General features: G+C 43.1%; 2 protein-coding genes across 2 annotated transcripts; one reads left to right on the forward strand and one right to left on the reverse strand.

Annotated features, from left to right (window-relative positions):
• Nucleotides 1–17,863: 17,863 nt before the first annotated feature.
• TMEM243 (transmembrane protein 243) lies at nt 17,864–40,454 on the forward strand. The gene is made up of 5 exons (XM_024212913.2): nt 17,864–17,918; nt 18,974–19,292; nt 37,097–37,147; nt 38,544–38,648; nt 40,313–40,454. The coding sequence occupies exons 2-5, from the start codon at nt 19,215–19,217 to the stop codon at nt 40,433–40,435; spliced, it is 357 nt and encodes a 118-aa protein (XP_024068681.1). The 5' UTR covers nt 17,864–17,918; nt 18,974–19,214; the 3' UTR covers nt 40,436–40,454.
• Nucleotides 40,455–42,050: 1,596 nt separating this feature from the next.
• On the reverse strand, nt 42,051–102,866 carry DMTF1 (cyclin D binding myb like transcription factor 1). Its single transcript, XM_024212912.2, has 17 exons — nt 102,759–102,866; nt 85,470–85,586; nt 84,335–84,457; nt 82,921–83,015; nt 80,704–80,818; nt 76,870–76,946; nt 75,151–75,308; nt 73,035–73,067; nt 71,703–71,812; nt 68,097–68,325; nt 66,383–66,534; nt 59,184–59,399; nt 50,805–50,890; nt 49,530–49,688; nt 47,997–48,380; nt 43,062–43,209; nt 42,051–42,185 (listed from the first exon to the last, which is right to left on the reverse strand). Exons 2-17 carry the CDS (start codon nt 85,576–85,578, stop codon nt 42,076–42,078), a joined length of 2,304 nt encoding a protein of 767 aa, XP_024068680.1. The 5' UTR covers nt 85,579–85,586; nt 102,759–102,866; the 3' UTR covers nt 42,051–42,075.
• Between the last annotated feature and the right edge of the window lie 2,023 nt (nt 102,867–104,889).

Here is a 104,889-nt window from a genome sequence, read left to right on the forward strand (position 1 = left end):
ACAATGGTACAGGATAACTAAAAACAATTTCATTCATGAGTCCTACACTGCTGAGCTATGCTTTAAGCCAGTGGTTCTCAACCTATTTATCATTGTGGGCCACAGGTTGAGAACCACAGCGTGCCCCCCCAAAACTCCCCACAGTCCCCTCTGCCCAGCGGCCCCTGCCCAGAGACCCCTCCACAGAGTCATGGGGCCAGGAGTGGAGCCCTGGGTATGGGGCCAGACACCGGACCCCGCTGCATGGGGCCATGCAGGGCTGGGCAGCCTAAAACCTGGGATGTGCTGCAGCACCCCCACAAACCCCTAGTTCCCAGCGCCCCCCACCGCCTCACTGCTCAGAGTACCCCTCTCCCCCACAAACCTGCCCAGAGACCCATTCTACTGCACCCTGCTGGCAAGGGCACTCCAGCAGGCTGCCAGACACTGTCTCCCGTTTCAGACCAGAGCAGCACATTTTGAATTTTTTTTAAGCACAGCCGGGCCACAGCTGTGTGCTAATTGGGCCGCATGCGGCCTGCGGACCCCGGGTTGAGAACTGCTGCTTTAAGCAGTTGAATGAGACCGTGACATTAGAGGGAAATAATTCAAGCTGGGAGAGAGAAGTAAATTATGCCATTGACCATTTCTGATTACAATTAATGCTGCAGTTAAGAATACTAAAATGGTCATACTGAGTCAGACCAATGATCCATCTAGCCCAGTATGCTGTCTTCTGACAGTGGCTGGTGCCAGATGCTTCAGAATGAGTGAACAAACAGAACAGGACAATTGGTCACATGATCCATCCCCTTCATCCAGTACCAGGTGATTAGGGACACACAGAGCATGAGGTTGCATCCCTGATTATCTTGGCTAATAGCCACTGATGGACCTATCCTCCATGAACTTACCTAGTTCTTTTGTGAACCATTTATACTTTTGGCCTTTACAGCATCCTCTGACAGCAAGTTCTACAGGTTGACTGTGCATTGTGTGAAGAAGTATTTCCTTATGTTAGTTTTAAAACAGCTGCCTATTAATTTCATTGTGTGACCCCTGGTTCATCTGCTTTGTCAAGGGGTAAATAACGCTTCTCAATTCACTTTCTCCACGCCATTCATGATTTTATAGACCTCGGTCATATCCTCCCTAGTTGTCTCTTTTCCCAGCTGAACAGGCCCATTCTTTTCAATCTCTCTTCATGGAGGTTGTTCTATACCCCTAATCATTTTTGTTGCCCTTCTCTGTACTTTTTCCAGTTTTAATATCTCTCTTTTGAGATGGAGTGACCAGAACTGCACACGCTATTCAAGGTGTGAGCGTACCATAGATTTATATAGTGACATGATATTTTCTGTTTTATCATCTATCCCTTTCTTAATGGTTCCTAACATTCTGTTAGCTTTTTTGACTGGCACTGCACATTGAGCAAATGTTTTCAGAGAACGACCCACAGTGACTCCAAGATCTTTCTTGAGTGATGACAGCTAACTTAGACCCCATCATTTTGTATGGATAGTGGGATTATATTTTTTCAATGTGCATTACATTGCATTTATCAGCATTGAATTTCATCTGCCATTTTGTTGCCCAGTCACACAGTTTTGTGAGATGCCTTTGTAACTCTTCACAGTCAGCTTTGGACTTAACTACCCTGAGTCATTTTGCAAGCTTTGCCACCTCACTGTTTACCCCTTTTTCTAGTTCATTTATGAATATGTTGAACAGAACTAGTCCCAGTACAGATCCTTGAGGGGGCTGCTATTTACCTCTCTTCACTGTGAAAACTGTTTATTGCTACCCTTTGTTTCCTAAATTTTAACCAATTATTGATCCATGAGAGGACCTTTTGTCTCATCCTGTGGCTCCTTACTTTGCTTAAGAGCCTTTGGTCAGGAACCTTGTCAAAGGCTTTCTGAAAGTCCAAGTACACTATATCTACTGGATCACACTTGTCCACATGTTTCTTGACTCCCTCAAAGAATTCAAATAGATTGGTGAGGCATGATTTCCCAAAGCCATGTTAACTCTTCCTCAACACGTGCTCATCGATGTGTCTGGTAATTCTGTTTACTATAGTTTCAACCAATTTGCCTGGTATTGAAGTTAGGTTCACCAGCCTATAATTGCCAAGATTGCCTCTGGAGCCTTTTTAAGAAATCAGCCAGCTATCCCCCAGTCATTTGGTACAGAGGCTGTTTTAAGCGATAGGTTACACACCACAGTTAGTAGTTCTGCAATTTCATATTTGAGTTCCTTCAGAACTCTTGGGTGAATCCCATCTGATACTGGTGACTTATTACTGTTAAATTTATCAATTTGTTCTAAAACCTCCTCTACTGACAACTCAATCTGGGACAGTTCCTCAGATTTGTCATCTAAAAGAATGACTCAGGTGTTGGAATCTGCCTCACTTCTGCAGTGAAGATTGGTGCAAAGAATTCTCTGCAACAGCCTTGTCTTCCTTGAGTGCTCCTTTGGCACCTCGATCATCCAGTGGCCCCAGTGGTTGTTTGGCATGCTCCCTGCTTCTGATGGACTTACAAAAATTCATAGAATCATAGAATATCAGGGTTGGAAGGGACCTCAGGAGGTCATCTAGTCCAACCGCCTGCTCAAAGCAGGACCAATCCCCAACTAAATCATCCCAGCCACGGCTTTGTCAAGCCTGACCTTAAAAACCTCTAAGGAAGGAGATTCCACCACCTCCCTAGGTAACCCATTCCAGTGCTTCACCACCCTCCTAGTGAAAAAGTGTTTCCTAATATCTAACCTAAACCTCCCCCACTGCAACTTGAGACCATTACTCCTTGTTCTGTCATCTGCTACCACTGAGAACAGTCTAGATCCATCCTCTTTGGAACCCGCTTTCAGGTAGTTGAAAGCAGCTATCAAATCCCCCCTCATTCTTCTCTTCTGCAGACTAAACAATCCCAGTTCCCTCAGCCTCTCCACATAAGTCATGTGCTCCAGCCCCCTAATCATTGTTGTTGCCCTCCGCTGGACTCTTTCCAATTTTTCCACATCCTTCTTGTAGTGTGGGGCCCAAAACTGGACACAGTACTCCAGATGAGGCCTCACCAATGTCGAATAGAGGGGAATGATCATGTCCCTCGATCTGCTGGCAATGCCCCTACTTATACAGCCCAAAATGCCGTTAGCCTTCTTGGCAACAAGGGCACACTGTTGACTCATATCCAGCTTCTCGTCCACTGTAACCCCTAGGTCCTTTTCTGCAGAAATTAAATTAAATTAAATTAACAGCACATTTTTCTGTGTTTTGGCAGTTGCTTTTTTAATTCTTTTTTGGCCTGCCTAATTATACTTTTACACTTGACTTGCCAGAGTTTATGCTCCTTTCAATTTTCCTCTGTAGGATTTAACTCCCAATTTTTAAAGGATAACTTTTTGTCTCTAGCCACCTCTTTTACTCTGTTGTTTAGCCCCGGTGGAATTTTTTCTGGTCCTCTTACTCTTTTTTATTTTTTTTTAATTTGGGGTATTCATATAGTTTGTGCCTCTGTTGTGGTGTTTTTAATAAAGCTTCAATGCGCCTTGCAGGCATTTCACTCTTCTGACTGTTCCTTTTAATTTCCATTTAACTAGCTTCATCATTTTTGGGTAGTTCCCCTTTTTGCAGTTAAATGCTACTGTGGTGGGTTTCTTTGGTATTTTCCCCCTTACAATCATGTTAAATTTAATTACACCATAGTTGCTATTACTAGTTTAGGACTTAATCAGACTGTTTATTATTATCATTATTATTTAGCATTTATAATACAGTAGCGCTCAAAAGACCTCAGTCAGGAATGGGGCTCTGTTCTTAGTTTTTGTACAAACACCTATAAAAACACAGTTCCTGCTCTGAGGAGTTTACAATCCAGCTCTGCTGCCTGTCCACCCCCCCAGGACATGGACCTATTTCTCTAATATATGACTGCGTACCCAGCAGTTCCCATTGAAATCAGCACTTCTGAAAACCAGGTCACTTATTTAGGTGCCTAAATATAGATTATGGGGCCTACCTTTAGACGACCATTTTTGAAAAGCTTGGCTTTCGTGTTATCCTCTGTCTGATACTGTAGTGGAAACAAGGAGAGAAGCAATTTTTCACGTGGTAAATTTGTATGTAATCCCTACAGGGTAATAGCTTTCCCAGTGTAAATAAGATTTTAATGACCAGAGAAAACCTGCTTTTCACTTACTGATATTTGTCATAACAGCAATATATTTGAAACTTAGTGCATAATAGCATCTAACCAGCAGAGGAAAGGGTGAGTGCTTGTAGGCTGTCTGAGCCAGGGAAGGGGAAGAGACAGAAGCGAGGAATCCAGATTTCAGGCACTTAAGAGCCATTAACTTTCAATGAGAGGTAGGTGCCTAAGGATGGGATTCCCAAAGGTATTTAGGCTCCTAACTTCCATTGAAGCCATTAGGCTCCTAAGTCACTGAGGTGCTTTTGAAATATTTACCCTTTTTTCCTCAATGTGTGCATATTATTGGGGCCAGACAGATCTTAAGTGAGTGATCCTCTCACCAAACTAGGGAACAATTGCTGGGGCAACATGGGCCTGAAGAGCCGTAATCCAAGAAACTTCAGTTCTGCCAGCCAATTGACACGCACATTAGTGCCAATAAGGGACAAATAAGTTTTCATGGTTCACTTTTGGTTGTTGTCTAGGGCATAATTGGTGAAATAGCTTTTTCTGATATGGAAAGATCATGCTTCATAATTGGGGGTTTAACCTTGCAGCTGACCTCCTGGGAAACCCCTTGTTAAAAGTTTTCCTCCAAAATGAAGGAGCAGGTTGAGGTGATTTCTCTGCTTCTGATGGAGTTCAACTCCTCTCTGGATTCTGCTAAATTAACCTCAAATTAAGGCTAAGGAGGGAAAATTTCCTGAGAGCCTGTAAAAAGATTGACAACCCTTTATGAAGATATATTATACTGAAAACAAAAATGCAATTTGCTTAGACCTTTTCACATCAATGCCTATAGCTTTTCCAAATAAGGTTTCTGTGGGATGAAGAGGGAGAAGGAGGAAGATTTCTGAAATACAGTGAAAAAGCTCATATAAAATTGAGAGATTCTATCAGAAAGACAGTCCCCACCAAACCCATGCTATCTGAAAACCTGAAAGAGAGACACAATTATACAAACAAAATTGTCCACTGTTCTGAACACTTCACCTTTTTTAATTTAACTCTTCCAGTTGATCTCAGTACATTCAGAAACATGCAAGTTGGGAAAAATAAAAGAAGTGATAGGAAGTTGCTTATTTAAACACCACTACAAAACAGTCTACGTGATCAAAACCACCAGAAGGAAAAAGTAGGTTAATATACTGTAATACCTTAACTTAGTACAGTGTTTCTCAAACTGGGGTCGCCGCTTGTGTAGGGTAAGCCCCTGGCGGGCCGGGCGGTTCGTTTACCTGCCCTGTCCGCAGGTCCGGCCGATCGCGGCTCCCACTGGCCGCGGTTCGCTACTGCAGGCCAATGGGAGCTGCTGGAAGCGGCAGCCAGCATGTCCCTCGGCCCACGCCGCTTCCAGCAGCTCCCATTGGTCCGGAGCAGCAGACTGCGGCCAGGGGAGCCGTGATTGGCCGGACCTGTGGACGGGGCAGGTAAACAAACCGGCCCGGCCCACCAGGGGCTTTCCCTACACAAGCAGCGACCTCAGTTTGAGAAACATTGACTTAGTAGGTATGCTCTTGTCTCCCTCTTGTGGCTGGCTCTAGCAACTATAACAACTAAAGGAATTTTCCTTTAGTTCCGATGATGAAAGGTTGGGACTTTTGTGCTGAAGTTCTCAGGTTAAATCCCCACTGATGGCCTTGGGGCCTATATGTAGGAGGCCGCTATCTGTTACAGTATCATCATAAAGACAATTAAAGATTACAGGTCAGGATATCAGCTGGTGTATGTTGGCTGAGTGATGCCAGTTTCCACCATGTGATGATCTAGTCCTATACGTTTGCTCTCTAGTTGGTGTTATCAACTATTGACAGCAAAATGTTTAAAAGAAGCATTCCTATTTCGTGAACTTATTGACGTGAAAAGTGAATGTCCTGGAGCTGTAGGCCATTCTGTGCCTATTTTAACATTTAAGTCCATTTAACTCAAAGTTTTGTGTGCAAATTCTTTATATTTTTCAAACATTTTTTAACACGTAGAAGGCACTCATGGTAAGTTACAGGGGATAAGAGAAGTGAGAGAAGGGGCCTTTCATTAGATTAGAAAGGGGGTTAAAATAGAATCTGTTTGAAATATTTTTGCTGCTTTTCCTTTCAATTTCACTTCATTTTCACTCTGACAATATCAGTGGCTCCCTCGGGTGGCAATTCAAGCCACTTTTAGTTCCTAAAAGAACGAGGAGTATTTGTGGCACCTTAGAGACTAACAAATTTATTTGAGCATAAGCTTTCGTGGGCTACATTTGTTAATCTCTAAGGTGCCACAAGTACTCCTCATTCTTTTTGCTGATACAGACTAACACGGCTATCGCTCTGAAACCTGTCATCTTAGTTCCTAATTGCAGACACTGACAAGGATTGAGCTGTGAATTTCAAAAGATAATACTATTGCGGAGATATAGGAAGAAGGGGACACACATCAGGGTCCAAATGGGACTCTGGGTGATCACTACTTCCCACCACCCAACACAGATGTAATGAGGTTAAGTGGTGTCCGTATAAAGAAATTAAAACTACTGATTATTCCTCAAGACAGGCTTTTAATGACTTACGGCTATAAATGCAACACAGACAGAATAGGAAAAGGAAAATTAAAGACCAGCATCGAATAAGGATTAATATAAATGACAAATTATATTGCAAACAAGCACAAGTACAGGTAATGTTATGCATTATCTACTTATTACTATAAAAGCATGTCCTTAACATTGGCAGTTTTTACTGATGACAGGCACGAGTACATGCAAAGCTATTATTACTCATTAACTATTAATTTTACAAGTTCTATTCCTGCCCTTAATAACCACAAGTACAAACAAAGATACTATGAATTGATTAACAACTTTCTACTATTTCTAAACAACTTAACACTAATATTAAACTTTTACTACTATTTTAATACTGCAGCATTATTATAATCTGAGATCAAATTATCCCGACACTACCATTTTTAATACTATAGTGTCAGTACAACTTGAGATCAAATCAGCTCGAGCAATCCAGACTTCTTTACTCCGTTACCTTATTCTGCATGCAACCAGACTATTTTACTTTAAAACCTTACCCTACCGAGAATACGTTATCTTTTAGTCGACCGTTCTTTACACTGGCCAGGTACAGATATCGGTGTGATTCAGGTTTCCTTGGTTCAGGGGGTGGGGGTCAGACCGATCAAAGAGAATAACCTCTTAGACCAAGACACACACACACGCCCACCTGAGGCGCTACACATTTAATCTCATCTTTCCCCCGTGTTTTGAAGCAGGTCAACCAATCAGGTTAGGCCAAATCTGTAATGTGGTTAGCGTTGTCGCTTTGGGTGTATAATTTATGCTTACTTATTTTCTTGTAGCCAATTGTTGTTTTAGTTTTATAAGTTATGCACAAGGAGATAACTTATTTCCATATAGCCCATTGTCTCAACTGTGGTTTTTCTAATAGCCAATTGGTGCTTTAGTTTTTTAGGTTACAAGGACATAACTTACCTCTAAATGGGCTATTATCTTGATTGTGGGTAAGGTTATTTTGATAACCTATGCCTGAAGGCCTAGCCCATCAAAAACCACATAGGAATCAGTTCTTTGGCTGCAGCGTCTCTTAACCACAAGTTTCAAAGGTGGCCTTAATAAGCCGTACCCGTGGGCATGACCTATTTTACCATATAGGAGTCAGCATAAAACGTTGTCTGGTTGCAGGTGTCTTTTGACCACAAGTTGCAGCTTAATTTTGCAAAGCTTGCTCTATAAAGCTTCCGGAAGTTTTAGGCCTAACACTGGCAATATTGTTGTTCATTTTAAGCTTGACAACACTCTTGTTCAAATTAATCACAACTATTTTTTTCAATAACATTTAGAAACACCCCACTGTTCCCCCTGAATCCACACAGGGAAGTGCACATGGATCATCCCCATTCTGCATGGAAAGGGGGCTTACCTATCTTTGCAACACTGCCCCTACAGTGCACCATAATCCCTGCAGAGGCCCCTCTACTCAGCCTCCATGCTGATGGAGGGGGTGAAGACTGGATTGGCCAGGGAAAGAGTGGTCATGACTGGAGCAGGTATTAGGAGAAATGCACAATGTCCTACTTCCAGTCCTACATGGTTTATTCAGAAGATAATACAGCTTGCCCTCACAGGATCCCAGGGGCAGCTGCAGCCTGGAGAGTCCTTGAGCAATGCTGCAGGAGCCGGGGAGGGCCAGTCTAGAATCTCTGGGATTCTGCCAGGTTTGGAGACCAGCTCAGTGGCCTTTTCCACAGGGAGAGGCAAACCTTGCCCCTTTTGGGGACAACAGAGTCAGATCTTAGTGAGGAGACCCTTGTGTAGATTTCCTCCTCCAGAGCATTTCCTCAAGAGAGGGATGATCTGGACCTTTGTTACGAAAAGTTAATATTCGGAGTCATTGTAACCATATTCTCCTTGGACTCAAAAGTGCAGGAGAAAATAGCTCCTGTATCCTCCAGGAATTTGTACCCCCTGTTCTTTTGTTAGAAAGATCCAGTGAAAGCTTCATGTTATTAAAAAGAATCATGCCAAACAGAATAGCGGAAGGGCCATAAAAGCTGTGGACGGGAGGCAGAATTAATGTTGCAAAACTGATTTCTCAATTCTCATCACTCAAGCCTGTGTCACAAAGGTGAACATGCTTTGGAAGGGGGCAATGAAAGAGTGGTGGTTGCTTTATCAGAGCTGAAAACATGAGAGAAATTGCCGCAGGAAAACAATATTAATGGTGTGCCTTAATTCAAGGGACTTTTGGAGTAGGAGAGAGCGATGTTGGAGAGCATAAATAAAGATGAGATTGGCTAAACTGACCTCCACCTCTCTGGAATCTGACAATTAGTTTTACTATCCAGGCAGCTGCATCAGTGACAGTGATACATAATTAACCCTGGTATAGCCCTGTCCTTCCAAAACACTAATATACAAGATGAATTAAATCTTTAGGCAAATGAAACACCATGGACTGAGTACAGAAGAAACCATACAGATGGCCTTCAGAATAAATAAAATAGAGGCAGGACAAGCTAAGTATTGTCTTAGATGCATATAGTGCTGTTCATCTGGGGATACTAAAGCTCTAAACAACCTATGGGCCCAAGCCTCTTTTGGAAACAATGCCAAAGCTCCTTTTGATTTCAGTGGCCAATGGATCACGCTCAGCATACAAAACAAGGAGGCCCTTCAGCACTGAAATGTGGCCACTTCTGGGGTGGAGGGTAGCAGCTAGTTAGACAATCAGGGCAGAGATGTGCTAAATAATAGTGGAGTAGGGGATTTTTTGAGTAAGGACACCAGAGCAAACTTTAGGAAAGTCAAGCACTATGAGATTTTTTTGTCTGTGAAAAGTAGACAGAACTTTAGTTTTGACCAAACAATCCTACCCAGCTCTCAAAGGAGATCAGTTTTTTTTTGTCCCAGAAAAACAAAGAGCTGAGTCAACATTATGGAGAGTTATATGTATGGATCCAGTGAACACAAACATGAAACTTGGGCCACCACGCCATCCCCTCTGATATACATGTAACATGGCTTGACCCACATTTCAGAGGAAAAGGCTGAACCAGACAGAACAGATTTCTAAATGAGGAGGAAAATATTTTCATTATTTTTATTTATTAAATTCTTGTACTTATGAAGTACATCAGTGTTACCCAAAATATGGGGTGCCACCTCCTGGTGGAGCATGAAGGAAGCCAATGTAGGGGCATGGAATGGACAGAGGTATAAGTTATTCTCTAGTCTGAGGTTTTTGTTTTTTAAGTAAACCTCTAAGCTATTATAGTTGCAAATAAAACCCATTGAAACTGCAGCTGGCATTGAGATGGCTGCCTGAGTTAGCAGAGAGCCTGAAACAACAGATGTATGGTATGAACTGCCATCAGTGTTAACTCAGAAGCCAGTGATGGCTCTTTAACTGTCAGCGTCCATATTGTTAAATATTTCACTCCTCATCTAAGCAAGTAAGAAAATAAAAATAGATTATGAAGATCATTATCGGTGATTCCTGGTTTGGGGAAGCAGGAAATGTATCTATTGAGATGGGTAACACTTTAACAACACAAGGCAAGGCTGCAGGGGATTCCAAATTGGTTTCACTTTCCTGAAGAGGGAGGCGTATATTTCAGAAGTCTGGGAAACACAGAAGTACATACTGGTTGGACTGGGCAAAAATTAAGGCAATTAAACAGAGCGGTCCTGAGTCTGTATTCAGATCCATGGGGTGGACTCTTGTGCCAGCATTGAGCCTTTCTGATGTCAATTGGAACTGCTCATACAGATCTGATTGCAGGATTGGGTCTGAGACTCTGTGTGTGTGTGTGTGTGTGTGTGTGTGTGTGTATAAAAACTTTAGAACTCTTTTTTCCCCCCTTAAAACTCTTTTCTTTCCTTCCCTAGGGAATGCTACTACAAAGAACCATTCATTTCAAAATTCTAAAGGAATGTGGCTGCATTGCACTGAAACAAATACAATACCAATAGCTAGTGAAATAGAACCCTGGCATATGCACACAACTCTCACTTACGTAGTGAGGTGACATTGATGCAGTATAATCACTCAGCAGAAGAGATCATTTAGAGAAGCAGATGTCTCACCTAATGATCCAAATATTGAGAAAGAGGGATCAGCTACTGAATCAGTTACATCATTCACCGACCAAGAGATGTCACCTGTTGAAGCTGACACATAATTTGTTAAGCCAGATATATTATTAAATCAGGCACATCACTTACTGAGTCAACTGTTATCTACTGAGTCCAATATAATACCTGTTCAAAAGATGCATCAGGCATCAGCTGCTACCTACAAACTATATGTGTCACCTGCTAAAACATTCTGGTATACAATCAAGTGGTCCAGGAGTGAAATGCAAGACCTTAAAGTGGAGAGAGGGTATGTTGTTTAAGAACTAACATATTGGATGGAACATTAAACCATGAAATTGACATACACTTCTCACCTCCTTCTCAAGTGTCTGTCTGGCTTCCAGTCTCCTTCTTTATCACATTCAGATTCCCCCCATTCAAAGCCCTGCATGGTTCCATCCTAGCCTACATCTCATCTCTAACATTTTGCAGCTGCCTTGCTCAAGCCCTGACACACTTCAGCTCCCTCTGATACGCCCTTTGTCTCCTACTCCCACAAATGATTCCAGGCCTTTTACACCATGTAGAAAAAGTCAGAGAAGTGTAAAGAGGCTCTAAAAACCCTATACGCAGCCCAGGGATTGCCCCTGTGCAGGAACTGAGGCAGACAGCCATCCAGCTCCTCCCAAGCTAGGAGTGGGAAGGGTGGATCTGCAGCATGCAGAGCTGCAGTGAGTGATTCTGGCAGCCAAAAGAGCAGACCAGGGAAATTGTTGTAATGTAGACAGGCCCCCAGGGAGGTCTAAATTATGCTAGGGGTGACAGAGCACCCCACGATAAGCCACCTCCAGAGCCTATCGCTCTGCCTAGACTGTGAGGGCCATGCTGCACTTTTAATCAGTCCAGAACAGCCTCTCGCCTCACGCGCTAAATGCTTGATTTTGCTTGCGGTCAGTAAAGTAAAATCCATTGCACAACTCCGATTGACTTCAAGGAGTGTCCCGCTTCCTAAACATTCACATGCCTTGAGGAGTGAAGGAAATTGCTTAATTTTCATACCAACCATGTGAAACCCAACAGCTTCAGAACCCTTCTCATTTGTTTCCCTCCAGGATCCTAAAGTTTCACATTGAAAGGGCTCCAGAGACCCTGCTTTCTTTTAAAGTGGCAACTGCTAAGTCACTTTCTCAGAGAACCTTATCTGATATCTGGGTCCTATGGTAGTTAGAGCTCGCCGAATACCTGAGATTAGATAGAATACTGATCAACAGGGATGTTCTAAGAGTACTGTAGCATCTTGTAAATTCTAATCAGCCTGAAGCGGGCTAACATAGTTCTTTTTATTTAAATACTTTCAGTACAAAGCCGAAGCCCTGAAATAAGATTAGGAGTGGGTGGCACAGAAAGAGCTTTTGTCAGTTTATGTTACAGATAAATAGACATGGGCACAAAATCACATCTGTCGAAGCTGATGTAAAGAGCTGCACAAAGGAAGCCATTTGCAATACCCATGGTAACAAGTTGTATTGGTCCAACAAAACCAAAGAGCTATGCTATATATTCTTGAGCACCATCTATGGCACTTCATCTGTTAGCTAGTTACATATCTCCACAGTCTTATAATATCACTCTTCCCATAACGGAAACTGAGTGATTTCAATGAACTATACAAGCTCTGAAATGACTAGACAGCTTTACAGTTCTTCCACTTTGTGTGGTTTTATCAAGAGTTTCTTCCTTCTCATGCCATTTACCACCAGGAGGAGATCTCTGTGCCAATACATTTTCTGGCATCACCTTTGCCAATTCCCAAGCTGTAAAATGAGTTTGGATCTGGGCCTGCTTCTGAACTATGCTGCTGAGGTCTAACTGTATAATAGACCAAGTAAAACCTGGGATCTGGCCAACGTCATGGAAGTACAGAAGCTGCATCTATGCATGGATCCAGACTTTAGAGTTTGGACCCCTCTCTAGAAATAAAGCACAAATATTAATAAGGAGCTCTACTACCCAAAGGGTTCCAACACCTAACAGTCTACTTGTACAGTTGCTCCATGTACACAACTCTCATTGACTTCAGTGGGCATTTTATACATAGGGCAGCTACCGGGTCAGACTCTAAAGAAGGGGACACCTGAAGTCAAGAATTTTGTTCATCGATAAACATGTGTAAGGTACTTGGCGATACTCAGTGAATGGCCCGATAGAAGGGCAAAGTATCATAATTATTTCATGTCCTGGCTTTTAAACACTTAATCCCCAACTATAAAATTGCAGTATATTTTGTTCTGTAGGAGGAGGGAGAGATACATCACTTGTTGTTGGTCTGTTAGATGATGTCACAGTGACCACTCTTGGCCAGGTTCTTTGGTGCATGAGTGGGATTGCATGGGGGCAAGGTGGCTTTGATCCTCTTTTTTTTAATTTTTTTTTTTTTTTTTTTAATAGTGGAGATATACCTATCTCCTAGAACTGGAAGGGACCTCGAAAGGTCATTGAGTCCAGCCCCCTGCCTTCACGAGCAGGACCAAGTACTGATTTGCCCAGATCCCTAAGTGACCCCCTCAAGGATTGAACTCCCAACCCTAAGTTTAGCAGGCCAATGCTCAAACCACTGAGCTATCCCTCCCCTCTCCTCTTGTATGCCCCCTCTTCCTGATCCAGGGGACCAAGGGGCTCTGCAGCATAATTTAGTGCAGTTTCAGGGCTGCTCTAATATATGCCTGGCTGCCCACAGTATCACAGGGCCACTCCAGCAGCTAGAGATTGCTGGGGCATAAGAACAACAAAAAAATCTTTTGGGAACACTCAAGAGTGGTGGATTCCTTGTGCTGCAGGAGAGGCACAAAACAGCTGTAGAGCAAGGCCAAGAATCTGCCCCTGTGTCTCCTTAATCAAATGAAATACTTACATGTTATGTTTAATTTAAACTAGACAGTGCAAAAGACCCCACCAGAGATGTTATCCAGGGCTGAATAACCATAAAAAAGCTAACAGTGCACTGTCTGTGCAACTTATTTAATGAGAGCCCCACAGAGCCCTTCTTTGTGGTGTATTGAAAACTCGGTTAAAATTGTGATCTATAACTTTAAATTCTCAGAGGTCTTCCCAATCCTGCTTGCAGCAGATGGCTCTGTAGGGAAGCATGTAATCAGAGGCAGTCTGAGCCAGCAAACTTTGAGTAAGGTGGAGTGAATTGTACATCTCTGCCTTTGGGAGCAGCCTGTTTTGTCTCTCTCTGTTTTGGGTCCTTGTGTGCCAAGGTTCTGAAGTCTAAGAAATAAAGTAGTGTTACATTGCAATCTTCAAGCAAGAGTATTTTAGGTTTTTATCTAACTTCTCTGTGTGTATGCTGTGAAACCTAACACTCTCTACTTTTCATTTTTCATCTGTCAGCCAGGGCCCCCCTTTCTTTGGCCAGCAATTTTACAAATGAATCAAAATGGCATGTTTCCATCTGGCCTCAGAAATCCATTTTACTGGGTAACAGTGTGTGAGTGCTAAAGAGGTTAAGGAAGAGAATACCAGATTAATGACTTTTCTCACTTGGATCAGAACAAAGGCAGGGTGAAAGATAGTTTGATTTTTTCTTTATAGCATCACTAGAATTTAATCCCAACTTTATCTGTCTTTCAAATTACAGTGCTTTGATGTTCTACCACAACGACTATAAGTGGCTAATACAAGATACTGATCAAATATACTACAGGGCTGGGTGGCTCCTGTGTACAGGACACTTGTACTGAGTCAAAGAAGCTTATTAGGAACAATGAACTGAATTGTACCTGCTCGATGGCCTTCCCCTTACAAAACTGCAAGGGCGGAAATATCATGCAAAAAAAGTGACTTGCTTCACCACGAGAGAGGAACCTACATAGATGGGCTGTCCAAGAACTTGTTAAATGAATAAATTATTTGATGCAGGGACAGGGGTGAACTAAGGAAGGGTCGTTGGGCTCTGGAGTCCACAGTGAGAGGGGACCTGAATAGAGCACATGGACAGGCAGTGATACATAACAGCTGATTGCTACTCGTGGCCTTTTTCTGGCCTGGCTCATCTACAGTCCTGGCTCTTTAAATTTCCTTCTTCTCCTGCAAGAATGAAGTATCTTTTTTATTTTTACAGTGGTGTTCAGTGGAATTCACCTAACGGGCAAGAAATCCCCTGATGTCTTTTAAAGGGCCAGGACTGGACAGGAAGAGCAATGATTTGGGAGTGGGTCATAAACAGGTAGGGTGACCAGATGTCCCGATTTTATAGGGACAGTCCCGATTTTGGGGTCTTTTTCTTATATAGGCTTCTATTACCCCCCACCCCCTGTCCCGATTTTTCACATTTGCTGTCTGGTCACCCTATAACAGGAGTCTATTAGGATGAAGAAGAAAATTCTGTCAAGGGAACATCTGAGCACCAAACTTAATATGTCACTAATCTCAGCCCCGGCAATATTCGCTCCCTCTCTCAACCAAGTTTATTAAAGTAAAACAAGTTACCCTTGCCAATGACCATGTTATACCCACACTGGTAACATTTCACTCACTATTCACTTTGGCACAGGCCCCTCCCTGTGATGTTGCACTCTATACGATTTTATGAAAATATGCTAATGTAACTGGAATATGCTTCATGCAAAAGGTCTCTTGTAAGGTATCATTACAAAGCTTATAATCTACTGAGTGTGGTCATCCTATTTGTATAAATGTATCACGCTTGTATCTGAAACTAGAAATATGAAATATAACTCTGAGGGCCTATTGTAATTATGCAAAATGTGGGCCGTTAATGGTGGTTTGAAATCTTGATGACTCCCATTAACCAGGACAATTGACTGCAGATGGCTCTGTTTTACCTGTAAGTCTTCCTGTATACGTGTGTGCTGGAAAGTGGGTAATGAAGGCTTACAGTGACATGTGATCATGTCACCTGAACTGGAATCCATCTTTAACCTGGTGCTTTTCCATTGAGAAGGTGGGGGGGGGGCGTGGAAACCCAGAGGGACAAAGGATTCCCACCTTATGCAAAAGATATATAAGTGGGTGGAAGAGAGAAAAGAAGGAGCCATCATGAGAAATCTCCTGGCTACCGCCTGAACTGGAACAAGGGCTGTACCAGGGGAAAGGATTGTGCCCAGACTAGGAAGGCGTCCAGTCTGTGAAAGAAACGTATTGAAACATCTCTGAGGGTAAGATCTTATCTCTATTCAGTTTCTTACTCTATTAGACATAGACTTGCGTGTTTTATTTTATTTTGCTTGGTAATTCACTTTGTTCTGGCTGTTACTACTTGAAACCACTTAAATCCTACTTTCTGTATTTAATAAAATCACTTTTTACTTATTAATTAACTCAGAGTATGTGTTAATACATGGGGGTGGGGAGGGAACAAACAGCTGTGCATATCTCTCTATCAATGTTATAGAGGGTGAACAATTTATAAGCTTTATACTGGGTAAAACGGATTTATTTGGGATTAGACCCCATCGGGAGTTGGGCATCTGAGTGTTCAAGACAAGAACACTTCTATAAGCTGCTTTCAGTTAAGTCTGCAGCTTTGGGGCAAGTAATTCAGACCCTGGGTTTGTGTTGGAGCAGACTGGCGTGTCTGGCTCAACAAGACAGGGTGCTGGAGTCCCGAGCTGCCAGGGTAGGAAAGCAGGGGCAAAAGTAGTCTTGGCACATCAGTTGGCAGTTCCCAAGGAGTTTTCCTTGATTCAACCTTCACCCACCCAAAATCATGAGATTGGCTTAAAAGCATATTTAAAAAATAATAAATCTGGGGTTCTTTCATTTGCCTTCTGGTGTTGAGTCTGTTTCACGTTTTCAAGTTTTTCTTCACAACCATGATGGAAAAAAAAACCAATTAAAAACAAAAAATAAAACTGTACAATGAGAGTCTCAGATAATCACATGACTCCAAGAGCTGAGGCTTTAACAGCAACACCAAATACTGCAAGACTCTTGATAAAACCACAATGGTTGGCAACACTACATTTTGCCCAGAGGGAGGACTACACAAGTTTCAGGGCAGTGGAGAATCAGGCCCTAAAGCCCAGATTATGAAAGGTATTTAGGCACCCAGGGCCGGCTCCAGCTTTTTTGCTGCCTCAAGCGGCGAAGAAAAAAAAGAAAAGATAAAGCCGCGATTGGCGGCAGGTCTACCGCACCACTTCATTCTTCGGCGGCAATTCGGCCGCTGGTCTTTCCCTCCGAGAGGGATGGAAGGACCCGCCGCCGAATTGCCTCTGAAGACCCAGACGTGCTGCCCCTTTCCATTGGCCGCCCCAGGCACCTGCTTCCTGCGCTGGTGCCTGGAGCTGGCCCTGTAGGCACCTAACTCCCATAGACTTTAACAGGAGACAGGCACCAAAATACCTTTGAGGATCTGGACCTAAGTGACTTCCTGAGTGCTCCAGAGGGACAGTCAGGATCAAAGAAGCCAAGATTAGACCTTAGAATTATTTTATCATCTTTCTCTTTTAATTGCCAGGCACCACAGTATCAAGGGTCAAAGTTCTTGGCTCCCAGATGTGTGCTCAGACTACTACATCTCTCTCCAATAAATAATATAACAACAATAACAATGGAGAGAGACCACGGACCAGGTTCTCTGGAGTGACAGTGGCATAAACTTTAATGTAACCCAGTGGAGAACCCCCAGGCACCCTTGGTCAAATTCACCCTGCAGTCAGAGGGGTCATCCCATTGTAACAGATAGACTGAATACGGTCCTCATCTCTGCATGTATTTTGAAAAGCCCAATGCTCTATCAAAAGAAAGTCAGTGTATTGTTACTATTAGCAATGATCAATTTAATTATTAATAATTAAAGCTGCACTTAAGGGTAGAATTTTTTTAAAAAATAATGTGACTCTCACGTTGCCCGGTTACTGATTAGCCACTCACGTACCAATGCCCCGAACAGTTATTTCCCTTTCAAAATAAACAAATCTGCAAGCTCGGGAAATAAAGAATTGCAGCAAGTGCAGGTCCTCTCCTGCCTGTGATTGGATCGGGCTGGCGGTGAGATCACGGGGGAGGCTGGACTGTAGGTAGGGGAGGGCTGGTTTGCGACAGCGCCTGGAAGGATATTAACCAGTGAAGGGACAGGGGTGGTTGTATCTGTTGTAGCTTCCCTGAGGTACACTACGGGGGTAAGTAGCACCGATGGAATCTTAACAACGCCAACGTTCTGTTTCCGAACGTTTGCTACTGTGGCCTCTTGGGCACATGTTCCCCAGAGGGGTGTGTGTAGAAGAGGGTGGGCTTCACGCTTGGGGTATGTACAGGGGTGGGGGTGCACTGTTGGGGCAGGAGGAGGAGGGAAGGGGAAAGTGATCAGGTCTGGCATTTCAGTTTCTCTAATCGGGATTGCTTTGTTTTTGGTCTTCAGCGTTTGTGTGTTTTCCCTTAAGAGACGAATCAATCTTTCAAGGGGATGGATGAATGGGGTGGGGAAAGGGGTTGGTGCCTGGTTCTTTCCCCTCCCCCTTTGCTCAGGCCGCTGCAGATCTCCGGGACAAGAAGGGTTATTCTTGGGGGAGGGGGAGCAGCTGACTATACACTAGAGAAGCAAGTGGGACACGAATCGAAGTTTATTGCGGGCTGCGGCGGCTTGATTTAAAATTGAAGGGGAACAGAGAGCGTGGATCAACCACTTAATTTCCTCTTACTATAAAATTCTGTTGGCTTTTTTTGTTTTTTGTTTTTTTTTAAATAATCACTCCTTCCCCCCTCTCCCTCCCCAGCAAACAAGTTCTAGCAGAAGGGAAGGAAAGCGCTATTTTCTGTTGTGACCTTTGGCATATGCTCGGCACCCCCTTCCCTGATAAATACCCTGCCCCGAGTCTAATCTGATTGCTTGGGTGAGCACCAGCAGCGAATCCGGTGGGAGGGGAAAGAAGCTGGGGCAAGAGTTCCTTTCCCACGAGACTCACCCCTCTGCCCACCCCCAGCTCGTGAGCTTTGAACTAGGAGCCGTGATGCTGGGGTAGGGGCAGCAGCTGCAGAAAGGCAGCTTTGTTTAATTGATCTCCAAAAGAATCGAGCTTTTGTTGGGGGTGGGGGAGAAAAGGACTCCTGGCATGGGCTCCCTATTAACAGCCTTGATTAGTTCCATTAGGGGAAATAAACGATAATAAATCAACCACGCTGCCCTAGAGCTAACAAAAAAGGTCCAATATTTCTCGTTTGTGTTTGTCTCTGGCAGGCAGCAGCTTCTGATCATGAAGAAGAAAGCGAAGGCTTGGAGGGGAGGCTTGGATCCTTGGCTCTGAGCCACGTGTTGTGTGAAGCACCCAAAGCCAGGAGAGATGTATTTTCCATAAATAACTCTTGCTCACACATACTGTGCCATGGGCTTAAGGCCTCTTGAGACAGGGATGGTTTTGTTTTGAGATAATCTCTCTCTGTGTGTGAGTGACACGGCCGATTTCTTTTGGGGAGGGGAAATGGAAGACTATACAACTAGAACCTATGGCACGGGTGGACTGGACAACAGACCTCTCTTTGGAGAAACTTCAGCAAGGGTAAGACCTGATTGTGCTTTGGAGAGATCCCCTCCAAGAGCTGGCTACTGAAGGGCTCCTTTCTGAAGTTGAGAGAGCTACTCAGTTTGTTGGAAAGCAGTATTGGCAGGGCTGGTTCCAGGCACCAGCATTCCAAGCAGGTGCTTGGGGCGGCAATCTGCAAGGGGCGGCAGTCTGTGTTTTTGCCGCTCCAAGCAGCGCGCCGAACTGCCGCCACGGACGGCGGGGGCAGTCTGTGCCCAGTTAGGGCGGCACGCGCGTTTCCATGGCGGTGGCAATTCGGCGGCAGCTTCCATGTTCAGCTACCCGCGGGGGCGATTCGGCGGCTTCTGTTTTCCGGCTGAAGACAGAAGCTGCCGTCAAATTGCCGCCGCCGTGGAAACGCGTGTGCCGCCGTAACGGCACATAGTCTGCCCCTGCCATCTGCGGTGGCAATTCGGTGCGCTGCTTGGGGCGGCAAAAACAGTAGAGTTGGCCCTGAGTATTGGGTATTTTCATGTGCAATAAGTAGCTTACTCAGTCTCTTAGTAGTAATTATTACATCATTCCCCCCCCCCCTTTTTTAAATAAAATAAAAATTGAACTGCTCTAGCAAGAAGTACCTCCACACCCACAGTGGCACTTCACAGCTGTACTAGGGCCTCTGGAAGGCAGGGGGCTGAATAGAGATTTTGTTGTTTGATCTAAAGGCACAGAGCCACAGGGATTATTTGCAGAGTTTGAAGGGTACTTCAGAGCCTCTGTAGGGTCCCATGTCAGCAGTTGCGATAGGGTGCCTTGCACAGGGCCGTCTTGAAAACGAATGCTGCGATTGTGCAATGGTGGTGTTGTGTAATGTGGATGTGACTTGCCCAATTGCAAGGTTGACCAGATAGCAAGGGTGAAAAATCAGGACCCTGCGTTTTTTGCGGGGGAAGAATTGGGGGATATAGTTGCGTAAATAAGACAAAGCTCCTAATATCAGGAGATCTGGTCACCCTACCAACTATATATGCCGAGCACATGGTGTGTGTTGCTCAGTTTTGTGGGATCTTCTAATAATAGGGTCTTTGTGCAACTTGGCAAAATACTTCGCCATGGCAAACTTACTTTACAATTTTCTGGTTTTGTGGGATTATTTCAAAAGGTCGGAGGCGTGGGGGGAATTTGTCCCCTGACTCTTCTTAATTAGAGAATGTCACATGTTTTGAACATGACCCATGGGGGGCGGGGGGTGCTAGGTGGCGGGAACTACTTCTTGCAACGCTATTTATATTGCTAGTAACTAAGGCCCAGATCAGCAAAGATACTTAGGTGCCTAAATCCCAGTTTGGGTTCCCCTGTAATCCATAATTCTCCCTGAACCCTGTAGGTGGCTACATTTAGTGCCTAAGTTTTCAGGGTAAAAGTTTCCTCTGTGTCTAAGTTTTTTGCCTCTGGGCTTGCACACTGCTGCCTTGCTATTGGTGTCCAGAGCCGCAGAGTGATTCATGCACTGGGGGAGGATAAGTGTTTAGTCACCTAAATTGCTTGTCGGGCCCAATCTGGTAGATGGGCTTAGAGGCTGCCTACAGGATTGGGTCCCCTTCAAAAGGTGGGGTGCGAGGTGCCCATTTCATAACTTCTAGCCCAGTGAGTAGAGCATTATCCTGGGCCTCCCACATCCCAAGTGCAATTCTCTCTTTCTGCTGGAGGCGGGGAAAGGTGGGAGACTACAGTTAAAATCCTCTGAGGAGAGTTCTCTAACCACTGGGCTTTGGGCTATTCTGATATGGGGCTCCCTCAGTCCCCCCTGTTGAAGTTGTTCCACTCTGGATTAAAAATATGAAAGTAAATGGAGTAGGGGGACTGGATGCCAGGTCTCCCTCTCCCTGGTGGGTGTCCTAACCACTGGACTACAGAGTCATTCTCTCTTTGGCCCAATGACTGTTCCACGGGGGATAAATACTTACCCAGTCATAGAGCCACAGAGAGCGCGTGAGAATGACTCTATAGTACAGTGACTTGGCTGAATTCCTAGTCTTTCATGATTTATCCTTGTAGTTTAAATGGTAGGGCCTGGCCTTCTGGAGTAGGAGGATGTGAGTTTGATCCCTGTTGATGCCATGAAGTTCTGAGTGGGCATGACATGCAGCTGAGTGACAGCTGAGAACGCCTAGATAGCTGTGGATTCATTACCGTGCACCTTCAAAATTATACACAGCTCCTGGCTTTGTGAGAGCCCTGGAAAAACAACCCTTTGGGCTCTTGAACTTAGCTCCAGAAAGAGCATTAGTTGTGTTCTGCCATGATCGTTGCCTGGAGAAACCAAAAAGTGCCAGTCAAGCTAACTTCAGAGGTGCCCAAACTATAAGGGATAAATATGCAGTGAATATCTAAAAGGCGATATCTGTCCCTTTCAGCTCTTTTTCCTCATCTAGGAGGGTAATAGACAACGGAAGGGTTTTTATTACAATTTTCTGTTTAACGGCTCCCCAGCTTTGGCCATGATCCTGCAGGCCACAGCCATGTACCCCTGTGCGGAGCCCTATTGACCGTGGAAGAGCTCAACATGAGTGCAGGGCTCTGCTCACATGGAGCTGATTGCAGGATCGGGGCCTCCATTTTTTTTTTAAACTCTTCACACCACATTAACTTCCTACCCCTTTGTTGAAGTGTGTGTGAGAGAATATAGCACCCAAGCACTTTTTTTATTAGCACTGAAGTCCACCACTTACCCTTAGGATGGATATAGCATGGACAGCAAATGGTAAAATTCCAGTATGACTCAAATCTGATCTGGAGGGACCATGTCTAGACTTGAATACCTCAGGGCACTGGCTCTGCCTTACTCTTTACATGATACTAAGATTATAAGGGAACCACAGGGACACAGTCATATTCCAAACAACTGTGTTTACTAACTGTACCCAAACTTACAAACCTAGCTACATTCATACACTGCTGCTTTATAAAGCGTGCTGGTGGCATCTGCAGGAGAAACCTGGGAGGCCCACTAGCGGGCTTCCAGACTACTGACCGGGATACTCCTCAATTCCTGTACACTGCAGCCTCTCTCAAGTCTGACAGCGATGTGGGTGATGTATTGTGAAATTAATAAAACAGACACCCTTTCACCAGGATCTGCTCAGGGGCCACTAAGCAGACATCAGGTAGACCGGGTTTAGCTACCACTCTAAACTGAAAAGACTTGCCATATATCAATTAGGGTGCTGCTTTTCTTCCACTTCCCATTCCCTTGCTTCCCACCCCCAACAGCTGTGTTGTGATGGGTTGTGTGATAACTGTGGGATCTGCCTACATGATCCCTGCACTGCTGGTACCAAAGTCCTTATTAAAATGCTGTGGGATCCTCGAGGCATGACAGATGTCTCTTTAAAACCTTGACATTTGCTGGAACACAGTTTGGTAGGACTTGACCATTGTTCAGGACAAAATGGCTAAGCTTGAATTATGGCACCATAACTTCAGACTTGTTATTGAAAGTACAGCATCTGGCACTCTTGGGTGAAAGCCTGTAGTTAGCAGCCTTTTCTTTAGTTGGCGGAGAATGCTAAAACCATGACCCTTTCCAATCCCTCTCCTTCTGGCATGGATTCATCCTGACCTGGATTTCTGGATCTCTCTTGCTCTGATTTATTTTGCTCCTCTGGCACTGAATCATAGGAAGATTGTGCTGAGCTGAAATGAACCATATAAATAAAAAGAAAACAAGGAAAGAAGAAGTGGGACCACTAAGCATGCGGTGGAGATTAAAGATAATCTTGGTATGGCTCAACACCTACACAAATACTCTGCCTCAGTTTTTCATAAGGTTAATGAAGAACTTAAGGGCAGTGACAGGGTGGCTAATGGGAATGAGGATATGGAAGCAGAAATTACCATATCCGAGGTGGAAGTCAAACTCAAACAGCTTAATGGGACTAAATCGGGGGCCCCAGATAATCTCCATTCAAGAATATTAAAGGAACTGGCACATGTAATTGCAAGCCCAATAGCAAGGATTTTTAATGAATCTGTAAACTCGGGGGTTGTACCCTATGACTGGAGAATTGCTAATGTAGTTCCTATTTTTAAGAAACGGGAAAAAAGCGATTCGGGAAACTACAGGCCTGTAAGTTTGACCTCAAGAGTGTGTAAGGCCTTGGAACAGACTTTGAAAGAGAAAGTAGTTAAGGACATAGAGATGAACAGTAATTGGGATAAAATGCAACATGGTTTTACAAAAGATAGATTGTGCCAGACCACCCTGATCTCCTCCTTTGAGAAGATAACTTATAGTTTTAGAGAAAGGAAATATGCAGTAGATTTAATCTACGTGGAGTTCAGTAAGGCATTTGAGACAGTTCCACATGGGAAATTATTAGTTAAATTGGAGAAGATGGGGATTAATATGAGAATTGAAAGATGGATAAGGAACTGCTTAGAGGGGAGACTGCAACGGGTCATACTGAAAGGTGAACTGTCGGGCTGGAGGGAGGTTATTAGTGGAGTTCTTCAGGGATGATTTTGGGACCAATCTTATTTACCTTTTTTTTTTTTTTTTTTTAAATGACGGCACAAGAAGGGGAAGTGTGTGAATAAAATGTGTGGATGACACAATGTTGGGAGGTATTGCCAATACAGAGGAGGACCAAAATATCATAAAAGAAGATCTGGAGGATTTTATGATAAAACTGGAGTAATAAAAATGGGATGAAATTTAATAGTGTGAATTAAATAGTGCACTTAAGAACTAACAAAGAATTCTTGCTATAAGCTGGGAACATATCAGCTGGAAGTGACAGAGGAGGAGAAAGACCTGGGCATATTGGTTGATCACAGGATGACTATGAGCTGACAATAGGATGTGGCTGTAAAAAAAAAAAAAAAAAAAAAAAAAAGGGCTAATGCAGACCTAGTATGCATCAGGCAAGGTATTTCCAGTAGAGACAGGGAAGTGTTAGTGCCATTATACAAGGCACTGGTGAGACCTCATCTGGGAAATACTATGTGCAATTCTGATCTCCCATGTTTGAGAGAGGAATTCAAATTGGAATAGGTGCAGAGAAGGGCTACTAGGATGATCCAAGGAATGGAAAACCCACCTTATGAGAGGAGACTCAGAGCTTGGCTTGTTTAGCTTAACCAAAAGAAGTCTGAGGGGAGAGATGATTGCTCTCTATAAATTCATCAGAAGGATAAATACCAGGGAGGGTGAGGAATTATTTAAGTTAAGCACCAATGTGGACACAAGAACAAATGGATATAAACTGGCCATCAACAAGCTTAGGCTTGAAATTAGATGAAAGTTTCTAACCATCAGAGGAGTGAAGTTCTGGAACAGCCTTCCAAGGGGAGTAGTGGGTGCAAAAAACCTAACTGGCTTCAAGACTGAGTTTGATAAGTTTATGGAAAGGATGAGGCTGCCTACAATAGCATATAGCCGATCTGTGACTGCTAGCAGCAAATATCTCCAACGGTCGGTGATGAGACACTAGATGGGGAGGACTCTGAGTTACTACAGAGAATTCTTTCCCAGGCATTTGCCTGGTGGGTCTTGCCCACATGCTCAGGGTCTAACTGATCACCATAGTTGAGCTTGGGAAGCAATTTCCCCCCAGGTCAGATTGGCAGAGACCCTGGGTTTTTTTTGCCTTCCTCTGCAGCACCGGGTACAGGTCACTTGCAGGTTTAAACTAGTGTAAATGGTGGATTTGCTGTGACTTGAAGTCTTTAAATCATGATTGTAGGACTTCAGTAACTCAGCCAGAGGCTAGGGGTCTATTACAGGAGTGGGTGGGTGAGGTTCTGTGGCCTGCAATGTGCAGGAGGTCAGATTAGATGATCACAATGGTCCCTTCTGGCCTTAAAGTCCGAGTCTATGCAATATGGGGAGGCTTCTCTTTGGGAGCCGTTCTAGTTGCAATGGCAACTGTACTTGGAAGGCTACTAGTTCACAGAGGTGGGGTGATAACTGAATGTGGCATGGTGGTAGAAATCTCTTGACTCCACAGATGCCCTGAGCTCTGCAGTGTGCTTGGAGGGGTGGGATTCCTGGACTGAGTAAAGAGAATCTTGCTTAAGAGGCATCTAGTGCTTAGCACAGTGGGGGCGTGGTCCATGACTGGGGCTTCTGGGCACTATGATGATATAACAAAGTTGTGTAGTGCTCCACAATGGCTGAGCTCCCTTCCCTTCACCCAAAGCCCCACCCTCACTCCACCTCTTCCTGCCCCCGCTCCGCCCCTCCCCCGAGCACGCCCCATCTCTTCCTGCCCCTGTTCCGCCCCTTCTCCCCGACCACCTCCTGCCCACCACCAAACAGCTGACCAGTGGGGCCTGCTGAGTGGCGGGTGGCTGGTGGGTGCTGAGCACCCACTATTTTTTTTTTTTTTTCCATGAGTGCTCCAGCCCCAGAGCCCCCACGGAGTCAGTGCCTATGAGGGCAACAGTTGAGTACAAGAGTGAAGCTTGTGCAGTACGAGCCTGGCTAATGGAAGCCGAGTTCTATCTCCCAGGAACGTTCTGTGCTGGCGTTCAAACTTCACAGTGCTCCAGGTCCCCTGAGGCTGCCGCCTCCAGAACATAACTGCCTTGGGATGAGGGAGCTAGAATGCAGACTTCAAAGCCAGCTCAGCCAGCTCCTGGGAGGAAAGGAAGAGGGGGAAGGACAAAAAAGTCTTGCGTGGTGGTCCCTGGAATCTGCTGATAACTGGGATTATAGCTTGTGTGTGTCTGTTATAGGTGGAGCAGTGTGGGTTGATTTTTTTTTTTTTTTTTAAATAAGACGATTTATATCCTGATTTACATCACCACTTGAAAAGCCTTGATTTAAATCATCAATTTTAATCAACTTTTCCATTTGTACTTCAATCATTTTCTTAAAAAGGGTGCGTTCTCCTTGGTTGATACAGCCATTAAAACATGTCAGTTGACAACTAAATAGAGGCTTTACACTAGATTTGGTACATCTTTTTGCTACCTAGGAGGTATGCTATGACTCAGTAAGCAGTTATATAACTTAATAGTTTCAGATTCTTATTGTACATTTTAATGTTAGAAAATGGTGAATGATATATTGCGTATTTACGAGAGAATTTGTTTTGCTCATGATTTGTCAGGATGATAACTGGAATTTAATTAAACACACAAGAGCACATTAATTTTTTTATTTAAATGTTCTAAGAGCTCATATTAAGTTTAGGCCTTAACATATTATATTAAATTTGGATTTATTTTTTAAAAAAGAGAAAATTTACTATTTAATTAAAATAAAAAAACAGGTTTTTTTGTTTTGTTGGGTTTTTTAATTTAATCACCCCCTCCACTCCACCCCCCTGGATGGATCAGATTGCACTGCCTAGAATTAAGGTTGCCTGATACTTCCCTTTATGAGACCCTGTTTTCAGTTGCTTAGTTATCAAACTTCAACCATTTGGGCTGAAATGTTCCAGGCTGGGTGTCTACCTCAAGCTGCACTTCTGTGTGTGAATATGTCTGTTCGCTTTTTTAAAAATTACACACGGCGAACTACATTAAAGGAACATGAAGATTGCAAACTCAAGCACTCCAAGGTTGAGTAATGTCTGGGCTATCTTAATTTGGCCCTCTTGTGCATATGCATTATGATACATGATCACATACTACTTTTTTACATAGGACCCCTGCTTCATTCAGTGCATAGGATGGGCATTGGCTGTTGTCTGTAGGATCCCTGCCTCATTTTTTGCAGAAGTTAGAAGGTGTGTGAGGTATGACTCGGGATTCAAGAAGAGAAAGGATGGCTTTCACAGTGAAGGCAGCTGAATGCTGCGCTTGAGAACTGGATTCTGTCCCTGCATCTGCCACAGAGTTTCTGTGCAATGGTGGGCAAGTTACTTAAACTAAACTTTTCACTAGTCGTGTTCATTTTCTGCGTGCCTGACTTAAGGCACCTGGGGCCGGACCTGCAGCAGTGTAGAGTACTCACAACTGCAATTTAAGGGCTTGTCTACACAGTGTGTTAGTCCGCTCTAGTGGGGTGTACATTTTAGTCCTCACCAGCGTGTCCCACACTACCTGACCCATGCGGACCCTGCTAGCATGCATTAAGAAGTTCCCTACTGCATGTTGATGTAATATTGTTTGAAACAACAGGACAACATTCATGTGCACTAGGGAACTTTTTAGTGCACGCCAGCACGGGCCAGATAGTGTGTGACATGCTGGTGCGGACTAATGGACTGTGTAGACGAGCCCCAACAAAGCTTTGTTTTGAACATACAAAGTACTATAAAATGCTAAGTGCTCTAAAAATCAGGCTCTGGATATCTCAAGTTGGGCACCCAAAACTAGTGGACAGTTGATGGTAATTTTGGCCTTAATCTCTCTCTGCCGCCATTCCTTATTTGTAAAATGGGGTTACTAATGCCCCTGATCTCCGAGTGGTGGGGTGAAGATAAATTGTGCTGGTTGGGAACCAGAATATCCAATCTGCAGGAAATTCCAACATTTCTAATTTTTTTTTTCATCCTGAATTGGAAGAAGCCAAAATTTCCTGCAAATGAAAATAAAAAAACAAAAAAAACCCAATTTGGGATCATCAAAATGTTCCCTTAAAGTAATTTCATTTCAACTTCTATATTACATTTAATATATATACACACATACCTTTTTTCCTATCTAATTTGTCAAACTTGACACATTCCTACAAAATATTTTGATAAAATTGCATGTTTTGATGTAAAACTGTTCAGTCAAAAATAATTAGAGGTGGCCTCAAAAAAAAAAAAAAAAAAAAAAAGTTTGAGACACTTGGCTACAATGGTGAATGCAACACAGAAAAGCCAATGAGAAAACTAATAATTCTGTATTCAGTGCATGGGTTGAATTGTGTGAGTTAAAGAAGGCCGTTCGTTGAACGATGAGGATAAAATGCAATACTGAATAGCTACCCACTCAGTGACCACTGTCCATCCTGTGCACTGAATGAGGCAGGGGTCCCCTGTGGAAAATAGTATGTGATCATGTAATTAAATCCTGCATCACAATGCACAAGGGGGTGGAATCAAAGTTGCCCGGGCAATCCTTAATCCCAGCAGTTGCTACTTTTCAGTGCTCGACTTTGCAGATGTAGTGTTCTGAACATTTTTGTATGCAATGCAGTATGTTAGTAACTATGATTTCTTGCATGATAACTCTGGAAAGTGAAGCCCTTTCTGCAGGCAGAAATCAGGAAGTAGCAGCAGCAGGTGTATGGATCTCGCTACATTTCCTTGCCTACATGCCTCTCTCCTGATGGGGTGGGGAGAGGGGGAATTGCCTCTAGAGGTGAGACGTAGTTCTGATCATCTAGTTTTCTCCATCCTTGGGCTCTTTGCCAATGAGGATGACAGCTGTAGTGTGTGTGTTGTAGATGCCTGCTTGCTAGCAACTCTGCTAACCTCATGCTCTCTTTGGGTATTGGTCCCGAACAGACATCTGTTTCAGCTTCTGGTCACTGCTGACCTTTGTTGGTAGTCGGAGGGACCAGATGTCGTGGAAGGCTCCATCCCGTTAACAATCCCCGTAGCCATCTTTGTTTCCTGCTTATATATGTGTAACCTTTTTGCTGTGCTAAGCTGCCAGGAGCTGAAGTGCCACTGGGTGCTGGGAAATACAATCTCAGATCACTTCTGCAATCCTGGGATTTCAGGATCAGTTACTCTAATCCCAGTATCCTGAAATACCTTGTTCTGCTGATGGTATATTTGGAACTTTTTAGCCACTCTTTGTGGGTTTAACCTCGAGTCCCTGAAAGGTGGTTTCATTGCAACCGTCCCTGAAATGGGGAGCTAGACCTTGAAATGGAATTGGTTAATCAGCTAGATTTAGTTGTTAAACCGGCCACAAGCTAGAGAACTGTTCCCAGCAGACTGTGTTTGTTGCTTTGTTGCTGCTTTAACTTTCACTCTGACTTCATGTTTACTATAGTTACTGACGTGGGATTGGAGTCTTCGATCAGCTGTCTCATGGGTGCCTGAGTCTGATGGATCTCTCTCACTCACTCACTCCTACAATTTCATCATTTTAGGATTGAATAGAACTTAATACACAAACAGAAGGAAAAGCCTTGTCTGACTCCATGGCTGTAGGCAGAATGAGCCAGTTTTTATTTTTTGGGTGCCTAACCTGAGATCTTTTAAAGGGGCCTGACTTTCAGAAAATGGTGAGTACGATCAGGCCCCTTAAAGCCTTCAGTTAGGCACCTAAAATTACTAGCTGCTGTTGAAAAATCTTGGCCAATGACCATTCTTTCATCCCAGCCCATGCGAAAGGACCATGACGTGATTTTGCATTTTAATATTGTGGTGTATTTAAAATGGTGTTAAAATTGTAGTCTTGCACTTTAGATTTCAGGGTTTATTCCTAATCCTGCTTGCACACTAGGGAGCTCTGTGTGGAAGTGTGGGATCTCTGGACCTAGCAGGAGTCAGTTGTGCAGACAGCCTAGAGCAGGGGTTGGCAACCTTCAGCACGTGGCCCATCAGGGTAATCCGCTGGGGGGCCGCGAGACATTTTGCTGACTTTGTCCTTCCTCAGGCACCCCTACCCCCTACAGTTCCTAGTGGCCGCGGTTTGCCGTTCCCGGCCAATGGGAGCTGGGGGGGGGAGCTGCGGGAAGCCGCGGTCTGCCCCTGCTTCCTGCAGCTCTCATTGGCCGGGAACAGCGAACTGCGGCCCCTGGGAGCTGCAGGGGGCGGTGCCTGCGGACAGTCAACATCAGCAAAATGTCTCTTGGCGCGCCAGCGGATTACCCTGATGGGCCACGTGCTGAAGGTTGCCGACCTCTGGCCTAGATCGGTGGTTCTCAACCTATTTATCATTGTGGGCTGCGTATGTGGCCCACAATGTGTTACGTGGGCCACAGGTTGAGAACCACAGTGCCCCCTCAAAAACCTCCCACAGTCCCCTATGCCCAGTGCCCCCCGCCCAGAGACCCCTCCACAGAGCAGGGCCACGAGTGGAGCCCTGGGTGCAGGGCCTGGCAGCTGGACATTGCGGCGTGGGGCTGGCAGCTGGGACCCGGACCTGGACCCCGCCGCCTGGGGCCGGGCAGTTGGGACCCTGGGACCTGCTGCCTGGGTAGCTGGGACCTGAACCCCAAGGCTGGGTAGCTGGGACCCCCCAGTGCTGGACCAGGAATGGAGTGCCTGGCACGGGGCCAGGAGTGGAGCCCCACCTAAAACCTGGAGGTGCAGTAGCATCCCAGGAAACCCCTAGTTCCCAGAGCCTCACCCTGCCCAAACTTGCCCAGATATCGACTCTCCTGCATCCTGCCCCCCTGTGGCACTCACCCAGCCCCTTGCTAGCAGGAGTGCTCCAGCAGGCTGCCAGATGCTGTCTCCCCCTGAGCCAGCCCCTCCCCCTGCCAGACAAGAGCAGCAAATTTTCAATTTTTTTTAGCCTACAACTGTGTGCTAATTGGGCCGTGGGTTGAGAACTGCTGGCCTACAGGCAGGTTGAGTTGTGCCTTTCTATTTTAGTGAGCAGCCTGCTTTCTCTCTGTTCTCTCATTCTGAATCCTAAGGAATACAGTTGGGTTGCATTGCAACTTTTCTGCAAGACTGTTAGAGAGAAACAAACTTCTCGGGTGTACGCCATGAACAGAACACATGGGTTCTGTTTTCTTTTTTTAAAGCTTCATAGCCGTTCCCACTGTGTGAATCTGAGATGCTTGACATTGCTCTTTTACTGGTGTTGAGAGAGGCTTTCCCTCTTCATGCTTTAAACAGTACCCTCAGCGTGGCTCAAAAGAAGAGACGTGAAATAGTTTCTGTCCGTTTGTGGCGCCCAGTGATCCCTTGGCATGCTCCTGCAAGAGTGCGGGGAGCCAGGTTCAAATTTGGGGCACTCCTCTATTCTACCTATTGAAAATCTCCCTGTAGCTTCAATTGGTTCGGGTATCTTTCTACAGGCCTGTGCACTGTTGGAACAGAGCAGCTGTTTTACCTTAGAGGTGGCTGCACATTTAGCCCTGAGCTCCGTAGGTGTGCATAGCACTGTACGTACTGAGTGAAAGACTCTCTCTGCCCTGCACAGCTTACAGTGCAGGCAGATCTCTAAGTACTATAGATGTGGACACTATGGCACAGAGGTTAAGTGACCTGTCCAGGGTCATACTGCATGTCTGTGGTAGAGACAGGATTAGAACCTAGATCTTCATCACCCAGTTCTGTACGTTAACCGCTGGAATACCTCCCTTCCCATTTGCAATCACAGAACTTCCCCGTGGCAACTTCAGTAACTACTTACGTGTGGAAAGTAAAGTTGAGTGTCTCTAAATATAGCAGCTGGAGACAAGGAGACTCGTCGTCATGTCAGCCAGCAAGCTCTCTGCCGATCAGCAAGTGCCCCAAGGACCTCTACAGGCCCATAGACCATGGTCTGACAACTGTTGCATTAGGCTGGGGATTCTTAGCTGGGAGGTTGCATGCAAGCGTCAGCGGGTCACAGTCACTCTCACCTTGCTGAAGGGGAGGAATTGTGTCCCAATATGGGGAGGATGGAGGACCCCTGCACTAGACCAGCGGTTCTCAACCGGGAGCCCCTGGGGGTCTTGAGCAGGTTTTGGGGGAAAGAGGGGGTCAGCCAAAATAAATCCGAGAACAGGGCTGGCATTAGACTCACTGGGCTCCAGGGCAGAAAGCTGAAGCCGAAGCTCGAGCAACGTAACTTTGCGGGGCCCCCTGTGCAAGCGGATGAGCACCAGTGATGATCGGAGCAGCAAAGCTGACACTGAAGAGCTGGCAGGCATGCACATAGGAGAGGGGAGGACTGATGGCATTTTCTAAAGACCCTTGCACGTCAGCATGGAGGGGGAATGTAAAATTTAAAAAAGGAAAAACCTACAAAAACATCCTGTTCATACTATTTAAAGGGGGCTGTATCAGAAACTTGAGTTTTAGATTAGCCTGTTTATTTAAAAAACAACAACAAATCCCCTAAACTTGACAGTGTCCCTATTAAAGCATTTCTGGATTCAGCTGGATGAAAGGGGCAAGATTTGAGTCTTTATTTCCAGGAAAGGACATTAGTGACGTGTATCCCAACACCCCCCCCCCCCCCCGCCCCAGCTTTGTGCCCTTTGTTCTTTTGCCAAGTCACACTTGCTTTTTAATGAATGTAGGTTTGAGAAAAGTTCAACCTTGTTACGAAATGCTGCTGCTTTACTATAGAATAGCAACTGAATGCGTCTTACCTGGCTTAATATAAATTGGCACTGCTGGTCTAATGGGCTTCAATGTGTCCTCCAAACCATCAACTGCTGCAGGATTTGAGTCCATTTATAAACAAAAACCCCATCCCAATGTGCCTGGAGTGTAAAGTAATGCAGCATTGCCTTAGTGTCTGCAGACTGCTCCATTCTCATTGCTTCTGTTCCTGGCTTTGCACAGCAGTAGCAGAATGAAACTAACAAGATTGGTCAGTTTCACCACTGCTGTTCCCTTGTCTGTGGGCAACAGTGATCCCTTCTGGAGGAAGGGAGGGGAGATGACAGAAAGCTCCTTCTCCCTTTCAGCAGCTAGCAGGAGAGGGAGATGGACACTTCAGACTTCTGCTAGCCAAAGGCCTATATGAAAGTTAGTGCAAATCCCACTGCTCTGCGCTTTGGGACAGCCAGAGTGATGTGCCCAACTGTGGGTGATAGATAGTGGAGCTAGCCTTCTCACGTGGGCACTTGCCTCTGGACCTCGCTTGACTTTCAAATCAGTCTCTGGTGAGCAGGTAGATGTCTGCCAAATTTTTGAAGTCTTGATCTCTCTCGTGCACTATTCAACCTGAAAATTAAGGTTCTGCCTGCTGTCATAAGAGGGAAGTTGCAGTGGCTTAGGGCTTCCATTGTCATCTAGGTTCAAATTCAGCGATGGTCCCTGAAATTAAACTGAATTCTGCCTCAGATCAGAAACGCTTGTTAGTGGGAAAATTGCCATTTTTCTTGTTTCTTTTCTCTAGTCCCCAACTTTCCATTTTGAAGTGTTATTCTAATCTGATGTGTCTCTCATAGAATCATAGGACTGGAAGGGACCTCAAGAGGACATCAAAAGTCCCCTGCACACCTGGCAGGACTAAGTATTATCTAGACCATCCCTGACGGGTGTTTGTCTAACCTGCTCTTAAACATCTCCAATGATGGAGATTCCACAATCTCCCTAGGCAATTTATTCCAGCGCTTAACCACCCTGACAGGAAGTTTTTTGTAACGTCCAACCTAAACCTCCCTTGCTGCAATTTAAGCCCATTGCTTCTTGTCCTATCCTCAGAGTTAAGAAGAACAATTCTTCTGCCTCAACCTTTTATGTACTTGAAAATTGTTATCATGTCCCCTCTGTCTTCTCTTTTTCAGACTAAACAAACCCAATTTTTTTTCAATCTTCCCTCATAGGGAATGTTTTCTAGACCTTTAATCATTTTTGTTGCTCTTCTCTGGACTTTCTCCAATTTGTCCACATCTTTCCTGAAATGTGGCTTGCAGAACTGGACACAATACACCAGTTGAGGCCTAATTAGAGCGGAAGAATTACTTCTCGTGTCTTGCTTACAACACTCCTACAAATACATCCCAGAATGATGTTCACTTTTTTTGTAACAGTGTTACACTGTTGACTCACATTTAGCTTGTGGTCCACTATGACCCCCAGATCCCTTTCCGCAGTACTCCTTCCTAGGCACTCATTTCCCATTTTGTATGTGTACAACTGATTGTTCCTTCCTACTTTGCATTTGTCCTTATTGAATTTCATCCTATTTACTTCAGACCATTTCTCCAGTTTGTCCAGATCATTTTGAATTTTAATCCTATCCTCCAAAGCACTTGAAACCCCTCCCAGCTTGGTATCGTCCACAAACTTTATAAGTGTACTCTGTATACCATTATCTAAACCATTGATGAAGATATTGAACAGAACCGGACCCAGAACTGATCCCTGCGGGACCCCACTCATTATGCCCTTCCAGCATGACTGTGAACCACTGATAACTTCTCTCTGGGAATGGTTTTCCAACCAGTTTTGCACCCATCTTATAGTAGCTCCATCCAGGCTGCATTTCCCTAGTTTGTTTATGAGCCAGTCATGCGAGACAGTATCAAAAGCTTTACTAAAGTCAAGATGTACCACGTCTACCACTTCCTCCCTATCCACAAGGCTTGTTACCCTGTCAAAGAAAGCTATTGGCTTGGTTTGACATAATTTGTTCTTTACAAATCCATGCTGACTGTTACTTATCACCTTATTATCTTCTAGATGTTTTCAAATTGATTGCCTAATTATTTTCTCCATTATCTTTCCAGGTACTGAAGTTAAGATGACTGGTCTGTAATTTCCCCAGTTGTCCTTATTTCCCTTTTTATAGATTGGCACGATATTTGCCCTTTCCCAGTCTTCTGGAATCTCTCCTGTCTTCCATGACTTTTCAAATGGCTAATGGCTCAGATATCTCCTCAGTCAGCTCCTTGAGTATTCTAGGATGCATTTCATCAGGCCCTGGTGACTTGAAGACATCTAACTTGTCTAAGTAATTTTTAACTTGTTCTTTCCCTATTTTAGCCTCTGACCCTACCTCATTTTCACTGGCATTCACTATGTTAGGCATCCAATCACCATCAATCTTCTTGGTAAAAACTGAAACAAAGAAGTCATTAAGCACCTTTGCCATTTCCACATTTTCTGTTATTGTTTTCCCCACCCCCCACTGAGGCCTACCCTGTCCTTGGTTTTCCTCTTGCTTCTAATGTTTTTGTAGAATGTTTTCTTGTTACCCTTTGTCTTTAGCTAGTTTGATCTCTTTTGGTGCCTTGGCCTTTCTAATTTTGTCCCTACATACTTGTGTTATTTGTTTGTATTCATCCTTTGTAATTTGACCTAGTTTCCACTCTTTGTAGGACTCTTTTTGATTTTTAGATCATTGAAGATCTCCTTGTTAAGCCAGGGTGGTCTCTTGCCAGACTTCCTCTCTTTCCTACGCAGTGGGATAGTTTGCTCTTGTGCCCTTAATAATGTCTCTCTGAAAAACTGCCAACTGTTTTCAATTGTTTTTCCCTTTAGACTCGCTTCCCATGGATCTTACCTACCAAATCCCTGAGTTTGCTAAAGTCTGCCTTCTTGAAATCCACTGTCTTTCTTTTGCTGTTCTCCCTCCTACCAGTCCTTAGAACAGTGGTTCTCAAACTTTTTTTTTTTTTTTTTTTTTACCTTTTTTAATTTTTTTTGTTTTTTTTTTGACCACTTAATGATCTTTCCAAATGTTGTTTGTACCATTACCTAACTACTGTAAAGCACTTTGGATAAAAGCACTATTAAAAAAAAACTTTAATTTTTTTTTTGTTCTACAAATAAAAGCACACAACTCATTTTAATATCAGCAGTCTTACCTTTCTAATGCGATGGATGTGCCCTCTCTCTCCTATTGCAGCAGCACCCGAGCTGGGGCTGGGAAGGACGGGGGGTCTCTCCCCTGCCACAGAGCTGAGGCCGGGCAGGAGGGCCGTCTGTCCCCGGTAACCATAGCCCTGGAGCTGGGAAAAGTCGCCTCTTTCTCTGGCCACTGCAGCCCTGCACGTCCCAAATTCCCCCCACCCATTCTTCTCACCCCACTGCCCCCTCCCACCTACCCCCTATACCCCCCCAAGGTCACCACCTCACCTTACATGTGCGTCTTCCCCAGGGTCCAGGCACCTAATTAGTGGAGCCATGCCAGCTTGGCTCCACTAATTAGGTGGGTGGCCCTTCATTCTCATGTGCGGCTGCCCAGGTGCACACCTTAGAGGGAACTATCCGCAGACCACATGAATGGAGCTTGCAGACCACTAGGTGGTCCGCGGATCATAGTTTAAGAACCTTTGCCTTAGAATCGTTAACTCTACCATTTCACGATCACTTTCACCCAAGCTGCCTTCCACTTTCAAATTCTCAACCAGTTCCTCCCTATTTGTTAAAATGAAATCTAGAACAGCTTTTCCCCTAATAGCTTTCTCCACCTTCTGAAATAAAAAAATTGTCTCCAATACATTCCAAGAACTTGTTGGATAATCTGTGCCCTGCTGTGTTATTTTCCCAACAGATGTCTGAGTAGTTGAAGTCCCCCATCACCACCAAGTCATGTAGGTGTCTAACTTGGGGAACAGATCTCACTTGGTTTCAAAGTACAAAGATGGTAGGTGGTCCTCCCCGAGCCCTACAAACTTGACCTAAGACCTGTCTCAATCTGGGTTCTCTCCTTCATCATTGCTAGTAATAAAGATTCTGCAGGTTAAATGGGGTGTGTGTGTGTGTGTGTGTGTGTGTGTGTGTGTGAGAGAGAGAGAGAGAGAGAGAGCGAGCCCTGTGCAATCCTGCTATTTTAGTGGGTTTACACAGGTGGGAGGGTACAGTAACACAGGAAAGTGGTGTTTAAAAAAAAAAAAAAAAAATCCACTGTTAATGCACAGGAAACAGACTCCAGCTCTCTCATTCAGAATGGTGTCAGCTCTGCAGGGCTTGTAGGAGTTGAAAGGAGTAGCAGCTTACTTTTTGTCATGGAAGTCAGCAAATCTTCCCTCAATCCACAGTGGAAAATCTCCAGTGAGACGTAGTTACATTTGAAAGTAGAACTGCATATAGATAAAGGATGGAATTTAAAAAAATTGGTTTGTCTTGTCTACATAAATTGTAAGCTCCTTGGGGGCTGAGCCCCTCACTGTGTGTATGTACAGTGCATAGTACAATGGCACCCTGATCTCTCTTAGGGCATCTACATATTATTGTAATACACACATTAATCAAATGTTAGGATAATAAATGAAATGACCAAGTGTGTTACTTTTCTCCTTTTCTTCCTTCTTCCAGGATCGAATCATCAACTTAGCTGTTGGTAGCTTAACATCCTTGCTGCTTATAGTAAGTATTCCACTTCCCAAACTACATTTTTCTTTCTATGGTTCAAATCCTGATTCTGTTGGAAGTTTTAATGGCAAAACTTCCACTGACTTGAGTGGGCCTAGGTTTTAGCCCCAAGTGCTTCCATCCTTTGCACACTGGCTTGCTAGTCATGTGAGACCCTTTGCCTTTAGGAAAGGGAGAATGCCATTTTCTTTCGGTAGTTTTATTTTCTGCTGCCGCTTTGCGGGAACTGAGTCCTTTTAAAAACAAGTAATCAAGTTCCCAAATCCACGCGAGAAAGGAACTCTTCAGCGGCACTCCCTAGTGCTGGATGAAATTTTTACATGTGTTTGAGGCGCCCATTGCTCTGCTATCTCACTGTGCTTTCCTCCAGCTCTTGAAAGAACCAAATGCTATCACAAAAATGGGGAGTCTACTCCATGATCTGTGATGGTAGCCACTGACTCTCCTGCCTTTTGAGAGCCAACATGATGGGTAGCATTTGAAGCCTGAATATTCAGGGAATCCAGCCCGTTGTTGGAAAGTCCAGAGAAAGAAAACCCTTGAACAACACCAGGATAGAATGCCATGCCCATCACAGAGAACCTCCAGCCTCAACTCCCTTGAGCTTCACCTTAGAGACATGTAGCAGAAACATCCCTTCCAAGCAATAATGCTGGCATGAAGCATAGGTGGGGAAGTAGTTTGGAAGATAGCTGGGGACCATTTGCATGTTTGTAAATTATGACCAGAACCTTGGAAGTAAATTAGCTGCTGCAAAGAGTCAGACACTCTGCTGCAGTATTTTTTTGGTTTAGTTGGCTTAACATTTAGCTAGCCACATGCTATATAGCCAGTTGGAACTTTTTGACTGGCCTTCAAAATTAAACCCAGTTATGTATGAGCTGGTCCTTGAGGTGACAAGGTACAAGATAATGTGGCAAGGCCTGCATCCATGAGGGATGGTTACAGTCCTCTGGGAGCAGGATATCTTTCAAGACTGCCAGAAGGAGCACTATTCTGGTTAATACATGAGGAGTTCTACATGGCTTTTTCTCCCTTAAGTTTCTGTGTGTGACCCTTGAATTTTCCGTTTCCATCTGTCCTTCTACATGGACATGAGGATTGTATTGGGCCACTAGAAGGGAACTATTGTACAATCACTAAGGATTGTGCCTATGTGGTTAGGGGTACTGTGTTATTTAAAAATTCTGTCCCTAGTCCTTTCCAACCTCCTATACCTCCACCTTGCCTCTCGCCATGGTGGGTGGGTATTGGTTGTAGTGAGACACACCCAAAGTGGAATCCTAAACTGTTTCCTTGGTCACTTCATAACTCTGCTTCCCTGAGTGGGTGTGGATGGGTTTTTTTGCCATTATGAAAATATTTAGTCTCTCTGTATTCCTCTGTACAGGTCACGCTGATCAGTGCTTTTATCTTTCCTCAACTACCTCCAAAACCAGTGAATATATTTTTTGCTTTCTGCATCTCCTTGTGTAGTGTTTCTGCTGGCATACTTGTAAGTATTGCTACATTTATTGTGAAATATACACAATTGTATTTTATGCACATAATAGATCCTTTGTTTTTCATAATACAGTAGTGAACTAGCTACACTAAGTAGGGCAGCTGTAGATTATAGTACATGGTGCACTTGAAATCTGGTAAAGCACTGGATATTGGTCAAAGGTAGATATCTTATGTTTATTCTGCGAGTGCAGAGGGATAGACTTTCTATCAAATATCTTCTGTTCTCCTATTGTCCCCTCCTGAGCATCCAGGCCACAACATCCCAATATTTAACACATATTCACAGTAGGCTTGTCTATGCGCCTGCTACAGAGTGTACAGGTCACATCCTACAACAAAAGACTATGCTATGGTTAGGGGTTTACTTAAATCACGGAGAAATCACACATTTTTTGCAGGTTGGTCACGGTATAAATAGATTTCATAGCTTTGTTACACATCTCGAAATTTTGTTATTTATGCCATGACTAACACACAGTGTGTGATTTCTCCACAGCGTTTGTCAAACTGGGGGCCCTGACCCAAAAGGGGGTCACAAGTCTACTGCAGGGGGTCATGGGATCGCCACCCTTACTTCTGTGCTGCTGCTGCTGCTAGCAGTGCAACCTTCAGAGCTGGATGCCCGGCCAGCAGCCCCTGCTCTGTCTTCAGAGCTGGGCGGCTGGAGATCAGCTTTCATGGTCCATGACACGATTTTCACAGCCGTGAATTTTGTAGACCTCCTAGCTATGGTGTGTCTTCATACACAACAGGCAAGACTTAACTTCTGTACTGGTGGGAGCTGCCACAGGAAAGGGAGGATAGGGACGCAAGCAGAGTTAAAGTTGGCATCTCAAGTATGTAAAGATTTTCTGGCAATCATTAGGGGGATTTTTTTTTTTTTTTTAATTTGACTCCAATTTGTTTAACTATGAATTTCCTAGCTTTCAAACAACCATTGAAATAACAAATCTACTTGACATGTTAATGGCTTATTGACACATCTGAAGATAAGGGCTTGTCTACACTTAAAATGCTACAACTGCACTGCTGTAGTGCTTCAGTATAGACATTACCTATGCTGACAAAAGGGATTCTCCTGTCAGCATAGGTACTTCCACCTCCTTGAGAGGTGGTGGGGTAGGTAGGCAGACAGAAGAATTCTTCTGTCAACCTAGTGCTGCCTTCACAAGGACTTAGGTCTGTTTAACTACACTGCTCAGGGGTGTGGATTTCTCACACCGCAACCATCATAGTTAAACCGACCTGATTTTCTAGTGTGGACCAGGCCTTACTGTTTGCAAAGCAAGCTCACCAGTCTCGTTGCTTGCATAAGTAACATTTCTCAAAATGAAACTCTTATGTCTATAGGAACGGTAAGTGAGCTGACTGTGATACTGGCAGCCAATACAGGAGTGGTTAGTGCATTCCACAAGAATGCTGAAAGAGAGAGGTGGGTGGCTGTTCCTAGTGCTTAGTTTGCAGTGAGGTTTCCTTCTATTAACTGCTCTCTTCATTAGTCTGATTTAAGGGGGGGGGGGGCGGGATGTTAAAGAAAACCCTAGAAGTTCTTAGTTTCACAGTTACTTACTCCTGCACTGAACTGTAGCCTGTTTATCTTGCATATAAATACCTGACTTTATTTCTAATGCAAAATCCCTCTTTCCTTTCTAGATCTACTGGTATCGACAAGGAGACTTGGAACCTAAGTTTAGGAATCTAATTTACTATATCTTATTTTCTATTGTCATGTTATGTATATGTGCCAACCTGTACTTCCATGAAGTGGGTAAATGATTGCGAGACTGTTCTTAGCTCCACCCTAGAAACAAAGGGGATAATCAACTGGACAGGGATGAAGAAATGGGTTGTTCAGGGATAATCAGTACATGATTTTCATGTAAATGTATATCTAAAGTCCCTCGTGTTGGGAAGAATTATTGCCATATGACATGACACTTTGCTTTTATTTAAGAGCTAACTTTGCACTTAATGCACATTCCAACTATACTGATGTTTCAGAAGGGCACAAGCTTTTTCATTTTGGAAAAAACTGCATTTTTTTTATTATTGTACAAATAACTGCAGCATTGCAAAGATCTGTAACAGAATAAATAAATGGCATCTTACAGTTACATAAGACAAATACTTTATTTTTGTTTAAACTGACTATACAATTATTTCTGTTCCCTAGGCAACCTTTTGTTGAAACTACAACTTAATTCCACATTAACAAAACCACAGACTGAAAGACCAACTCTGATTATGAAGAGCTAATTACAGAAATAAATAAAATAATTTATACATCAGTCTCTAATTTCTGTAGTTATTTCCCCCCCACTCACTCATTCTCTCACACACTCACACACACACACGCACACTTAGAAGGCTGCTCAGCCTTGTGTGTCTGCTAGGAGCCCGAAGTGTCGAATGAATTGCTTTCCACTGCTTTAGGGACATAGGCCTAAACTATCACTGAACTGCTTCTTCAAGACCTTGCAAAGGGTGCTACCACCTCCTTGCCATCCCCCAAATATTAATGTGCTGCATACAACTCACCTTCAGAGAGAGGCTGGAAGTGTAATGAGAATAGCTAGGTAGGTAGGCAGTCTTTCTACCCGACTTGGAATGGCCTCTGAAGGTTAGAGGCTTTTTTGTTCTCTAGGCTTTAGAGGGATGCTGGTGGACCTCCATAGCCTTCCCTTTCTTATAAGTTTCCCTTTTATTGAACTTGCTGTAGTGATTAATTTTTTACTTAAACAAACAAACACGTCTGATCTTTCTGCAACTCCATCCATTGCCAGCAACGGACTCTTCAGGAACAGGCATAGCGAAAGACAACCCTGTAAGCATCTGTAACTAGGGTCCTATGTGCTGGAAATACTGGTACATCAAATGAGATTGGGAAAACAGACCCCTTCTGCAATACTGCTCCTGCCCTTACCCTCTAAAGTCACTGAGATATCCTCAGCTAAATTTCAAGAGGAAAAGTAACAACTCTGTATTTTAGAAGAGCCAGTAAGTGCAGAAATCCTCATCCACTTTCCATGAAATGTGTGCAAACTAATTCTTGTTGCTGCACTAATAAGCTAAGGCCTACAGTCCTTGGCTTCCATCCAGTTTTCAAGGTGCATAAAGTCCAACACATGGGCAACAGCCAGCTCAAAATGATTGAGTGGATCCTAGCAGTGTGCAACTGAGACTCTCAATAACCCCTTGCTGAAAAGCAGTGGACTGGGGCTTCAGTTAGCTGCTGTACCCCTTTACAAATGAGGTACATAGTCTTATGAGCAGTAAAAGTGCACTGTAGCCATTTCAACTTGAGAATGTTTTAAACATGTTGACTGACTAGTTTCTTTGGAAGGTGGTACAGGGTTGCAACTGTAATTTCATGATGCAAACAGGTTAATTTAGAAAGCAGACATGATTACTGCTTCTTAGTGACAACTCACTAAGTCTTCAACATCCTTTGAATCTTCAGAATCAGGACTGTCCAAACACGAGCCAATAATGTGTGATCCCTCTCCATGATGTTGCAATATAGGATCTGCAATGAGCCATAACATATTAAGGACTCAAACTTATTGTACTGCTATAAAAACTTACCTCAAAAGCACATAGGTAATGCTTTGCATCAATTTAAATAAAACTATTAAAATGTAGCTACTCTGAGACCCTCTAGTTTTTCCAAAACAATTTCCTCTAAAAAGCAAGTATACAGAATTGCACACAACAAATTACTGATCAATCTCCGATCTCTAACTCAAGTCTCACACTGAGTGGTTTCCAAAAGGGCTGGAACTGCTACCACCCATCAACATTTTTCCAGCTACAGTATAAGTAGTCTAAAACTAATTAGTTGGCATTTAACATTGGTGCAGTGGAGGAAAACAGATGAATGCATGACTTCCTTGTTTTTAAAAAAGCTTCCAAATCCTTTCATCTAAAGAGGCTTATTTCTAAAGTTTCAAACTAACAATGATTCGGAAGGTAAGTTATACGAAGATTCCATAGATAAAGGCTACAATGCACAGAATGATTAGAGGAGCTCAATTACCATATTGAACTAAAGCAGCCATTCTCAAACTGTGGGTTGGGACCCCGTTTTAATGGGGTCACCAAGGCTGGCTTAGACTTGCTGGGGCCCAGAGCCGAAGTCCAAGCTGCACTGCCTAGGGACGAAACCAAAGCCCGAGGGCTTTAGCCCTGGGTGGCGGGGCTCAGGTTACAGGCCCCCTACCTGGGGCTGAAGCGCTTGGGCCCCTCTGCCCAGAGTGGCAGACTCATGCTTCGGTCCCACCTCCTGGGGTCGTGTAGTAATGTTTGTTGTCAGAAGGGGGTCACAGTGCAATGACGTTTGAAAACCCCTGAACTAAAGAATCTTGTTTCAGGCCAATTGCACTAAGCAACTGTCTGATATTACCTGTTAATGTTGTCAGAGGTAAGACTGATTCATTGTCTATATCATCTGATGTCTGGATAAAACCATGGGGTGAAGGAACAATAAGGACAGTTTCATCGTCTATTGCAGACTGATCAACTTGTTCTTCTATGGCTGGAGAACCTAGGTCCTGCATGATGAGAGATTGAAGGATAAGATGTGAGAGGTTTATCCATAATGAGATACAGAAACATTTGCTTCTAGAAAACTGAGTTACATGCTGGCTGCGGCTGAGGTCTTTTTCACAGCGAGTAGTAGTTAGAGGGAACGGAAAATGGCTGACATATTCAAAAGCACTGTTTTAAGTGAACCACAATGGCTATAAACTGAATTTCTCACCATGTTGGCTACTCATCTCTAGATGTGGTAAGACGTATGTTACATATTTACAACACTTATCTACAAGGGGACCAAAACTTGATAAGAGAGCTCTTCAATATAACAGAAAAAACACAATCCAATGGCTGGAACTTGAAGCTAGACAAAGTCATACTAGAAATCAAGTGCAATCTTAACAATGAGGGTAACTTAACCACTGGAAAAACTTACCAAGGGTTGGGATGGAGCCCTGGAAACTTTTCAATCAAGACTTTTTGGGGGGTAAATGATTCTCTAGTTCAAATTTATTCAAGCAAGTCTTATGGCCTGTGTTTACACAAGAGGTCAGACTAAATCACAATGGTCCTTTCTGGCCTTGTAATCACAAATTATTTGTACAACAAATATAATTGCTGTCTGTGAATTTAATAAGGAAGTTAGGGAAAAGAATTAACACCTTACTGACACTTCTCCTCGAGTCATAACTACAACTGCTGCTTTCACTGTCAAGTTCTAACTACTCTAAGCACCACTAAGAGAGAGTGATCTTGACTGCTGTCAGCTAAAGGCTGATTGCAGAACAGCAGGGGTGGCTGGAATTGGCAGAATGAAAATAGCTGGATTGTTCGATTCACAGCTGGAGTGTGGACTGCTTGGGCTAGCTAGAGGCCCTTGTTTAGAGGGATAGCTAGGATGGTCCAGCCAGTTTTACTAAAACCTGTTCCTCTCGGCAGTTTTGTTAGTACCATCTTTGTGACTGGCCACCCAGCTGGTTACCACTTATCAGTTGATGTCAAGCAGTGTACGAATGAACACGTGTATGCGATGCATGTATCATAGCTGGGTCCTCCCTCATTAAGATCCTAAGACCAGATCTTAGCTTGCACTACTTAGTGCAAAGTATGACGTACCTAATTCAATGAGGAAGCAGCCTGCAGAAAGCACAGCATAGCTGGACCTTCCAATACTGAGGAGCGGTTCCTAGGCCCACACTGAAAAGCTGGCCCTCAAGGTACAGGGGATAGTGGGAAAGGCAACTGGGCACTTTTCCAGCTATAGTTATCAAACCCCTGCAATGTCAGTCCATACCTCCCACGCACTGTGACAACTGTAATGGCAGCAGTCGGGGAGAAATGTCTTATACAGAAAGTGAAGTTTACAGAGGCCTTTTTAGAGTCACTCCTACTCCTGAGTACTCCTCTTGACTAAAATAATCCCCTCTATCTCCACTAGTGAAACTGCACAGACCCCAAACTTCCATTTAGCTAGGAGGATAAACAAATGAGAATTACCAAGTCAATTTGCTTTTTCTTCCTAGAATAATTAAACTATTTAACATCCTTTCATACCTTTACCCATAACTAATGTCATGAAAGTTTTGATTTTGAATTGCTAACATTTTTGTCTTCATAATCTGAACATGGTAACTTAACTTATTTTGATTCCTATGTGACAATCCAAGCTGGATATGAGTCAACAGTGTGCCCTTGTTGCCAAGAAGGCTAATGGCATTTTCGGCTGTATAAGTAGGGGCATTGCCAGCAGATCAAGGGATGTGATCATTCCCCTCTATTCGGCATTGGTGAGTCCTCATCTGGAGTACTGTGTCCGGTTTTGGGCCCCACGCTACAAGAAGGATGTGGAAAAATTGGAAAGAGTCTAGCGGAGGGCAACAAAAATGATTAGGGGGCTGGAGCACATGACTTATGAGGAGAGGCTGATAGAACTGGGATTGTTTAGTCTGCAGCAGAGAAGAATGAGGGGGGATTTGATAGCTGCTTTCAACTACCTGAAAGGGGGTTCCAAATAGGATGGATCCTAGACCAGTGTTTCTCAAACTGGGGTCGCCGCTTGTGTAGGGAAAGCCCCTGGCGGGCCGGGCCAGTTTGTTTACTGGAAGGGGCGGCCAGTAAGTCCCTTGGCCTGCGCCGCTTCCAGTGGCTCCGATTGGCCTGGAGCAGCAAACCGCGGCCAGTGGGAGCCACGATCGGCCAGACCTGCGGACGGGGCAGGTAAACAAACCGACCCGGCCCGCCACGGGCTTTCCCTACACAAGCGGCGACCCCAGTTTGAGAAACACTGATCTAGACTGTTCTCAATGGTACCAGATGACAGAACAAGGAGTAACGGTCTCAAGTTGCACTGGGGGAGGTTTAGGTTGGATATTGGGAAAAACCTTTTCACTAGGAGGGTGGTGAAGCACTGGAATGGGTTACCTAGGGAGGTGGTGGAATCTCCTTCCTTAGAGGTTTTTAAGGTCAGGCATGACGAAGCCCTGGCTGGGATGATTTAGTGGGGCTTGATCCTGCTTTGAGCAGGGGGTTGGACTAGATGACCTCCTGAGCTCCCTTCCAACCCTAATATTCTGTGATTCTATGATTCAACTGCTAAAATAGACAGAGCACTCAAACTGCCTTAAATGTAAATCCATTTCACTAAAGTGAAAAGAAAAGGATGCAAATTGAGGAAAGTCAGTAGCTTTGGACAGTATGTAGGATGTACTGATCCTGCTCATAAGAACAGCAGAGAGATGGTTCAATCTACATACCTGTTCTCTTGCAGAAACAAAACCTAACAGTCTGAATTATAGTGGGATTCCTGGCTGATTGAGAAAAAAAATTGTAGCATCTGTTATAGCTGTCATTTTGGAGAGCAGTTCGTTAAAGGGGAAGTGCAATTTAACCTAACAAACTCTAACAAGCCCAATAAAATGCAAGTTGGTCTTATTTCTTGATACTTATCTCTATCAACTGTCCCAATTCATGGCCCATCTGGGTATGGAAACTGTATGGTGGGCCACGAATGCTCACAAAATTAGGGCTGGGGTGCAGGAGGGGGTGAGGACTCTGGCTGGGAGTGCAGGCTCTGGGGTGGGGCCAGAAATGAGGAGTTCAGGGTGCAGGGATGGAGGGCTCCGGCTGGAGGTGCGGGTTCTGGGGTGGGGCTGAGGGATTTGGGGTGTAGGAGGGTGCTCCAGGCTGGGACCAAGGGGTTTGGAGGGTGGGAGGGAGATCGGGGCTGGGACGGGGGTTGGGGCATGGGGTGCGGAGAGGGCTCTGGCTCAGGGTGCGGGCTCTGGGGTGGGGGCAGAAATGAGGAGTTCAGGGTGCAGGAGGGGGCTTCGGGCTGGGGCAGGGGCACTGGAGGGGTCAGGGGTGCAGGCTCCGGGCAGCGCTTACCTCAAGCAGCTCCTGGAAGCAGCGGCATGTCCCCACTCCGGCTTCTATGCGGAGGTGCGGCCAGGCGGCTCTGTGTGCTGCCCCATCCGCAGATGTCACCCCTGCAGCTCCCATTAGCCGCAGTTCCCAGCCAATGGGAGCTGTGGGGGTGGCGCTTGGGGTAGGGGCAGCGCGCAGAGCCCCCTGGTTGCCCCTAAACACAGGAGCCACAGGGGGGACATGCTGCTGCTTCCGGGAGCCTTGGCACGTCTGAGCGGAGCGGCCTCCGAACCCACTCCCCGGCTGGAGCGCGGGAGCAGAGCAAGCCCCAGATACAGCTCCCCAGCAGGAGCTCGAGGGCCAGAAGTGGCCCCCAGGTCATAGTTTGCCCACTCCTGGATCTAGCCTATACAATGGCTCCAGTTTTATACTTATTTAGATAAACTCATGGCTGCATCTGAGATGTGGAGCTGGGTGAGATTGTAATTTGTTTCACAACTGAATCTTTACTGAAGTGTTTGAGCATTTACTAACAAGACTATTCTGCTTAACCAATCAAATCCTGCAAAAAAAGTCATGAAAGGTCTGCTGCAGCTAAGAGGATACTAGCAAGATTAGTAGAGTAAAAAGTTGACTGTGAGAAATACTGTACTTCACCTCTCCCTTGCTCACACAATATATTTGTAAAGAAAAGACAGTGACTTGGTAGACAAATAGCTGGCTTGTTTATCTCCTAAAACCATAAACCATGAGTACACTGCTTTGATCGATACTAGCTGGGTCACACTATGTTATGCTACCTACCTGCATTAAAGCAAAATCCTCAAGATGAGGACTTGGGGAGTACAGATTCCTAGCCCACTTGTGAGATTTTTGTGCCACTGAATCTGAACCCTAACCCTAGCCTTGATCTAATTACCACCACCTCCCAACATGTTTACGAAGTACTGAGACAGAAAAAGCCTCTCCACAAAATGCTCGTGCAGCTAAAACACTAGAAGACCATTAAAAAGCAGCACTGTTGACACATTCATAAGGACACTTTAATTTTCTTATCAGGTCTTTATTTTGAACCGTCACTTTCTCTTTCCCTGAGGGCTTGTCTTCACTACTAGGGAGATCCACGCTGCTGCAATCGATGCAATGGTTGTTGATTTAGCGGGTCTGGTGAAGACCCGCTAAATCGATGGCAGAGCACTCTCTCGTCGACTTCGGTACTCCAGTTCTGAGAAGAGTAAAGTAAGTCGACCAGAGAGCATCTCCTGTTGACACAGCGCAGTGAAGAACATGGGGCAAGTCGACCTAAGGTATCTCAAGTCTAGTTAAGTTATTCACATAGCTGGAATAGTGTAACTTAGGTCGACTTACCCCGGTAGTGTAGACAAGACCTTAGAGGCAGTAGTTTCAGATATTCTGATAGTTTCATCATGCACTTCCTTACCTCAGTGACGTAAGTGTCAGTTAAATTGGAGTGGGAATCCTCTTCACGTTTGAGGTCTGTATCTGAAATCTCCTCTTCAGTTCTTACCATCACCCCATCTAACAGTTCGGTGCTATTTCTGCCACTGAATTTGGAGGAGTCATCGTCAATGTAGGCAGACTGCTCTTCATCACTCAGCTTGGACTGATGGATGTCATGTGGAAAAGTATCTGCTTCCAGGGTACTTGGAGGATCTGTCAGGTCAGCTGACTGAATATGTGAATCGACAGTAAGTTCTGCCTGGGTTACGGAGGAGATGTCTTCAGTAGCAACAGTGCGAATTATGACACTCGGTGTGTGGCACTGCACTGTGACATTATCACTTGCGTTCAGCAAATGTTCTGGCTGTAAGAAGCATTAACAAAAGATACAAAATAAATAGTATTTAGCACTTTGTTGGTTTTTCCACCTATCTTTAGTCAAACACAAGTTATTGGGGTCAATACATGGGTAACTGGGTGAAATTTAATGGTCTGTGACATATAGGAGATCAGACTAGATGCTCTGATGGTCCCTTCTGGCCTTCAACTCTATGAATCTGCAACCTGGTTGAAACTGTTCTATCTAGTTTACAGAGGAGTAAATAAAGAGAGGCATAGCGAGGTAAAGAGAATCAGTGGCAGAACTGCGGCTAGAACCAGGGGAGTCCTGAATCTCCATCCTGTGATCTCACCACTACACAACATTTCTTCCTTCCTGTTTGTAACAAAGAAGGATAGTGATAAGCTTAAGTATTATTTAACTTGAGACAGAAAAATCATCAGCAGGGATCAAACCAGATACCTTCAGCACCAAAGCACGAGCTCATACCACTTGAGCTAAGTGGTTACAGTTAAAATAATAGTCCTAGATTCAGGAGATCAGAGTACTATTTCTATAGCTGCAACAAATTTCCTACATGACTTTCAATATCTGTTAGCTTTCCCCCTCTGCTAACCAGGCACAATACTTCCCTACCTTACAAAGGTTGTGGGAGGATAAATTAATTCATAGATGTGAAGATTTCAGTGATAAGATCTTAGAAAATCCTATAAATAAAAAGTTGTAGGTAACAGATTTTAATTTTGTTGAGGCCAACCACTAGATGGAGACATCACATGTTTAAACCAGTTTAATCTTCAGCCAAAGAACTAATCTCCAGTAAGGTCTATACCCATGCCAAATGTTAAACTTCAGCAAGTTTTCTGCAGCCTGTGGTTTGAAGAGTTTTTGTTTTTTAATGGGAAATTCTCACTCTTCAATATTTTTAAATGGCCAAAATAATTGTACTCTACCTGTGACTGGAGAGTGAGCATGGAAAATTTCAGCTCCAGAGGGAATATTATGGAAAGTTATGAGCATGTCAGAAAGGTGTATGCATTGGGAACTACTTCGTAACCTTAGCATACGGAGGTAACTAGGGACCTGCTGTAACCACAGCGGCTGACAGGCAATAATTATTAGCCCACCCTTTTCCCAAGATGTTTCAGCATTCTAACTCTTCAAGATACGTACGGATAAGGCATGGACTATGATCTGCTCTGGGGAGGCAGGAGCAGCAGCAGCTGTCAGGGTCACTGTGGGACTGGTAGTCAGTGTTAAAGGAAGGCCTTGGTTTGAGCTTGTCTGTAGTAAGTAAGTGCCGGGAGTTCCAGTAGGCTGGAGATGGAAGGACTAAGAAAGGGGAAAAAAAGGTCAATACAAAGATTCCCCACTTCCTGAACCATGTTAGCGCACTCACTTATAGGGAATCCAGCTAGCTAGAAATCATACTGAAATAACTCCTTCCCTGTGTTACTTACCACAATTTAATTGGAGTAACTGTAAAACCTCATTTTTCTTCAACAAACTAAATTAGCTAAATTAGTGAAGAACTAATTATCTGTAATCCTGGCAACTGCCTCTCTGCACTAAGGACTTTCTCCTATGGGGTAGTGCAGGGTTCAGTTTAGTCCCCTCTCCTGTTCAGCAATGGATAGAAGAGTTAACAAGGGGACATAATTAAACTGGAGTGAAAATCCTGAACTGCGTTGGTGAAGAATCTTTTCACACATCTTACAGTGAAATGACACTCTGGTGAAAGCAGGTTCTGCTATCGTAAATCCACTTGGAATACAGCAATTTGCACCCACTGGTAGGTTACTTGTCTGCTCCTCTGCTGGGACATGATCCAGCTCCCATTGAAGTCAATGGAAAGGTCCAATGGGAGTTGGATTGGGCCCTGGCTGACCAAATGGAAACGGGGAGGAGATAAAAGATTCCAGTATCCCATGGGGGGAAAGATAAGGAGAGATTCTTGACTTCCTGGTCTTGCTCCCAGAGAGGAGTGAAGAGGAGACAGGCCACTCTTGCTACAGCTGTTCAGTGAGGATATGGCCTCACAGAGCCCTCAATCACATTTGCCACTGCCTGCAGGAATAGTAGAGAGACTGTGCCCTATCAATAGTGGGATGAATGGTACAGGCACAGAGGAATCTTTTGCCAGCAAGGGTCTTTCATGTTATAAACTCCTCTTATAAGAAAGATTTTTATTAAAAAAAATATTACACACACACTGCTACAAGATGGTTTCACAAGAGTTAATATTTCACATTGAACCTTCACAGCTCTAACTAATTACAACTAGGTCCACATTTTGCTCTGGATTTTGTAACAGAAGTTTACTTCAGAATCACCATTAAACTTTCCCTCCTCCCTCCCCCATTCTGGAAATCAGCTACAAAAATTTAACAATTTAACCACATTTAAAGGATAAGTGTGATATTGCAAGGCAAGTTCTCTGTTACTTACTGGGAGAATCTCAAAGGTCTGTAGTGTTCCACTATTCAGTGTTATTGTCTCAGAGTCGACAGCAGCAGCAGGAGAATCAGCTGAGGCTATGGGAGTAGGAAAAAAACAAAAAAACACATGTAAACCAAAACGTGTCAGCACAGAAGGGTGTCAAGCAGGGTACTGCTACTTCCAGTGCTGAGAGAAAGGAAGCTGACTGCAGTACTAATGCCAAGGTGCTCTAGTCTGTATCTAGAATACAACACTCTTTAAAGAAGCCATCTTACATGAGATGGAAATAGAGGGAAGAAAGTATGATTAAAAACAAAATGATATTTAAGGGATCTAATGATTTATGTTTGTAATGACATTTTAAAGAAATAATATTCTGGAATAAGTATCCATAAGACCACCCTATAGGTCAGAGCCTCAGCTGGTGTAAATCAGTGATAAGTCAATGCAGTTATGTTCTGTGTTGATCCACACCGGCTGAAAATTGGCCCTATATTTGCGTTCCTTTCTGTCCTCCTATAATGTGTATGTGCACCAATGGATAAAGTGCAAGATGCACTCAAGTATATTTAATCACATTGTATGTAATGGCTGCAACCTACTGAAGGTACAAATGCTAATACTATAGGAGCCTGACTGTTTCACTGGGTTACTGAAAGCAATTTGAACAGGAAGGAGGCTATTACATAGCAGCTCCTAAAGTTAGACATTTTTAAATCAGCAGGTCCAGATAATTTGCTTCCCACAAGTTTTAGAAGAGCTGGCTGAGGAGCAATCTAGACTGTTAATTTTGATTTTCCATATATTGTGGAAAACTGGGGAAGTTTCTGAGGGCTGGATAAAAGCTAATGTCCTGCCAACATTTAAAAAGGGTAATCAGGATGACTCAAGTAATTATAGTTAGGGCTCCATGTCTGTCACGGAGGTTGCAGAAGTCACAGATTCTGTGACTTTCCGTGACCGCCGTGATTTCTGCAGAGGCCAGTGTGGCTGACCCCAGGGCCGCCCAAGCAACTGGCCCCAGGGACCGCCTGAGCAACAGCTGGTGCGGCTGGCCCCACATGCAGCCGGAGCTGCTACTGTTGGCGGCCCCCAGCCGCTGACCCCTGGGCGGCCAAAGCAGCCGCTGCTTGGCAGCCCCCGGCAACTGTTGCCACTGGCCCCACCTCCCTAGCAGCGACCCCCTGGGGCACCCCTCGCAGCAGTGCCCCCTCCCAAGATTTAGTCATGGGTATTTATAGTATAAGTCATGGACCGGTCACAGGCAGCGAATTTTTGTTTATTGCCTGTGACCTGTCCATGACCTTTACTAAAAATACCCATGACCAAATCATAGCCTTAATTATAGGCACTGGGCAAAATGATGGATTTGCTGGTACAACACTCGATTAATAAAGAATCAACACAGAATCATATAATTAATGCCAAGCAACACTGGTTTATGGAAAATAGATCTCGTCACAAACTTCAGATTTTTGATGAGATTACAAGTTTGGTTGATAAAGATGAATAGTGTTGATGTAATATACTTAGGCCATGTCCACAATGCTGCTGGGAGTGAGCATCCAGGCCCAAATAGACAGACTTGTGCTGGTGAGGCTCGAACTAGTGTGCTAAAAATAAGTGTGGACACTGGGGCATTGGTGGAGGCACAGGGTAGCGACTTGAACTCAGACCCAGTGGGGCAGGTGGGTCCGAGCTCAGATGGCTAGCCTGAGCCTCTGCCAGTGCCCCTACATGCACACTGCTATTTTTAGTGCACTGACTCTAACCCCACTAGCGCAAGTCTGTCTACCTGAGCGGAGAGGCTCATTCCCAGCTGCAGTGTAAGTGTACCCTTAGACTTCTATAAGGCATGGAATTGGTACCGCATGACACTTTGAACTGATAGGTCTTCAAATGTAATTGTAAATGAAATCATCCCTGAATAGGTGTGTTTCTAGAGGGATCTTGCAGGGATCAGTTTTTGTCTCCATTCTAACATTTTTACCAGTGACCTGGAAGAAAACATAAAAGCATTACTGATAAAAGTGTGCGGATGACACAAAGATTGGGGAAGTGGTAAATAATGAAGAAGGCAAGTCACTGACACAGAGCGATCTGGATTGCTTGGTAAGTTGGGGAACAAGGAAACAATGTGTGTTTCAGTTTGGCCAAACGTAAGGTCAAACATCTAGGAATAAAAAATATAGGCCATACTTACAGGATGGGACACTCTACCCACAATGAGTCTGACAAAGACTTAGGGGTTCATGATGAATAATCAGCTGAACACGAGCTCCCATTGTGATGCTGTGGCCAAATGGGCTAATGGAGTTTACGTTATCTCTGCATTTGGCACTCGTGCAAACATTACTCAAATACTGTGTCCAGTTCTAATGTCCACACCCCTCAAGAAAGGTGTTGAAAAATTGGAGAGGGTTCAGAGGACAGCTCTGAGATGATTAAAAGGTTTGGAAAACATGCCTAGCAGCAAGAGGCTCAAGGAGCTCAATCTATGTAGATTAAAGTAAAATTTAATTAATTAAATTATTAAGCAATGGAAAGATTTACCAAGGGTTATGGTAGATTCTCCGTCACTGGAAATTTTTAAATCAAGATTTTCTAAACTCTATGCTGTAGTTTAACCACAGCTATTGGACTTGAAGCAGTAAATAATTCAGAGAAGCCCTATGGCCTTAAAAATCTACGAATATCTGATCTTGGGAGAGAGAAGCAAGAGTCATGGTTTATGCCAAGTTGTGTTTCCATAATTACAGACGCTTTCTGCTATCCACTGGTTTGGAATTAGTACTTCCCAGAATATTAGTGCATAGAACGTGGACTCATGTCTGCACTATATGGAGCCAGTAAAAAAAAGTGAAGGTATAAACCTTCCGTTTCAATGCACTTTATCAGCAGGGAAGCACAGCAGCACACATTTCCCAGCATTTTTGTTTGAGTAGTGTGAGTTATGCCAAAAGAAATATGCCCACTTTAAAGGAGCCCTGCGAAAAGAAACAAAGGGGTGTGCGCTCTTTTTTGGCTTCTTTATGATGCACAAACAACGTCCCCTCACCCTGCCAGTGTTTGTTTTTTACACTGGAAATGCAGGTCTTATCTGCTTTGGAAAACTCTGATTGGAGAACTGGCAGGAAAAATAACATCAGAAGTACCCAGGAAGTAAATGTGATTATACTTGTATAGCTTATTTATTCCCCTTCCTGTATGGGAATAAGCTATGCTGTATAAACACTTTTGTAACAGTATCACTGTATTCATACAGGGGGCTTGTGCCACTTTAACAAAGTAGAGTTAAGCAAGAGGTAGAAAATATTAATTTACAGTTTATGAGTTTAAGTGAAAACAAAAGATGAACATAGTAAATTTCCAGAAATTAGAAAGAATGATTAAAAACTTGCATTGCAGTAGAGCCCAGAAGCTCCAAACCCTATGTGCTAGGTACCATACAAACACATATGAAGTAGGAATGAAGTAGTATTTAATAAAAGTAACCGTTAAACTATTAAAATTGTATCGGTTAAACGTTTAACCGTTAACAAGTTCACAATATAGGCATAGGAACTAGGGGTGCGAGGGGCGCTATAGCCTGGCCCCTTACCCCTGTCTGGAACCCCCCCCGCCCTCCCGAGACACGGTCCTGCTCCCGGCCACAGCTCTGGGGGTGGGGAGGGGGGATGGATAGGGGTAAGGGGGCTGGCTTTCAGCTCCCCCACTATTAAAAATGTTCCAGCGCTACTGGTTCACACTGAATCTACCACACATATATATTATCTTTGTCAAGTGCCTTTATTAACAACATAAACAGCCAATCTTATGTGTAAAACCCACTTTTTTACATAATATCCGAGCCGTCCAAAAACACAAAAAAGTCCGATTAGAATTTCAACTCTATTACTGATTTTTGTTAAGAAAAATCAACAATGTTTATATGTTTTGTTGTCAGTCTTGCGTGCAGCCGATTAACAGTAAGGCCAGTGTTGGAAAACACACGTTCTGCAGGCACAAACGTTTCTGGAATGCACAGGTAATTCTTTGCCAGTGTTCCAAGCCTTGGAAAACGCTGTGCATTGACCCCCTCCAATGGACTGCATTCCAAAGAAGGACAAAGCTCCCGGAAGTAATTTTCCAGTTCATTTTCTACTGCATTCTCCTCATTCTCCTTTTTGGTATAATCTTCACCTAAATGCATCACTATAGCACTCTTCTCAGTTTCACGCATTTTCTTCAGCGCTGGCTCTATCGGCTCATCCGGTTCAGCACTTCTTGTTTCAGCCCTAGCACTTAGAGGTTCTTCTATTTCTAACATCGATGCAAGTTGCCGAAGCTTTGATTTTTGGACAACAGGAGAAAGAAACTACACGTGTTTATGGCATGGATCTAACAAGGATGCAATAAGTGCAGGTTTGGCAGTTATGGCAGGATCGCTGGGTTTCATAAGATGCTCCAGAGAGTGACGAACAGCAGCCTTGAAATCAGCGACTTTTCCATTTGCGACAGGAGCTTCGCTTCTGAGGCGAGTTTGGAGAAGACTGTTGCAAATTGAATAAATATTTGAAATCGACACTGACTGTTCAGCAGACATGGCAGTTGTAGCGCATTTTAAAGTGGAAAGTACTGGTATGATATCCTCTATTAATTGCCAATGCTCATCTTGCAGCTGAAGCATTCGGGCATCAGATTGTTTTGTTACAGAGCTATCTGAAAGCGCAGCTGTTATTAGCCCACTGAGTCTTTCGAACACGTCATATACCGAATTCCAGAGAGTTTTACACGACAGGATCAAATGGTGTCGGTTACCCTGAAGCTGTGTTTGTTTTCTTTCAAGTGCTTTTGCAGCCACAGTGCTGTGGTGGAAGTGTGCAACTAATTTATGCGTCTGATGAAGTGGGCATTCATCCACGAAAGCTTATGCTCCAATACTTCTGTTAGTCTTAAAGGTGCCACAGGACCCTCTGTTGCTTTTAACTAATTTACTTGCAGCTGCAACAGCATGATCCACACTACTTGAAGAAAACCCATCATTTATAGCTAGCTGCAAAGTATGGGCAAAACAATTGATAGATTCCCATGTAACATACCTCAATATGTTGGTGAGCACGATGTTGCTTGCATTATTGTGTACGCACGCCAAGACACGGCCTGCCAGACCCCATCTTTCCGCTGTAGTGTTTAATTTTTCAGCAAGGTTTTCCTCTATATGTCGTTCTGCCATACTTTCGGTTTGTAGAACTGCGGATCGAAGCTCCCAATTTTCAATAATGGCAAGTGACAGTCATGTAGCTTTCTGTAGTTAATGCTGTCCAGCAGACAATGGTGAAAAAGCTACTTTAATGGCGTTTTCCAATTTTTCCCAGACAGACTTCACAGCGTCTTCATGGCACTTCTCTAGTTGCAAGGTTATAGTCTGTCTCACAGGCACACGGTATTCAGGTTCTACAAAACTCATCAATGCATGAAAACCTGTACCCTCCACGACACTTACAGGCAGCATATCTGTAGTGATCATGGTGCACAACAACTCTGTTATTTTTCGTCACGTTGTGTGTTGCATTTTCTTGAAGTATCAGAAACAAACACAGTCAGCGTTGCTTGATTTTTGCCTTTTTCACATGAAACAGAGGGATGTATCAGCTTCAAATGGTTCAGCGTTTCTCTGGTGCTGTTTGCATACCTCAGCTCTATATTACAGAGTTTATATTTAACGGTGTCTTCTGTTATTTTTGTGAAATGATTCCAAGCATTACTCCTTTTTGATTGCCCCATCTTCACTATGGAAAAGTAGTTACCAAAAATTGCTATAACCTACATGATGTTGTTTGAAGGTTTAATGCTACCAAAGTGTGATGTCAGTCAGTGGCACTGGAACCTTTTTAATAGTGGAGGTGCTGAAAGCCAGCCCCCTTACCCCTGTCCAACCCCGCCCGCCCCCTCCCCCCGAGCTGGGGCCAGGAGCATGGCCCTGTCTCCAGGAGAGAGGGACCCAGACAGGGGTAAGGAGGCCAAGGCTGGGGCCACAGCTGGGGATGGACGCGGGGCCAGCAGCCGGGCCCTGGGCCAGCAGCAGAGCCCCACGTAAAACGTAGGGGTGCTGCAGCACCCCTGCACTCCTAGTTCCCATGCCTATGATGTCAATTCCATAGCAATGGTCCCAACTCCTAACAATGTGGAACCTAGTTCCACAGACACTATGAAATGGTATTGCTGCGGCTTTTTCAATGTGCCCATTAGGCATTTAAACATTAACTGAATACATTACTGGTAAGACTGATGCTAATCGGTTAACATTTTACATCCCCAATATGAAGACAGTTCCTACTCTGAATTATTTACAATCTCAGAACCTAAGTGATAGTGATGGAGGGGCAAAGGAATGCAAGCATATTGATACAAGTTGTATATATATTTCCATTAAAAAAATTATAGATAAAATATCGACACCTTCTAATTCAGTGGTCCCCAACCTTTTTCGTCTGGACGAGCCACGGAGGACTGTGGCGGCGGACGAGCATCCGCCGAAATGCCGCCGACAAGTGGCGACGTCAATAGGCGTCACCGCCGAAATGCTGCCGACAAGCAGTGTCATCCAGAGGCGTCGCCGCCGAAATGCTGCCGAAAATCGGCGGCATTTCGGCGGTGATGCCTCTGGATGACGCTGACTGTCAGCGGCATTTTGGTGGATGCTTGTCCGCTGGCCAGTACGCGGGCGCACTTAGATGCCCCGGCGGGCGCCATGGCGCCTGCGGTCACCAGCTTGGGGACCCCGTTCTAATTGGTGTTGAATCTGCACTGTAGTAACCATTTGGCTCTACTACATACCATGGCACAGTTGTCATACTAGTGCAACTCCCATATGCAGATGTACCCAATGTGGGTTTTACTCCAGCAGTCAGTGTAACCCTTGCTTTGTGTTAGCATAGCACATCCACAGTAAGGGTAGGCATATTGAAGTATGTGAATTTCCTTAATACAGACAGAGTCAGAGTCTTTCATTACCCTACAGTGAATGCTACTGAAAACAGAAGCAAAATCCTGTTTGCGCAATGTACAAACTCCTCCTCTCTGAACTGGTTGCGCATATCCTTTAACATATCCAGTGCTAGTTGTTTTGTAGCATTTCAGACACTGTCTCAGATGTGTGCGAGGGAGGTCATGTACAGTAACAATATACTCATTGATTTCTGAACAAGAGTAGAAGGGGCCAAGGGCATGATAATTATTGGGTATTGTTGTCATAATAAATAACACATATAGCATTTTCCATCATAGGAACCTGTATAAACCTATGAGAAAGGTAGTATTAGATTGTAAGCTTGGATGTGTGTGCGCATGCACAGAGTGTAACACAATGGGGCCCCGACTGGGACCTCCGGGTGCTACTGCAGTACAGATGCACACATTAATAATAATAATCTACAAATGATTTGCCCAGGGTCACATATCAAATTTGAGGTAGAGCTGGAAATGGAATGCAGGTTTCCCAACTCTCAGTCCTGTCCTATAGCCACAAGATCTGAGTGGCACTCAGAACTAAATTCTGTAAGATACTTTCATTTATTCATCATCTTTAGGGCCCTACTAAATTCACGGTCCATTTTGGTCAATTTCACGGTCATACGATTTTTAAAATAGTAAATTTCATGATTTCAGCTATTTAAATCTGAAATTTCACAGTGTTGTAACTGTAGGGATCCTGACCCAAAAAGTTGTGCAGGGATCACAAGGTTACTGTAGGGGGGGTTGCGATACTGCTACCTTGACTTCTGCTGGTAGGGGCGCTGCCTTCAGAACTGGGCAGCTGGAGAGCAGTAGCTGCTGGCCAGGAGCCCAGTTCTGAAGGCAGAGCCACTGCCAGCAGCAGTGCAGAAGTAAGGGTGGCATTGTATGGTATTGCCACCCTTACTTCTGCACTGCTGCCTGCAGAGCTGGGCCCTCAGTCAGCAGCTGCCACTCTGTGGCCACCCAGCTCTGAAGGAAGCAGCGCAGAAGTAAGGGTGGTATGGTATGGTATAACCACCGTTACTTCTGCACTGCTGCTGGCGGGGCGCTGCCTTCAGAACTGGGTGCCCGGCCAACAGCCACTGCCCTCCGGCTGCCCAGCTCTGAAGGCAGCGCAGATATAAGGGTGGCAATAATTCGACCCCCTAAAATAACCATGTGACCTCTGCCCCTGCAACTCCCTTTTGGGTCAGGACCCCCAATTTGAGAAACGCTGGTCTCCCTCGTGAAGTCTGTATAGTATAGGGTAAAAGCACACAAAAGACCAGATTTCACGGTCCATGATGCGTTTTTCATGCCCATGAATTTGGTAGGGCCCTAATCATCTTAAAACAAGAAACCTTTAGGTTTTATTACAGGACATAACAAATATGAGTTTCAACTACTTACAGACATGAGTAATCTGGACTGGAATCTGCAAAGCTGCCATAGGACTCGGAGAGTTGCCTGCATTCTCTTCCAAGTGAGCCACTCGAATCTGTACGTGCTGAACCCCTGAATTGGAATGAGCGTTTGATAACCCACTTCCAGATTTGTTTTCCGAAAGCTGGTGCCCTGGGTTGTTTTTTTGGTTCTCATGCAGCTGTTTAAGACCTTTTATTAGCACTGAGGGAGAAAAAGAAAATTCATTCTCAAACATGCTGAAGAGGGGCATTTGGAATCAACACTGTGCATCAGATCTCTAAGAAAGATCTAATCTGAGGGTCTCACTTGTTGGACTCTTTGTAACTTCAAGAGCCCCCGGGGTTTGAGAGAGCATGTGCTGCTGGTGGGGAAAGTAATCAAAGCCATCCAAGTAGAGCATCACTGATTTTTCACCCCAAAGGGAGCACTCGCTGGAATAGGGACAAGAGTAAGTGCTCCCCTGTTGAGGTATACATTAAGCGCCCAGAGAACAGAACAGAACCACAAACTCTTAACCAGAGGGCTTCTCTTACTGCTGCCCTTGAAAACTAGTTACCAGCCCCATCCCATTATGTTTTCATTGGCTGTGGGTGAGGCATGTGTCCATACGAAATGGGGACCTTCCTGAGCATTTACAGCATAAACATATTTCGACAACAGTTCAGGCTCATGCTTCTTTGATCTGCCTAGCTAAAGCCAGAGCCATTGTTCATTGACTTGCAACAAAGACCATGTCTCTCAAATGATTAAAGGCCAGAGAGGAATTGGGAGGGAGACCCTGAGCAGGGAGATCGAGCATGTAAGAAAGACTGGAAATGCTGCAAGGCCAGGACACCACTAATCTTGTGAGAGACCATGCAGCCTTCCATATGAAGCCCAGCTTTGCTTTTTTCAGTTGAGCCCCTGACAAGATGATGCTTTTTCAAGAAGACATCACAGCCAGCATGGACCCTGGGAGAATGAGATGTATGTCTGCTTTGCAGACTTGTCATCTGAAGATGAGAACCTTATCAGAATTGTTTGCACAAACAAGTTGAGTGCAATCGCTGGTACTTCTTATGGGAGAAAGAAGCCAAAGGATAGATAGAGGCCAGCATCAGATAGATCAATCAGCAGAACGGACAGGAAAGTGGTCTACATTAACCATGGATTTGTTAGTGTCTGGTAATTCCTACCTGGCTGTGTTCTCCATCTTTTGTTCTCCTTGTGTCTCATTCATCTCTTTCTCTGCCTTTTGCTTTCCTTTCCATCTGACTTTCTCCCTGTTCTTCTTTCACTCTTTCCTTGTTTCTCTGTCTGCTCCTCTCCATCTAAATATTTGTTTAAACCCAAAACTCCAATCTAAATTCTCTCTCTCTTTCTATCCTTCTAACAACAATCCTTCTGAACTAGAGGGTGTTTTATGCTGGCATGTGTTAAAAAAGATCAGCCTCCATTCCAGCTCTGCCTAGGGAAGTAGGCTACTATGACACAGAGGCCCACTGGTGATTCACTACTCTGTGTCAGCAACTCCTATCAGGCCCGACAAACTTGCTTCCCCTAACACACTGCTGTCATAGAATTTATCTATAAAAATGTTGTGTGAAGTATCAAACAAAAGCTGGTGACTCATTGGTCATTACTATCATTGTGAAATGTATGCCTTCAAACTATAGGAATTATGGGTAGTTACTGATATTATGCTTTAAAGTCTGTAACCAAACAAAGGGAGAATCTGGTTTCTTCCAGACTGGAGGGAAGGTAGCTATCTCCTGGTCTCCAACGTAAATTAAGCATTGTGGAACCAATACAAAAGAAGCTCCATTTGCTATTAAGACAACAGGAAAAACAGGTTGGGGGGGGGATGCAAATTCAACATGACAGCACACAGGAGAACAAGCAACAGGGAGGGCACTTCCAGAGGACACACTTCAAAGGTTTACTGGCTTATAAAAGGAAAGAAAAAGCACCCCTTTTGTTATCTATTTACAGAGGAAACCCCTTTGATGGTGTAGGGGGTCAGGGTATTCTTGAAAATCTGGATCCTGGTTATGACAGAAAATCAGCAAGTGCTGCAGAAAAGCTTAAGTGACAGATTGTTTTAGACAAGGATTGTAGCCTAAATTTTAGTCTCCAGAAAGCGTGTTTTACTTTTGTTTTATTTGTAACCATTTTTGCTTCCATTATTCTTTCTCAGTACTCACTTGAATCTGTGTTCTTTGTTAATAAACTTATATTTGTTTTCACCACAAACAGGTTACAGTGCAGAGTTGTTATAAAGGACAAAAATATAAAATATTTGTATAATAAAATTGCATATTAAAATTTTAAAAATATAAATTAGGAAGGTCAAAAAAGAATTTGAAGAACAGCTAGCCAAAGACTCAAAAAGTAATAGCAATTTTTTTTTCAGTGCATCAGAAGCAGGAAGCCTGCTAAACAACCAGTGGGGCCACTGGACGATCGAGATGATAAAGGAGCACTCAAGGATGATAAGGCCATTGCAGAGAAACTAAATGAATTCTTTGCATCGGTCTTCATGGTTGAGGATGTGAGTGAGATTCCCAAACCTGAGCTATTCTTTTTAGGTGACAAATCTGAGGCACTGTCCCAGATTGAGGTTTCATTAGAGGAGGTTTTGGAACAAATTGATGAACTAAACAGTAATAAGTTACCAGGACCAGATGCTATTCACCCAAGTGTTCTGAAGGAACTCAAATATGAAACTGCAGGACTACTAACTGTAGTCTGTAACCTGTCATTTAAATCAGCTTCTGTACCAAAGGACTAGAGGATAGCTAATGTGATGCCAATTTTTAAAAAGGGCTCCAGAGGAGACCTTGGCAATTACAGGCCGGTAGGCCTGACTTCAGTACCAGGCAAACTGGTTGAAACTATAGTAAAGAACAAAATTATCAGACACATAGATGACATAATTTGTTGGGGAATAGTCAACATGGTTTCTGTAAAGGAAAATCATGCCTTACTAATCTACTAGAATTCTTTGAGGGGGTCAACAAGCATGTGGACAAGGGGGATCCAGTGGATATAGTGTATTTAGATTTTTGGAAAGCCTTTGACAAGATCCCTCACCAAAGGTTCTTAAGCAATGTAAGCAGTAATGGGATAAGAGGGAAGGTTCTCTCAGGGACTAGTAACAGGTTAAAAGATAGGAAACAAAGGGTAGGAATAAATGGTCAGTTTTCAGAATGGACAGGTAAATAGTGGTGTCCCCCAGGGGGTCTGTATTGGGCCCAGTCCTATTTAACATACTCATAAATGATCTGGAAAAAGGGGTAAACAGTGAGGTGGCAAAATTTGCAGATGATACAAAACTACTCAAGATAGTTAAGTCCCAGAAAGACTGCAAAGAGCTACAAAAGGATCTCTCAAAACTGGGTGACTGGGCAACAAAATGGCAGATGAAATTCAATGTTGATAAATGCAAAGTAATGCATATTGGAAAACATACTCCCAACTATACATATAAAATAATGGGGTCTAAATTAGCTGTTACCACTCAAGAAAGAGATTTTGGAGTCATTGTGGATAGTTCTCTGAAAACATCCACTCAATGTGCAGCGGCAGTCAAAAAAGCGAACAGAACGTTGGGAATCATTAAGAAAGGGAGAGATAATAAGACAGAAAACATCATATTGCCTCTAGATAAATCCATGATACGCTCACATCTTGAATATTGTGTGCAGATATGGTTATCTGATCTCAAAAAAGGTATATTGGACTTAGAAAAGAGCAACAAAAATGATTAGGGGTATGGAACAGCTGCTGTATGAGGAGAGATTAATAAGACTGGGACTTTTCAGCTTGGAAATGAGATGACTAAGGGGGGATATAATAGAAGTCTATAAAATCATGACTGATGTGGAGAAAGTAAATAAGAAAGTGTTATTTACTCCTTCTCATAACACAAGAACTAGGGACCACCACATGAAATTAACAGGCAGCAGGTTTAAAACAAACAAAAGGAAGTATTTTTTCATACAACGCACAGACAGTCTGTGGAACTCTTTGCCAGAGGATGTTGTGAAGGCCAAGACTATAACAGGGTTCAAAAAAGAACTAGATAAGTTCATGGAGGATAGGTCCATCAACAGCTATTAGCCAGGATGGACAGGGATGGTGTGTCTAGCTTCTGTTTGCCAGAAGTTGGGAATGGGCAACAGGGGATGAATCACTTGATGATTACTTGTTCTGTTCGTTCCCTCTGGAGCACCTGGCATTGTCCACTGTCGGAAGACAGGATACTGGACCTTTGATCTGACCCAGTATGGCTGTTCTTATGACATAATCCTGAACTGTAACCTTCCACCTGTGTGAACACTGTCTCTTTGGGGACAGTTTACCTGGTAATTACTGTGAATGTTCAGTGGCAGGGGCTAGACACTACCAGGGGATGCTTCTGGGGAATCTGGGCACAGGGGTATACTAAGTATTAACATGCAAGGCAAAATACAGGCTGGCAGAGTCCTGTGGCGTTTGTGGTGTCAGGGAACTGACACACAAGTGTCACAGCTACACACCCCTTTTCCCAGGACATTTCAACAGGATTAGAATTCAGGGCTTCAGTTATGCCACTGGCTCTTTACCATGGCTTTCTCTGATCATTGCATAGGCCAGTGCCATCAGATCTGGACGTTGTTTCTTGAGAAAAACTCAAACACATGCACACACCATTTTCCCATCTCATTTTCTAAAGTACATGCAGTTCTAAGCATGGATCTGAGTCCAGGAGAGAGAGTCAACACCCAATTGAAGTGGTTGGGATGAGGAAGGCTCAGTGCTCTCACTGCTGCTGTTATTGTTAAGCAGAACATTACTGCAGATACAGAGCAGAGCCTAACACAAGCATTGGAGTGATCCCAGGCTCAGGCAGAGTTTACCTTTTAAAATACAAAGTCCTGTACTCATGTTTTTCTCTACCTCTTTCATTCTCTCCTTTCTGTTTTCCTGTCCACCCTTAAAAGCTGTTTTCTTTAGCATGATGGGGAGGATGTATTTTTGGATGAACGTAATTGTTTAAATGCAGACATAATTTTGAACTCAAGGGTGTTGGCACATACTAGAGAGTAGCAGGGTTGCAAGAAATAGGCAACATGGATTTGTTAAGAAAAAAATCATGCCAAACCAACCTAATTTCCTTATTTGGCAGGGTTACTGGCCTAGTGCATAGGGAAGAAGCTGTGGACATGATCTCTCTTGATTTTGACATAGTCCTACGTGACATTCTCATAACCAAACTAAGGAAATGTGCTCTAGATGAAATTACTGTAAGGAGGATGCACAACTGGTTGACAGACCATACTCAAAGAGTAGTTAGCAATGGTTCGCTGTCAAACTTGAAGGATGTATCTAGTGGAGTTGCGCAGGGGTCAGTCCTGGGTTCAGTACTATTCAATATCTTCATTAATGACTTGGATAACAGAGCAGAGAGTATGCTTATAAAATTTGTGAATGATACCAAGCTGGGAGGGGTTGCAAGCACCTCGGAGGACAGAATTAGAATTCAAAACAGCCGTGACAAACTGGAGAATTGGTCTGAAATCAACAAGCTGAAATTCAGTAAAGACAAGAGCAAAGTACTACACTTAGAAAGAAAGAAAAAAATCAAACATATAACTACAAAATGGGGAATAAGTAGGTGGTAGTACTGCTGAAAAGGACCTGGGGGTTATAATGGATCTCATATTGAATATGAGTCAACAATATGATGCAGTTGCCAAAAAGGCTACTATCATTGTGGGGTTTATAAACAGGAATGTCATATGTAAGATATGAGAGGTAACTGTCCCACTCAACTCAACATTGCTAAGGCCTCAGTTGGAGTACTGTGTGCAGTTCTGAGTGCCACACTTTAAGAAAAGATACGGACAAACTGGAGTCCAGAAGAGAGCAAGAAAAATGATAAAAGGTTTAGAAAACCTGACCTATGAAGAAAGGTTAAAAAAAGCTGAGTGTGTTTAGTCTTTAAAAAAAAAAAAAAAAAGAAGATGAGAGGGGACCTGATAATCTTCAAATATGTTAAGGGCTGCTATAGCGAGGTCTGTGATCAATTGTTCTCCATATCCACTAAAGGTAGGATAAGAAGTAATCAGCTTAATCTGCAGCAAGAGAGTTTAGGTTAGATATTCAGGAAAACTTTCTAACTATAAGGACAATTAAGTACTGGAATAGGCTTCCAAGGGGGGTTGTGGAATCCCTGTCATTGGAGGTTTTTAAGAACAGGTTGGACAAATACCTGTCAGGGATGATCTAGGTCTAGGTCTACTTGGTCCTGCCTAGGAGTTGAGGGCTGGACTAGACGACTTCGAGGTCCCTCCCAACCCTACATTTCTATGATTCTATGAATTTGTGAAGCAACAATATGTATCTCTATTTAGAGAGAGGTCAACACATTAGTCAGCTTTTAGTTCATACCCAGAAAAAAAAATTATAAATATTAAACCTCTGTGCAAACTCAATTTCTCAGGAATCTATAACATTCTAGCATGTTTGAAAAATAAGTACATAATAAACAAGCTACAGAAACCCCAAATTTGGAGTATTTGTTTAAAAAAATACTGCATTTTTCAAAGTTACAATCAAACAATTCCTAGTGTCATAATTTGCATATAACATTGCAAAGAGAAATAAAATGTTCTCCCACCCTTGCAGAAGATGGGGGCAGACTAGTTCAAGAGGTTGCAGGACAGAAAGGATCAGTGCAACTGGGAAAAGCTCCAAAACACCAGATTCACCCTCCAATCCCACAGTGTAAACTTTCTACTGCATCTGTAGGTAAAGTGGCACATGGCTCCTAGAAAGCCACCCATCCTCCCTTCTTGTTCCCGCTGTGATCCCTAGTGCAACTAGCTGTGGGAGCAGCTGACATGTACAGGGTTGCAGGCCCAGGCCTTTGCTTTTCTGACTCTCAATTCAGTCTTCAGTGATACCAGTGGATATTCCCACTCTGGGCAGCAAATAGCCTTCTGTCTGGTGAGTGGGGAATTGGAAGGGGGACTGTAGCCTGTTGATTCATTTTGTCTATTTAGATTGTAAACTATCTAAGGCAGGGACGCTCTTACTATAGGTTTGTACAGCACCAAGCCCAGTGGGGCCCCACTTGTGGTTGTGGCCTCTAAGCATTCCTGTCATACAAATAATAAATCCTTTACAGAAGAGAACAAAATGTGTAACTAATACATTACCAGGGAATGAAACATCTTTGTGGTTTGCAATCTGTCTTTTAATTGTCCACCATTTACTCCGAAGCCACTGTGGTGAGCGGACACTGCTCCATCCTTCAGCCAGTAGATCCCAATTGATTTCATTTTCATCGGACACCTCAAGCTCTGCTATCCTGGCAGGGTTATAGAAAAAAAGGAATCTGTCAGAAGCTGCCTTCAGGCCTTTAAGGGACGTTAGACATCTTTGCTTAAGAATGGATTTAGGCTTCCAAGGCTCCATGCTGCCAGATGTCAAGCAAATCACAGATGTCAGAGATGGATTAGACCTATTAACTCATCCAGTCCATCTCCCTGCCAATGCAGGTTGTTCTTCCTCCTAGTGCTCTGTCCAGACTAATTTTAAATCTCCCAAGCAATGGTGCTTGCAACACTTCTCTTGGGAAACTATTCCCCTAATACATCTCCTGGGCAGGAAATACTTCCTGATATTCAGCCTAAGCTTTCACTCTCTTAATTTCATCCCATCACTCCTAGTTATACTCTTCTTTTACCCTAAATAACATCCATCTCTCCTTAGTATGGACTTACGTCTCCCCTTAGATTTCTCTTAGGTAAGTTATACATAGTTAACTATTTAAAACTTTCCTCAAAAACAATCCCTCCAGGTTCTTCAGAGCAGGGATTGTCTTCATATATGTTAGCAAATATCTAGCACCCTGTGGGCTCTACTACAATCTGTAGGAATAATCATCATCCCTGAATTCCCTTCAATTTGTACACTATGCTGGGGAAGGGTTTTTGCCTGTAAGCTGCAAAAGCCCTCTTCATAGACCAAGTAGTTGTACTGACTGTACCTGCTAGCTAAAGGAACAATCCTAAAGGGATGAATTATGAATGACTGGACAGACTGTGAGAGACTAAATGCATCAATACTATTTGCACACCAGTACTAAGAAACATAACCAGGATGTATTGTAATTTACAATTAGTCAGGTTAATCATTTTGAATATATGTCATAAAGCAGTGACTAGTGCGCTGTAAATCATGTTTGGATTCTCTGCCTGTCTCTCCCTTTTATCGCCATCCAAGAAAATTATCAAATCATAATAAAAAATTGACTGGCTGAAAAATCTGAGTTAAAAGTATTCAAAACAGAAGAGGAACTGAATGGCTCAGAAGGTTTCTAGTGGACTATTGAGCCTTTCACCACTTGGTTATCAGTTCAACTCTAACTCAGGTAGGGACCAAAGGTGGTGCAAACTGGTGGCCTCCATGAAATGGTGGTCTCAGTTTAGTTTCTTGTGGACATGCGTCCACATCACAGAAACCACCACCACACTTGACCCTCGTTGGCAATCTCAGCAGAGAGGCCAAGGACTGAATGAGCATGGAGACTGAACTACCCTCCAGTTCAGGGTTGAAGCGCATTGGTGGGGCAGTGTGTGGGAAGCTTGCACGGTCGCTGCCTGTGCTGTACCTGTTCTGTGGAATAATAGAAGACTTCAGTCTCCAGGGCTTTCAATCTGACACCTTTCACGAGCACTAAAATTCACTAAAAAAACAAAAACAAAAATAATGTTCAATACGAAATCTCTGGGAAGTTTGAACACAGCAGCCATTTTTGGCGTGTTCTTGAGATCTCTTAGTGACTGGGAAATCAGCAAAAGGGACCCCAATGGAATTCTACTAGTGTCACTTTTTTACTATGAAACTTTTTAAACTGAGAACACAAACCTCAAGATTAGATTTATTTCATCCTCCTTAGTCCACTCAGTTCCGCCACTCTGTTTCCAGTTCAGATAGTTAAGCCATTTGGAACGGCATTGCTTTTCAGAGCGTGTTCCGACCCGTTCTGCCACAGCAGCCCACGATACCCCTTGTGTGACAATGTCACCTGGCTCCGTGCTGGTTAGCTCATGTACCACTTCTGCTAGCCTCTTTTCTTCTTCTTCTGTCCATTTTCCTAACAAAATAAAGGACAAAAACATGCAAGTTAACCAACAGTACAAGCCATCTTAATCTGAATAGCAGATATGGAACCATACAACATTTTGTGATTGGAAGCAGCACTACAATTTTCAGGAGTTTAACCACTTGCATAACTGTGATGCTCTGTACCTTGGGGGAATACCCAGCACCCTCATGTTCATCCTTGTAAAATAATTGCGTGGTATCCAATGCAAAGTTTGTCATGTCGGGTGTCTCCAGAAGGCTCATGATGCACTGAGCATTGTTGTTACAGTAATGTTACAGGTTATAATTTCATGTATATAGTTATGAGGCTGAAAACGTATCCTCATGGCTTAAAGCAAGCCCAGCCAAAAAACTCTTCAAGAACAGAGAGGCAATTCACACCTCATCAGGGCATGTATAGGACAAACCCAGCCCAGCCTCACATGAACAAAGGACGCTGGCCTAGGCAACAACAAAAGGATCTGTTAGACTCTCAAGTGAGTCACCGCCTTTCCTTTGGTCAGTTTGGGACTGCAATGAGATAATGCTCACCTGACTCTGAATGGGGGAGAGCAGAGGCAAAGCCAAGAGGGAATAAAGGACATAATAAAAGGGACAGACATATGCCATGCTCTTCCTCTCTCTTCCACCTACATCTACAGACACCACACTAAGTGACTGAAGTGCTGATCAAAGGGGAGAGCCTGGCTGAAGAGCAACCAGCCAGCCTGTGGTGAGACACATCTAAGTTTGTAAGGGCACCGAAAGTGTTAAGATCAGATTAAAATGTGTTTTGCTTTTATTTCATTTGACCAAATCTGACTTGTTATGTTTTGACTTATAATCACTTAAAATCTATCTTCATAGTTAATGAATTTGTTTGCTTATTCTACCTGAAGCAGTGCGTTTGGCTTCATCATGTCAGAGGCTCCCCTTGGGATAACAAGTCTGGTACATATCAATTTCTTTGTTAAATTGACGAACTCATATGAGCTTGCAGTGTCCAGCGGGCATAACAGGACACTGCAAGATGGAGGTTCCTAGGATTGTGTCTGGGACTGGCGATTTGGCCAGTGTCATTCGGTTGCACAATCCAAGGAGCAGCTTACATGCCAGAGGCTGTGCGTGAACAGCCCAAGAGAGAGGGTTCTCACAGCAGAGCAGGGTAAGGCTGGCTCCCAGAGTCAAGGATTGGAGTGACCTAGCAGATCACCTGTCCAGATAACACCAGAGGGGAACGTCACAATAACCTCAAACAGTCATAGTGTCCTGGACTAATATAGGAGTTGCCCTATGTACTAGGTACATCCCTTTGACGGTCAGATGTTCCAACAGTACATCATTAACTCTTTCAAATGCTTGTTGGTCCACTGCAGCAGGGAAAGAGTTAATTGTTTAAAGGCAACATCTTTGCCCCTGTGAGCAATAAGAATGGGAATATTCAGATCTATACTGAGAAAACCAAGCATACTCTGTTCTAGTTATCATCATCCTCCCCCTCATTCAGGCTCCTTCCTCCACTACTTATTTATTTGTATGCCAAATCAGCACAGTATGTTAGTGCTCTCCTTAATCAAACAAGACACTGCTTCCTCAGAAATACTAGGAGACACATACCATATCCCAACTAACAGATGGGAAGCCTCACAATCTCCCACTACGAATCTTTACACCCCTACATCAAGCCACTTCTAGCTCAATGCTAGTTTTTCTGCACACACAGCCTCATCTTCCAGTGTGACTGGTCTGCCCAAAGATGCTCCTGGCCTGACACAAGAATCAGGAACTGGCAGAGGGTGGGATGATAAGTCTTATCAAGAGTGCGAGAATGAGCAGATAAGCAGGTACCAGCAGACAGGTCAGGAGAGACTCGCTTCCAAGAGTCTTTCCCAGTCTCACGTCCTAGTGGCCAAGAACTCTCTTTTGTTACATCCAGGAGCTCCGCTGAGCTCCCCCCCCCCCCAGGGGACTTCACACCTGGAAATTAGGTCACCAGTTAGCTACCTCAGTTAGGAGTTACACACCTGGCGATTAGCCAAGTTGTAAAGGTTTGAATTCTGATTCACAAATGTTTTTACAACTTTAATTCCACAAGTCTCTCTGGCAAAAATATAATTTCCATGAAACAGTGACAGTGGTGAAGCAAAGAAACTCAGCCATGAGGTGATTACGGGGCTCTCATCTCAGTTTAGCCACCGACTCACTTTGTGATCTTGGGCAAGTCAACTTATCTGTAAAACTGGGTAAAAAACTGAGACATCACTGAAAATAAGGGGACAGATCCCTGGGGAGTCCTCCTACGGAAAAAAAATCACAACACATTGAGGAGCACCTCAATCTATATTTAGGGATTGTTATGGAACAGCGTATTCAGTTTTGGGTCACTGATTCCTAACATTAAGTGGTAGTGAAGTTATTAACCTATTTTACGACTTTCTATAGCACACATCATGATAGCATCCAAGCATGTACATTTCATCTGCAGTAAAATATCCTTATGATACTGAGTCAACATTATGGATTAATCTCTTGCTGTCGAAACACCTCATGGTACAAGATCATAAAATCTCACAAACTGAGCAGTCCAGCTGTCAGTGTTTGGATGCGAAACACGTAAGGAAAAGCCTAAGTGCGGCAGGAAGTAATGCTGGTGATTCAATATGTATGCCACATTCACTCTGGGTCAGTACTGAAACGATGATGCAAAGTACTTCTGCTAAAAGTGCTGACTTTCAGATGAGACATAAAACCAGAGTTCCAGGCCCCTTGAATATCATTAACAATCCCATGGGAAATTACATGGGTATTAAATCCAGAGTCCTGGCCAAATTTCAATTGGGTAATTATATACTGGCTACCTAATTTTCCCCTTCATTTTTAATAAAGTATATTTCATTTCCTGTCCTACAATATTGTGCAGTGTTGATATGTGCTGTTTAATAGTTTCTTCACTGTAATTCAGCGATAGCTACAATTTAGCACTGAGTGATATGACACCTATATATATATATAGAGAGAGAGAGAGAGAGAGAGAGAGAGTTTGTAAATATCCAATGATTAAAATGCATCAAATACTTTGTAATTCATCGTGATGAAAAGTACCATAGGAACATCAGAGCTCAAGATTGTTATTAAAGGCCCACAAAAAAAGTTACACATACATTGTAATTTTTTTGCCCTTTGTGACCTGAAATTAGAAATAAAAAGACTTAAAATAAAGTTACCCAATTTTATGCTAAGCCTCAGCCTGAAGTGAATTTCCTACAGAACAGGAAATCTCTAAAAATAACAGAAAGAGATAACAATGGGGAAACTGACACAGCCTTAACTAGAATATCCTTTACTGACACCACTATACTACCATACCTGTGTGTTATAATACCATACCTGTGTTGCAGGTGTCCTTCATCAGCCTACATCGATCTTTGACAGATGAAGCACTTCTTCCCAGTGCAGCACCTATTGTTGCCCAATCATTACCATGCTTTATTCTTAACCTAAATGGATACAGTTTATTAGCATTTTGTTCAAATGACTCACACAGCTATACTGCATGGTAGGCAACAATAAATATTATATTATTGGAGTGTGAGCACAGTCTCACAGTAGATGGGACTGGTCAAAATGTCAAGGTTTTATTCCCAATTCTTGCTGCTAATTTGTCACATGATGCTGGAAGCCATTTAGCCTGGCCATGCCTCAGTTTATCCATCTGTAAAATAGGTATAATGATATTTACCTGTCTCATAGGAATGTTGTGATGCTTAACTAATTATTGTTTGAAACATGTTCTGAGATTTTCAGATGAAAGGTGAGACTCCCATTCCAAATTCTTATCTATTCCCAAGGGGAGACTTTGCATGTGGTACAGGGAATACTCATGAAGCCTGGTATAATAGGTGCTGAAAAACTGGGAATTCTATAACTCACCTGCCCAGGAAGCCAGTTTACTCTGCATCTTGCCTTACTATTTTCCTATTTCTAAAGCTTATGCATTCCCCTTCCTTCACCACTTCTCAGAGTGGCTTAAAATATTAACCATGGTTACTTATTAATTTCAATTTATTATGAACCTATCTCAAACTCTAGGTGCCTTACAAAACACATCGAAACTTCAACTGGATTAATATCCAAACAAAGTAACTCCCACTTTAAATCCTCCACTCTTCCCATCAATGCAGGCTGTATCCTAATCAACCCAATCAATCCTTCAGGAAAAGCCTGGGAAAACAGATAAGCCTGCAGAATATCCTTGGTTCTGTCACACCAAGGGTGTGTATTCCAGATTCAAGGACCCTCGTTGATGTCTTGGTGAAGTCTCCCAACATCTGTTTTCATAAGGGGAATCTTATGCTTGACCATTCAACCATCCTTACAGTTAACCTGCTCAAGCTCTCTAAAGAAAGAGGACCAAACTACTCTCAGTTATACTTATGAAAATCTGAAGTATCATTGGTTTCAATAGACTACATCAACCTTAGTTTGGCTAAGTGCTGTATTTACATCTGTAAATACATCCAAGTAGAAATTGACCAGAAAGTGGCTTTCATTGCCCTTCAAACTACTCTGGTACACCACTACTTTGGAGAAAAGAGTTATAGCAGTCAATTTACCTATGATCACTGAACTGAAATGTTCATAGTGAAATCTTTATAAAATTCTTTTTAAAAACTGTTATAAATAAATTAGATAACAAGATCTTGTGAATGCAAAACTTACTCCTTGAGCTTTTCAATTTCTTCAGGAGTATACCTATGCAATAAATAAAAAGAACATTACTTAGAACAGAAACATACACTTTTTGTTAGCCATACACAATGTACTACTAACAGCACAAAAGAAAATTTCTAACTGAGGGAAACAATCTGAATATTTAAAAGCACATTAAAGGTAAATTATTGATCTTTGTTCATTTCTAAACATGTTTGGATCTCTTCGCATTTAGTTTTACACTGGTGTAACTCCTTCAACTTCAATGGACTTACTTGTCAGGTATGAGAAATCAGAATTAGGCCCACTTATGCCTTAAAGAAGGGCTAGTTCTTCACAGCACATCTATTATTTAATTCTGTAACTGCCATAGTGATGTTTATTGCCACAAATGCATCATTAACACTTAGCACTCAAATTGCACTTTTCCTCTTCAAAGAGCTTTATAAACATTAACTAAAATCCTAGCCATCACCCCAGGGGTATACGTATCTCCATTACTTTACAGTTAGGGAATCCAAGCCCAGGGGATTAAATGAATTGCCCTCTAGATCACGTCAGAGACAAGATTAGTACTCAGCAGTTCATGGCCTGGCTCTTAGTTCTGTGCTCACTTCACAATGATCTCCACATCCGGGTAATCCTTTTATAGTGAATACTGTCACAGGTGCATTAGACTCCAATCCTACAGTAGGTTACATCAATGCAGACCCATGCACCGATGCAAAATTCCCTTGGAGTCAATGGAACAGTGTGCTAGCATATCCTGATGCAGGATCAGTCCTTTGGAAGTTCTTATACAAAATTATGGAAAGGAAGGAACTAAGAATTAAGAAGGAAAGAGAAGGTCTTATATAAATCCGAGGTGTCTGCAAAGGGCGCAGCAAAGATAAATGGCCAACAAATCCCTGCCTCTAATGGGATGTTGTTTTTATCTTGAACATACATTTCCCTACAGTAGTGGACCAGTGTGGGAACACTTTTCAGAGAGAGTTCTGGAAAGTGAAGGGAAGGAAGGAAAAACAAGATGAGTCTCTTGTTAGTACTTAGCTAACTAATCCCACTGACTTAAACAAAGTACCAGAAAAAGAAATCTAAAAAGATTGCAAAGCTTAGGTCAAAGAGAATCATCCCACCTGATGGAAAAGGACACCAGGAAATGTACTGAACTGCTGGCAGGAGACATTAGCATCCACTGCCTGGACTGACCTGCAGGATGCAGGAGAAATGGCTTTTCATATGAATGTTTTCTGTTTCCAAGTTTTCTCCAGTATGAAAGTTTTTCAATTACTTAAATGGGTAATGCCAAAAAGCATTAACAAAAAACATGCTATGCATTCTAAAAAAAAAAAAAGTTTGTAGATGCTTCTTTTAGAGTCCACTTCTTGAGCTATAATACCAAAATGAAATCAGCCATGATTTGTTTTGTTTGCTTTTAATTCCCTCCCCCACCCCCCTCTATTTAGAGAAACAGCCTTCTCTAATAGACTGAGCTCTGTACCAGGAGCCAGGACCTACTGAGTTCTAAAGCTGACTCAACACGGACTTGTGTGAGGACTTGGGCAAGTCATCTACGCTTTCTGTTTATCTAGTTGTTAAAATGCAGGCGTGTTTAGAGAATAGTTAACCTTTGTTAAAGCAATGTTTAGAAAACTAAAATGGTATTTGCTATCAAATGTGCTATCAGTGTTATCAAACACAACAAGCATGGTTGTTTGTGTATTCAATATACAGTAAATTCCATAAATTACACAAATCTCTGAAGCAATAATGTGGAGCGACAGCAATGGACTGCATGGCCAGTAATTCATCTCTGTGCATGTACAAAGGCTATACTGGAGATCACTGGAAGCACTTATACAAGTTCTGACAAGACTTTATATCAACAGAACCAAAAAGGGAGGGAGCTTGACCTTTTTTTCCCTAGGCCTAATAAATCTCATGGCAACAGCCTCTAGTCTTGCTTCTCAACTACGTCTGAGTTGAAAGGAATTTACCTTTTTCCCCAAAAAATGTCATTTTCATTACGTGAAGTGAATGTAAAATAAAAAAACAAAAAACCCCAAAACAAAAACACATGAACCTAATGATACCAATCAAGCCATGCGTTATTAGGTTTTCATACTTTCCAACATGGTTTCTGTCATCATACATGCGAAGAACTCTTCTATAAACTGCAAAGAGAGGCCGGTTCAGACCCCATGCTATGGTCCTGTAGAAATCTTTTCGTTCATCTTTTGACATCTCAAAGATAATTTCGGTGGCATCTTTTATTCCACGGGCCTAGATAGATCACATTTTAAAAAGAGATTTTAGACAAAACTGTATCATTGACGAACAGAACTTTTAAAAATGAGAAGGTTGGTACATTATTCTGAAATTCATGAGAGATATTTCATAAAACTATAAGTCAAAATTGTAAACTTGGATTCCTAAATTAGACAACTGAATCTATATCTGCCCAAATAAGTGCAGAACATCACTGAAAAACAGGTAATTTATTCAGAGGCTCAAATATGCATTGAAGTGCCTAACTTCTATACAAGTTTGAAAATTCTAGTAAATGTATCTTTTGTGGTAAAAAAAAAAAGCAATGTCAAATCTGAGAATATCACACAAAATAAATTTAAATTGACACTGTTTAGTTCATGCACTGGGGTTTTTGTAAGGAGAAAGAAGTTTCACAAACAATCTGAAGAAATGCTTTAATAAAAAAATCAATCACTGTAAAGCTAATTTTAAGGCAGTGGTGCCCAACCTTATTACACAGGAGGGCCACATAAACCTAAGCACAACCTTGTGTACAGATTCTACATATTTTAATCAGATTTAAAGTCACCTGTATTGATTTATATTTTAAGTTCAGCTTGTTACGTATGTATTTAGATAGTGTGTAAATAGACAATACTGTATATAGAAACAACCTGTGTAAACTAAAATGATGTAAACATGATGACAAAATGCTGATCAATCATTATTGTGTTGAAGCAGGCCTTCTGAAACGCTCTGGTGGGCCATGTACGGCCCGTGGGCCGTAGTTTGGGCACCTCTTTTTAAGGTAAGATGTTTCTTTATATTGATGGAAACCCAAACAAAGCTTAATTGTGATAGCACATGAGAACTAGAAAGTGAACATGATTATAAAAGAAAAACAAAACTGACCAATTTAGTTTAATTGTCCAAGCTGAGTGAAGTGAAAAAGGCAAGCAAACATCAGAAATGGGGATAAGGTATGGTAAATTGTATTTTACAAACCATTTCAATGTTAATCCAGAGGGTTATTATTAACCCAAGAAAGAATTGAGACTTTAATTTGATCAAGCTAAATAAAAAAAGGCATGTACATGTGCACGATTTTGTGAGTATAAATTCTAATACCTGTGCAGGTAGGTGTTAGTACTGGAAAAGGTGCACAGAGGTGTTTGCACATGCCCTAGTGAAGACTGGATCTAGCCCCTTCTGTAGGTGTAGATTCTTCTCTTGATGTGGCCATGATTTCCATGGGAGTTATACATGCTCAAGGGAAGATCACACCACTTGAGCACACTGATGTAAAATTTTACAATGAATTATTCTGAGCATGCAAACTGGAAGTGTTGTGAGACGATCTGGCAGAGCCTTAAACCCTAAGTATGATTACAATAAAAATTATATTTACTGATTTTATGCATTAGAAACATTTTTGTGTATTTCAGACAGGCAATAATCAGTTCTACTACAAAATGATCAAAATAAGCCCATTTGCATGCTCTTTGGAAGTTCTACGGAAAGTTAGTTTCAAATAGGATATAGTAGAAACAGCATTACCAGCTAAACTAGCAGACTAATGTACTGTAATTCCTACCTTTAAATAACGTTCAATGTTACTCATCAAAATGTCGATTTCTTCCTTCGACCACATTCCCTGCTTCCATTTATGGCCTTAAAATGGACAAGACAAACTAATCACAATGCTGGAGGCCAGCAAGGTGGGGGAAATCAGAACACACAATTTCCTTACTGAAGTAATTAACAAAGAAAAACATGTAGTTGTTACAAACTAATTAGAACCATTACATAAGCAGTAATTACTCTATTTGCTGAGCAACCAGTTTTCATGTTTGATGGCTTCAGTATCACCAACCCCAAGAGTTCAAAAAAAAAAAAAAAAATTCACAAGATTCTGATACAGTATCACCAACCCCAAGAGTTCTAAAAAAAAAAAAAATTTGGGGTTGTTTTTATTTGGCTTCTCGTTTTTGAATCTTTAGGGTGCATTCAAGTCACGTGTTTAGGCTTTTCTCTGCAACCATGATGACTGGAAGCTTTTTTTTTTTTTTAAATAATGAAAGCTGAGATTCTCAAGTATTCCCATGACTACAGGAGCCAGGGCGTACAGAAAAACAAATATCACGAGGCACAATAAAATCGCAAAACCTGGCAACACTGCAGCTTTATGTTATGGACCTTATCGCTTCCAACCATAACTGCTCTTAGTGCTCCCCATGCAGTCAATGGAAATAAGCTCTATGCCTGGTAGAGTTTGCAGAATTGGGCCCTATGTCATCATTATCTGTATTGGGAGTAGTAGCTAGTGGTCACAATCAGAATTGAGGCCCCGTTGCATGCGTTGTATTTCCCAAATAAAAATGGCAAATCAATACACACAAACATTAGTTAGTAATTTCAATACCATCTAAGCTTTTGGCTTTTTTTAAAAAGGCAAAACCAATTCAATTTTATTCAGATATAAGGATGCAAACCTTAAATACCATGATCTAATAGCCAAGTGGCATTAAAAATAACTGCCCCTTTACTCTTGCCTACAGATATTTTCTCCCTTTTGTGCTCATAACATCTTTACTAGTGACAGATCACATGTAATTAAGGATACGCTCCTGACCCACTTCAGGTACTGAATGCTGGCTACATGCCCATCTCTGCTCAGAAAAACCTAGTGTTTCCTTCTTAGCCTGATAATTACCAGCAAAACAATTTGGAGAGAATTGACAAAGAGCGTTTGCTTATTGAAATCTAATTATAAATCAAAAGTACAGTCATTATAGCTAATTCTGTTCCTGCAGTTAGGAGAATGTTCTTACACCATGTCCCCAATCTTTCTCTTCCTCCCAAGCTACATACAGAGACCTAGATGAGGTTCCAGAGGTAAATTACACTTATAGTGTATAGTTACAATTCTTTGTCATTTACATGACCATCTGAGCATAGAAATCACACAAAGAGGGGATAGGGCTGCACTTTACATGGAATATCATCTAATTTGAGGAAAGGAAACCTTATTGTTGCTTATATTATGCCTTTGCTATGTTTGCCTACTTCTAGCCAACTTAAGCCAAGTTTAATATATGACACAGGACTTGAAAAACCTATTTAGACACCTATTAGCCAGGGGCATAAAAGTTGGTGGTGCACACTGCCCATGTGAGAAGCTCAGGCTCCACCTTCAAACTGCTGTGATGGGGGAACATACTGGGATTCCTATAAGCATATTTTCTCTGAGAAAGGTGGCACCTGCCAGCAGGCTTCTGCCACTTTCTCAGGGGTTCCCAAACTTTTTCATAATATGGGCTTATATTTTAATGGAAAGATTGTTCCAGCATCACTTCTCCCATTCACAATCGCACAGACAATCCTCCACTCCATTTACAATTGCATAGGCCACCTGGAATTCATGACCATATAGCACTGGAATGGGTTACCTAGGGAGGTGGTGGAGTCTCCTTCCTTGGAGGTTTTTAAGGCCCGGCTTGACAAAGCCCTGGCTGGGATGATTTAGTTGGGAATTGGTCCTGCTTTGATCAGGGAGTTGGACTAGATGACCTCCTGAGGTCCCTTCCAACCCTGATATTCTATGATTCTATGCCTGTGGGAACCACGACAATTACTTACAGGGGAAAGGAACATGAGGGAAGTGTTTAGTGTGTTTTCACTTTGAACAGCTGGAAATGAGAAGATCCAGCAGCATGTGACCAGTCAGCTCTCCACCCAATCATCAGCAAGAACTCCTTTGGCCACAGTTTGGAGAACACTGCTCTAGGCTAGTTGACTTTGATAAATGTGAAGGCCCCACTGGCTGCTGGAAAGGAGATGCATAATCTCTCTGCTTCCTCACCCTAGAGTCTACCAGCTACTGTCATGGGGCATCTCATCTACTTTACCCCCAGCCTCCTGAAATGGAAAGCAGTCTCTTTGCTACTCTGCCCCCCGCCCACCTCAGTTCTTGAATTGAGCACCATGGAGATTAGAACCTGTGCAGAGCTGAGGAAAAATGGGGATGGAAAAGATGGGGGAAACTAGTGTCTCTTAAAAGCAACCATGCATCCAATCAGGACAGTGAATGAAAGTAATAGACAGGAACAGATAATATGATGGGTGCTCGTTTCTTCCTTCTCCCAGCTCTGAAGTTCCCATTCCCAATGCTTCCCAGTCATTGCTCCCTCCCTACAAGCCGCCATCCTCTTTCTGCAGTAAACCTCAGACCTATGGAGTTTCTGTGGAAAATTAAAAGGAAACAAAACAATATTTATTTTGTTCAAAATTTTTCCACAAAAGTTTGTTTCAATTTGATTTGAAAAAAAAAATAAAAATAAATAAAAACCCACTAATTTTCATTCACCTCTTTCCTCCCCATTGAAAAAGGGAGAAAAAAATTGGGGGGGGGGAGGGAGGGGAGAAAAAAAAACTGTTTCAAATTGCATCATGAGCATATTCATATTTCCTAAAAGTCCACATTTTGTTGAAAAAAACACAATGAAAAATTTCATCCAGCTCTAATGTGGAACAATTAAGTTCTGAAGTTCTAACTACAGCAGTAAGTTTAAATCATGTGATGCTTTTAAAGGACTTGAGGCACTACCGAGTCCCTAAGCAGGATCTCCTTAAATAATTACTACTGCTACTAAAACATTGCCACTCCTGGGAGCATTATAGCACCTGCTCCCTCCCTTACTATAGCTACATCGGGGTGGGGTGGGGGGGGCACCACTCTATCCTTCTCCATCAAGATGGGAACAAGATGAGTAGAAACTGATCACATGTTTTTGTTGTACATCAACGGCAAGTGGAGGATTCATTTAGCATTGTGTTTCAAGGAACATTCTGGAAAATAAAAGGAGAGTGAGAATAAGAAGGCCACACACACATACAAGCTCCAGTAGATTCTATAGGGCATTATTTTTTATTTTGTTAAATAAATAGCCTCCTTATTTTTACTCTCCTTTGTAACTTATTTGAAATTACTGGTAACATACAGTGAAACACTTTTAATCCTAGAATCATAGAATATCAGGGTTAGAAGGGACCTCAGGAGGTCATCTAGTCTACCCCCCTGCTCAAAGCAGGACCAATCCCTAGACAGATTTTTGCCCCCGATCCCTAAATGGCTCCCTCAAGGATTGAACTCACAACCCTGGGTTTAGTAGGCCAATGCTCAAACCACTGAGCTATCCTCATCATTCTCTCTATCCCTCTAGATCCCCTTTCACTTTTTATCTTGCCTTTTGTCTGGGACAAAGTAAGACTTACTACTGCCCAGTATGGAAAGAGTCTGTATTTCTAGGCATCCTGCACCAGAATACAGGGTATTTTATGCAGCCTAAAAAGTACCCTCATACACACATTATACAGATCAGCTCACCTTTTTGCAACCAATGGGAGAATTTGGGCCTAAATATCCTACCTTTGTTTGTTAGAGAATCCTTATCCTCTTTGGTTGTAAACCAGGCTTGACTAACAGCTGACACTTCTTCACTGCCTAGAGGAGAGATTTCATCCAGTTGTTCATTCTGAAGAATCTTGAAAAGAAGAATTGAAGAGTACCTTGTTAACTGATTTAACATTCATTCCCCCACCTTGAATTTAACATGCAATGCTTGGCAAGTGTAAGTGGAAAAAAGATGGCTATGTCATACTAGTTGACCTTGCTGGCTGCTAATAAAGTGTACTTGTTTTAGGCAGGGCACTACCAGGATAAGTGTTGTTTTTTAAACAACACTTTTACCCATCATACTCATGGCCAGCTTAAACTAATATCCCTTCCCCATCATCTTTTACAAAATACACACCAATTTTCTCACAGTAATGGCACTGATATAAATTCTATTTTTTTTTAAATTGTAGGATATATTGAATCATTTGCTTATCTACTGTAAAGTACACTCCTCCTCCGCTACTCTATATTCTGCATAAGGTGAAGGTTTACAAACTAAGATCTGTGTTTTCCCTTGTCTTTCTCTCCTTGAAGTGGGCCTACTTTACACACCATCAAGAGAAATGACTGATATTTACAAGAAGCTTCACAAATGAACAAAGTACATACAATCTTTAACAACACAGCTTTTGTGCCCTGTAAGGAAAAGATCTTCTTTTAAAAAGTGTATTCTTTATTCAGATATTGGCTTAAATCCGTCGTTATTTGTGTCCAGCTGATGTATTAATTTTATGACAATTACACTTGTCATTTAGCATTAAATTATTAAATTTTAGTATATTTTATTATTCAATTTGTTAAATATTTGTAAAAAAAAACCCTAGTTAACACAACTTATAAAGTACACAATTAAAAGTGGACTCTCAAATAGTTTAGAACCCAACTGTAACCTCCACCTTAAAATTGTAATTTGTTAGGAAACGCATGGGGTATGAAGAGGGCAGACAGAAGAGGGGGAAATAGTACTAGCAAGGACCAGAAGATTGAAGACAGGTAAGATGTGTGGGGGAAAATATAACTGGTAGTTTTGCAGACACTGGATATGGCAGAACTGTATTTGTAGTGAGTGGAGTCAGGTGATATGCACCTTAAATAGGGGCAGCAACAGCAGGAAGAGAAAAGTAAAGAAAAACATTCAGAGATTTAGGGTATGTATACATTACAGTAGCTACAGAAGCACAGCTTCTGCCCTGCAACTGTGTAACTGTAGCGTAGAAGGTGTTTTTCTGTCAATGCAGATATGTCACCTCTCTGAGAGGCAATAGCTAGGTAAAAGGAAGAATTCTTCCGTCAACCTAGCTGCATCTACAGTGAGGCTTCAGTCAACCTAACTACATCACAAAGTGCATGAATTTTTTCACAGCCCTGAGCGATGTAGCTAGGTCGACCTAAGTTTTAGGTATAGATCAGGCCTCAGAAAGCATTACTGTAGCCTCCAGGGAAGCTAGGGATTTTAAAACTCTGACCCAAAAGGGCTGGCAGTGGCCAGATGGGAGCAGAGTGATCGCAAATAGGTCCAGTTGGCCCCCACTATCCTTGCTGGAACATCTCTGGAGAGATGAGAGCTGTAAACTCCACACCCAATAGGGATAATAATACTTACTATCTTAACTCTCAAAGGTGTTGTGAGGATTAATTAGATAATGGGCTCAGTCCTACTCCAACTGAAGTTAAAACTCTGACTTCAGTGGAGAAAGGATTGGGCCCAACGTCTAATTCGCTTTTTAATGTGAAGTGTGCTCTATGAGAGCTGAGTATTTTTAGGCTTAAACCTTTCTTTCTCTTGACAATGGTACTACCTGAAAGGTTTTACCATAAGGATTGTAAAAGTTATTTCCCCCTGAACACCACCACCTGCAGTAGTGGTAAATTTAAAAGCCCAGCCATCTTATCTTTCTATATGGCTCTCTCTAAAACAAATCAAAGCATGTGTGCTACACCTGTCATAACTTAGTGCACCAACCTGTGAACAGAAAATTTCACCAAATCATGTTTTCCTTTGAAAAATTAAAATGTATTTTTATTGGACAGAATCTTCCAAACAAGACCAGTGTCACTGTAGGTCAGTTTCACGAACAGGACACACAGTGCCCATTTAATCAAAACTTTTTGCTTCTTAATTTAATATGAATACGCAGAGGCAAGTTAATTAAAAGCCCTTGGACCAAGCCTGAAGCTTTACCATACCTGGATCTGAGTAACAGTTCCTTCATTAATCTCATCATCTGCTACCTCAGTGGTAGCAGTCATGGTCACCTCAAAGCTCTGATCATTTTCTGAAACTTCAAAACATGTAAATTAGTAGCGTAGTTTTTTTCTGGAATATTTGATATGTAGAGTACAGGATTTACACAACACAGTACCTGGTCTGCAAATCTGAATAAAGCTGTGCTCCGACACTGATTTTTTGGCCTAGTAAAAACACTAAGATGCTTGCTAATACTTTGCTTTATGAAGTTCAAATAAGGATTTTAAAACCACGACATATACAACTAGGACGTCTACCACCTTTTGGTAGATTCATGTTGTAAAACTGAATGTGACACAAAAAATAAAATTAATTTTAAATAACGGGGTGCAAACAGCACAATGTGAAAGTTTCTTTTTCTGTTCTATATTTTGTTTTCATTACTCTCCAATGACTATTAGTGTACAACTTTCAAACCAGTTGGCAGCAACTTTTAAAGCTTATTTTTCCTGTAACTCCAACATTATTAATCGATATTTTTACAAATGCAAACACTCTAAAGTCCCAACAAAGTTCTAGATGCTTTACTTCATACAAACAGGACAGAAAGTAGAGCCAATGAGTAGAGACTTTAGTGTTTCGGAATACCCAGACTCACTAGAACCACAGGTTCAAACCCTGGCAAGCTTGATTCAATTCTCTATCATACTGTGGTAAAATAACTCAAGCGCCACACAGTTCTCTGTATATGTGTGGATCTTTCAGATATGACCTCAAACATGGAAAGCCCAACTGTTCTGTTTGGACATAAAGATCCTGTACTCTTTTAATAAGAACAGAGTGTTTGCGTTGGTGTCCTCCCAACTCTGCCTCCTCGAGTGGTACAGTATGCTAGTTGGTTGCTACTCTCTATCCAACAGCTGGGTTTACTTCATTGATACTGTATATATACAGCTTGTTGTAAAGCGTTCTATGACTTATGGGGGTTAAGGGTGATACAAAAGTGTAAAATATTGATAGAAACACTGACAAAATAAAGTGTTCTAAAATATTCCTAATTTTTTTTTCTCCAAGAGTCATCGTCATGTTTCTATTACGCCTCTGGCGTTTAGGGCAGTGACGAAGCTCCTCCACTCCTGTCTGTTTCTGGCAAGTCTTTCAATGCTTCAAGAGTGCCAGAACATAAATGCACCGCTACCTCGATATAATGCGACCCGATATAACACGAATTCGGACATAACGCGGTAAAGCAGTGCTCTGGGGGGGCGGGGCTGCGCACTCCGGTGGATCAAAGCAAGTTCAATATAACGCGGTTTCACCTATAACGCGGTAAGAGTTTTTGGCTCCCGAGGACAGCGTTATATCGAGGTAGAGGTGTATAATATGCACTTTGATTAGTGTTCAGTGACTTACTTGGAACTGCAACAACAGAAATGCATGGAGTGGAATCATCAATACTCTGATCATCCTCTGATGATAAGCAAAGTCTCTTGTGTGGAGGTTCAGTGCTGTCTTCTGAGTCTACTTCATCAGCTTCTAGTAACAAAAACACATCCAGAGCCCTTTCTATTAACATAATGAACCTTTTGTTGACCAAACATTGCTGAAGCTAAAAACAAACATGTGAAAGCTTGCTCAGTGCTCTCATTCAAGTGTTCTCTTTCCTATCTAAACTGAACCTCACTCTTGCTAAACCATGTTAATAGTGTGGGTGATTAGCCATTGGAACAGCTTACCAGAGGATTCTTTGTCACTGGAAATTTTAAAATCAAGATTGGATGTTTTTTTAAAAAGATATACTCTAGTTCAAACAGCAATTAATCCAGGGAAGTCCTAAAGCCTGTGTTGTTCAAGAGGCCAGATTAGAAGATCACAATGGTCCCATGTAGTCTCAACATTTGAATCCTCTCAGAAGCAAAGCAAGCCCCTGAGGCTGCGAATAACCATGCTGGTGCTCAACTCCAAGAATGTGAGTAGTCCCACTGAAGTCAATCAGCTACTCATGTGCTTAAAGTTAAGCAAGTATGTAAATTCTCTGTAGGATTAAAGTGTATACTGGTAGATTTGTAAAATTATAAAATAGATGTTAATAATCCAGTGTGACCAAAAGAAGTCAAGATCTGTATTTTTAAAATGTTGTTTTTATAATGCACCAGTTAAAGGTGTAAGAGATGCTGTATTAGTTTCAGGAAATAACTAATAACAGAGTTAATGGCCCAGGAACCAGCCACTTAAAAAAATTCAAGTCAACTGAAGGGAAAACTTGATGACAACAAGCAGGACAACATACCCAAGAAAAATGTTATCTGAAAGGAAAGGTCTTACACAGAGCTTTAAAGACAACTAAAGGGAAATCCTGAGAAAGGGAGGTCCTAGAACACAAAATGTCCTGCGCTAGCCCAAAGCAGACAGAACCTCAGCATGGGCAGCAAAGACAATCCAACTGATAACATCTCGACACAGGTGGAGAGGGAGATTGAAAAGGGTTTCAAAATAAATAGAACCAATAAGAGAGAGAGAATACAAACACTGGGATAATTCTCTATACCATTCTGGGGGCAATGAAGTATAAGGTTCCCTTCGGTGTCCTGGGTCAAAGTCACAGAGTTCACGGTTTCTACTGTCACTGTGTCAGACTCTTCTTCAACTGTGCTCATACTCAAACCTGAACAGAAGAAAAAAAATTAAGTCTTCTTTGAGCAGACTCCTAATTTCAATGTACAACATATTCTTTCTCTTGCATTTAATGAGTAGTACAAAACTCCTCTAGGGACCTGGGAGTCAGGAGACCTGGGTTCTATCCTTGCTCTGACACTGACTCATTGTATGGCCTGAGCAAGTTGAGGCTTGAAAAGTATTCCTGACTTGACTTTTCATCCGTGCTTAAACACTACTCCACAACACAACTGCTTTCCTGTACATTTGTCATATACATTTTTATAAATTATAAGAACATTTTAAAGCCATCTAGGTGCCTAAAATATGCATACAGGAGCCCAACTTCACAAGTTAGGTGCATCTGCCATTTTCAGAAGGGAAGTTAGGTTCTGCATAAGCTCCCTAAGTGACTTTTTTATTAATTTAAATAGAAAGTATTTAGTTTGAAACATCGGAAGAATCACAAGTATTAGAAATAAAAGGACCTAGCAGATCATTTAGTCCATCTTCCTGCCAGTGCATGACTGTTCCCTACAGTGCATTTGCTACTGCTTCATCCCATTGAATTTAAGAAGTCTCAACTGGGCTTCCAGTACTTCCTTTAGGGAACTATTCCACAATATATCTCACTGTCAGTAAGTAGTGATACACAGGTACAGATTTTCACTTTCTTAATTTCATTCTATTACTCCTATTCATATTCCAATCTGCCATATAATAATAATAATTCCTCTTCTTCCTTAAAGTTTACACCCTTCAATCATGCATAGACTGTCACATTATTCTCCTTAGGCATTGCTTAGCCAAGCTATATGCAATTGGCTTTTTTCAAGGCCTCAATACTACAAAGATGTATTCACGTGCTTAAAGTTAGTTGTGTGTGTAAATTTTTGAAGGATTGGAGCCTTAATCTTTCCTCATAAGCAAACCCCTTTAGGCCTGTGATCATTTCTTTCTGTTCTTCTTCTCTGAAGTCCTTCCAGTTTGTCCATATCTTTCTGGTAACGTGGTGCCCAGAAATGAATGCAATATTTCAGCTGTGGTCATACCAGACCAGTACTAGGAAGGACAATTACCTCTCTTATCTACGATATAGATCTGCATATGCAGCCAAAGATGCACTGGCCTCTTTGGTTACTATAGAGTATTGAAGGATGAATTTGCTGTCCATTAACAGCCCCTGGTCTCTTGCAGCTGCTTCTCAGGTTTCTCTATCCCACTACATACCATACCATGGTTTTGGATTCTTCTTCACTAGATGTATTACCTTTCATTTTTTTCAAATCTCATGTACTCTCTCTGCCCATGTTTCTAAGGTCTTCGAAGTCTTTTTTATATTATTTCTTTGCCCTCTCTACTACTTGTGAAATTTTTCATCTGAGAATTTTATTAATGGGTTGTTTACTTTAGCTTCCAGATCTTTAGTTAGGATGTTAAATAAGACCACACCTGCCTCCGGAAGGAGGATGCCACCATTTCCCATCCAGCCCCCGCCCCTCCTTTTTGTGAGTGGCTCTTCCACACAGCAACAGTAGACAGAAAAATATATTTTTTTAAACCTAGAAAATGTTATTTTAAAACCAAAACACTGAAAAAGGGTCATGGGGCAGTATAGTACCGGCAACAACTTTTAACTCATGTTTTATAAATGGTTATTATTGACAGTAACTCCTACAGATGATCCCAACCAGGCCAGGGTCCCATTGTGCTAGGGTCTATACAATGTGACAAAGTGGGGAACAGTCCAGAGTTGGGGAACAGTCCAGACAGTACGGGGTTACTGCAGAGGGCAGTCTGTAGGTCTGTGAATGCTTCCTCTGCTGCGTCAGACCATCTCACCAGATCAGGTTCACGGGCTTTCACTAGGTCTGTCAGGGGGCTTGCCCTTGTGGCAAAGTGGGGGATAAATCATCGGTAGTACCCCACCACACCTAGGAACGCCCGGACTTGTTTCTTGCTACTTGGTCGGGGCCAATTTTGGATGGCCTCTAACTTGTTCACTTGGGGTTTTACCAGACCTTTTCCCACAACGTAGCCAAGATATTTAGCCTCTGTAAACCCTACAGCGCACTTGGCAGGGTTTGCTGTAAGGCCAGCTCGCCTGAAGGTATCGAGGACTGCCTCCACCTTCTCCAGGTGGGTTTCCCAGTCTGGGGTATGAATGACCACATCGTCCAAGTAGGCAGCAGCATAACTGTTATGCGGGCGTAATAGCTTGTCCATGAGGCGCTGGAAGGTAGCTGGGGCCCCATGTAGTCCAAAAGGGAGGACAGTATATTGAAAAAGACCCTCTGGTGTAGAGAACGCAGTCTTTTCCTTTGTGTCTTCTGCAAGGGGAATCTGCCAGTACCCTTTTGTCAAGTCTAGGGTAGTCAAGTACCGGGCATTACCCAGACGGTCCACTAGCTCATCTATGCGAGGTATGGGGTACGCGTCGAACTGGGATACTTTGTTTAGTCGCCGGAAGTCGTTGCAAAATCTTGTGGTGCCATCAGGTTTGGGCACCAGCACGATTGGGCTGGACCACTGACTGTGGGATTCTTCGATGATCCCCAACTCCAGCATTTTTTTTACTTCTGCTTTTATTTCCTCCCTTTTTGCCGCTGGCACCCGATAGGGCCTCATTGTTACTCTGGCCCCAGGGTTCGTGACGGTGTGGTGATATGTCTCGGTTGTTTGACCCGGTTTTGTCGAGAACACATCTTGGTTCCGGAAGATCATCTCAGACACCTCATTCTTCTGGTCTAGTGTTAAATCGGGAGACACTCTCACCTGTTTGGAAGGCTTGTTTTCCTGGGTTAGGTTTTTTTGGACCATTGTGCATGCCTCTTGTGCATGCCAGGGTTTCAGAAGGTTAACGTGATAAATCTGTTCTTGTTTTCTGCATCCTGGCTGCCGCACCTTGTAGGTTACTTCCCCCACGGGTTCAACCCTACCTCATAGGGCCCCTGCCATTGGGCCAGAAGCTTGCTTTCTGCCGTGGGTACCAACACCATAACCCGATCCCCTAGTTCGAACTGTCGCACTTTTGCCTGGCGATTGTAATGGGTTCGCTGGGCCTCCTGTGCCTTCTCCAAATGTTCCCGTACAATAGGGGTAACCCGGGCTATCCGGTCTCACATCTGCATTACATGCTCTATTATATTTCTCCCCTCATTGGGTTCCTCTTCCCAGATCTCTTTGGTGATATCTAGTATGCCATGGGGGTGATGCCCGTATAATAACTCGAAGGGGGAAAACCCAGTTGAGGCCTGTGGTACCTCCCGGATAGCGAACATAAGGTAGGGTAGTAGGGTGTCCCAATCCTTCCTGTCCCGACTTACCACCTTCCTTATCATAGCCTTGAGGGTTCGGTTAAACCTTTCTACCAACCCATCAGTCTGCGGATGGTAGACCGAAGTTCTCAGGGTATGGATATGGAGCAGCGTACAGAGGTCCTTCATTAGCTTCGACATAAATGGGGTTCCTTGGTCGGTTAATTCTCCTTCGGTAGTCCCATTCGGGCAAAGATCCCCACCAGCTCTTTGGCTATAGTTTTAGAGGCCGTGTTCCGCAGGGGGACGGCTTCTGGGTAGCGAGTAGCATAGTCCAAAACAACAAGTATATATTGGTGGCCCCGAGCCGTCTTCTCCAGGGGTCCCACTAGGTCCATGGCTATTCGCTCGAAGGGGACCTCTATGATGGGAAGGGGTACTAAAGGTGCCCTCAAGTGGGGACGGGGACTGTGCAGCTGACACTCCGGGCAGGAGGCACAGTACCTCCGCACTTCTTCATGTACTCCGGGCCAGAAGAACCGTCGTAGGACTCGTGCCAGGGTCTTCTCTACCCCCAAATGCCCCCCCAAAAAGATGACTATGAGCAAGACTTAATACAGCGTTCTGGTGTTTTTGAGGTACTGGGATTTGCTGTACCTTCTGCTCCTGTACTGGTGCAACCCGGTATAAGAGATCCTTCTTCATTATGAAGTAGGGTCCTGGTCCCTAGGTTTTTCCTTCCACGGGGACCCCATCTATTTCAGTCACCTCCTTCCTAATGTCATACCTTGGGTCTTCTGCCTGGTCCCGTCCAAAATTTCCTCTCCTGGGGCTAATCTGCCCAAGATCTAGGGGCCCAGTCTCTGTTGCCTCTACTGGTTCAGAAGCATTAGGGTGAGGGTCAGACTCAGGTGCTTCTCCCTCCTGCGTGGCCTCCTTTTCAGCTGCACGGGTCCGCCTACCTACAAGAGCAACCCTCTGGCTTTGGGACAGTATTTGGGTTCCCAAGGCCTTAGCTGCCCTTCTTTCCCTTTTTGTCTTTCTACCCTGTCTGGGAGTGGAGAACAAATCTGGGGATATTTCAGAGAAGATTGGGGGTTGACAGTCTGCTGTGGATGCCTCATCAATTTTAGGGTCCCCATCTTTCTCCAATCCCTCTACTGGGAGTAAGTTTCCAAACCCTGGGAAGTCCCTCCCTATGAGTACCGGGTATGGGAGTTTAGGGACTACATCTGCTGCTACCTCAGTAGTGTTCCCTTGGATCTCGATTTTTACTGGGATGGTGGGGTAGTAACTAACTGTCCCATGGACACATGTTATCCCCGTACGTTTAGCCTGCAGCAGCTGACTACGCTTCACGAGCTTCCCTGAGATAAGCGTGATAGCACTCCCTGAATCAACCAGTGCCGTGGTCCCTACCCCATTTAGTTTCACTGGTCTCGTATACATATGTGGGGTTAGTGAGACTCCCACAAGGTGGATTAAGGAGCATGGATCTGCCCAGTTCCCCAGGTTACACTGCATAGGCTCCTCAGCACTGGGACACTGTGCAGCTATGTGTCCCCACTCCCCGCAGGCATAACATCTGTATGGACCCCTAGGCGTTCCCCGGTCTCTTGGTTTGGGCAGTCTAACAACACGATCCTCTTCTCCCTCAGTGCTCTGACTCTTTGTGGCCTCTGACGGGCCTTCAGCCTCTCTCTTTTTCCACCTGGGTCCTCCTGGTGGCCCAGTCACCCAAACTTTAGGGCTTGGTGCTGCTAGTTTAACCCGGGGTGCCTCTTCCTTAACTGGTCGGGTCAGCTCCCTCGCTGTCCTTCGCCTCTCTACCAGGGCAACAACCTCGTCATAGGTGGAGGGTTCGTTCTGGCTTACCCAGGCACGAAGGTCTGGTGGTAGTCCCCTCATGTATCAGTCAATGACCAGAACTGCTAGTATCTCTTCCGGACTCCGTGACTCTGTTTGCAACCACTTTCGTGCAAGATGGATGAGGTCATACAATTGGGACCGCGGGGTTTTGTCTTCCTGGTACCTCCAACCATGATACTGCTGGGCCCGCACTGCTGTCATTACCCCAGATCTGGCCAGGATCTCTGCTTTCAGCTGGGGGTAGTCTGCCGCAGCCTCTTCAGGACTTCTGGGCCTCCCCACACAGGAATGGGGCAAGGATGCCAGACCACTGATCTCGAGGCCAGGCCTCCCGTAGGGCTGTCCTCTCAAAGGCCAGAAGATATGCCTCTACATCATCCTCCCGTTGTCATTTTCTGCAGCCAATGGCTGGCCCGTATGAGCCGCGTCCCATCATGGCCGCGATTCAGCTCTGTAAGGGACTTTACCTGGTTTACCAGTTCCCGCAGCATAGCTCGGTCTTGAGCAGCCTGGTCCATCAGCAGGCAATTAGTCTCTTGCTGCAGCTGCACTGCCTCCTGTTGGGTGGCTGCCTGGACACGAGTAGCCTCCTGCTGGGCCACCGTAGCTTGTATCAGTGCCCACACTACGTCATCCATTGTGGTGAAAAAAAATAAACCCTCTCCCCTTTTTTTTTAAATCACCCTCCTTCTTCCGCCGCGCTGTGCACCCCAAGATCCCACTCCTAACACCAGTGTGACAAAGTTCCTCCTCTATCTTGGTGGGTCCTGCGCTTATTGGCGGATTTTCTTGCCTCAGAGATTCACCATGTGGGTTGGGGAACAGTCCAGAGACCTTCCCCTCTGGAAGAACCCACAGTCCAGGTCAATTGGGAGGTTTGGGGGGGAACCTGGGCCCGCCCTCTACTCTGGGTTCCAGCCCAGGGCCCTGTGGACTGCAGCTGTCTATAGTGCCTCCTGTAACAGCTGCATGACAGCTACAACTCCCTGGGCTACTTCCCCATGGCCTCCTCCAAACACCTTCCTTATTCTCACCACAGGACCTTCCTCCTGGTGTCTGATAATGCTTGTGCTCCTCAGTCCTCCAGCAGCACACCCTCTCACTCTCAGCTCCTTGCGCCTCTTGCTCCCAGCTCCTCACACTCGCACCACAAACTGAAGTGAGCTCCTTTTTAAAACCCAGGTGCCCTGATTAGCCTGCCTTAATTGATTCTAGCAGCTTCTTCTTAATTGGCTCCAGGTGTCCTAATTAGCCTGCCTGCCTTAACTGGTTCTAGCAGGTTCCTGATTACTCTAGTGCAGCCCCTGCTCTGGTCACTCAGGGAACAGAAAACTACTCATCCAGTGACCAGTATATTTGCCCTCTACCAAACTCCTGTACCCCACTGGTCTGGGTCTGTCACAACAGACAGCCCCTACCATAAGGAATTTACAATCTACATTTTAAATTGATAATGTTCCTTGAGTGGTATTGCTTTGGCAAAAAACTCCTATTATTTTAGATAGAATCATTTTGTCTAATTAGTTACTGAAGACTGTCAGCAACTGCTGTAATTACTAGAGAGGATAAGACCATTGTTGGCATTTAGAATGAATTCATCATCTTAGAAAGCATCACAAATCATGCAAGTCAATTCTGGTGCTTGTTGGAGGGATTCCACTTTAAAGCAACCAGCCATTTAAAATATGGGTAATGATGATTGCTTCCTAGGACGAAATTTTGTTATCTCTTCATTATGGTGAGAATTCTGAATGTTGTTGATAACCTAGAGCAGGGATAGGCAACCTATGGCACGTGTGCTGATTTTCAGTGGCACACTGCTCGGGTCCTGGCTACCAGTCCGGGGGGCTCTGCATTTTAATTTAATTTAATTTAAAATGACGCTTCTTAAACATTTTAAAAACCTTATTTACTTTACAGACAACAACTGTTTAGTTCTATATTATAGACTTATAGAAAGAGATCTTCTAAAAACGTTAAAATGTATTACTGGCACGCAAAACCTTAAATTAGAGTGAATAAATGAAGACTCGGCACACCACTTCTGAAAGGTTGCCGACCCCTGACCTAGAGCAAACTAAACTGCAAGCAGTATTTGTTGAAAAAGTTATGTTGTTGATTTTAAGGGACTGGAACATGCATCCTTAGCCCACGTGGAGACTGAGAAATATTCAACATGTTTTACTAATAGGTGGACTATACCTTCTTTAGACTTGAACCTTGATTCTTTAGTTTAATGTTTGAGGAGTGGGCAAACAGAGGAAGATTCCTCACTTGTTCTTTTGATGGAAGGGAGAATAGGACCCTTTATTGCCACAGCACATTTGTACTTTCTAGACAGTTTTCAACGGGCATGGGATCACATGGGAGTGTTGTAGTTACAATCCTCACGGAAAAGTGTCTTGAAATGAAGCATCCTTATTTAGCAGCCATTAGTGTATGATTATTTCCCCCCATCACACACACACACTGACGTCTGCTGTTTTTCCTTCCAGGACTTCAATGGATCCCACTACAGTGTGGAAGACAGACGAGACCAACTTGTTTATAAAAGCAAATTTCAACCATGTATTTCACTAAAGGCTCATTTTTATTGACCTTGGAGGGGGAGGAAGTTCTAGCACTATAAATGCTGGGAAATATAGGACAGGGTTTTTATTGTAGGCATCCACAATGAAAACCGAGTAAAGAGATCTGACAGCTGAGCTTTCCTCTGCCATGCTGCCCTTCCTTTCCCATGGGCATTTAGGACTGGTTAGAGTGCAGTGGAAAGATCTCTCGCAGTTAGCATTATTGTCTCAGTAAAGCTGCTGAAAAATTGTAGAGAAGGTGTTTGAGAAGCTAGCAAGCTGAAGGTCTGGAAATGTGGGGGAGGAGAAAGAAAGAAATATCTTGGAGTGGGGTACAGCCTTCGAACGCAACAGTCCTCAAGAAATGGAACTTCACCAAGGTAAGCAGAGACCGGAGACAGCCACTTTCTCTCCACTGTTGCTTCATCTTTCATGGCTATGCAGCAGCAACCATAAGAGAAGTTAATAAAGCTTGGGGCAGCATCTCCTCCCACTGAAATATCTGCATGGGTACCTTCAGAGTCAGCTAAAGATGATGTTACAGAAACCATCAGAGTTCCCAGCTACTCCCTATCTACCACAAAACCCCCATGGAGCCCAATCCCCATGGAGTCACAAGACAAGACAGGATTATGAAATGAAGGTAGCACTCCCCAACATAAACCCCAGACCCAGCAGAATACCATGCTTGTTGCCAAACGTCTTACCCCTGAGAATGATGTATGCCAAAGTCAAGGTTAAAGAGAAGAGATGGGGAGACACTGACTTGAGGCACAGATCTTCTAGAGAAAATTATGTTGGTGATGGTGTTTTGGTTTTTTACTAACTTTCAGTTTCATCCCTATTTGAAATCATAATTTCTGATCTTAGGTAACAATGGCCTGATTTAAAGAGCATTGAAGTCAATGGAAAGACTCCCATTGACTTCAACAGGCTTTGGATCAGGGCCCAGTAGCAAAACTATTATTGAGAAGCAACTTGAAAAGGAAAATCAAAGCTGAATATCATGAAACACTTCCAGTCAGTGCACTCTTTTAGACTGTGGATTAAAGGGTGAAGGGAAAGTGAGGGAAACTCTTTCGAGATACAGTAACTCCTCACTTAAAGTCGTCCCGGTTAACGTTTCGATGTTAAGTTGCTGATCAACTAGGGAACATGCTCATTTAAAGTTGTGAAATGCTCCCTTCTAACGTCTTTGGCAGCCGCCTGTTTTGTCCACTGCTTGCAGGAAGAGCAGCCCATTGCAGCTAGCTGGTGGGTGGTTGGAATCAGGGGGGACCACCAGCCCTCCCGATCAGCTCCCCGTTCCCCTAAGTTCCCTGTGCAGCAGCTGCCTGCAGTTCAGCTGTGTCCCTCCCCCCACTGCCATGTGCTGCTTCTGCCCTCTGCCTTGGAGCTGCTCCCAGAGACTCCTGCTTGCTGTGGGGGGGGGGGGGAGAGGGGAAGAGGAGGGCTAATGTCAGGGTGTCTCCCCCTCCCTCCTGCACCCCGCTTACCCCATCTTCCATAGAACGGGGGGGAGGGAAGAAACACACTACAGAGGGAGCTTCTAGGCAGTAGCTGCTGTCTCAGGAGGTCTCAGCAAGCTGATTTAATTAACAGGGCAGTGTACTTAAGCCTGGGGTCAGCTACTTAAAGGGGAAATGCGCATTTTTCTCTCACACACAGGGTATGTGTCTCTGTCTGCCCTTCCTCCTTTCCTGCTGCCTCTGAGTGTGAGAGTTAACCCTTGAGGGTTCAGTCAATTGCTAGTTCATTTAGCAGTGATGCAATTCCCTGGAAAATACCCCATCCTCTAACTCCTCCACCTCAACCAAACTTCACAATCATCATCACTGTGTACCAGTATTAAATTGTTTGTTTAAAACTTATAGTGTGTGTGTGTGTGTGTGTGGTTAGTCTTTTGTCTGGTGAAAATTTTTTCCCTGGAACCTAATCCCCCCATTTACATTAATTCTTATGGGGAAATTGGATTCGCTTAACATCATTTCGCTAAAAGTCGCATTTTTCAGGAACATAACTACAACGTTAAGTGAGGAGTTCCTGTATGTACATTTAGACAGAGACAATAGAGTGCAAGTGTGTACATACCACAGGCATGCGGTAGCTAATCTAACAGAAATTCAAGATTAAACAATTCTGAAAAATTGTTTATTAAATAAACAGCTTTCAGAACTTTAATGACTACTTTTTTAAACCTTAGGCTAAGTTCCTCTGTTTGATATTCTCAGATACTATAGGAATGGGTACATTATAATTGAATGACCCCGACAGACAATTCACTGACAGACTACCATTCTTATACAGAACACAGCAGAGTGCAGAGAGCTGCGGCAGGAGACAATTCATTCTAATGAAGACTTGATTGCAGGGAAAACATTCTTCCTGGAGGTCTTCAATTTATCACAAGATGACTGTTGAATCTTACCATTGGCACTACACCACAGTTAAGGTTCCTTCAGCACATACACAACATAAATCTCTTCCAACACAAAAACTACTTCCATCCACAATCCATTTACTCAAAAAAGTCAAATGCACAAACAATCATGGCCCTATCATTATTTCTGATAATCTACAATTTTGACATTACCAACATACAATTTCCCCATTTCCAAAACAACTTTTTTAGTCTCTCATACGGTTTGCTACACTGCTCATCCTTTTATGCATTCTCCATAAACATACTTAAGAAATCTGAGTACATACTGTGTTTGATGGTGTGTGCTATGTGGAAGGGTGTAGGTTTGTACTATAAGATTATCCCCCGAACATTATATTAAGGGGAATAGTGTGAATATTTATTATGAGTGGTTGTGAAGACAGATAGTATGTGAATGGTTTGGATCCTAATGTTCCCTAAATGAGTGATTTCCTACATTTTATGGATTGCTTTGTTAGGAAGTGCACCTGAACAATCTTTGCTGTAAATTAAAAATCATATGGGATTTCAACAGAATTCTGTATGAAACCGAACACATTGTGTGGGTTAAACAATGCTTATGGGCAGACTGTTTTAATGTTTTTTTCTTAATATGGATAGTAAAGATTCAGGGATTATTGTTCATAGTAGCTAGGACCTCACACTTGTTAAGGCAACTCCCATCCGTTCATGTATTTATACCTGCTCCTGTATTTTTCAATCCATGCATCTGATTCGTTCTAGCCCACGAAAGCTTATGCCCAAATAAATTTGTTAGTCTCTAACGTGGCACAAGGACTCCTCGTGTTTTTTGCTGAAACTACACAGTGCAGTAATGTTAACCTATTTCAGAAAATGATGAGGTGTACAGTGGGTTCCCCTAATCTCGGACAATGCTGATTTTACATTAAGTCATCAAAATTGTGAACTGTGATTTTCAGTAACAAAAGTTCTATAGTGCTCTCAGTCATGAGATTGCACTATGTAACTGTACTAGGACTACAGCAAGTTCTGTGGAAACTATTTTTATGCACTCATTATTGGATCTAATGCTTAGTCTGAACTAATTTAAGAAGAAATATTAAGCAGGAAATGAACAAAGCAGTGGCAATTGCTCTCTACCTACTAACTTGATTTCAGATCTAGTCCTCCCTGTCAAGTGCCACAAATGGGTCCTTTTTCAATGGATCCATACTGCTAATTTCACTGGGTAAAAATGTATTCCTTTTTAAAGTTTGATTTCTTGCTATTAGATACAGTGAAATTAAACTGGAGCAACGACACTGGAATCGATAGGACATCAGTGTAGTTATTCAAGACTATCACCATTGTAACCAAGATAAGTAGGGCTGTCAAGCGATTTAAAAAATTAATCACGTGATTAATAGAATATCATTTATTTAAATATTTTTGGATGTTTTGTACATTTTCAAATATATTGATTTCAATTACAACACAGAATACCAAGTGTACAGTGCTCACTTTTATATTTCTTTTTTACTACAAATATTTGCACTCTAAAAAAAATTGTATTTTTCAATTAATCTAATACAAGTACTGTAGTGTAATCTCGTTTTCATGAAAGTTGAACTTACAAATGTTGAATCATCTACAAAAAAAGTTACTTGAATCCAAAATAAAACAATGTAAAACTTTAGAGCCTACAAGTCCACTCAGTCCTACTTCTTGTTCAGCCAATTGCCCAAACAAGTTTGTTTAGATTTGTAGGAGATAATGCTGTGCGCTTCTTGTTTACAATGTCACAGGCGTTCGCATGGCATTGTTGTAGCCGGTGTCACAAGATATTTATGTGCTAGAAGCGATAAAGATTCATATGTCCCTTCATGCTTCAACCACCATTCCAGAGGACATGCGTCCATGCTGATGATGGGTTCTGCTTGATAATGATCTGATGCATGTTCATTTTCATCATCTGAGTCAGATGCCACCAGCAGAAGGTTGATTTTCTTTATTGGTGGTTGGGTTCTGTAGTTTCCGCATCAAAGCATTGCTTTTTTAAGACTTCTGAAAGCATGCTCAACACCTCGTCCCTCTCAGATTTTAGAAGCCACTTCAGCTTCTTAAACCTTGGGTCGATTGCTGTAGCTATCTTTAGAAATCTCACATTGGTGCCCTCTTTGCGTTTTGTCAAATCTGCAGTGAAAGTATTCTTAAAACAAACATGTGCTGGGTCGTCATCTGAGACTGCTATAACGTGAAATATATGGCAGAATGCGGGTAAATAGACTAGGAGACATACAATTCTCCCCCAAGGAATTCAGTCACAAATTTAATTAATGCCTTTTTTTTTTTTTTAAACAAGCGTCATCAGCATGGAAGCACTTCCTCTGGAATGGTGGCCGAGGCATGAAGAGGTATATGAACGTTTAGCATATCTGGCACGTAAATACCTTGCAATGCTAGCTACAACAGTGGCATGTGAAAACCTGTTCTCACTTTCACGTGACATTGTAAATAAGAAGTGGGCAGCATTATCTCCCGTAAATGTAAACAAACTTGTTTCTCTTGTTAGTGATTGGCTAAACAAGAAGTAGGACTGAGTGAAACTATAGGCTCTAAAGTTTTACATTGTTTTGTTTTTGAGTGGAGTCATGTAACAAAAAAATGTTTATTTGTAAGTTGCACTTTCACGATAGAGATAGCACTACAGTACTTGTATGAGGTGAATTGAAAAATGGTATTTCTTTTAAAAAGAATGAGGAGTACTTGTGGCACCTTAGAGACTAAAAATTTATTTGAGCATAAGCTTTCGTGGGCTAAAACCCACTTCATCGGATGCATGCAGTGGAAAATACAGTAGGACGATATATAATATACACAGAGGACATGAAAAAATGGGTGTTGCCATACTAACTATAACAAGAGTAATCAGTTCAGGTAGGCTATCATCAGGAGGAGGGAAAAAAAACTTTTGTAGTGATAAACAGGATGGCCCATTTCAAACAGTTGACAAGAAGGTGTGAGTAACAGTAGGGGGAAAATTAGCATGGGGAAATAGGTTTTACTTTGTGTAATGACCCCATCCACTCCCAGTCTTTATTCAAGCCTAATTTAATGGTGGCCAGTTTGCAAATTAATTCCAATTCTGCAGTTTCTCGTTGGAGTCTGTTTTTGAAGTTTTTTTTGTTGGAGTATTGCAACTTTGAAGTCTGTAATCGAGTGACCAGGGAGGTTGAAGTGTTCTCAGACTGTTTTTTGAATGTTATAATTCTTGATGTCTGATTTGTGTCCATTTATTCTTTTGCGTAGAGGCTCTCCAGTTTGGCCAATGTACATGGCAGAGGGGCATTGCTGGCACATGATCATTTTAACAGTGCAAATATTTGTAATAAAAATAATATGAAGTGAGCACTGTACACTTTGTATTCTGTTTCCAAGTGGTAGCCGTGTTAGTCTGTATCAGCAAAAACAACAAGGAGTCCTTGTGGCATCTTAGAGACTAACAAATTTATTTGGACATAAACTTCTGTAGGCTAAAAGGACTCCTTGTTTTTATATTCTATGGTGTAATTGAAATCGATATATTTGAACATGCAGAAAAACACCCAAAAATATTTAATACATTTCAATTGGTATTCTATTGTTTAGCAGTTCGATTAAAACTGCGATTAATCGTGATTAATTTTTTTTAATTGCGTGAGTTAACTGTGATTAATCGACAGCCCTAATTATAACACAAACTACAACACCTTGTACTTTAAAGCTATATCAACTCTTTTGAGGTGTTCTGAATGTGTTTTCATTAAAAAGTCAGTAAGTTAGTAAATACATATACAGTCATAATCAGCAGGTTTCACTGGTCACCTGGCACACATTTGGAAGTTATTTCATAAACAAGTTGATTTCTCGCTCACAATGGCTGCTTCTGGTTGTCCAAATAGCATATGTTGCAGTAACAGCAAAATTAGACCCAGCAGTTAAGTATTTCACATTCAAAAAAAATCTTAAATAGCTGCTAAAGGGGGGGGAAAAATCAGCCCAAACACACAGATTCCATGTAAGAGGTTTTCTATGGAAATTCAGTCTGTGTCATGATTTATTTTAAATTATTTTAAATTAAGTCGACTGAGTTCAAAAGCAACATTTATAACGAACATTTATACAGATGGGTTATCATAAGAGATAGAAGGTACAGTAGACACACGTTGGGACAAACTGTTCTCATTTACACCAGCATGCAATTGACAACTTCATGAAGTCAAAGAAGGAATGAGAAGAGATAAATTATCAATATGAGGAGAGATTAACAAAACTGGGACTTTTCAGCTTGGAAAAGAGACACATGATAGAGGTCTATACAATCATGACAGGTGTGGAGAAAGTAAATAAGGAAGTATTTACTCCTTTTCCTAACACAAAAACTAGGGCCTGGTCTACACTAGGACTTTAATTCGGATTTAGCTGCCTTAATCCGAATTAACCCTTCACCCGTCCACACTACAGAGCCAGTTAATTCGAATTAAAGGGCCCTTTAAATCGATTTCTGTACTCCACCTGGACGAACGGAGTAGAGCCTAAATCGATTTTGTTAATTCGAATTAGGGTTAGTGTGGACGCACACCACCGAATTACTGTGTTTAAGTTAATGGGGTAGTGTGGCCGCACACCACCGAATTAATGTGGTTTAAAACCGAATTAAGGTGCTTAGTGTGGCCGCGCACAATCGAATTTATACAACCTGTTTCCCAAATTCGAATTATCTAAATTCGGATTAATCCTGTAGTGTAGACATACCCTAGGTGTCACCAAATGAAATTAATAGGCAGCAGGTTTAAAACAAACAAAAGGAAGTATTTCTTCAGACAACACACAGTGAACCCATGGATCTCTTTACCTGAGGATATAGTGAAGGCCAAGACTATAGAAGGGTTCGAAAAAGCTATTAGTCAGGATGGCAGGGATGGTGCCAAAAGTTGGGAACGGGCGACAGGGATGGATCACTTGATGATTACCTGTTCTATTCACTCCCTCTGAAGCACCTGGCATTGGCCACCGTCGGAAGACAAGATACTGGGCTAGATGGACTATTGGTCTGACCCAATATGGCCGCTCTTATGAGGTATTCAAGATGTACTGGAGTGCCCGTACAGTTTTATCCAACCAATGAAATATGAAGTGGAGAGCATACCTTCATCCGTCATATGGAACAATGGAAAATTGGACCACAGGCCATTTCTGAGGTTCTCAAAAACTACTGGGATAGGTGTGGATAAAAAGCTTGATAGATTGGTATACACTAATAAACACTAAAGAAAAAGCATTTAAATTCCATCTCTTTATTAATGTTCAAAATTGTCTCTTCACCTTTAGATACACTGGCAAATATTAATGTATTATGAAATATGAAAAATTGTTCAGTATTATACCTACTGTAATTATAATGGAAAGCCACAGCTCTGATGCTTTGAGAGGCATAGCTGAACATACGAATTAACTTCTATAAATAAGAAGAGTGCTGTGACCTATGTTGAAATATTGACACAAATGGTTAATATTTCAGCCCTGATCCTACAACTGTCTCTGCAGGGAGCCAGTTTCAGGTTCCAGCCCTTATAACTGTTGCAAGATCCACACCTCTGTGGGGTATTACTGATGCAGCTGATAGTCCTATTATTTACAGTACCAACTATAAATAATTTGATTTTATTTGACTACACAAATGTTTACAAAGAAGAAAGGGTTTTTATATTTATAAAGTTCAGATGGCATATGCCATCCAAACTCCAGTGTTTTTTTGTTACAGTTGTCTTCATCTATATGGCAAAGTCATTGTCAATCTGTATCTTTTTACTTTGTTATGAAGACACTTCGCCACATCTTTCATGTTTGTAAGATGATTATTACCTGAATATTGTCAATATATCAAACTACACATTACATTGTCAGTAAGTTTGTCAATAAATAACCTTTATCAGGTTATATGAATGTCCTTATCTACTTCTAACTGGGAACTAAAATTTCAGTAACTCTCTGTCAGTGTACAGTATACTTTGCTGTAGTTTCTTTGAATTGCTTAATGAGATGCTGTGTGGGGAATATACTTGCACTTACCATGAATTTATTTATTATGCATCATCATAGCCAGAACGCATTACACAACTAAAACAAAGCACAATTACTTCCATGAAACAGGGATGCATATGTTCTCCTAACAGGATGCATTATGTTGTATGGCTAATGCATAACTATCAAGTTAGTTGAAAAAATAAGTTCTGGCAATTTTCCACATTTAAGTGAAAATCCTCACTTTGTAAATTTCCTCTTTCAGAAACCTACTCTAACACCCACTGCCAAAAAAAGCCCAATCCCAAATCATGTCACCTACCAGAATAAAAGCCCATGCCTTTTAAATACACCCGACGCAGGAAAGGAGAAATGTTACACATCACTCATGCTTTGCAGCTGGGCTTTTAACATTTAAACACATGGGTTAAAAAAAAACTAAGAAAAAGGCAAAACCAATTTTTTTTTAAAGCGCAACCAATAATTCACAAGCGCCTCTCCCCCGCACAATGAGTCTCCTCTGGGCCGCCTTCACTGCCATACGTTTTAAAAGCACTTGGCATTGTTCATGTTATATTTCACCTGCTTTGCAATGTTCACTGTTTTGTGGTTGCAATAATAACGCCCCCGCCCCCGTGGCAATCACGCCCACATGTGCACCAGCTCCTCCCTCCTGGCGAGGCGTTACAGCCCCATGGGGGAGGGGCTGCTCCCCCACACTCCCTGCTCGGGGCGGGGGGGCGCTGGGGAGAAGCCGCCTCTGCCCCCGGGCCAGGCTCCCGCTGCTCCCCGCCCGGCAGCGCCGCCATTTGGTCCCATTCTAGCTCCGGCGCCATTTTCCTGTCTCCGCGGCTTCTTCTCGCCCGGCTGCGGCGGCAGCGGCTGAGGCCGCGGCGAGCCCCGCTCCCTATCCCCGCCAGGGAGAGGAAGGGGAGTGGGGAGGGGGCTGAGCCGCTCCCGCCCCGCCACCGGGCTCTCCCGCCGCGCCCCGCAGCCGGCTGCTCCCGGCCCCGGCAGCCCGCGGGTCCCCTCGCACTTACTTCCTGTTTTGGGTCCGGGCACTTGAGAAACCAGGATGGAGCCTCTGAAGTACCAGGATGGAGGCGCCGAGAGCGGCAGCGAGCGGGGGAGGCAGCAGCGGGGCCGGAGCGCAGGCAGCCAGCGAGCCGCCGGAAGAGCCTCCGCCGCCCCGCCCACCGGCTTCCGCCAAGGCGCGGCGCCACAAAGCTCACGGAGCTGGGCGGCCTGGGGGAGAGCGCGAGAAAGGTCACACCATCCCCATCTGTGTGCCCTGCTGAGGGGAGATTCTATCTCAGTGGCTCTCAAACTTTTGTACTGGTGACCCCTTTCACACAGCAAGCCTCTGAGTGTGACTACCCCTCTTATAAATTAAAAACGTTTAACACCATGATAAATGCTGGAGGCAAAGCAGGGTTTGGGGTGGAGGTTGACAGCTCGCGACTCCCCATGTAATAACCTCGCGACCCCCTGAGGGACCCCAATCCCCAGTTTGAGAACCCCTGTTCTATCTCATCCCACTCCTCTGTGTGTGCCCTGCTGAGAGGAGATACTCCCTCACCCCCCAACCCCTGCTAAAGGGCGACTCTATTCCACTCCTCTGTGGGCTCTGCTGAGAGGAGATACCTCCCCCATCCCACCCCTGGGTGCATAGGTGCAGGAACTAGGGGTGATGCTGTGGTTTCCAGCATATACAGAGTTTACAGTTTAGTTCAATAGGTCTCAGCACCCCCACTGTACAAATTGTTCCCTTACCACTGACCAATGTGCAGAGGTGCTGGAACAGTTTTTCTAGTGGGGGTGCTGAGAGCCATTGAACCAAACTGTAAACCCTGTATACAATGGAAACCACTTCAAGCCTGGGGGTGCTGCAGCACCCCCTATACCACGAGTTCCATCACCTATGAAGTTGCCTGTTGGCAAGATGGTGCTTTTAAGTAACTTGATTCTTGGCAAAAGTCACTGCATTTCTCCTTGTTTAACTGAGATCAGAATATGGCCCTTAAAATTTGCCCTTGATCAATAAAGGAAGAGGAACATTTCAGACAAACTCTCATCTCTTTCCAGAGGAAACTTTTTTCCTGGTGCTATGTAAGAATTATGGAAATACTGGACTTCAGCTCTCCAGGAAGTCATCATAGAGCCTGATTCTCCCCTCACATGGACTTGCATAAATCAGGACTAACTCCATGGAAATTCATGGGACTATGCTAGTGAAAAAAGTGATGTATATCCATTTTCTGTCAGTGCTGTCCCATTTCATAGACTCATGCATTTCCCTCTTCACACTTGTACTGTGCTGGTGCATCAGGTTCCTTATCTAATACAGTGGAACCTCGCTGTTTGGCTTTAATGACTGGAGGACCTACGGTGAATGAGTGAATTTTGCAAATTAGTAATGAAACAGATACAACACAAAACCAGCCAAGGGACTGGATCCCAAACTGTGTTTTGTTCATTTACATTGTATCTATGTAGCTTAATTATTTAGGAGAATCCTGTATGGTACTTCATAATGGGCTCATCCCTGCAACTCCTACTTACTATGTAGTTCCTTTGAGGACAGTGGGACGACTTGTATGAATAAGGACTATTTGCACCCATGAAAATGGGCTGCAGGATCTGCCCCATTGTACTAAGTGTCCTGTAATATATTCAGTAAAAGGAAAATGAGACTCCATTATGGCGCTTTGCAGAGAACGGGGGAGAGATCACATTTGTTTTGCGTGAATTATAAAATGTGCAAATTAGCTAGATTCTGCTCTTCTCACTGTGTCTCAGAGGGGCTTTAAAACTAAGCATTTTTACTTGTCAAAGAGAATTCTCTTTGTCTCCATTTAGTGAATTGTAAGATGGGGATAATATCACATCATGTCTTGTAAGGGTGTTAAAAGGCTTCATTAATGTTTGTTAAGCTTCACATAGCTTGGCAAGAAGAGGATCAGGGGAAGGGTTATGCACTGGATATATTGTTATCTGGATCCAGCAGTCAAGAACTAGAGGTGTCTGCTAATCCAGAAGGGAAGATCTAGTTTGTAATTGTTAGGCTTCCCAAATTTCCTCAGTCATTTTCTGCTTCAGTAACATTATTTCTCTGTAAATATTTCGTGGTTATGGTAGCAGAGGTAGCAATAGTAGGGTGACCAGATGTCC

This window comes from Terrapene carolina, unplaced genomic scaffold (assembly GCF_002925995.2).
Source record: "Terrapene carolina triunguis isolate 2854851 unplaced genomic scaffold, T_m_triunguis-2.0 Scaffold68, whole genome shotgun sequence".
NCBI lineage: Eukaryota > Metazoa > Chordata > Testudines > Emydidae > Terrapene > Terrapene triunguis.

Bases quoted from the DNA above. Each gene is read 5' to 3' on its own strand.
- TMEM243 (XM_024212913.2), top strand. From the start codon at position 19,215: ATGGAAGACTATACAACTAGAACCTATGGCACGGGTGGACTGGACAAC. The intron at 19,293-37,096 runs GTAAGACCTGAT...TCCTTCTTCCAG, and splicing joins TTGGAGAAACTTCAGCAAGG to GATCGAATCATCAACTTAGC. The intron at 38,649-40,312 runs GTAAGTATTGCT...TTTCCTTTCTAG, and splicing joins GTGTTTCTGCTGGCATACTT to ATCTACTGGTATCGACAAGG.
- DMTF1 (XM_024212912.2), bottom strand. From the start codon at position 85,578: ATGAGCACAGTTGAAGAAGAGTCTGACACAGTGACAGTAGAAACCGTG. The intron at 76,947-80,703 runs GTAGGATATTTA...GTCCATTTTAAG, and splicing joins GGATTCTCTAACAAACAAAG to GCCATAAATGGAAGCAGGGA. The intron at 75,309-76,869 runs GTAGGAATTACA...TGATCTATCTAG, and splicing joins ACATTGAACGTTATTTAAAG to GCCCGTGGAATAAAAGATGC.